Raw genomic sequence first — 137,987 nt, 5'->3', positions numbered from 1 at the left:
TGTGCTAGCACGGCCATCGGTTAGACATCCATATGTAGTCCATATGTGAGAAAATAAAGGCGAAGTGCGACCTGGCTCATAAGATTATTCCTTTTGCCTCCGGCCATGTTACTTGGTGTCCATGGCAACTGACAGGCAGAGGATCTGCAGCTCTCGTTCTCACATAGCATTACATAAACAGCTCCCGTCGCATCTATAGGCGGAAAATTGACGTCTATTCTGACATCCTGATTCAGTGGATGGCAAAAAGTGTGGGTGGCAATACCCGTCCTTCTCTGGAAATCCTCATTATTTCTACTATTTAGCCACGATGTCTTGTCGACCTTGCCCCTGTTCAGCTGTGACATTTTATCGTAAAAATTCTCCTTATGTCAATTAGTGCGTGTATAAACAACCGTAATATAATTAAACACACAAAACCAATTATTAATTGAGGGTTGTTCTTTTGTTTCCTTATTTTGTTTTCTCTGAAACTTCATGCATGTCAAATTCTCTGTAGGAAAGAGAAGACCTGATCGATGACTTAACAGACCTCCAGAGTATGTGTACCACACACACACACCACACGTGTATGTTTGGCCTGATGAGGCTTGTTCGTGTGAGAAGGTGATGATAAAAGACTGGCAGTCGCACCCCGGGGGGCATCTGAATGGCAGCACAAAGTTCCCACACCAACATGCTGTGAAGCAAGAACATTCAGAGACATCAGTGTGTGTGTGTGTGTGCTTGCTGACAGGCTCAGCTCTGAGGTGAAGAAACTAAAGATTAAGGTCAAGTTTCAGAGTCGACAGCATGAGAACGTTGTAACAGTCTTGCCAAGCCTGAGGCTATCTCGACACAACATTTTTTCTTCTGCTTTTCCCTCATCCGTTCACGCTGAAATGACATCTTATAGACACATTCGACACGGCTGATCCACGGTCCCACGATCCAGGTCCAACGCAACCTGATGCTGTTTTCATCACTCTTTCACAATTCAACAGTTCTCCACGCGATACAAACACTGCACTCCTGCAAACTAGCATCAAGCTGTAATATACAAAAGCATGTTAGCTCAGCTAACAGGACTGATACGGTATGATTGGTTTACCAGCTGTTTCTCTTTTATATGACGTTATTCCTGATCCGTACGTCGGATCCGAATCGCTTCGGGGAAACACTAAACATGTGGTAGAGGGACGGACAGAGTATAGGGACACAACACTGGCACCTGTTCCTGAACATGGAGATGATGTCCTACTGGGTTAAGGAGTTCCTCAAAGTGTTCGTTCCGTTGCTCAGTACTAGCCCCAGTAGAAATCAACACTTATTTAGTTGAAAACAGGGTCTCATCTTCATCTTTTGATGCATCGAACAGTTTGCTTGAACGTCTTCGAGGATACAATAGTCTTTTTCCCCAAGGGCTTTCTGGACTCCTCCCATGTCCGAGCTTTTGTTCTGTAACTGCTTTTGCTACACCCCTTCTGGACCAAAAGCAATAGAAGAAGAGGAGGAGGAGGAGGAGGAGGAGGAAGAAGAAGAAAACAAAAATGACTAATGGAATTAAGGTTGAAGCTAAAAGTCCTGAGCTTCCTTCATCCCTTTTTTTTGTCCTTTATTTACTAAACCTCTGCATTCATAAATAGGTCAGCACATCTATAATAACCTTCAGTGCTCCGTTGTCATGTCATTGCAGAACAGAAGAACAATCCAGTCTGAAGAAAATGTCAACGTCGTCTCCCACTTCACAGCCACATCAAATAATTGCACACAAGCATGCTCTGAATCACGGTGAAGCTGAATCATGTCACGCAGAATAAAAGAATTTGTTTGACGGTAATATAAATATGAATCGGGAAGGAAAGGAGGGACGTCATTCAAAGAATTAATTTTCCTCAATAGTTTATGAGGCTTTTTATCGGAACCATACTTGAGTCACTATTATAAGCAGTTTGACGAAACGCCGCACGCTCTCGAGAAGGTCCGCAAAATAAGTGCGTATATAATTCCCATTCACGTCACGCCCTAGAGGAACGCCAGCATGGCCTGTCCTAAATCACCCTTTTCTGTTCACTTCTCTGGGCGAGGGCTCGTTGGATAGAAATCGCCTGAGGCAAGCAGTCCAACTCGACTGAGGTTTAAATGCGTTTTCACTGGCTCCTGACTGTGCTCAGAGGGTACAAGTGGGAAAAGTGGGATTAATGGGCTTCATGTATTGCCTTATCCTGAGACTGTGGGACATCGCTGAACCTCCTCCGGGCTGTGAGTGTTGACATTTATAGCGGGATGAGAAATCTATATGGTATGAGCGAGAGCGCCGAAAAATGAGAGAGCATCATCAGGTCTGTTTAAGTGACGCGGTGTGTTTTCTCAAATTGTACTAAGAGACTGGATCAACAGTCTAAAATTTCTTTATTTTAGAAAGCTTGCCATTAAAGGTTCACAGGACATCTGGTAGAGACTAGAGGTGTCGGATATGAAGCTCTCGGGACGGACAAACAAACACCACGTTCGTTCACATTAATGTAGAGCATTCGTTCATTCATCCTTAGTAACTGCCTGGTCAGGGTCGTGCTCGTTTAAATCAGGCGACTAGTTTGTTTGAAAATATCACTGGCAGATCCAAACAAAAGTAATGCCTGTTTGAATGGGATTTAAAAATAAGATGTGAGCAGGATTGTGTTTTTGTTTTGTTTTTTTAAAAAAAAGGTTAGGCCACGCCCACTTAAGGCTTGTTGTTGCATTCAACTAGAGGTTGTAACTACTGTCGTAATTCCAGATCTCTGACCAGGGAAAAACAAAAAGACTTCGAACAAGTAAAATGGTCACATGGCGTATTTTCTTTCATAAATTCCATGCATTTGCGGCAGTAGCAAATTTGCGTAAATGTTGAAATTTTGTATCATTTTTTTTTTTAATCATAAACCAAGTGGAGATTACAAGCTTCTTATTTAAATATTTCCCGTATGACTCCAGTATTCTGTCTGTTATGGAATTTATTCCCAACTAGTACATAAATACAATCCGTGTCATGCTGTGATGGGGAAATAATCAACGACCGAGTGGCGCGACGAAGCGTAGTTACTGTCACCGCCCAGAGTTGGTTATTTTCCTATTTCCGATATAACAGCGTGCACTAATTAGTGTTCTATACCTCTTATACCACAACAATTTACCAATTACAATTTCCACCGACTTTTTATCCGTTTATAGTTACATTTAATGTCGTAGAGCGTCTCCTGAAGCTAAGACGAAAAGACGCGGCTTGTCGGGTTACGAAGAAACTGCAAAGAAGCGTAAACTCCTCTGACCTGAAGATGTTACAGCTTCACCTCGAACACTGGAGACTCCTTCCATAAACGTTAAGCACAAACATCGTCTTACGACAAACGTGTTAGCATATTAATAAACCTTATTAACGATTGTAGTGTATGTACGCCGTATACGTCCCTGTGAATGAGCTGTTACTATAGAAACAATATCGTATTAGAACAAGCGCATTAATATAGACTTTGTTATAACTATTATACTTATTATTATTCTTTCTTTTTTTTAATTAAAATTATTTTTACTTATAGTGACACAGCAACCTCAGGCTTTCTGCATTATTTCTGAATTCTGTCTAGTCACAAAAAATCATACCTGATGCTATTAATATCTCACAGGCAAGAAGCAGGAAGACAGCCAGTGACATTTTCTCCAGAAGCATCTCCATTCCTCATAAACCTTCTCCACAGGGAGCATCACAAGCACTGCAGATCAGCTCATTATCACTCTCTGTGAGGAACACAGCACGACTCTTATTTAATGATGGACTCTTAAGGTGAATAAAGCTTTATAATTGTACGATTCTAGAAAATGACATTAACTTTCATGTTAAAATGTATGCTTTTAAGAAGACAATAAAATCTGGAAGTAAACTGAGACTTTCATCCGTTTTCGAGAAGCAGGCAGAATGCTTTAAATACCTTAAAAAAATAAATAAATAAAAACAGACTGTATATTTCATGTAATTTTCCACCTGATCACGTGGTGGGGAAAGAAAGAAAAATAAAAACCTGACTGTGCATTTTAACCGAAATTACAGAAGTAAAACTGTAGAATCTAAAATATGAATGTGTGTGGGGGGGGGGGGGACCTCACGAAAAATTAATATGTGAAAATAATGTGGGGGGGGGAATCAAAAATGGGGAAAATAATCATAAGCACACCTCATGTCCAGCATGTGAATAATGACCTCACGTTTGGAAAAAATATCTGAATCACAAAGTTTGTATGACTTTTCTGTAAGGTCATCATCGCACAAGCTAGCGCACCTCCATAACATTTTTTGGGATAGGTGCGGAGAGATTTAATATATGAAATATTAGCACCCTTCCCCTGTAGGACAGCTGGGCAGCAACCATGTCCAGCGAGACAACCACGCACATATTTTCTCCAGCAGGCCCTCCCAATCAATTTTGCTTCCAATGGTGATTTTCCTGAAAAGTCAGACGTGTTAAACGTTCATCTCGGATGTTCGTCGATCTGATTGTCTTGCCTTCATTATAATTCATATAATTAATAATGATATTAATAATTAAATATGATTTACATCCATTATGCAGTTACACACTGACCTTCTGGTGTTCAGTCATATTTGTCTTCATTCCCCAAAGTGTAGTCCTACACGTGCCGGACATCACGCACCTTCCTGCCTCGGTGATTACTAAACAGACATTTACATATCCGGTTCAAGATCACTTGGCAACTCATGATTATGCAAATAGTTCTGTTCCGTCTGCGTTAATTAGCATAACGCTTTAATCATCTCTGATTAACTAGTGCTGCTCCTGAGGGGTTTTCTGATAGTGTGGCACGTGACGGAGATTTTCTCAAGTTTGCCTTCGACTGTAGTGACAAGAAAAGAAAAATCCATATTAACGGATCAGAAGCTTACGGTAGACTACAGAATTATTGGCACCCTGCATTAAAAATAGTCAAAAAAAAAAATGATCACTATAAAAATGTTCACAATGCGTGATCTAAGGTGCACAATACCGTTTTATCTGTTTTGTACACTGCTATTGTCAGATATTTATATTTGGATTTATCCATTAATGTTCTTATCATTCTCATGCAACACTTTCTTCATGAAGAATTAATAATACAATTATTTTGTCTTGTCTTTGTCTTATCTTGTCTTTTAAATAGTTCCTAAAAAAAAAAAAAATATTTTATATATATATTTTTTTTAAAGGATGACAGACGTGCATCCTCTTTCTGCCAAACTACCAACTGTTTTAGACTTTTTAAAACGTTTAATAATTATATATATATATATATATATATAATTTTTTTTTTTTGTGTGTGTGTGTTTTTATCATCAATCACACTTCTTCTTCTTCTTCCTCTTTCTCTTCCTCTTCTTTTTCCTCTTCTTTTTCCTCTTCTCTTATTATTTTTTTTATTCCTTTTCAAATAAATGTTAAATAACTGATTTTTGTAGACTGGTAGAAAATGGTGGATTCAGGATCGTAAGACCAAACATAAACCATAAATTGTCTCTATTGATCGGATTAAAATAATAATAATAATAAAAAAAGGTAACACACCCAAAAAAAAAACACATATTTGCAAGTGAAAATATCTTGAAGATAGAGAAACATTATATATCTACTATTTCCTATTTAAGATTATAATCAAATACAGGACTATGAAACTTTTTTTTTCTAGATTCATTTATCTTTTTGCATATCTTACAACAACGACTATTTCTCTTATAATTAGTGAAAAAGAAATAGATTTAATAATCGTAAAAGTAGGTTTGTAGTAATCTTATAATAGGAAATACGAGATGTATTGTTGTCGTCTCTTTTCTCTCCCCTCATTTGCATATAAATGCCATTGTGATTTCATGGTTATATATGCATCTTTTTTTATTTCCTGGCTCGACATGTACCTTTCTTATTGTTATTGTTCTCGTCCAGAACTGGTTATCCATCTAGAAGACATTCTCTGTGCTAATCTCTAACCCTGACCCCCCGATCAACATTAATATAAAATGACTTCAAACTTTTTTATTATTATTTTTTTTATCCAAGCTCGACTGGGTTAGAACGCTGAAATGTGTTGTCGAAAGATTCTCTGTAAACACTGGGAACCCTGCACATAATTATCATGAAGAGTCGAGGCGGGTCACGCACCTCATTTATTTAAATAACCCTCGTGCGTGTTGTGGTTCCGCATTTGCAAATTCATTACGATGTGCATGACTCAACTCGCACAAAAAGTAACAGAGGTTAAGGTCAGGGTTCAGGCTGAGATCTGTAACCAAAAATGGATAAGAATTTGCATGAGCAAACCTCATTAGCCGTCCATTAATATCGGCACCCTTGGTAAATATGAGCAAAAAAGGCTGTGAAAAAAATTTGTCTTTATTGTTTAACCTTTTGATCTACTGTTGAAAAAAATTCACAAAAATACTCTGCTCTCATGGATATCAAACAATTGCAAACACACCACAGGTTTATTTAAAAAAAAAAAAAAAAATATATATATATATATATATATATATATATGTGTGTGTGTGTTTACTTTGTTAAATATAGGTGTACAATTATTGGCACCCCTATGAATTCATATGAGATAAAATATATATTTGAAGTATATTCCCATTAATATTTATTTTTTTTTAGTACACCTGGGTGACTAGGAACAGGAAATTGTTCAACCATGACTTCCTGTTTCACAGGGGTATAAATATGAGGTAACACACAGGCCAAATTCCCTTTAAATTAAACTTAAAAAAAAAAAAAGAATAAAAATATATGAATTTCATTTAATTTAAAGGAGATTCTTCACCTCTCAGTTCCTATGATGTGTTTTGATCCGTGTCAATAATCTAAATAAAAGTGAGAATATATCTAAACGTCTAGCTAACGCGTGATCTTTTTAGGATCCATTTGTCTTGAGGATGGAAGAGGGGAAAATGATGAATAATGAGCGTCTTTGGCTCAGAGTTCTCCGAGGTTTCATTTCGCTTCCCAGAGAGCACCAGCCGCTTCCGTCCTAATTAGCACGGCTCTGGGGAAACTCGCAGCGGGAGACGAATTAGCTCTCAGAGGAAGGTAGGAGAAACTGGGAGGATCTTCACAGACCACCTGAACATCTCTCTGAGAGTGTGTGTTAATCAGTGTTGTGTTCGTATTGTGTGCATTACTGTACTATTGCCTACTGAGTGTGTTTGTATACACATACACGTTATTTACTCTTCTCTGAAAAGTCTCAGCAGCACGGGTCACGGTCCGACAGAGCGACATGTCTACGGACTGCGCGAATACTTCGCCAGTAAATTCCTAAATGTTGTTCTACCTTCTCAGGTATAGGCGTCGGTACTCGTGTCAATGCACTGTTCGTGTAGGAAGTGATTAGCCGTGTGACTTGGCTGGCTAGCTTGCTAATCTGTTCACTGCACCCAGCTAGCATGGTAATGCAGTTTCTACAGTATGATCTCATCAGAGAAGAAACATTACACGCTTTAAACCTGAGTAATAAGAAGATAAACTTGAACTATGCTCGAACTAAATAAACACTAGGTAGTGGAGGTGTTACGTTTTTGAGTTTTGATTCTCGTTGGCGTGATATTTCAAGTACTAGTGGTTGGAGGTTTGTGGGATTTCTGTGGAATTATCACTGTAACCAGCAGATGAACCGATTTGGTTTTGGAATCGATCCAAACAAGGTCAAGGTCACAGCAAGGTCAAATGTCCGAAATATTTTTCTTTTTTTTTCTTTTATACAGCAGCTTCTTTCCTGATTGAAGTATATCAATGCTACAAATTGGAATACAAACAAGAAGGGTTAGACTTGTTGGCAGTGGAGGCGTCTCCTGTCCAAGATGTTAACGTTACTTGTTAGGGTTTCGGATTAAGAGTCCAACATGAAGTACTATATATTTGACTTCGGTGGAATTTGGTGGGATTTTGGTCTCGACTCGGACGTTATCGACTCCAGCACTGGATACATGATGCTTTTCTGATGTTTTTCCATCAGGAATCCTTTGAATTTACCTTCTAATACATATTAGAAAATGATCTGTGGTACACAAAGTTATTGTCCATAGCATACGACTTTCTTCTCTTCAGAAAGGTCTAGATCTTCGCCAGATCTCTGGTATAGTTTACAGATTTCTAATGTGTAGGAGTTTCCATGTGAGATCCTGTTCATCACCAACATGTCAGTGCGAACTCGCCAAGAAGAAAGTGGAAGCCAAACGTCAGTGACTTTACGGTCATTTATCAGCATGTTAAAGTGTGAGAAATGGCCACATGGCTCAGGACAGACTGACCAGAACATCTCGACTGGAAAAGCACCAGGATCTCCATGAAGCTAACGGTTTTTTGAGAAGCTCTTTGGATACGAGTGACCGTGTTAAATGTGCAGTATTGATATACACTCGATGAATATGCAAATGGATATAAGTAGCACTTTCTGAAAAAGACGAAACCTAAATTACATAAATTAGAAGTTATTACAGTTAGAAGTTAGTAAAATATTAAAGACTAATTTGATACTGTGAAATATCAGTTCATATTAGCTGACTAGGATGAAACGAGGATGTTTCATTTACTTGTGGTAGTAAACAAATAAACATAAATAAATCGCTTTACCTTTGAGTGATAAATGGCGTTTTATTGTTTTATTTGACGTGTTTTCAGATTCCTGTTCTTGGCTGACAGGTTTGGCATGTTGAGATGCTTTTCTGCTCATCACGGTTGTACAGACTGGTTATTTGAGTTACTGTAGCCTTTTTGCATCACCAAGGTGTTTCTGCCCACTGAACTGTTGCTCACTGGATGTTTTTTGTTTTTCACACCATTCTGTGTAAACCCCGGAGTATCGTTTGTGAAAATCCCAGTTTCGGAAATACTCAAACCACCACCAAGCATGCCATGGTCAAAGTCGCAGAGATCACGGAGTTCGTTATCCCCCATCATCTGAAGCTCTTGACCTGTATCTGCATGATTACAGCATCTCCACCAGGCTACGTGTTATGCACATACATTTGCGCTGTATTAAATCCACTATCTGCGCTGTATTCGGGAGCGGGCTCGAAGCCGAAAGACGAGCAGAACCCTGAAAGGAGTGAAACACCCCCCCCCAGGTTCTCCTCCACTGATGTTCTCAGTCTGCTTTGCGACCTGTCTTTCTTCTCTGCTGTGTGGGATTTCGGCTTCACCCGTAAACGTGCAATCACTCGTCGCGGTTCGAGTGAGGCTGTTGCCATGGAAACCGTCACACCGTCGGTGCAAAGGCACCGGCGAGAGAACGCTCCATTCTTAAGCTGAGGAATGTCTTCAACATCATTCGACAGCATTCAATAGACTGCTTCATGCGCACAATGCGCCCCTGACCTCACGCCCTCCTGCGCCTTTTCATCCTCTTCATTATAACCCCGTCCTCGGCATTTTATTTCCCTGAAGATGAGGCGGAGACGCAGAATTTCCGGATCGGAATCAACATTAATAACCTCAGATAGACGAGTTTCAGAATGGTTTTTCAAATTCTAATGAATGAGTAACGCTTTAATGAATGAGTAAAGCCCGGCTGTGGCGTGAATACATTCCAGTAATTTACTCCAAGACACAGAAATGCGTTAAGCATGTACAATACATCATTTGAAATGAAATGAATCTGATACTGGTGTTTTGTTGGTCGGTTCTCTTTGTGCTATTCTCATTAAAAAGTTAGCACTGCCCTGATGTAAACAATATCAAATATAACGGCTGAGCTATATATATATATATATATATATATATATATATATATATATATATATATATATATATATATCTCACCATTTATATTTTTTTAGCAGTGTTCAATATAACATAAATGAGAACTCCAGCGTAGAAATAGTGGAGGTGTTGGCACAGTCTTTGGACTCGCCAACACCAAAGTTCCAGAATTGAATGTAGCTATACGATGCAGAGACGAAGCTCAGCTAGCTAGCGAAGTACGATGACGAGCGTGACGGCACTGATGGCGGTATTAGTGTGAAGGTTGAAGCTTTGGAAGCTGATCAGTTTGAGCAGAGTACACAGATTACAAGGTGAGAGAGCTGGAGCGGAATAAGGACTAAAGCGCCGCTGCATCACTCTCTTTAGGTCGAGATGAAGCAAAGGCTAAATCCCGTCGTGCCACTATAAGCACAGCATTGTGGGTAACGTATTGTATCGATGTACGTGTATAGAGCAACATGTTGATAAAGTTTCAATGAAAAACTCGATACGTATCCATTTTAGATGCCGTCGAAGGTCGCAGGGAAATTATAAAGGTTCATAAGATGAATAAAGTCATTCAGGGTCAAAAGTTTTGTTTTCTTTCCAGATTTTATTAAATGAATCCTGGCTACGATTTGGATTCGGTTAACGTTACGATCCTCCGAAAAACACATCGTCACGTTCTAATGAATAAATCCTGTTTAACATCTGAAACTCTTATGTTTAATCATTCATTAGCGCTAATAGCTTTCACGAAATCCACATTCTTATTAATGAAACATGACTCGCATGTCAAAAGCTGATGATTAATCTGACATTAACACTAATACTTGAGACGCGTTCTAATGAATAAAGCATGTCGGATATGCGAAAATCGGATTTGAGAACAGCATTAACTTCATCCAATAAATGTCTTTTTTTTTTCTTTTTTTAAATGTCCAGATTGTAATGAATGAAGCTTTTTTTTTGCCACATCATGGAGGAGGCGAGGCCGATTCCTCGTTCGTAGCCGTCCGATCCACGTGTGCTGGACGGATGATGTTGTCATGGCGACGCCTGGATGCTGGGCGCTCGGGGGCTTTAATTGCTTTATTCCGAGAAGCTCTTGTGCTCTAAATTCCTTTACCATAAACACACACTCATTTTTGAAAGGAAAAAGCACGCCCTGCTATCAATCTGGAGGAATTTCATCTCTGCAAAAGAAAGCATGTGCACAAAGATTGTTTGTTTGTTTGTTTGTTTGTTTGTTTGTTTATTTATTTATTTTAAAGTGCCTTTCCTAGTACTCAAGGACGCTGTCCAAATGCATCATGCATCATATAAAGCATGCAATGGCAATAATACGAAGGAACGAATAGCAAGAATATCAGGAAGAGGAAAGGAAAAGGAATAAAAGCATGTTTATAGAACTGAGATAATAAACAGATAAGAAAACGAAAAAGAAGGCGGAGTAACAACATGCGAATTACTTAAACTCGTCTACGTAAGCCCATTATGACAACTGAGACAAGCTCGTAAACGTTCATAAAAGCTTATTCCAGCAGTCATGCACTGTCATAGTGACTACTTTCATCAATTTTGATACAATGTTGCTGTAAAACATGGGTAATGTACATTTTTGTTGACATAAGGTTAATAACACTGTGTTACTGTTATAACACTTTCCAAAAGCAAACCTGATGACCGCTGATAGCTGATGAAATAAGCCTTTTTAAACATTTGTATACATTTATGTCCGTTCTCAGGAAAGGCATATGGAGGCCTTATGACCACTTAGTAAAGCAAAATTCCATAAATCTGCTTATGAGGTGTTTACGCATGCGTATTGCTATGTCATGACACTGGAATGGATGACCGTGTTAGAATAAGCCCTTATAAATGTTCATGTAGATTTGTTTCAGGAAAAGGTTTATGGATGTGTTATGTAGCCGTATGAGCTCTGTCCTTACGTAAAGCAAGGTTCATATACGTAGCTGATGAAAGTGTTTATGCATGCCTATGGTGACATGCCTACATTTTATGCAGCTTTATGTCCATTCTCAGAAAAGGCTTATGGAGGTGTTACGATGTAAGCTTTATGATCACCGAGCTTACGTCAAGTGTAATTACAAAACAAAGCGAGAGAGATGGCGCTCCCTTCACAAAGCTTATACATAAGAGACTTGCACATTTTATTGTGTATTGGCTGATCCATAAACTCCACAAAAATCCCATTTCCTGCTTCCTTTACTCTTGCTCAAACATTATTCCTAACCAGCTGCGGAGACGTTCTCATCTTTCCCTCTGGTGCTGCGTATCTGATTCGCAAATGCGATTTTAGACGTTCAATATTAAAGCATCAATAAAAACATCCTCGTTGTATTTCTATACATAATGCTGTTTACACACTATTTCTACTTCCTGCCCTGGGTACTGACTTGTTTTTTTTTTCCTTCCTCGTAAACACAGCAATGGTTTCCTGGTTATTTACTTCATAATTTAATGAATTGGTGTAACGTTCGGTGCCAAACGCTCTCAGTTAGAGTCCTCAACTGAATGCTAAAGTCTTCAGTGCTTCAATGCTAAGGCAGAATCACATACACACCCATCTTATTAATGCTAATACATTAATACATCATGGCTAAGTCTACAATTGTGGTGCTATTTAGCCCTTGCTACTCTTACAAATGAAAAGTTTATATATATATGTGTGTGTATATATGTATTTTTATTTATTTTTTAAATCTAAGAAAGCATGCATTTAAAAATTTTAAATGTTTTATCCCATCTGAAGGAACTGTTTCTCATTATTATTATTATTATTATTATTATTATTATTATTATTGTTTGATTTTTTTTTTTTTTTACAAAGCTTATTTCCTGCATTTTGCTCTAAAATGAGTAACAAGGTTGAAAGTCACAAAAATACAAACACAAAATGTGGTTAATTAGCATCCATGCTAATGGAATGAGGGCATCAATGACTAATAATTTACTTCAAAGTTTTGTTTTTGTTTGTTTTTAATATTAACTTATTTCCATCTTTAATTTGTGTAACAGGGCTGTACTTTCAAAATGACCCAATCACAAGATCATTTAAAATAAGAAAGTAGAAAGAATGGAGAGATTGTGCGTTTCTTCTTCTCATGATCTTCAGGAAATTTGCTGATCATGTGACTTTTCAAATATTCCTTGTCAGAGGCGTGACTGTGTTCAGGTAATGGGTTTGAGTGAATAAACTTAAATGTAAATTTTTCATTGCCTCCAGTATAATGGACAACTCTTTGGGGGGGATATTTTAAGCACGGGATATTAAACAGATTCACACATTAATGTGTGAATAAAATATATTATATTTCACGATAAAGTGTAGTTATAGTGGGTTAGGATGCTATTAATTACATGCTGTAGATTTTGTAGGTTTAAGAGATTAATTCGAGACACGGGTTGTTGTGAAGGAAACTTTACCCGTGTCTAATTTGAATTTTATATTTTACTTGACATACAAATGAATACATGTAATATCAGTTCATCCTTCTATTTTTTTTTTCTTTCTGTGTTTACACATGAACACTTCACACATCACCATCCTAGAGGAGGATATTTTTATAGCGTTACCCCATGAGCATTTGGCTGACATTAGAAAATCGATACAGTCCACATGTCTGGAAACACAGAGCGTAGTATTTCACTCTGAGTTTTCCAGATGCCGTGTAAGACCTTTACACTTTTTACGAAGACGGTTAAAAACATCCCATAGCAGATAGGACGGCTACTAGCGTAAAACCTTATCTTCTCTATGTTAGCTGTTATCTGTAAGTGTCTAAATATGTAGTTACAACACCAAATACAGGCAAAATTCATTTTGCAATCGTCCCTGATGAAATTTATTTTTTTTTCCATCTACGATGGAGACGTTTCAAATATTGATTTGAGACGGTTGTTTAGATCGGACTGAAAACGCTGTAAATAATTTGTGCTCTTTGGCCCAAATAACACCAGAAAATACTCTATAAGGTCGCTCTGGATACTGCAGTCGACCATTTCTTAATAAGAAATGTAAAAATTCGCTTTATATTTGCACGTGCATATACGTGTCAGAATCTGATTGGCCCGTAATGTCTGATGGTAGCATCTTGACCAACAAGGTGATTGGTGGGGTGGAGTTTGGAGGTGTGTCTTAGTCACGTGCAATTCTTACCTTGGACTTAGGTGCTATATATATATATATATTTTTTTTTTTTTAAATGACATCAGCTCAAGTAATAAGCAATATTAAGTCCAACACAAACTCTGACGGTTTGACATAACTACAAAATGTAATGTAAATAATAACAATAATAATAACAACAATGTTTTTGGCTGTAAATGCACTCAAAAAATACGGAATGTGACTAATAAATACACAAATATGTTAATTAATTAAAAGTCCCTTTAAAGTCCATAAAAAAGAGCTGCATATTAATTGGAGGCTTATCTCAGAGTGCTCTTTTATTCTTATACATGAATAAACTTAAATTTCACAACACAGTGGTGAATGAAATGCTTGATAAAATCTCCATCACACACACACACACACCACACACACACATTATGATCCATGACTTCGATTTAGTATCAAGTTGTGTGTACATTATACTGTCAATGCACAATTTTCCAATAAAATTAACGCAAAATCAGATGCGCTGGATCAAGTGCTATTCTATGTGCACAATGTGTGTGGAAGCCATTTTGTTCAATGAAACGGGTAATAAATGCGATAATTACAACTAGGGTTATTCATGCTCATCCTAGACCCTTCGATTTCTTTCAATACTCACTATTTGCTCGTTCATACACCATTGTATTAGTATACTTTGTATTTGTATTGACTTGTTTTAAACTGTCCCCGGCTTACGAGCAAGTTCTTGTGTTTGAAGACAGTGGTTTAGACACTACTGAAAAAAAAAAAAAAATCCTCTCAGACATTGCTACTCGAGGAAAATCTGCCAACCTTGAAGACACGAATCACACTCGGGTGATTTTAATCATCTGAATATCACAACACGGTGAGTGCTTAACCTGCAAATCATGGAGCCGCCGGTCTTTTTAAACCATAAATGCAGTAGAATTGTATGGATTCAGTCTTGGACTGGTTGGTAATAAACGTCAGAAAGCTTGTAGTGATCATTTGGAGTAGTCACTGATTAAATATGAACTCTTGATAAGACGTGCAAAGATTACATGCCACCTGCTAGCACTAATTAAGATGATTATATGATTTTGGACTATGTCATCTCTCTCTCTCTCTCTGTGTGTGTGTGTGTGTGTGTGTGTGTGTAAAAGTGAGGAAAAAGCGTAATATGCAAATGATTCATCGCTGAAGGTTTTCATACAGACGCATTTCCCTGGGCGTTTATCCGACGCACTCGTCTAATCAAGCGCGGACGATCACTCGGATGTGCGATATTACGTTTGGACCCGGTGCTAATATGGTAATGATGTAGAATTGAGAAATAGCATGTTTGGATGATGCATTAAATGTTATCGCTACATGAATGCAGTGATATTTAAGATATCTATATTTGAGCATGAAATTAAAAAAAATATATATATATATATATTGCGCTATATATAGCACGATAGACAATGTTTTTACTCATATTGTAGATGAGAAACCCGTTTCAAAGAACATTACATGTTATAAATGGGTAAAAAAGTGCAACGTTTTGTTCGTTCATAAATGGAATTAATTATTTTTTTTTTAATTAGAATAATTGGGTGTGGTGTAAAAGGAGTAAAACACTTCAGCACATGCTGTTTATACTGTAGGAAAACAACAGCAGCACTCAAAAGGAATGACTTTGCTATTATCATGAATGTATCATCATTAATAAACACTAATACAGGAGTCTAGACAGGTTATGAGGTGCAGAATTCCCAAAAAGTCTGTGCTCACAGTTGATGACACACACGAGCTGCTGAGATTAGGAGGATTTTACTGATATCACTGGGTTCTGGGTTAGTCAGGCAGTGCCGGAGCTCCTCCAGCTCCATTTATTCTGATAAAGCTGACAGCGTGAACTGTGAAGCGATCCGCTGTGAGCTCGCACCTGCTACACCTGCACGAGAAAGGGTGAGAGAGATTGCAACACAGCAGGAGAGAGGGAGAGAGAGAGGGAGAGAGGGGAAATAAACACATCTGGATGTTGATTTGGATGTTTATTACCCACTTTCCCCCCATTCATACGCTCTGTGATGTGCCGCTAGAACCCGAGCTCACGGCACATCGTGACAATTAGAGGCTAGGCTCTGAGACGCCGATGTCATTTGTTGGGTGGGAACACGGTTTCTGGTTACCATAGAGACAGAAGTGTGCGCGTGATTGCTCCATACTATCGAAACATACGTTATGTTCTCCTCCTCCACATCATTATCCTTTATTATCATCATTATGAATCAGACGGCGTGACCGAATAGCAGCACGACTCTACTCATAATATTACACACACAGGCTGTTATATTATTATAAAATATGCCTCTAGGTGTATTCGTGGTGTTAAAATAATATATTATTGGTGTTAAATTAATTAAATCAAGTCCTTACAGAGTGCATCTTTTGCATGTAACACTGTTAAGACTGTTTAGAGGTCCGCTTCCAATATTAATGCAGCAGTAGAGGTGGGACTTGTTTATGTAGTATGTTCATTCATTCATTTATTCATTCATTCATCTTCAGTAAGTGCTTTACCCTGGCCGGGGTCACGCCGGATCCGGAGTCTATCCCGGGGACTCTTGGAGTTAGGCGGGAATAAATGGCTTTCACACCTATTGGCAAGTTAGCATAGCTTATCAATCAACTGGCATGTTTTTGGACAGTGGGAGGAAACCAGAGAACATGGAGGAAACCCACATGGACAGGAGGAGAACTTGAGCCCAAACTCATATTACACTCTTAGAGAGAGAGAGAGAGAGAGAGAGAGAGAGAGAAAACCAGGTTCTTTAAGGTTCTTTGTTTAATAAAATGTTCTTTTCTGACCAGGAAACACTGGTTTATGGTTCTAAATAGAACCTTGACAGTTTTCCCAGAGAGACAACCCAAGATGCCTTAAAGGTTATAGATTTTCTTATCGTAAATCATATTATTTCAGTAGTTAAAGCCTCAGGGTAACTTGGATGTCTGGATGCCAGATTTCAAAATTTCACCTATTTCTGTTTCTAAGGTGAATTCATTTTCTGATCGCATGCCGTTGATGTACACACCAGGCTGGTTATGTTTGTGTGTTAGCTGCAGCCATGCAGAGAAGAAAAAACCGAACACGTATGAGGAAGCCAAAGTGCTCCAAAGGGACTGCAGCTTGAAGGTTTAGTGCTAGGTGTAGAGTCGGTTACCACGGCAACCCTGCATCCAGTGAAAGAATGCTGTGGGTTTTTGTGTTTTGTTTTCTTGAAGCTGGATCAGTAGTGATTAGTGTTCGGTTATTGATGTGGTGATGGATGATTGAGCTTCTGTAGGTCTCTGTCTGTTTTTATCTGCAGAGCGGCTGATGTTTAGGTCAGGAGTGATATCAGTGTGAACTTTAATGGTCCTCAAACGCCACCATGTGGCGACCCAGTAGTCCCATAACAAGATCAAATAATAAGAATACGCAATGTGTATATATAATGTATATATTAATTTAATAAGCTCTGAATGTTATTTCCAGTGGCTCCAAATGGAAAGCTCTAAATTATAAACAAAAATAAAAGTATTTAAAAAATGGAATAAAAAAACAACTTGTATACACGTAGTGCCCTCCACTGATATTGGCACTCTTCATAAATATGAGCAAAGAAGACTGTGGAAAATTCTGTATTATTGAACCTTTTGATCTTTTGTTAAAAAGAATTCACAAAAATATTCTGCTGTCATGGATCTCAAACAATTGAAAACACCACACAGATTTATCCAAATAAAATATCTTTGTTAAACATAGGCTATTTTCTTCTAGACACTTCCCATTGTGTGAAGCTCAACAACCTTTTGCTGCACATCACAGCTATATTCCTCGCTCTTACCCATTGTTATGAATGACTAAGGGAATTTGGCCTGTGTGTTACCTCATATTTATACCCTGTGAAACAGGAAGTCATGGTTGCACAATTTCCTGTTCCTAGTCACCCAGGTGTACTAAAAAAGTTTAAAATATCAATATAGTTCAAATGTATATTTTCTCATGAATTCATAGGGATGCCAATAATTGTTGTACACCTATATTTAACAAAGGTATTTTGGGGGGGGGGATAAATCTGTTTGCAATTATTTGATATGCATGAGAGCAGAGTATTTTTGTGAATTTTTTTTTTAAGCAAAAAATCAAAAGGTTTAACAGTGAAGACAATTTTTCAAAGCCTTCTTTGCTCATATTTACCAAGGGTGCCAATATTAATGGAGGGTGCAGTATCTATACAAGTCATAACTTGTATAGATGTTATATCATATTAAATATATATTTTATAATTGATTAATTTGCTTGTTTCCTTTTTTTTGTAAAGCTTTCTGATGGCTCCATCTGGTGGACAAAATTACTGTTGCAGTTTTTTTTTTTTTTTTTTTTGGAGTTTAGAGTAATCCAGTCCACAACACTTGGAGATTTAGACATGAAGAGTTGAGGATTTCCTTCATTAACCAACAGCCTATTATTCACTCACTCATTCATTCATTCATTCATCTTCAGTGCTATATTCTGGTCATGGTGGTGGTCGATTCACTCGTTCACCCCTAGGGGCAGTTTAGCATCACCAATCCACCTACTGCCATGTTTTTGGAAAACTAGGAGGAAACCTATATGTATGGGGAGAACATATGAAAGGGCACATAGTTAGTGACCTGAACTCAGGAGTGAACTGACGTGAGCGCTATCCGTTGCATCACTGTGCCTCCTCATTCATTCAGTAATCATCTATTCATTAACTACAGTGCAACTAATAGGAAATTTGCATTTAATTAATACTTGAGTCTAAAAACAAATCCACTGAATAAAAATAGCACCACATACCCATGGCATACCCATGTCATCCATGCTTTGACGTAACTATTTAATTTTGTAACCAAAACGTCATGTGGTACATCAACAACAACAAATGAATAGAGCGGTTCATATTAGCATTTGTCCACATTATCCAAAAATGAGTTAGGCACTTGATCACAATCACTTTTATTGTAAAGGTGGCATATTCCAAAATATTCCGAGTATTTCTTTTTCTTTTTCTTTTTTATGTCAGGGAGCAAAGGATGGAAACAAACGACTAGAAAAGATCACAAAAGACACAACACTTTGGTAGGAATCTTAGATACGCTCTTAAAACCAGGAAAAGAAAAGTGAATGCGTGGAACCGGAACGAAACAAGTCAAACGACGTGTCTACAGAGCTGGATTTAAAATTTCACAATGGATTAAAAATGAATATTCCTAGAAATATTCTTAGGCGTAGAAAATGGCTGTTTAGCTGTGCTTTGCTGTCATACAAGAGACACATGAACGAATAAAAGGCTGCTGTTATTCATTCAACTGGCTCATTGTTGATTTTATAAGAATGTCTGTTTTTAAAACGTTAATATATCCAGAGTAACCAGTTATCGTACTACGTTAAAATCTATTTGTACATGTTTTAAAAATTAAATACCACACAGGCGGCCTCACAGAATAATAAGAAGGCTTCGTGTTGTTATGCTGCTAGTTAGCTTAAAACCGGTATGCTAACGCTGGCTAGAAACATGAGGTCGTGACCTTGCATGTCTTATGGCTCTGGTTACATCTCTACACATTAAAAATGTTGAATAGTAATAAGTATAGTCAATCGTTCCAGTTGTTTTTTTTTCTAAGAACACTGTTTGTGCCAGCAAATGTTCCTGTCTTTGGTCCGTTTTGTGCCGTTTGTACACTGAAAACAACATTTACATTCACTTAGGAGACACATTTATCCAATTTACAAGCCAGACAGAATCCAATCCAAGTGTCTAGCGTAGAACCTTAAGCACTGATCTGTTACACAGACATTAGCAATGAACGTCCAAGACTTTCATTCAGTACAGCAATGTGCGTAATGTGAGATTTCAGTCTGAAATGCCAGACGCAGTAAATAAAGATCCAGACAAAAATATATTGTAGATAATGATGATTTTTTTTATGTAATAAATGAATTGTGTTAATAACGAATTCTGAGTGTTAAAACCATTTTAATTAAATGGAATGATTTTTATATATATATATATATATATAATATTATATTCTTAATTTTTGTCTGGAGATTTACAGTGCAAAAGTTAGCATTCCCAATTAATTTGGAAAGGAATTTCTCTTAAATCACATTTCAGAACAATAATCTGAATATTACAGCTAATATTGCAATCCACACACTTATCGAAAGCGACACTTATCGACACTCTTTGTCGTCTTTGTTTTGTCCTAACGGGTATGCAAACTTTTGCACTTACGTTACTGCGTCCAGTTTCATTGAATTTTTTTATTCAAATAAAGAAGGGCTCGATGAGAAGGAAATATATATATATATATATATATATATATATATATATATATATATATATATATATATAATTTTTTTTTTTTGCTGACTGAGAAAATAAAAATAAAAGACCTTTTTTATGTACCGTCATATGCATCGTCAATGTAAATTTAATGACTAAATCTTACGACTTAAAACGGAACTTTAATAAGCCACTTTCAGATAGAAACGTACTAGAAATTAGAAATCAAACAGAACTTTAACATCAACTCTAAACATTGCTTTGCATTTCTTTTATATGACAAATTACCACCATACTACATTCTAGTAAAAAACAAAAAAAAAACAAGAAAAAAGTAAAAAAACTGCTGCCAACCCTAAACAGGTTGAAAGAGACCACTGATCACCACTGACCACCAATCCTCATCACATCGAGTCCCTTCCCACAATCCCCAGCAACACTTAGCAGGGATGGACGTTACAGGCACGGATCTCCTTCCTGTCCTTGCAGCTGGTTAACTGTGTGATCTTGAATCTCTTCTTGGCTGTCATTAGCCTCTCTTGGATCCCCCCGCCGCACAACTTGGTACAGTCACTCCAGTCGGACCACGGCTTCATCTTGCATCCTGGAGGAAGAGGTCACGTAGAGGAAAGCGGTTACGTTCACACACACTCACACACCAGTGGTAGCAGAGCTGCCATGCAAGGTGCTAGCTTGCTATCGGGAGCAACTCGGGGTTCGGTGTCTCGCCCAAGGACACTTCGGTACGTGGAGTCACGTGGGCCGGGAATCGAACCGCCGACCCTACGATTAGTACACAACCCGCTCTACCACCTGATCCATAGCCGCCCACAAGAAAAGAGTTCCATTATTAACACTTCCAGTTTGTCCTTTAACAGAACTTGTGTCTGGAAAAGAGAATCATGGGATTGCACCTTCTGTAGAAGTTATGAGGTCTGAAGATACAGAAGGACAACTACCTTTCAGTTAAAATTCTCTTCAAGGCGACACGTACAAATAATCATGGGCTTGATTAATGCAATATTGTAATATCATAAACTGTAGTGTTGACTACATGCTTAGCTACACCTCATGAGGATAATGAGTTGGTGCTAGTGATAACGTGAGGGGCAATAGTTCAAAATGATAACAGTGATTTAGGACCCTCACCTGCGAGCTCGTCAACCCATTCCTCCCTGCCCTGGCTGTTCTTCCTCTTCTTTCTTTCCTCTTTGCGTTTCTTTCTCTCATCGCTATTGGTGCTGCCTTGATTACACTTCCTGATCTTGCACTTCTTCCTCTGGACAATATCGGGGCAGGCCTCACCCCCGAACTGAGGCTCCAGCTTTATCACCCGTGTCCGGATCATGTGACCCTTCCCACATGACTTATTACACTCGGACCACTCGGACCACTCGGACATCACACAGTCTGAAGCTGCAGAGAAAGACGGAGAGAGAAAGAGAGAGGGGGAAGAGAAAGAATGATAAACGATGAATTGTGTATATACCTGTTCTATTTAAGGAGTCTAAAGTTGGTGAATGTGATGGAGCTCCTATAATTGCCCTCGGTGTCCTCGGCTAGCGCCTGGGCACAGTAGGAAAGACACAGCGGTGTCGCATTGTGAGGCTGGTTCCCAGTTTGGCTGGACTGAGGCACAACTCAATGATTCAGAGTTGAAAAAAAAGAAAAGCGTGTAGAAAATGGCACGTGGTCCATGGGGATGGACATTAGGTCGAATCAAAGAGTGTTGAAAAAGGCTTGGGTTAAACCCATTACTGGAGCGTTTCCTTGCCAAATATTGGCTCAGAGGGTGTTCAAAAGAGGGATTATACTGTAGGTAATTTAAAGGCAAGCAGTATATAGGCCACTTTGAAGTGGATCCAAGCGTGCCGGTCTAACGTGGAGACATGGACACGTGCCCCATAGGGGTGACGCATGCACCACCTACAAAACCCCCAGCCACGTTCCCTTATGGTTGCACTTCATAGGGAAGGCTAGAGCTCTTGGGCCTGTAAGAAGGTATTCATTTATTCATTCATCTTAAGTAACTGCTTTCTCCTGGTCAGGTTAATGGTGGATCCAGACCCTATCCCAGTAATACTAGGTGTGAGGTCGGAATGCACCCTGTATGAGATGACGGTCCACCACAGGGCACCGTGTACACACACATTCGCACGTAAGCGCAATATCGTGTTGTCTACTCAATTCCACATGTTTTTGGGAAGAAAATGGAAGACCAAGAGATTCCAAAGAACTGAGATCTGTGGAGAATTGAAAAAGACCAATGGATGTATGCCTTCCTGCATAACGCTGGGGAGAGTGGTCAGGTCGCACCCAACAACCGGCTGTATCACCAAACCTGGGGTGTTACTGCAAGATTGGCGTAATGAGTATAATACGTTTCCTTGTCGCCAAGATATCAGGTGTAAGACATCATTATGATATCTGACCAGATATCTAAGAAGATCTATATCTCGGATCTTCTTAAGAAATTGTTATGGACATACGGGCTCAAGAAAGAAAAAGTACACCTCCTAAGTTGGACAGCAAATTAGTAGACCCTTTTATGTCGACGACTGACTGTATTGGATCAAACGCATTGATCTACTGTGCTAGAATGACACGACAGTCTGTGCTACATCAGTGCTAGCTCTGGCCCTGTATTGGAGCGAACAACTACTCAGCTATCATCCAGTCCATTCTGGAGGAGCTGAACCTGCAGCTCCAGATGCTGACCTCGTGAAAAGCTGAACAACCCTAAGCACCAAGCTTGGTGGAGCTGAACACCCTCCACCAACAGCTGGTAGAGAACCCTCAGTTTCAGGGGGATATGGAGGAATTTCTGAGGACCAGACAGGAAGAATCGGATGATTTGTGCGTACCAGAATTCAACATTGGACCGAGCAGAGAAAAAGAGATGACATCCATTCTCCCAGAATTAGAGAAGAATTGGAAAGTCTTGGACATGATGAGATTTTCAGACGTTTTTCAGGACTAGACACAAGCCTGTGGCGTTTAATCATTTTCCCTCTGATTTGGTCCTTTCTGTTGCATGTGAGATTTGTTATGGGGAGGTATCCTTGGAATATGTAGGGCTTAGGGAAGCAGAGCAAATTAGGCTGTGAGAAGGAGTAAAGAAGTGGAGTTGGTGCATGTTGGACTTGTCTACATTAGTACCAGCTCTATATAACCTGAGCCCGTTCTCGTTTTGTTGAAAGGAGACCAGGCACCACCTCATACCCCAGTTAGTATACACATCTGTGTACACTTACTCTATACTATATATCTAATACATAATTGATTTTATTTTCAGACAAACTATACTTTCTTTCGTGCTGGGTTACTCAACCAGCCGAGACATAAGGCTATTACATAAGTGCAAAACTCGTGCTAAAATATGCTCGGTACATCGTAATGCCTGCGGTGAATACAGATGTATCATGTCATAATTGTGCTCTGTGTGTGTATCGCTCACGGCACTCTGGCAGCATGCATTTCTCCACTTGTTCCAGCTCTTCGCTGCACTCTCCCAGCTCCACCGGCGATTTGAGGATGCGCTGCCGAGTGCGTGTTCCTTTACCACATGTCACACTGCAGTCACTCCAATCAGACCACGGAGACAACAGGCACGGGATGGTATCTGTCAAAACAACACGTCCATCTTTACCGCAGGAACAGAGCTTAAACGTGCTGTCAAAACAGGAGCTCCTGTCTCTCTCGGTTCATACTCGTGAGAATTGTCAAACTCGATGAGCTTTGGTGTCAATGAACAGAAAGTAAGCGTTTTTAATACCATCCTTTATGAAACGTGGTACCGTTTCACTACAGTGCAGTGGATGGAGTCACAAAGAGTGCGTGTACATAACGAAGAAACCTTTTGTCTTTAGATATTGACGAATCATGAGTATTAACTTAAGAAATGAATTCCATAAGAAATGAAATTCAAATGAATTCTGAACCCTACTGAAAGGGCAACAGTGAGCCTCAGACTGTATGTTAAATGGTGTATATAAATATTAAGCGGTCCATTTGTATGCGGGCACGTTTTAACTTACGACACTCGGGCATCATGCACTTCTCCACCTCGACCACCTCAGCCTCGCAGATCGATCCGTCAGAAGGAGGCATTTTGACCATACGCTCTCGGCGCTTCATTCCCAGCCCACAGGTGGCGCTGCAGGTGTCCCATTCACCCCATTCAGTCACAAGACAACTGCTAGGAGCTACACAACATAACATAACATTCATAAATAGCATTTATGTACAAAAAAAGCTGTAACATTTTACAGTGCGCTCCAGAAATCAGTACACATTAATACTTAAGTGATGCTTTCATGATGATGGATTAATACATACACTAAACATTAGCGCAGCGGGACATGTATATTTTGGCATACGTATATCACCACCCTTAGTATCATACAGTATATGAAGAGACACTAATAACATTAACCTTTCAGTTGTCATAAATTCCACCCTGAATGCTGCTTGGGCGTATTCTCTGTCCTCCATGTGCGTTTGTTTGTGTTTAGACCTGTTTCTGCCCCGCCCTGTCGTTGTTTTGTTATCCTAATGTGTGCACCTGTTTACCTTTGTCTGTTTATACCCTGCTGTCTCTGTGTTTCAGTTTCACAACAAAGTCTTAGCGTGCATTTAATGTCGTTAAGATCCAGGCCGTGTTTTTCGGTGTTTCTGTGCAAGGTTTTGTTTAGTTTTGTTTTTTTTTTAATTGAAGTTTATTCTTATATTTTTGTATGTATTTATTAATTTATTAAAACTTAGAAACGTTTTATACTATTAGTATGTAATTGGGAACAATTATAAACAAATAAACAAACCATAAACAAACGTATTATTATTATTATTATTATTATTATTATTATTATTATTATTTAGTATACTCATAATAATAATTTAATAAAACCCGCTTGGTATAAAGCTGCTCGTATATACAGTAGGTTACTACAGTCTGCAGAGTTTTAATAATTAATTATCATGAACAAATGACATATGAAAGGTTAACGAGCGTGTTCTAATACCAAATATTTATCGTTAATCTCTCACCTTAGAAATGGACATAATTAAGACTTTTTAAACAAGTAAGTTGATTAACGCCGTGACCTTTAACACCGACAGAACTTAAAGCTTGGTCATTGTTATGTTTTGCTCATAAGTTTGGATTACTTACGCGGCACGTGACCGCACGCAACCGGTAATCATTTTGGATCGCTGAAATCTTTGCACGCAAACATATCGTTAGTAAAAATGTAACCGAAAAAAAAATGATTTCACCGACATGGAACTGTGTGAGGTTTGTGAGGAAACTTTAAGGAAGGATGTTTACTCACAGCAGTCCTGGTTGACGGTGCACGGTTCGGTCTCCTCGGTGGGGAGGGTGCAGGCGAAACCATCTTCAGGAAACTGCTTTACGTAGCGCTCCCTGGACCGGACGCCCGCTCCGCACGACACGCTGCACGGAGACCAGGTGATCCACTCGGACATCATGCACGTCGACGCATCTGCCACACGGAGAAAAAACACGGTTTTATCGATATTTCAAAAAAACCTGACAATATATCAAACAAAAAAAGCTGAATATTTGAATTAAAGCTCAGAAATACTGAATGAACACTTGGGAATATAGAATTAAACCTGGGAATTTTAAAACCTAAGAATACTCAAATAAACCTGAGGATGTAAGCAGAATTAAATCTGTGAATGTTAAGAATATAAGTAGAATTAAACTTGAGAATATCGAATTAAACCTAAGAAATCTAGTAGAAATAAAGCTGAGATTATTTAAATAAACTGAGGACATTATTTTATTATTTAAAAAAAAAATATATATATTATTGACTGTTATTAACTATTTACGAACTATTATTTAAACTCTATAAATATAATATAAAATTTGACTATTTTACAACTAAGAATTTACAGTTAAGAATATTAAATTAAACTTGAGATGATAAAAGCTTGACAAAACCTTGAAAATATTTCGAGAAAAACAAAGAAAATTACAATAAAACTGAGAATATACACCGAGTTAAACCTGAGACTAGTGAGAAAAAACCTGTTGAAGAAATAAATCCTGACAACTATGAAACAGAAATCTGAGAATATTTACTTCCAACCTCTTTATATTTATAGATATGAGAGGCTGGATCACTCAGAACAGCTGGATAACTTGCGTCGTATCATTCTGTAGCTCAGCTGTAAGTCAGCTTTAAAAAAAAAAAAGAAAAAGAAAGAAAGAAAAGCTTGATGTAAAGTGTGTGTGATACCCTCGTCACTGCAGCCAGGCCCCATACACGGCTCGAAGTCCTGTGTGTGTGGACAGGGGACACTCAGGTCCAGCTGAGCCTTTAGCATCCTCTGCCTCATCCGCTTTCCCTTCTCACAGGTGGAGGAGCTGCAGGCCGACCACGGAGACCAGTTGGAGTAAATGCACGTCTCCGGAGTGTCGTCTGAACAAGTGATGAGTACAGAATGAGATGCTGGGACTGGGATAAAGACATCCTGGATTTTCCGAATTAACTAAAACACGGCGCTGTCGAATTCTGGATTGTGATTGGTCAGAAGGTGTTTCTTTTCCGCTTCCTATAACAGCAGCGCGGCTACATTACACACCACAGGTGTACGTTAATGCGCTCGTTCTAATACGTTATCGTTTCTACGGTAACAGCTCGTCCATAGTGGACGCTCCACCAAAAGCAGGTTAACAAAACAGGTGTAATTGATGTGGTGGAGTTTTCCGTAAGGTGAAATGTGTTTATTTCACAAGTATGGAAGGAGTCTCCAGTATCGGCACTTTTTTTTTTTTTTTTTTTTTATAAACATTCAGAGGTAAAGCTAAAGCGAGTTTCTCGCGAAGATGATGAAATCGCAGACCTTCCTCTTTCTCCTCCTGAGCGATGTCTGCTACGATGTCGTCGACGTTATCAGGCACGATGTTGCACTGCTCACCCTGAAAAAAATAAACACAACTAAAATCTAAAGAGTGTACGCGAACCTACAGCGTGAACGGTAACCTAGTGACTGGAGGTTAAACTAGTGAGTGAAATCTGATCTAGGACATTAAAGCTAAGCTAACGAATGAAAGGTAACCTAGTGTATAAACGCTAACCCTTTTTTGGAAATGCGAACCCACCCTTTATTTAGTTTGAACGTTTCTTTTTTATTATAATTATTATATTATTTATTTATTTATTAGTTTTTGACTCTCGACTGCTCATGCTCCCTCCACAGGTTGAAAAGCCCTGCTCCTGTGTGCAGCATACTCCTCGGTTTCTCTTCAAAAAAAGCTCAGAAAGTGACGAGGAAAATGTCAAAATGAAGAAAATCTACAGAACTATGACCAGACAGACCTTGCGGGCGATTCTCTCCACCACCAGCCTGGACACCGGAGTTATAGCTCCGCCCTCTGGGTCGTAAAACGGGCTCTGGGGATGATCCAAACTCGTAAGAGGACGAATCTTCTCCTGAGGAAGCGTCGGCTTGTTAGGAGACTGAATGAAGAAAAGGCAGAATGAATGAACAGCATGATTTAAATCATTCCCTGTACATTAATCATCACATCCCATCAACCATCACTACTGCATTTATTCCTAGTCTTTAAATCTGCAATTCTTAATTCCTGATGTGTTTTACCTGATGTCCAGAGCACCAGCAGATGGCAGAATCATCCTGAGATCATTGTCTCTAAAGCTCTGGCCAAATCCGCACTCAAAAATCTATACATCTTAATTATTTCCCTTCAGATATTACTGTGTATGTACATGAGGGAGTACGAAGTTAAAAAATATGCCATGTTTTAAGAAAGGGAGAACGTGAAGAGGAAGAGGAAGAACAGAAGGAAGGAAATAGGAGAAAGAGAGAACATGAGAGTAAGAAAGAACTAGGGAAAGTAAGAAAGAAAGGAAGAATTAAAAAGAGGTAGGGAGAGAGAAAGAAGGAAAGGAAATGGCAGTAGTAATATGCCTGCTACTTTACTGGTGTTAAAAATGTAAATGTTGGAGATGGTTCCAGAGCGGTGGTGAAGAGTTACAGCTCTGAGCAGATTCCCAGTACAGACACTCGGGGTAGTTTAATCAGTGTCACACAAGACCTCTCTCTCAGCCCGGACTGAATAACACACGTCACTCAGTGTGACTGAGGGAAGTCAAGCACACAGACGCTGACCTCGTAGGTGACCCCGCTGTCGGTCCCGGCGTCCCATGGGATCAGGTCCTGGACGAGCTTCTGCACCCATCCGCACTCCTTCGTACAGAGATCTTCAGCCGAGAGACCCACGTTCCAGTCTGGACTCGGGCCAAGCATGGTCAGGAAGGACATGAGGTGACGAGTTCGGTCCACAGAGAACTCTGCTGAGGGAGCGGCTCGCCTGAGACACAACCGAAATCATGAACAAACACAAAAACTGATTCAGAACCAAAGTCATAACGTCACGGATTGGCTTGTAGTAAAGTAAAGTCCTGGCTATTTAACAGTTTTAATACATTTTTTTTTTTTTTTTTTTTTTTTTTTATTGCACTCAACCATATAAATAACTTATTTTCTCACTTTGCCATCCGCAGGAGTGCAGGAAACATTTTAAAAGAAAAAAAAATAGAATATGGATAGAAAGGACAAAAGTTAAATAATGGCAGGGAGTTAAAATTCTAAAAACAGTGAATGGACAGGGGCAGGTGGGGAACAAGGGATGGCCTAAAGCAAAGAGTCAAGGGCAGAATAACAAAACAGAGGAAAGAGAAAGAAAAATGGAGCAGAGAGAGGGAGGGAGAGAGAGGGAGAGAGGGAGGGAGAGAGAGTGAGAGAGGGATGGAGAGAGAGGGAGAGTGAGAGAAGGATGGAGAGAGATAGAGAGAGAGAGGGAGGGATGGAGAGAGAGATAGAGAGAGAGAGGGAGGGATGGAGAGAGAGATAGAGAGGGAGGGAGGGATGGAGAGAGAGCAGGAGAGAGAGAGGGAGAGAGAGATAGAGAGGGATGGAGAGAGAGAGAGAGAGAGAGAGGGGGAGGGCGGGAGGGAGAGAGAGATAGAGAGGGAGCTAGAGGGAGCAAGAGAGAGCGGGAGAGGGAGTGATAGGGAGCAATAGGGAGTGAGAGAGAGCGAGAGGGAGCGATAGGGAGTGAGAGAGAGAGGGAGAGAGAGCGATAGGGAGCGAGAGAGAGAGCGGGAGAGGGAGGGAGGGAGAGAGAGCGAGAGAGGGATGGAGAGAGCAGGAGAGAGAGATAGAGAGGGATGGAGAGAGGGAGGGAGAGAGAGAGAGGGAGGGATGGAGAGAGAGATAGAGAGGGAGGGAGGGATGGAGAGAGAGCAGGAGAGAGAGAGGGAGAGAGAGATAGAGAGGGATGGAGAGAGAGAGAGAGAGAGAGAGGGGGAGGGCGGGAGGGAGAGAGAGATAGAGAGGGAGCTAGAGGGAGCAAGAGAGAGCGGGAGAGGGAGTGATAGGGAGCAATAGGGAGTGAGAGAGAGCGAGAGGGAGCGATAGGGAGTGAGAGAGAGAGGGAGAGAGAGCGATAGGGAGCGAGAGAGAGAGCGGGAGAGGGAGGGAGGGAGAGAGAGCGAGAGAGGGATGGAGAGAGCAGGAGAGAGAGATAGAGAGGGATGGAGAGAGGGAGGGAGGGAGAGAGAGTGAGAGAGGGATGGAGAGAGATCGGGAGAGAGAGATAGAGAGGGAGATAGAGGGAGCAAGAGAGAGCGGGAGAGAGCGCGAGAGGGAGCGAGAGGGAGCGAGGGAGAGCGGGAGAGAGAGCGAGAGGGAGCGAGAGAGAGCGAGTGTAAAAGCAGCCAAAAAGTGCAGGAGCTACGTAAAGTACAGTATTTAAAATTCCCAACGCAGGCTGTTGTTTGCGTCTCAAAAGCATGAAAATCAGGCCATGTGTCATCTAATCAACCGGTAATCCTCCTCATGCACGAATTACACACTCCTAGATCGCTCTCTCTCGACCTCAGAGCGGATTTGTTGTCGTCGGCAACAGCGAGTGATTGCTCGGTGATTTGAAGATATTCATTTGCCAGTTTAAAGGACTCGAGCTAAATGGATTTTGTGGGGGAAAAAAAAAACAAAACAAGTGCAGATGAAATGACAAAGGAGAACGAGGTTTATTAATTCAGTGGCGAGATCTAGGACAAACTTCCTATAAAAACAGAGAGAATGTGCAAAGAAAACGAGAATCCCGAGTTTACGCTTCACGTTATCGTAAACATTCAGCGTCGACAAATCCAAAATGGCTTCCTGTCCACTATATACGCTCAGTACACAGGGTCGGGCATCACCGCTCTGTAGCACTAGTACACTATGTTCAAGACTCCAAACTTGTCTTGCATTTTTAATGAATCTTCATTCAGTAAAAGTAGCACTTAAACACCCTTTACGTTAATTAAGATTAAAGTATTGGCACCCAGCTTGATTTGCTTCAGTCACTGTCATAATCACAATAAACTCTATGTCTCGTATCCTACGTTCTCACCCACGCAATCCCAATGGAATACGGTTGGTTGTTTTCGGTGTAGTCCATCGCTTGTCTCCATTCCACAAACTCCTACTTTCATCTAATACGCTATGCAGGGAAGAGTCTCTTCTTTTAACATGTGGTAAAGCAACAAATCCAAAATTCCTTTTGGTTTTGGACTTGGGGGAGAGATCAGCATGTTTGGTGAAGTGTGAACCATGTTTTCATGCCCAGTAGTGGTCCAGAACTTGAAAAGTGTGGTCTGGTATTCACTTCCGCCGAACCCTGGGAAGATGTGCGTCAGGCGTGAAAGCTCAGCATCCGGTCTCAGAGCTGCAGTAACGTTATCGCTTCATCTTGTCCTGTTACGTGCTGTTTTTTACGTTTATCGGAAAACACAGCGAAGTGAACGTCATGCCAAGGATCCATGGAGCCACGCAAAGCAAGAACAGACACATCACTGCACAGACGGCAAAGCAGCGCAGAGATCGCTCGCGACTTTTTTAAAAAAAAAAAAAATCTGCGGTCGCAGAAATTGAAGCAAAATCAAGAAAGCTTGATCGCGATTGGAGCTTGCGATTTTTCAAAATTTCCGCGGGTATTCCGCAGTTTTGGTCCAAGACGCGCCATGTGACGTCATCACCACGTGCGTCGAACACGCCTACAGCTCTACGGTCTCGTTTACCGACAAACATCACCGCCGATTCAAGTTTAAAAACGAGCACAAAAAACTTTGCAATAGCAAAATTTTTCAAAATCAACAAGCAATCCAAACCGTATGAACCGTTATACGTGTGAGCGCAGGGTCGAGCGTGTTTATGCACCTTTATTAACGAGAGAGAGAGAGAGAGAGAGAGAGAGAAGACAGTACTCCAGCTGGTGCTAATACGCCATGATCTCTGAGAATAAACCTGGAATTAGCATGAACAGAACTGTCTCCGAGGCGCTCGCCGTCTGTCTGTAGCATGAATACACACACTGAAAGGACACTAACCACACATTGCTGGACTGCACTACGTTTATACACACGCGCAAAACCTGCGTAAACATTTAGCGCGAGTATATTTCACCGCACGCACACGTACACGCTCATACTTGTGTTTTATATATTCCTTTATTCTTTTTTTTTTTTTGTGAAAGGTGCCAATATTTCTGGAGTTGACAGTACAGAGAAGCTCTCAGTTTAGTAACACAACACACACACACACACACAAGCATTGAAGCTCAGACAAACCACGCATCTAATTTGCGACTCCTCCCGCTTTGACAACCCGTTATTTCACAGTCTGCATGCCTGCGCACTGCTTATCAACTCAACTACGTCTTCTGAAGCTTCTGGAAAGTTCTGCAGCGTGGTTTTCCAAAGCACAATCACAACTGGTGTACGCTTTTCTTTTCTTTTCTTTTTAATCTAAAAATACCAGCACTGAGTCACGGCAGGAAAAAAGACTACGGCGAGGGAAATCGAGAAAAGAGGGTGCGAAGAAAAGTCAAACGATATCCCTTCAAAAAACTTCGTTTGAGATCTGGACCGTGATTGGTCAGAAGGTGTTGATTAGTTTTCTCGAACGGCAGCCCTGACAGTAGCGCAGGTTTCTATTGGTGCGCTCGTTCTAACACTAATCTTCGTTTCTATAGTAACAGTTCACATGTAGCAGATTAGAAGCGAGTGTAATCGCCGATGTAACGATAAACCGTACAAAACGTAGCGTCATTCTTTTAATAAATAGAACATTGTAACTGTCGGAGAATTGCGGTGTTTTCTTTATAAAAGGAAGGAAACAGTTCAAGGCATGCTGTCACAGGAAAAGAAATAATCGACTTCAGGGGGGTAACCGTAAGTCCGCCTCATCATAGAACTTCTAATAAATAACAAATAATAAACAATCATATTCCAGATGCGTAGCTGAATAATATGTTGGAAGTTAAAAGCTAAATCTAGTCTGGGGCTCTGATCAGAATCAAACATCTACTCGTGCACTTCACCTCGCTGTAGAGTGATTCGTTTCCGGGGGGGGGGGGGGGTTTAACACGGTATCCCAAGATACACGGCTGGAGACATGACTACTGTCAACTTTTAAATTGTGAGAAATCCTAACACAGAAATGTAATAAAAATGGTAGTCTCTCAAGAACAAAAACGATATCAAGCCACCCAATAAGAGCTCGCTAAAATAAAAGATTACGGTATAAAAAGCTTGCCGAAACGACAAGGGCGCACAATAAAATGAAAAATAACAATATATAAACAATCGCGAATAAGACGACGACAACAACAAATAAAAAACGGAGCTGGTCACGTTCCTGAGAAACGCCAACGCGTAAGCTCCTCTGTCCTGACGAAGACGGAAAAGAATTCAGCTTGACCTCTGACAGTTACGAAGCGCTGACGCTGAAGACTCCTTCCCTACGCTGAACGTTAAATAAACATCTCCTCTAAAGGTAGTTTATTCACGTCCTGAAAGTGGATAATCATAGAAGTGTTCTGTTTTCGGTGAAAAGCCTTCTTATCATTGAAAAACAAATTCACCTTCACCTTTTTATTACTACTTCCTGTTCGGTACCCGTTCAAGATCCTCCTACGGTTCACTCGAACCCGGAAGCTCTCAGAAACTCTTCTGACGAGATGGCGCGTAGACCGCGCGTTAGCGTTCGAGTATCGCACTTCGTAACGAGTTCACGTCGTGTCCCGGCGCGCCAGGAGAGGAGCAGATCCGCACGGCTTCTATTACGGACGTCACGGTAACGGTTCCGTCCCCACGTGATCAGACACGAGCTGGAGAACAGGCAGGACTCCACGGTAATTAATCGGTGCTTTCGATAAGTTTTTTTTTCCGTTAAAGAAAAGAACATAACGTGGGATGATGATCAGCCTGGTTGACTGTTTCAAAGACATTTAATGTGATTAAAGAAAAAGAAAACAACGCCACGTCTGCCTATTTATATTACTTTATATAATGACTTATATTCAGTCTCAATACACACAAACTCAGCCATATGTTCAGAACTGACACACGCTGAGCAGATCTGGTTTGACATTAATAAACAGGCCCCACACAGTGGAAGTCACTTGCATTTCATTTCATTCCATTATTTACGCTGCTGTAGATTCCATTTACATTTTAACTATAAAGACAGATTTTGCCGTCTAATTACCTGCGGAAAAACAAATTCAGTTCCCCCCTTTTCGTCAGAGCGCCAAATGGACCGAATATTAATTTATTATTATTTGAATAAATTTACCCACAGTGGGCTTCGTGGTCCGTAAATCATCCGTAAGAGGTGTTTAGACAAGAAATCCTAGAATTTCGGAACAAAACGAAAACAAAAAAGACATTTCGTATTCGTATCCTTCTCGCGCTCCTGCGCGTGTGTAAATTCACACGGAAGAAGACTCACTGATGTAAACCCGCGACTCCATTGGCTCCAAAATCGTATAATCTGAGATGAGATACTGCTCTTTTATGTACAGTTGAGGTCAGGCCATGTGCAAAGTCTGAAAAAATGTCAATAATGAGGAGGGGGGGAATAAATGACGGATCATTGAAATTGCACTTAGTTTTTTATTTAGTCCTGCCCTGAATAAGCTTTTTCACATAACACGTGTACGTGTAGTCCACAAGACACGATAATACCTGAATTTACACAAATGAACCGGTTCAAAAGTTTACACACCCTTACCGATTCTTAATCCCGTGTGTCGTCACCTGATGATCAACGGCATTTTGTGATAATTCTTTATGAGTCCCTTTCTTTGTCTTGAGCAGTTAAACCGCCCGCTGTTCTTCAGAAAAAAAATCCTTCACATTCTTTACTTTTCCAGAATCTTCTGCATTGAGATCCATCGTTTCACACCGAGGACGACAGAGGGACTCGTACACGATTATTACAAAAGGCGCAAACGTTCACCGATGCTCAAGAAGGCAACACGGTGCATTAAGAGACCGTGGGGGGGGGGTGCAAACTTTTGAACAGGATGATCGGTGTAAATTGTTATTATTTTGTCTTCTGGGAAAGATGTAAATACTTTACAGTATGTCGCTTCTGAAGGGCAGGACTAATTAAAAAAAAAAAGAATATCTTTAAACAATATAATAACAATTAGATTTGATTAAATGTCATTTAAAAAAATTTAACATGGCATCGAATGTTCTCGCTTTATACCAAGCAACGAGGAATCATTTATAAACGTTTAATATTATTACAATCTCCATTTTTTTTTATATGAGTAGTTATTGGAACCCTTGCAAGTAAATTACACAGGAATATAAATGTAGTTACAGAGCTGTTTGTTTGTGGGTTGGTTATTATATACGAATAATATACCAACGGTTAGTAACCAAGGTTTAAGAACGAATAAATTAGTCAATGCTTCGTTCAGTAATAAACTACCAAGGTGTGATTGGTTGGCATGACGATAAAGTTTCCATTAAAACTCTTCAGATGGTGTAATGTTCGGTTCGTTGTGGTTTTCGGACAGAAGTACTTACACGTTGAGGGGCTGCCACGCGGGCCACTGCGCCTTCATCTTAATGACCGTCAGCACGTCATCGCCCTGCGAGGAACCAGAGAACATACGCTAACATCACAATGTAAAGTGTGCATGAGAAACGTTCCTTATATCTGTACTCTTAACGTGACGCAGGGAGAAGGGCGGAGTTTAATTCCCTCTCTGCTGAAGGTGATGAATGGAGCTGCCTTTAATTCCGTACTGAATGGATGACGGCATGAGAGGCTCATAAATTCGGTATAAATATTTAATCAATTGGTCAAAGCCTGCAGGTTTGCTGCGTCATAGTGTGTGTGTGTGTGTGTGTGTGTGTGTGTGTGTGTGTGTGTGTGTTAGACAGCACACACAAATGAGAACAAATCCAAAAACAGGAGAGACAGAAAGCAGGATATGGTCACATTGGTAATATTTATGAGACGGAATACAGGATAGTTCTAGCTATACCTCTGACTGTTGAAGCGCTGACACTGGAGACTCCTTCCATAAATTCCATAAACCGTAACGTTTTTGGGTTTCTTTTCCATCCGTACAAATCCTTGTACAGTAAATGAGCCGTTACTATAGAAACGATGACGTATTAGAACGAGCGCATTAATATACAGTACAGCTTTGCAGCTGCGCTACTGTCAGAGCTGCTGTTATATATGAAAATTAAGCCACACCTTCTGACCAATCAGAATCCAGAATTCAACAATGCTGTGGTAAAATGATGCTATATACATATACAGAGTATGTGGTCAGTTTGAAGAACAAGACTCGGAAGCCTGGCACTGAATGCCATGAATATTTATGCCAAAGATGAGAATTTTGCATGTGAAGTCATTTTTGTTTGTGATATTTTTGAACAAATTCAGTTATCCCAAAATATCCCAAGAAACCAGCTGTCCGGCTTAAACCACTGCGACTCTGACCGGGCGGTTACTAAGGATGAATAAACGAGTGGTCTGAAAGCACCATGTATCACCGCAACTTAATGTTAACGGGAGTGGTCTTTGTTTGTTTGTTTGTTTGTTTGTTTGAAAACAATTTTAATAGAAAAAAAAAAAAGTCACAACAATATGGACAAACAGGTGAGATCTTCCAGTTGCACGCAGGTAAACCGTCACCTGAGGTGAACGAGTAGAATGTAGGACATGTCATGTAGTATTTCAACAAATGGGAACGTATGATATGAGGTGTAATGCATGTTTATTGTTTGTTTTAAAGGTAAAGGTTTCAGGTAAGAAGACCTATCTGCATTACAAGACAAATCCATTAGGTATTTCGCTAGGGAATCAAAATGGCGTCATAGCTGTAAACAAACAGCATTGTGGGTAATTGCACAGATCGCAGCGACACCTGTGAAAATAAAGGATAGCGTACCATTAGGCCTTATAATTGAGCATTACAGCTTCATTCCCAGAGCTATAGTCTCTCAAAAATTAGCACTCATTCTGTGCCTTAACGACCGCGGTGGAATTCAATAAGAGCGCTTCGAGGTCTGAATGGCTTCGCGCTTTAAGATTTTTCACCACGCTCCTGCTGACCTGCTCCGCCACACAATGGGAAGTCAGTGAACAGGACGTTGGAGCCGAATGAATTATTCATGAGATTCCGAATGCCGAATCGGCTATCCCGGCGATTGAGATGGTGTAGGCGAATATGGATGACTCTCTCACTATTTATTTGACATCACGGTGACTTTCCAACCTTACAAAAAAGAAAAGAAAAGAAACTAAAACTGCGTTGATATAAAAACGAGTATACCATCGTCTTTTCTCTCGCGGAGCTTTTCCACCTTGCTCCTGTTTAACGGCTCGTGTTCGACTTTAAAGGCTGTCCTCCAGCCGCGTTTTTGGGGGAAATCAAAATCGCATTTGCTTCCGCTACCACTTCAATTGTCAGCACTCAGCTGGTTCTGCCTGACACACAGATATAATGAGAGATTTCAGCAGAAGACGACATGCAGCGAGCTGGAGAGCACTCTCTCGCTCTCTCTCTCTCTCTCTCTCTCTCTCGCTTTCTCTCTTGTGTTATTATGCAATGCCATCTGTCAACATGCCATCTGTCAACAGCAATGCATCACAAACCCAGAATTAACCACGCTCGCTGCCTCCTAGTCAGAATTATTCCAGTTTTACTATCACCACGTTTATCCATCAGAGCATCGAAATGTAGATCCTGCATGGATTTATCTTTAACTGTCATTAGACAAACAATGTCTGTCTACAACCGTGTGTGTGTGTGTTGGGGGTTGGGATTTATACACTACTGTGGATTAGCTCAATATACACTGCAAAAAAAACGACATCTCGGCAAATAAAACCATCTTAAATCTAGTCACATTCATGTCGTCTTTCGGGCTTGAGATCATTTCATTCTATTGCCGGGTAAATTCGCGTCTTCCTAGAAATAAACACTTTATCAAAGCATTTTAATGCTTTGATACTGAATATTCAAGATGGTTTCACTTGCTAATATGACATTTTTTCGAAGTGTAGAGAATGAAGTGGGTCTTCTGTTGGCAGACATTTCTAGAAAGAAACGAAACTGCAAACAGAATTGCCAATAGGATAAGAAACGTTCAAGCTTGACATGTCTGTAAAGATGTTTAATAATCTTCTATTTGGTTTATTGCCATCTTATAACCGGAGACACTTGATCGATTTGAATATATTCAAGATGTTTTCACTTTTACAGAAATCCGAATGGAGATTTTCTAACAGGAACCGTGGAGAAAGGGTCAGAAATGGACTCTTCTGCGTGACACCAGTGAACGTGATTCTCAATCGTTACTGTATAGAGGTGTCGAAGAGTAAAGGCAAATCGTTTGAAGATTATGATACGATTATGATACGTCTAGAGCAGGGGTGTCCAATCGTATCCGGACAGGGCCGGTGTGAGTGCAGGTTTTTATTCCAACCGAGCAGAAGCCACACCTGGGTCTATTGAAAGTCAAGATCAACTGATTAAACAGGTGGAATCAGGTGTGGCTCCCTATTTGGTTGGAGTGAAAACCTGCACCCACACCGGGTCTTTACGGATCAGATTGGACATCCCTGGTCTAGACGATCTTGGAGTTTGTTGCACAACATTTCAGGCTCCTTTTTATTCTTAGCTTTGCACACATGGCAAATTAAGGCACATTTATATACACTCCCCGAACACTTTATTAGGAACACTGTATTAACACCGGGTATGTTACTGTCAAAACAGCCTCAATTCTTCATGGCATGGATATCACAAGATACTGGAAACATTCCTTTATGATTCTGGTCCATGTTGACATCATGCAATTCCTGCTTCTCCCGTTCTACCACATCCCAACAGTGTTCTATTGGATTGTCACGTTCATGAAACCAGTTTGAGACGACTTTTTGTGACACGGTGCACTGGAAGCAGCCGTTAGAAGACGAGTAAATCGTGGCCGTGAAGGAATGATTGGTATTAACGGGCCTAAGGTGTGCCAAGAAAACATTCCCCACACCATTACACCACCTCCACCAGCCTCCACCGTTAACACAAGGCAGACTAGGTCTATGGATTGATGTCGCTGGTGCTAAATTCTGACCCTACCATCTGTGCATGAAAATCCCAGGAGATCAGTTATAGAAACACACAAACCAGCAAGTCTGGCAGCAAATATCATGTCACGCTCAATATCATTATAAGATTACAGCAAACCCAATCTAAGCGTATTAAACCTATTCTAGACACATTCTCTCATGTCACGTTGGTTAAACTGACGGATTCTATTGGCAGATCATTGCGCTTCCTTCTAGAAATAAATGTTTAAAATGAGTACGGTTATTTCAAGCCTGAAATGAGTAAAAAATGACGAGAAATAGCTTCAGTAATCTTGTAATGGGTTTATTATAATCTTGTTATAACACATACTAGATACATTTTGTCCCAATCAAGATATTTTCACTCGAGAAGAAGAAAAATCCGACGAACATACGCAGAAATACATTTTGGGAGATTAAAACATTGTTAAATTGCAGATTGTGAAAAATCCTGCAGATTTCTTTTTCAGCCGCCATGTCATCCTCCCTTACCATGACCGTCGTGCTGTCCTTTAAAAACATCTAGTGATCCATATTAGCAATCCAATGCCGATTTGTAATCTACCTTCTTACACGTCGAGGTCGTTTACGAGCGTTTACGAATATAAATATGGTTTATATAATACGTTATTATTGTTTTAAAGCCAAAATAAACAATAAATAATGTTTTGAACATGTTCTCTGGGCAGATTTTATTTTATTTTATTTTTTTTCCCATTTCAAAACACAAATCAAAGGATGCTGCAAGTACAAGGACGCTATTATATTACTTATGCGCTTTTAGATCAGAAAGTAAAAAGGCACAGAAATGCAGGACCACATTAAACATAATGTATGTGACCGTGACTGCTATGATGTTCCGCAATAACATCAGACGGTGCTGAAGGATCAGACGCTGCTGTTATAGCAGCGGCAGCCCGGCTCGCTATATCATTATTTGATATTTTAGACAAATGGAGGACGAGGTTGTCCATGTGGAGAGCTACTCCCGCTGCACTACAATGCACTCTGGACGGATAACCACATTTCAAAGCTTCTGCAGCTCATGCCCCTGCCACTTTAAAATCCATTTCATTTCATTGAGGAACCCGGGATTCATTGTTTCTAAGACAGAAACAGTGCCAAAGAAAGAGAGAGAGAGAAATTGAGAGAGAGAGAGAGAGTCCTACAGTCGCTGTAATCCTGTTGGCAAAGAAAATGTATTAGAAATCCGACCTCAATGGAAGGTGGAAAAATGCGGCCACTTTGATATGGCAGTGGGAATGGAGTGAAAATGATCGTTCATTTCAGGGTAAGAATGGTGATGGGCGCTCCACGTAAACGGATTCATAAACATGCGCTTTATTCGTTAACGTGGTGAAGTTTTCTGTAAAGAGGTGTTTGTTTAACATTTATGGAAGGAGTCTCCAGTGCAAAGCTGTAGAAAAATGTCATGTGTCATACTTTAATGAATCCATCCATACATCCATACATCCATCTTCTATACCACTTACTCCTTCTTCAGGGTCACGGGGAAACCTGGAGCTTATCCCAGGCAGCATCGGGCACGAGGCGGGGTACACCCTGGACAGGGTGCCAATCCATCGCAGGGCACAATCATACACACACTCACACACCCATTCATACACTACGGACACTTTAGACACGCCAATCAGCCTACCGTGCATGTGTTTGGACTGGGGGAGGAAACCGGAGTACCCGGAGGAAACCCCCGCAGCACGGGGAGAACACGCGAACTCCGCACACACAGGACCACGGTGGGAATCGAACCCCGACTCTGGAGGTGTGAGATGAACGTGCTAACCACTAAGCCATATGCGCCCACTTTAATGAATAAAATTTGCAATTGTCTGCGGTATAAGAGGAATAAAACACTTTAGGGTGTGCTGATTATTTTTCTGTAACAGCACAACGCGGAGTGTTTTATTCCATTTCCTGTGTGGTGTTCATGTTAACAAATGCATTATTTCATGTTACTCAGTGTTGGCTAGTCAAAATCCAATAAGAATCAGTGAATAAAGACAATAAAAGGAAAAAAAAAAGAGCGAAATGGACAACCGTTCCATCACTGAAATGTACGTAGGTAATACAGAGTTGTAGCGTGGGAGAAAAGTGACTCGTCTAAATCGACTAACTTAACGCTGGCATTTAAGACCCGGCCATGTCTCTGTAATGGCTCTCGCATCCTGTCACTTACTGGTGACAGGAAATAAGCTATCTAAATGTCGTGCTCTCTCTGGGGAGGATCCAGCATTTATCTAAGTTAAGCGCTAAAAGCAACAGTAGAAAAATAAAGAGAGCGAAATCACAGAGAGGCTTCAAAATGAAACAAGCAGAAAATTCCATCTGCTTTATTGTCTTAAAATTATTACAGGTGACCTTTAAGGCGAGGCACTAAAGGGTATTACAAAAAAAAAAATTACAATTAATCTCTGCCCGCTGACTGCAAGGCCTTTTTGTCGTAGAGCTTTTACAAGAACGTACATTTGTTTAAGCAAATGAGGCTTTCTCAAATTAAATATGCAATACTTAACCCTCTGCTGTATGAATTATTACAGTACTCTGAATTAGTTCAAGTAAAATAAATAAATTCGAGGGTAGCTGGTAAATTGTTCCCATATGGCAACAATGTACAATGGTGGAAAGTATCATATAATCAGAAATAACAAACGTCGTCCGATTGCAGAAAACGAATAGCACTTCCTGGTCATGTGACATGGCATTTTTTTTTTTTTTTATGATGTCAAAGTTAAAGCCCCCTATTTCTAGTCACATAGGAAAATAGTAGTTTTGTATTACTGCCTGAAAAACAGAGATAAATGAATTGTTGCTGCATGGTAACACCATGAAGTAAAGGGTTAACAAAAACAGACGATGCTCTCAAAAGAACAGCATTTACAGATCAGGTTGACGGGATATATTTCTTGCTGTTTAATCAACAAGCACGTTCGCCTCACACCTCCATGGTCAGGGGTTCGATTCCCACCGTGGCCCTGTGTGTGTGTGCGGAGTTCGCATGTTCTCCACGTGCTGCGGGGGTTTCCTCCGGGTACTCGGGTTTCCTCCCCCAGTCCAAACACATGCATGGTAGGCTGATTGGCGTGTCTAAATTGTCCGTAGTGTATGAATGGGTGTGTGAGTGTGTATGTGATTGTGCCCTGTGATGGACTGGCACCCTGTCCAGGGTGTACCCCGCCTTGTGCCCCATGCTCCCTGGGATAGGCTCCAGGTTCCCCAGTGACCCTGAAGAAGGAGTAAGCGGTAGAAGATGGATGGATGGATGGATGGATCCAATTAAGGATAAGAATAAATGTAAAAATGTATTAATGCTGGACATCTAGAACCTGAGATGTTTGGTACTGGATATGTTTTGTTTGTTTGTTTGTTAAACAAAGGATCTTATATCTTTCCACTGTAGTAAGAGTGACATAAGGTAATTGACGTGTCTACGTATAAGTGAAATTCAATTTTGTATTGAGTTTTGATATTTCACGTTGAAGAGTACTATGGGGGAAGTTTCTCCAAAAATCGTAAAAATAACTGTAAGTGAAAGTGGCTCATTTTTTTTTTTAAAAAAGAGAAAGCTTCAAATGCTAAATCTCTAGCAGAGTCATTAAAGTAATAAAGGTATAAAGGTAAGCAGTTACCTCTTAAAAGGATCTGACATTTAAGAAAGTCTAAAATCTGTATTTGAAGTGCTCACACTGTGAAACGCGATTCCCCGGCATGACCACGGGTCACTGAGCTTCAGACTGAAGCCTTATTTCCATTTTACGTTCGAAATGATCAGAGATTAGAAAGAAGGCATGGCTACAGACAAGAAGTTCTTCTCTTTTACAGTAACGACGGCTCTCGGGAGGCCTCCGTCCAAATCGAGATCCAAATCCGTACTGGCAGAAATGCATCTCTATAATGCCGTACATCGCGACTTCATCGAACGTAACAGGAAGAAGACGTATAATTTTAAAGCATTAGAAATAACTCCTGGCAGAGACGTTTACACCAGTGAGCTTTAACGCTGCTTGAAGCGCAGAGCAATTCAAAGACGCTTCAGTTTTAATAAGGACGTCGGAGCAGGAGCGGACGAGCCGGCTGATCTGCAAACACGACAGGCTGAATATGCTAATTCTGCTCATATCAGAACGCCGTGTTAGCTGGAGAGCCGAGAGATCCTGACAGCTCTACACAGTCGTGAGGGTGAATCTGTGTTTGTTTTTTATTTAGTTATGTGAATGCTCAGTTTCCTTGTTCTCTTCCACTCTTACAAAGTAGAAATAAATAAATAAATAAGTAAGTACTTCATGGCTGGTAAAATATGAATCCAACTGTAATGATCATGAATGTATTTCCCAGCATGTCATCAGTGAAAGCTGGTCTGTTTAAAGATATACAGATCTACACTTAAGGCCAAGATCAGGTTTATGTTCGGGGCTTTAGATATGTATGCAAGCCTCAAATATAATGTTGGCTTTCATTTCTACACTAATGATACGCAATTATACTTATCCGTTCAAGCAGCAGGGAAACTCTGCAGAAAGAGGGATGTTGGGTTATAAGTCTGTCTGCAGTAATGCTGCTAAATTCACCCTGCAGCCTGATGGCGATTCAGTGAAAGTTCTAGTCAAGGACCTGCCGGTTTGGTAATAAATTCCAGCGTGACACACTTTCCTAACGCTACATACTATATTAGGATTTGAAGAACAGCCTGGAATAGAGAGATTGGTGCACGCGTTCGTAATCAGACCTGTGTGGAAAGTCAGATATGAAACGCAATGTGTACTTCTCCTTCAGTATCAGTAATGGATGTACTACATTTCTGCTTTGATATCTCCACAACTTCAGCGTAGCCTTCGGGCTAAATGCGGTCGCACGTCGGACGCACTTAAAACTCGTATTTAAGCTCACAGTGGTCTGACTGACGGCTCGGAGTAGGCGCGTATGATTGCAATATTCGATCCTGGCTCACTCCACTTCGGCAGGTTACAGTGATTTGATCAGAACCACCCAGGCTGCTCGCTTTAGATCCAATCAGAAGCTCAATTTTCTCTTCAGAAGAAAGACAGCTTTCTGAGGATCTCTCATATGTAGCGTAAGCTTGAGATTAGGATACCTTACCAAATTCTCAGGTTCATGGAATTGATTATAGCAAAGACTGATTTCTTTATAAACAGATCTATAATAAAATCCACAGGGTTTAGAGAAACTTGGGACGTTCCCATACTTTTGTGTTTTTCTGGGACGTTTCGTGAAGCCTGGGACGTGGTCCAGTGGTCCAGCCTGGGCGTGGTCCCGTGGTCCAGCCTGGGCATGATCCAGTGATTAAGCCTGGGACGTGGTCCAGTGATCCAGCCTGGGCGTGGTCCCGTGGTCCAGCCTGGGCATGATCCAGATCCAGTGGTCCAGCCTGTGCGTGATCCCATGGTTCAGCCTGGGCATGATCCAGTGATTAAGCCTGGGCGTGGTCCAATGGTCCAACCTGGGCGTGGTCCAGTGGTCCAGCCTGGGCGTGGTCCCGTGGTCCAGCCTGGGCATGATCCAGTGGTCCAGCCTGGGCGTGGTCCAGTGATCCAGCCTGGGCGTGAACCAGATCCAGTGATCCAGCCTGGGCGTGATCCAGATCCAGTGGTCCAGCCTGGGCGTGGTCCCGTGGTCCAGCCTGGGCATGATCCAGTGATTAAGCCTGGGCGTGGTCCAGTGATTCAGCCTGAGCGTGATCCCATGGTCCAGCCTGGGCGTGATCCAATGGTCCAGCCTGGGCGTGGTTCAGAGATCCAATGCACTTCAAAATGGTGGTCTGAAATTCACTTCCACCAAACCGTGGTGGTGTCCGCATCAGGTGTGGATGCTATCCAAGCTTGGCACCACATACCATGCAACATGACCGATTCAATTTCGTGATTGTGAGGAAAGAGTCGTCATGGTCACTGGAGGTGCCTTGTTGATGTACAGAATAAAAAGCAGACTTTCACAGGACTGTAGCACTGTCATTAGCTCAGCTTGTGGTGAAAGTGTTTGTATTGAAAACACACGTCTCACGCCAGATTCCGTTCTTATACAAGAACGGCTTTTGCATGATGACAATGCCGCGCGTTCAAAAATTGCTGTTCTTCACAGCTTGAGTGTTGGCGCCAAAGAAAAATACTAAAAACAGCAAATGGATGATCCTAGTGCTGACCATTTTCACAATAGGTTTGTAAGAAACTCTTTTATGTGAAAGAAAACCTGCCATTATGAGCCCCGCCCCAAAAATGAGCCCAAATCGGTACCAAAGACTCGAGTGTTTGGAAAACATTCTTTGAGAGATTAATTTTAGATGAAAGGAAATCTGAAATACACATACACAGAAATACACACTGGTACACTGCATCCATCTTCTCATTACGACGAAGCACATCACAACCACGGAAGAGACGTAAATAAACTGACGAACATAAAGAGTTGCTCTCTGAAGCTCTGCTATTATGCCTAATGACCAGCATCGGCAGGATTTATTGCCTTAATGATACTTTGCACTACACATCATTAGCTCATCACGCCACGGACCACGTTACGCAATTACGCCATCGAGACGCGGTGACATCCATTTGTTTGCTTTTGCAGTTCAAGAAAAGGACAGAAAATAAATTCATATTAAAGTGAACTAATATTGCTTTCTGAAGTTGAAGCTTGAGCTTTTCGATAGAGATTATTAACTCGCAGCATCTGAGCGGATTCTATGAAGCATCAATCCTGCTCTACTTAATGGACTCCCATTTTGTCTACTTGTGTCAAGCAGTTCTGATAAATATGGAGGCGAGGAAGAAAAAAAAAACCTGACACTCGTTTGTCTTCGTACAAGAAAGGCCTGGAGACTAAAAGCAGGCATCAACTCTTTACTGGGAATTTAAATGATTTTAATTGGAAGAGAGTTCAGGAACTAATGATAGATAGATAGATAGATAGGGTGTCACTACTTGTAGAGTTGATAGATAGATAGATAGATAGATAGATAGGGTGCCAATACTTGTAGAGTTGATAGATAGATAGATAGATAGATAGATAGGGTGCCAGTACTTGTAGAGTTGATAGATAGTTAGATGGATGGATAGATAGGGTGCCAATACTTGTAGAGTTGATAGATAGATATATAGGGTGCCAATACTTGTAGAGTTGATAGATAGATAGATAGATAGATAGATAGATAGATAGATAGGGTGCCAATACTTGTAGAGTTGATAGATAGATGGATAGATAGGGTGCCAATACTTGTAGAGTTGATAGATAGAGAGATAGATAGATAGATAGATAGATAGGGTGCCAGTACTTGTAGAGTTGATAGATAGATAGACAGATAGGGTGCCAATACTTGTAGAGTTGATAGATAGATAAATAGACAGATAGGGTGCCAATACTTTTAGAGTTGATAGATAGACAGATAGGGTGCCAATACTTGTAGAGTTGATAGATAGATGGATAGATAGGGTGCCAATACTTGTAGAGTTGATAGATAGATAAATAGACAGATAGGGTGCCAATACTTGTAGAGTTGATAGATAGGGTGCCAATACTTATAGAGTTGATAGATAGATAAATAGACAGATAGGGTGCCAATACTTGTAGAGTTGATAGATAGATAGATAGGTAGGGTGCCAATACTTGTAGAGTTGATAGATAGGTAGGTAGATAGATAGATGGATAGGGTGCCAGTACTTGTAGAGTTGATAGATAGATAGATAGACAGATAGGGTGCCAATACTTGTAGAGTTGATAGATAGGTAGATAGATAGATAGATAGATAGGGTACCAGTACTTGTAGAGTTGATAGATAGATAGATGGATGGATAGATGGATAAATAGAAAACTTCAGGATAGAGTTTATGCTTTGTTTCTCAGTAACATGACCAGCTGCTTTTTATTTACTTATTTTTTTGTCTCCTTAACTTAAAGAGAGAGATAAAGAGACCTTCACAGACCTTCCACAACATTAAACGTAACTATAAATGAATAAAAAGTACAGCTAGTCATTCATGAATAATAAAACATTGTAACTGTGGTATAAGAGGAATGAAATAGTTCGGGACGTGCTGTTACGAGGAAATAATCAAGTGTACGGTGTCCGCAGAACCTCCGCTTCATCACACCACCCCGTATTGATTATTTTCCTATACGAGCACAACACGGTGTTTGATTTCAGACGCTGTCTGTTGTTCCTGTTGGGAAAACGTACCGAATAATGTTCCTCGATGTTCGTCAGTCAACATGTCTTGTGAAATCTTACTTCTATAAAGTAAAATCCTATAAAGACGTTCCGGAGAGACGTACGCAGAGCTCGAACGTACTGTCCAGACGGTTCTCTGGGTTCTCTTCACCCCTCGTCACTCCGAATCCCACACTCACAGCAGTGTAGGAGAAGCAGTCAATATGGTGGGTTTCTCACAAGTCATTACTTCGCTGCGACGTCCATTCATCGCCTCCACAGCGAGACGCTCACAGCCCCTGTTCCATCTGCGGGACTCGACGATCATAACGATCACGTGATGAAAAGAGGCAGCTGGTATTCGAACGATTGTGTGCGTCACCTTTATCTCCATCTCTCTCGACCACGCACAAGTGTGTGCTGCGATTCTTCTAAATCAACAATGTTGGGGTTTTTTTTTTCTTTTCTTTAAGCAGGATTCATGACCAGAGACTCTCATGCTGCCTAGCTCGCTGAGATATCTCTGCAAAGATCTCTGTGGAAAACACCGGAAGGAATTTAACGTCATTAAAACACGTTCACATTATTTCCTAAAGCTCCTGACAAACAGGAAGAAAATATCGACAACAAGAAGAAACGCAGACTACAGATTCGGAGAAAAGATGGCTGAAATGAAAAGGTAGTTCTCCGTTGCATGTAGGTTTACAGGAGAGGGGTGTGCAAAAGTTTGCACGCCCTATGGTTCTTGGCAATAAAAACGTACCTAGGATTTGACGTTTTATAATAAATAAATAAACAAATAAATAACCTATTGGGTTAGAGAATTTTTCAAAAATGATAAAGTTCTCCATTAAATCTATATTCACAGTAGAATGGAGTACAAAAGTTTGTACCCTCCTTGGTTTTTGGAAATTTAAAAATGTGAAAATATACCTATATTTTACAAGTCATAATAAAAAAAAAAAAAATAATAATAATAATAATACACTTAGTAAGGAAGTAAATAACAAATGAAATAAATAAATAACGTTCTCCAGTAACTTTATGTTCACAGTAGAGTGCAAAAGTTTGCACCCCCTGTAGTTTCTGGATATAAAAACATGAAAATTTACCTAAAATGATTCAATTATATATATATATATATATATATATATATATATATATATATATATATATATATATATTTTATTATATTACTCTGTTTATAATATATAATAATAAACGAACCATATAAAGAAAATCGAACGCGATAAATCTCTTTAAATCGCTATACATTTCTTAGTGTTTTCCACTTTGTGCTAAGGGTGTACAAACTTTTTCACTTGTTTGAATATGGCTAGGTCTATACCCTTCATAAAATGTCCTAACGCTGCTGAAACCGTTGGGATTGAAACACCTGGCAGTTCGAATCATCCACAGAGGAGATCGTTTGATCGTCGTCAGCTTCACAGGCGCGGACGCAGAACTCGTTCGATTTGCTATTAGACTCTTCGACCCTGAGTCACGAGCTCCTCTTCAGGGCGTCGCGCGTTCCTGCTTGCTCTCGGCGTAACCTTCACAATCGCACGCAGTCCATCTGCACTCTGTCGCCGAGCTGAGGTTCCGTTCCGAGCGCGTATACGTAGCGTACGGTTTTCCTTTCCTCGGTGCCCTTTAAGTTTCTCAGCACGTATTCCGCCACAGCAGAGATCCCAAGGACACTTATGAATAATAAAGCTGGCATTATGCTTAATTAGTAATTATTCGGAGGCTTGTGCATACTTTAATTTGCACTTGAACCATTAAACATGAACTCTAGATGTTGACTCGCCCATTTTGGCCTGTGTGGAACCTCACTACGGGGTTCTCTCGTACGGGAAGGTGACTAAAAGCTGAGGAGATCAGCCATGAAATTGGCTCAAGATGGAGCGACTATAAAAACAAACTCGGCTTTAAATTAAATATCACCTCTGTGGTCGTGAAAGCAGCGTTCATAGGGGTTTGTATTAAATTGACCGCTTTTACATTCTCTTTCCTTGTTTCCTGTTCCGACATGTTTCTTTTACCTGTTGTGGCCTTGTTTATTTAAAAAAAAAAAAAAATGGCTTCTTATATGTAAAATTTAAAATTCTCGCACACACGACAATAAAAGAGATGCGATGAATCTATTCTTCTGGAAGGAGTCTCTAGTGTCAGGACTTCGGAACATCTTCAGGACGGAGGAGTTTACGCTTTACGGTGACGCAGATGTTCCACGTCATTAAAACCACTTCAGGACGTGCTGTTGTCGGTTTTGTGGTCATCACACTACAGTGTGTGTTGATTATTTTCCTTGAACGTCATGACAATGAGTGTTTTATTCCTAACATATGAAACAGCACAGATTAAATACCTCCTCATGTTACTGTTCAAAGTCCAAAAAAGTATCCAAAATATCTGTTTGTTTTTTTTTAAACGTAGGTACCATTTGAAGCAGTGCCTAAATACCATATATGGTTATCTGTGGGCGTGTCTGTATTTAAATGAGCAGTGGCAAGCACATGGACATGGCGGCTATGAACCGCTGATATTTATTAAGCTTGATGATGTGGAACATCTGCGTCAGCGTACAGCGTAAACTCCTCCGTCCTGAAGGTGTTGCAAAGCGCTGACACTGGAGACTCCTTCCATAAAAGAAATGAAATAAACAAAAACTTACAGGAAACCTCGCTATATCAACTTCCCTGTAAATGAGGTGTTACTATGGAAACGTGTAAAAGTGTACACACCGTCGATAAACGAGAGCTCGGGTCTTCAGCGTCACGTCGTGCTGCGCTACGCTTCTGAAACAGACATGTCCCACTTCCTGTTTCCGTATTTATCCACGCATAATTTGAATGTATTTAATCAGCAAACACATCAGAGCGGCGAGCGATGGTGCAGTGGAGCATCACGGGCTCGGTGATGATGGAGAACAGAGTAAAGCTCACACTAGTACACTGAAGCAAATCAGAAGAAGATCAGCACGTGTGATGGGAGTGAATTCATTGCACTGCTTAAGCGTAACATGTTCTCACATCACAACAAAGGCTTGGAGTCAGGGATCGTAGCGCTTCTTATGACATCATTACTCCAACGTAACTGCTTTCATTCGTCATGAAATTAGGTTGAAAACGCATGGAATTACGTACTATGTCTAGTTAAATTGGTGCGCTGATTCCCTAATGAGATTCATTTAACTCGCTCTTGAATGAATGAGATTCCTGTAACGTTCCCATTATCCCATTATCCCATTATCCCGACCCGGAGCACTTTAATTGCATTGACCTGCTGCTGCTATAGATCTTTCTCTTTAAAAGCTCTGAACAAACTCGATTAAGAGAACAAACCTTTGCTAAGGCATGTTTTATGGTTGATATTTGCATCGTCTGGGTCACACATGCATGGATTTTGAAAAAAAAAAAAATCCAGCAAAGAGCAATCCTCGGGGGCCAAGCACTTGTTGGAAATGATTTGATGGTGATTGGCTTTTGAACACTGATTGGTTGTTTTAGACTTTTTTTTTTTTTAATGGACACTGAGTATATAAGTCTATTTATACTACTATAAATTCTAATGAATTTATAACTGAATTATATACTCTATGTTGGAAACACCCTGAATTATATATTTCTTTAGTCAATGGTATTTGTAAGTTCTTTTAACATGTCTGCTCGGGATAGCACTGTATGTGACAACTCATATGACGTTCAAATGACAAGAAGCTTCTTTAAAAAAAAATTAAGTACCATTAGTTAATGAAGTAAATTAAGCAAAATTTTAAAAAGGTCAGACGGACAGTTAAAATCAATATGATTTAAATGATTCACAAACCATGGGGTTCAGACGATATGAACAGATATTTAACCTCGAAGCGTTAAAGCAACAGACATACAAGTTATCAAAATTATTTGATAGTCCATTATCACATTCCCATTCTTTTCCCCAAACTTCTGCTGAATTCTGATTGGCTGAAGAGTGGCTAAGATTTTCAGTTTTTCAAGTCATGCCTAAAACTGCTCTTACAGACCAGCAGGAATGTGATTAGACAACTATTCACTGGGCAGCTACGCCTTTACTAGTGGGCTCTGCTTTTTCATTTTTTTTTAAATGAGCAGCAATAGGCATAAAATCCAAATAAAAAGGCTAATATGATTAACACGGCTAGCGTTGCATTTAGGGTTACGTTTAACTAAAAGCTTAAACAACTTATTGATCAGTAGGCTTCTTCAGCTCGGTCAGTCTCTCCGGCTTCTTTCCCTTCCCTGAGTCTAATAAGGTTTTTTTATTATTATTATTATTATTCATTTTTTTATCAAACTCAAGGATTAATGAGAAATCGGTCAGTTCATATTTTTTATTTGAACCGTCAAAATCTTATCCCCTGACTGGCCTTCGGCTTCTACGGCTTGAGTCGAGAGATCTAAAATTACAGCACGATCGATACAACAACATTCTCACCGACACTAACATTCTGCAAACAACAATCCAGGGCCACTGATATGATTTGAAAGAACTGTTAATAACACCGTTTCAGTGGTTTCTTAAAATTCCCATTAACTAATTTCTATTAACATATTTGGCTCATCAGCTAGCTAATATAAGTGTTATATAGCCTTGTTTTTACCTTCTGTAAACCTAAAGTCAGCTATTTAGCTAACAAGCAGTTATCAGTTAGGTTAAAACTTGATCATTATCACATATTGTAGCTACTGTATTCATTCTTATGTGATTTTTTGTTTGTTTGTTTTAAATAAAACCAAAAGGTTATCTTGGTGAATATTGTGGATTCGGAGACACTATGGTGTGTCTGAATAATTACGTATGTTTAAGATGATGATAAGATACGATTTAAGTATAAATACTCTTAGATAATTAAGGCCATGGTTCTCAAAGTTTGGAGAAATGTAACAATGGGAACTGTGATTTTGATGGAAGTATGTACGGCTATAAATCACGTATCTGGAATCAAATGACTATGGGTTCTATGTGTGGAAAAGTCAAATATTATGTATACACAAGTTTTTGTGCGCATTTAAATAAAACGTGCCGAAATTTTGGAATCATTTTTTTGTACAATACACCTGATTCATTTTTCCGAGTTTGTTACAGTTAAAGTAACTGTAAAAACTTTGAGGACCTCTGAATTAAGGGTTCAGAGCTTCCAAAAATGCTTCTACTTGGAAATGTTCTTGATCGGAAAATACTTCTACAAGGAAGCTTCAAGAGTCCAGAACGACAAAACAACAAACGAAGAACCCGTAATGCTTCTAAATTGTTTAAGGGAATCATTAACAATTTCGAACCGTTAAATTAAGGGTCCTTCGTTTGTCCATGATGAGGTGCAGTGATATTACAAGTATAAAGAACAACGTCTGCAAGATATCAGCGATCTTTAGTGAGGGAGTGCGTGCTAATGCTAGCGCCAAGTATTTTAAGAAAAAGTGTGAAGGAATAAATTAATAAATAAATAAATAAATAAATAATCTGGTTTGGGGAATGTAGTTTCTCAGAAATTGAACTTTTTTTCCCCCCCGATATTGTACTTTTTAAATATTGCAAAAAAGAAGTCTTTTTCATCCAACACAGTATCATACGATAAGATGTTGATCTATTCTGTGAAACTATTGGGAACGCTTTTATTTATTTATTTATTTTTAAGATAGCTTATTAACTGTCTAAATGAAACAAGGCAGCTCCAGAACACGTATAAGGTTAGCAGCAAAGTAATGCGCAATCAACGTGTGGTGGTAATATTTCTGTATAAATAACACAGACAGCTGGCACTCGGTGTGAGAGCAGGCTCGGAGCTGAAGACTGCGGGCTAACCGGACGCTGTGTCTCGCTGAAGGCAAAAAAAATCTAAAGGGAACGAGAGCGTTAATGCAGCGCACAGACGGATAAAGCGAACGGGTTTAGCGTGACAGACCAGCAAACAGATGGCCATTAGATCTGATAACGAGGGAAGGATCGACTGTGTACGGATCACAGGGGGATGAAATGTATTGTTTGTATTCACAAACTTTTGGTAATAAATTCGTGAGCAGGCGGGAATAGAAATATCAATGTTCAGCATTCCAGTTTTAGCTTTCCAAAAAAAAAAAAGCTTCTCATTGAAGCTAATTTCTGAAACAATAATAATAATAATAATAAAAAAAACCTTTACAATCAAACCCAAAATATTTCCTGGGTGAAATCCAGCGTAAAGGCGGTTAGTGGTTAGCACGTTCGCCTCACACCTCCGGGGTCGGGGGTTCGATTCCCACCGTGACCCTGTGTGTGCGGAGTTCGCGTGTTCTCCCCGTGCTGCGGGGGTTTCCTCCGGGTACTCGGGTTTCCTCCCCCAGTCCAAACACATGCATGGTAGGCTGATTGGCGTGTCTAAAGTGTCCGTAGTGTATGAATGGGTGTGTGAGTGTGTATGTGATTGTGCCCTGCGATGGACTGGCGCCCTGTCCAGGGTGTACCCCGCCTCGTGCCCCATGCTTCCTGCGATAGACTCCAGGTTTCCCGTTACACTAAAAAGGATAAGCCATATAGAAGATGGATGGATGGAATCGAGCGTAATTTGACGTTTGTTTCCGCTCGCCTTGAATTCTGGATTCTGATTGGTCGGAAGGTGTCGATTCGTTTTCTAACAGTAGCGCAGCTGCAAATCGCAGGTTTATATGAACGCGCTCGTTCTAACACGTTATCGTTTCCATAGCAACAGCTCCCGTGTACTCGTCGATACGGTGAAGTTTTCTGTAAGGAGATGTTTTACGCTAGTTTTACGCTAGAACATCTTTTTTTCTGCAAATACACAGAATGGTATCGTCCATGCTAATGGCCGGTGGACGTCGATGACGTTCTAATGATTTGCTTAAAAACGTCAAACAAAAAAATCCGATTCGCAATACTTTCAGTCACGCAGAAATGAGCGCTAAACAGTTAAATATGTTCCATTTTACCGAACATGTTCTAAATCAACAGCCAAACAGCACTCGGTCTTGTCCAGCCATGTTTCTGAGAACTAACATAATGAGAACAAATTGTATTCACACCACCTAGATTCAAGTGTTACTATGCCAAAAACTCCGAGCCTCGGTCTCGTCTCGGATCTGACGGAGTGGGATGATGAGCGAGATGACAGATTTGACACTCTCTGGCTTTTACACTCAAAACCGTGCTTCATTTACAATGCCGTCTCTGACACCGTTTCAATTACTTCAGCCACTTATAGCTGTCACAGCACACAGACTGGACTAACAAGCACACAATGACACAATGAATAACCGTCAGTGGATTACGTGAAGCTCGAATGATTGACCCAGATCTCGTTCGGGAATTTATTCTAAAAGCTAAAATTGATATTTGGAGTGATTGATTTCATTCTTGTGTAGCACTAACATCCCATTACGCACTTTTCCTGAACTCAGCATGTACATAAACAGATTCATCCGCTCACAGATTAACGCAGGGGTGCCAACATTATTTTAGGTAACAGACCGTGTTACATTCAGTCCGATGTCAAGTGGGCCAGACCCAGAAAATTTAGTGATCAATAATACATCAGGAACTCTCTGAATTTCTGAAATGTGTATATTTATCAATATTTATCTGAAAGTTACATTCTGAATGCACAAACAGATTGAACACGCATCAGAAATGGTGTCTTGCATAAGTATTCACCCCCTTTGAACTTGGGACTGGACTATGAATTGGGATTATACTGTATGTTATGAATCTGCACAACATAGCACAGAACATTAAGCTGGTGGAAAATCAATACGGTTTGCAAGATTATTTACCAAACAAACAAAACATAAAGCTTGTGATTGCATATGTATGTACTCTTATTGCTGTAAAATCCCAAAACAGTTCTTTTAACAAGAGAAATGGTTTACAGCGTGGAATTGTTAGCTTGCTAATGTAGAGTTACATCATTAGCACATTTTGTCATTAGCGGAGATTATTAGTGAGTTCATCACTCTATTTCGCCACCTAGTGGAATAACCGATTCGTCTGATGGGCTGGATCAGACCTTTATCGGCCTGGCTGTTTGTTTGACATCCCTGTATTAAACCATAACACGAAGAAAAAGTCATGTACATGTTTAAGTATGCCTAATTGTTCCAACCTTGCCTTGGATTGGGGTTAGGTTTAAGTTTAGGGTTCAGTACACTTCCTTTCCTCACCAGCAGAGGTCACAGTCTCCAGACTATTATCCCCTACCTACAACAACCACCTCCTGGTCACCAAGTAATCAAGCAGCTCATGTTGAGGCAGTCTTGCCATACTATTCCTTTGCGTACGTTCGGAGGATTCCTGGTCTATTCATTCTGCTCAGGTTTGAACCTTTTTACACGCTTTCAGTTTTTAAAATATTTAGATCACAATTTCTCACGCACGTAAATCCTCAACGTTGTTAAAGCATGATATTAGCAGACGCGCCAACGCTTATGATTTCGCCATAGCGTTTGCGATTTTTGAGCCTTTGCTGGGGTCCCAGATCAAACCTGAAAAATTCACCCAGCTCACCTAGACATTTATTTCTGGTAGCAGTTACTCGGTGTTGACTTTATAATGCTGAATTTGACACGTGAATTCATCAACGTCAGTCTTGTGAGCCAGTAGAAAACAACAAAAACGAGACTGTGGTCTCTTCGGTCGGTTATAAGAGCTTCTTGTTATTATCTAGCACTCACAATGGACTATTGCCTCTCTGGTTTCTTAAGGTTGCTTGGGGCACATCTGAAAAAAAACATAAATAAATAAATAAATAAATAAATAAATAAATAAATAAAATTACCTATCTTGTCCAAAGACGTATCATGTAGCCCGATTCTGCGTGCTAGAATTTTCTTGCTAATGGTGGCACTTCTGCATTAGTAAACAGTCAGCACTGTCCACAAGCTGGGAGGATGTGTAGAGAAATGTGCAGAAATCGTATTCACGTGGGATTTTACGGACAGCTTGGTTACAGTAGCACAGCATAAAGCCTGCACACTAATAGCAGAGGAAACATTGCAGCAGCTTTAGGGCCGTAATAAGCACCGAGGCAAGCAGCATGTGGGCAGCTAGCAAAGCAAACTGATCGTGCTAAGGTGATAAACCCAGTATACTGTATCAGACCATTACTGACATTGCAGATCGGCATATAACAAGCGAATCAAATGTTATCCTCATACCGTGTGTCTAAAATCAATCAGGAAATGTCCCAAAACAAGTTGGGACGTTATAAAAGACGAGGTACTAGGATGAGAGATAACTTTCTTACGTTTGTATTTTATACATACCGTACAGGGGCGTCGGATACAAACGCAGCGCATTTCCTTCTACGTAGCTTTTATTATTATCAGTTCTCTTACAATAAGTTACTTGGTGTGTTATTCGCCGCATTTTGGTCACATGATCATTTCCACCCAGCAGTCATGTCTACCCTATCAGACAACAGATTCCAATCACTGAGGATGAATGTTAGCACAGTGTTAGCTGCTCGTGCTGCACCACTTGGAGGAAAGCGCTTGGAGGAAGCCCTAGCCCTAACCCTACACGCTCCTGTCACTGTGAGTGACAGGGGAAAGAGAGTAAGCCCCTCCCACACAGGGAGCACAGACATTTACATTACATTTATGGTATTTGGCAGACACCCTTATCCAGAGTGACTTACATTTGATCTCATTTTATACAACTGAGCAGCTGAGGGTTAAGGGCCTTCTCAAGGGCCCAGCAGTGGCAGGTCGGTAGATTTGAACTCACGACCTTCAGGAGTCCATTGTGTCCTATGGGAACCTAATCTTAACCACAGTTCTGTTAAAAAAAAACAAAAAAAACAAAACAAAACAAAAAAAAAAATAGTACTGCACCTGGTATTTGTATCTGTTTTTCGTCCTGAATAATGTTTTCGTATTCGGTTACATCCATGACATTGGATAAGATACCTATGGAGAAGAGTGATTTTAGAAAAAGAAGAGGGCTCAGAACAGATCCCTGGGGGCATCTTGAGTGAGAGGAGCAGAGGAAGATGTGTGTTTCTGGATGGAGATGAAATATTGTGTCAGTCAGGTAGGAAGTAAACTAGGAGGAAGCTGTGCCTGAAATATCAATGGCGGGAAGGCAGGCATGGAGTACGCAAAGGCAGACGGTAAAAAAAAACAAACAAAAAAAAAAAAAACACGAGCGTAGGCTCAAGTAGGCTGAGAATATTAAGTGAACCAGAGTCAGACACGAAGCTGATCATTAACGCCTCCGAGAACTGCTGCCTCAGTGACGCGGTGAGAACTTTCTGTAAGTTTAGTAACAAAACTGAGAAACAAGGCGTTCAGGAGAGAATTAAAGGAGGAATCTAACCGACAGGGTGATGAGTTAGACCTCATTATCATCTCCATGTTAGAGGGAAAAAAAAACAAAAACAAAAACAGAACAACGGGAGGCCGAAAAGAGTGTTCAGGAAGCAATACAGGAAAAGAAAGGTGAATTGAAGTGAAGTGGGGTTGGAAAGACTACCTTTCATTTGGAGAAGACCCAGGCATTTCTCAGAACGGAGGAGAAGTGGAAGGAGTATGCAAAATTAAGAAGAAGTGTTGTCGTAATGTTTAAGGAATGGAGGGAGGGATGGAGGGAGGGAATGGAAGGAAGGAAGCAAGGACGGAAGGGAGGAAGTGAGTGATGGAGGAAGTGAGGAAGTTCTAGCTTCCAAAATGAATTCTTCCTCATGGCTTCTCCAGAGGGACGAACTGAAGCTTTGTCGTGATAGGATGTAACACAATTCCTCTTTGGATGTGGGAAGTGAGGACTAAAACCCAAATTCCACAAGCTTACATTCCCATTTAGAAAAAAACAAAAGTTTCATCTAGTACCTGCAGCAGAAGGTTTCAAGCAACAAATGTAGAGCAGATTCTAGCAGTAGGTGGAGAAACAGAAGAGGACGTAATGTAAAATCATCCCTGAAAGCTGGTTAGCGAAGAATGTTGAGCTAGACTAGATTCGACGTAACATAATAGGCTGAAAAGAGAGAATGCAGCCAGATTTCAGAGTCAGCTGAAGGTAGAGCAGGTGCACACTGAATCACTAGTAAGAAGTGTACATGGTGTAAAGTGTCAAATCTAATATAGACAGACAGATAGACAGACAGAGCCCGAGACAAGAGCAATGTACAGTATAAAATGACAGTTTTAGTTGAAGGTGGAAATCAACCTTCACTGAACAACAACAGCTGGAGCTGAATCCCCTCTGAGACGCTGCTGATTCACACAGGAGCCCTCTGAAATTAATCATCACGCTAAAAAGATCATTACCTCTAATTACCATGCAAATACCTCATTATTAATTCACCTCATTAATATTTAGAGTTTAATCTCTTTGCACCGGGGCACAAACTGGATCCATATGAAGCAGACGGTTTATGTTTACTGAAACGACACACTGTGGATTTATTTAACCCTCCTATTATGTGTGTGTGTTGGGGGGGGGGGGGGGGGGGGGTTTGGGAGTTACACCCATTATGTTATAGGTCAAAATGTCTTCAGGAAGAAATATTTGCATATAAGTTGAGGAGAGGTAAAAAAAAAAAAAAATTCAAAGAGAAAAAAGAGAGATGAAGCAATATCTCAGACATCTCAAATGTGGAAATGGGTGACCCATAACATTGGAGATGTGAGTGTGTAAATATACACACGTCATTTCCCTCTGATTGGACGAACCTGGAATGTGGAATGCTTCGTTTAGTCATTTATAAAGATTAGATTGAGAAAATAAAAAAATAGTACAAAAACTGCATATATGCAATATATAATACACATGACAGCTGGTTTGTTTGAAATGACTTCTTCGCTATTAATTAGTAAAATAAAATAAAATAATAATAATTGTTTGGCAAATTGATGTTGTAAATGAGGAATAAAACACTTCAGGGTGTGCTGTTATAGGAAAATAATCAACTTCGGAGTAGAACCAGGAACTCTACTTCACCACACCATGCAAAAGTTCTCGTCGTTTAAATTCCACGCTAGCTAGCGTTGCTTCCGATGTTACGGCGTTATTATAACTATAACCGATATTACGTAAGAGATGTTTCATCTGCACGTTCGGCACGGTTCGTCCTTTATAGGTTCTGTGTAGAACCCTTCAACTGAGAGTAGAAATAATTATTAAAAAAAAAAAGAGAAAGAACGAACCCCGTGTCTCCTTTTCATCCAGCGCTATTTATCTCAAGCTTCTTCTTAAGAAACATCCGTGATCGAATTGATATCTAAATAAAATATAACCAACATGAGTGAGAATCACCATTAAGTTTCCAGAGCTATAAAACAGCAATATAATTCGGGTAATAAAATTTCCCTCTGGGGCTCGTTGTTCCTTCCAAGTGGCAGAGAGATTCAGTGCAGGCTCCTCTAAAACAAATCACACTGGGAGAATCTAGCCAATAGTCTGGGTGTGAAAAACGGCTCAAGCTTAAATGCTTCCAGCAATAACGAGTTGAAACAGATACTTTCCCATAAGAGCTCTAGATCTTTGGTCTCTCTTGCTCTGCGAGAGCACCGAGGTTATATCCAAAACAGAGCAGTCTCTCCTCGGAGATGGCAAGAGAAACGTTCTTTTTTTTTTTTATTATCGGATCATGAAGTTTAATACTCGGCTGAGGTTAGAATCATACCGTAGAGCTTTTGAATGCTCGAATCTGATTGGTCAGCTCCAAATGACAGATTATAGATGTTTATACGGCGCATCCGCCCTGTAAATGAGTCGTTACTATAGATACAGTACAATACCATATTAGAACGAGTACATTAATATAAATCTGTCATTTGGAGCTGACCGATCAGATTCGTGTATAATCGGTGATATGGTGAGGTTTTCTTTGAAGAGTTTGTTTCTTTACCACGGATGGAAGGAGTCTCCGGTGTCAATGCCTTGTAACGTTCGCTTTAAGTTTTCCAGCACTTTTTTACGCTTTGTGGTTTCACTATAATGTTTCTCTATAGCGCTAGCTATAATGCTAATGCTAATGCTAATGAGCCTTTATTGGTCAGATATACATTAGAGCACAGTGAAATTCTTTTCACCATATAGCCCAGCATGTTAGGAGGTTGGGGTCAGAGCGCAGGGTCAGCCATGATACAGCGCCCCCTGGAGCAGAGAGGGTTAAGAGCCTTGCTCAAGGACCCAACAGCGGCAGTCCTGGGGATTGAACCCCCGACCTTCCGGTCAGTAACCCAGAGCCTGAGAACAAGAACTAACTTGTTTCTTGGAGAGTCCACAGTATAAAATGGATAAAAAGTGCCATGTGTAGTTCTTTTAATAAACAAGCAGTCGTATTCGTTGGCAAACTGCTGTGATGTAAGAGGAATAAAACACTTTGGGAGATGTTGTTATAGGAAAATAACCGTAACCCAAATTAAGTCTCCGGTGAGTTTTAAACCTTAACTACAGTAAGAAAGTGGCAGTGTATAAATCTTTTAGTAAGAGAGTCTACGTGTGCTTCAGCGAGACCACTTCGGCTTCGACAGAATGAAATACGGTTGCTTTCTGAAGTGATAAGTTACAGTTGTATGCCTCTCTCTCTGTCTCTCTCTCTCTCTCTCTCTGGTTGGGTTTCCAATCAATTCAGCGACTACAAGCACACAGCCAGTGAGTGAGCTTTCAAGGGCCAGTGCACTCATTCATCACAACTGTACAACTGACAATAAAGAGAGCTTAAGAGCACAGAGGAGGAGATTTAGTGTGTGGTAAGATGTGATAAATGCCCTCACTGACCTAATTTGAGCTGTCTATATCTATTTATATTTCTTCCCTGTTGGACTTTTTAAACAGGTCAGCGTTTCCTGTGGTTTGGTATCGCTGCACAGACACACGTCTCTTCTCTATCCCTATCCATAATGGATGTTTTCTTTTCTTTTACATCCATTATACATATAGACAAAGAGAATGAGACTTTAAACCAGAGACAGAGACTTTATCGTGTCGTTTTGAGTTGATCAAAACCAGAACTCTTTTATTCAGTTGCTCATAAATACTCCATGACTTACAGAGCGTGTGTCTGGATTCTGGAAGCAGCGATGAATGATGAAAAATCTGACTGGTTTTGACCAAAATGTTTTATTTAGGTGACGGTCTAACTTCACCTTGTCGCTTGGCTTGACTGCCTGCAAACGGCTACAGTAGGTCTGCGTAAAGACGTTTAAAATCTCACTAGCTACCGTACCGTAAGTGTGCTTCTCATGATCTGAATCATTGTTGGATAGCTACATGGATTTAGATCAGATTGTCATCAGATATTGGTTAACAAAATTCAGATGTTACCATTAGAGATTAGTCTTGGGAACAGTGGTGATCAGTGATTGGTTTTTGAGAATAATGATGATCAGTGATTGGTTTTTGAGAACGGTGGTGATCAGTGATTAGTCTTGGGAACAATGGTGATCAGTGATTGGTTTTTGAGAATAATGGTGATCAGTGATTGGTTTTTGAGAACGGTGGTGATCAGTGATTAGTCTTGGGAACAATGTTGATCAGTGATTAGTCTTGGGAACAATGGTGATCAGTGATTGGTTTTTGAGAATAATGGTGATCAGTGATTGGTTTTTGAGAACGGTGGTGATCAGTGATTAGTCTTGGGAACAATGTTGATCAGTGATTAGTCTTGGGAACAATGGTGATCAGTGATTAGTCTTGGGAACAATGGTGATCAGTGATTGTTTTTTGAGAACGGTGATGATCAGTGATTAGTCTTGGGAACAATGGTGATCAGTGATTGGTTTTTGAGAACAATGTTAATCAGTGATTAGTCTTAGGAACAATGTTGATCAGTGATTAGTCTTGGGAACAATGTTGATCAGTGATTAGTCTTGGGAACAATGTTGATCAGTGATTAGTCTTGGGAACAATGGTGATCAGTGATTAGTCTTGGGAACAATGGTGATCAGTGATTAGTCTTAGGAACAATGTTGATCAGTGATTAGTCTTGGGAACAATGTTGATCAGTGATTAGTCTTGGGAACAATGTTGATCAGTGATTAGTCTTGGGAACAATGGTGATCAGTGATAGGTTTTTGAGCATAATGGTGATCAGTGATTAGTCTTGGGAACAGTGGTGATCAGTGATAGGTTTTTGAGAATAATGGTGATCAGTGATTGGTTTTTGAGAACGGTGGTGATCAGTGATTAGTCTTGGGAACAATAGTGATCAGTTGTTGGTTACAGTTTCTGTCCTCCATTATTATTTCTCCAAGCTGTCCACGCTTTATAATGGTAACAACAGTGATATGAGCATGCGCGCTGGGGAAAAGCCACACGAATTACTGTTCTCATTCGAGTCGGATGGCCACGTATCATATACGTATCTAATCTAGAGCCGCACAGAAAAGTGGTTCAGATTTGATTTGGAAAGCTCAGACTTTTGTGTCCTGAAAATAATCAACTTAATGTGTCACATTACGTCAGAAAATCACACTTACGTCAGTCACGTCAACTGTTAACGTGAACGTAGCTCACGAGTCATCATCCATCATTTAATTATAACTGGCTAATTTGCAAAATTGCTAACAGAAAGTGAAGTTGGATCTTGAGTTGTTATACTCTGTCACCTAAACCGCTTTCTCTCCCGCTGCCTTCCTTCAGCCGCCTCACTGTGACGGTCCTCTGTCCTCACCATCAGCACTTCTCTTATAATTAGGTCAGTTCTTCACGTGACGGCCACGCTCCTTCCCAAAAAGAGCCCCAAACCCGACAGCAGCTCTCTCCGTTTGTGTGTGTGTGTGTGTGTGTGTGTGTGTGTGTGTGTGTGTGTGTGCTGCTACCTAAACTTAGCAGCAGCTTTACAGGGAAAAAGCACATTTCTAACCTACATACAGTCAGGAAGCGAGCGTCCTCATCTCTCTTTTTTCAGTCCTGAGTGAGAGACACCGAGATCGAAGCTAAACAATGTGATGGCTCGAAGGACACAATGTCTACTCGTATTCCCTTCACGTTCCACACACTTCGGTTCTGAACAGCAGAAGCAGTGGCACAGAAAGTTGAGCAAACTAGAACCATGGAAGCATTTGATTGTCACAGAGGTTTCTTGTTTCCTTCCTGTTTTACCACTGCTGATTATTGTGCACATCTGTTTCTCGTGATTAGTCTCATTTAGACTCATTAGGCAGCGGATAAACACACTACACACCACGACTTGTAAGAAATAATGGTCACTGATTGGTCTTGGGAACAATGGTAATCAGTGATTTAGTCTTGGGAAAAGTGGTGATCAGTGACTGTTTTTTGAGAACAATGGTGATCAGTGATTGGCTGTTAGGAAACAATGGTGGTCAATGATTGGATGCTGAGAACAGTGGTGATCAGAGATTAGTCTCGGAACGATGTGGATCAGTGATGAGTCTCGGGAACGATGTGGATCAGTGATGAGTCTCGGGAACGATGTGGATCAGTGATGAGTCTCGGGAACGATGTGGATCAGTGATGAGTCTCGGGAACGATGTGGATCAGTGATGAATCTCGGGAACGATGTGGATCAGTGATTAGTTTTTGAGAACGATGTGGATCAGTGATAAGTCTCGGGAACAATGTGGATCAGTGATTAGTTTTTGAGAACAATGTGGATCAGTGATAAGTCTCGGGAACAATGTGGATCAGTGATTAGTTTTTGAGAACAATGAATAAATTTGATTCACATTTGGTCTGGCTGCTGTTTTAGCTGAAAAAAGAACAGGAAAGCATATACAGTTTTCAGGTTGCTCCAGTATCACCATAGCAAGGGCGTTAATATGATTAACGCTACATCGACACCACTGTTAGCAGCTCTGGGTACGTGTGGGCCATCGCTCAGTTTGCTATCAGGGATCATCTGTAGGCGATCTTCTTGTTCGGCCTGTTTTGGATAAGAATTCAGATGGAAAATCGAAAATGATTGCTTGATTCAAAATGTCCACATAGAGACACTGACATGGTTCCCGTAATGGCCATGCGACAGCCTGAGCATTCCAGAAAATGTGTGTTTTATTGTGAAAGTAACAAATCAACGAGACGCTAAAGAGACACAATGTGTTGTTGCAGATGTCTAATTGGGCTTTGATGGCTTTCCGGTTAGACCCACACAGACGATACTGTCAGGACTTCATTAACTCTTATTGTTTTTAACATTGTCTTTCTGTAGGCGTTTCTCATAAAGCTTTCACCGCACTGCTGCTGATTAGAGACTTTACGGAATATCACGGGGAAATTTCTTCAGGCTGTTCAACGAGGTTGGCAATGACCAAGGGGTTCCAGGACATCTCTTTTTTTTTTTTTTTTTTCATTGTCTTGTTTTACATAACAGGATTTAACAATTGACATGATGTTCAGCATGTGCAGAAATTTTATATCCAAAACTATCCTCCGTCATTTATCAGCTTTTTCGTTTGTTTTGTTGTGTCAAATTCATAAAAATGATACTGGAATTAACATAAACAAACAGACAGATGGAGAATTTACGTGTTCAAATGAATGAGTTAATCATCTGTCACCCTACTGGGTCTAAATAAAACAAACAAATGAACAGTTATAATGTTTATTAGAAATAAGTCATACGAATTAATTAATGCATAAAAAATAGAAATAAAGAAGTGCAATTATGAAAATGTTTCACGTCCTTTCCATAAAGTCGCACTGCATCAGTACAAAGAATATTAATTATCCACTGGACACACAGGGGCAAATGTAATTTTCATGGTCTATAACAGAGCGACATGGTGGATTTGTGCCTCTAATAGGAAATAAATCCCTCCAGTCTTATCTACAGGGCGAAATTTCTCTTCGACGTCATTGAAAGGACAAAAGGCTTACGTAGTAGTCACGTGTGCAATTAAAAGTGAGTGAATCCTTTAAAAACGACAATAAGAACCGAAAAAAAAAAAAAAATAAGATGTGCGTGTGCCTCAGAGAAACGAATAAGCAAGAAGACTGATGACGGCGCTTCAGATCGTATCCACGTATCTTGTATTATAGCAGGACATGAAGTAGTCAGAGGAAGAGAAATTGCTTCTTCACACCCGTATGGAAATGAGTCATGTGTCTCTGTGCTTGTGAGAATATTTATACGGATCTGTAGCTCCGAAAGCAAAACAAGCCTCCAAACTGTCAGTTATTTCTCTGCGATGGAGGCTGTCAGTCACGGGGTGTGTTTACTTTCTGCCACGCTCGCTTGTCTTCTGCTTCCAGGTTTATCACATGTCCATAACGTGCTGTAGCGGCGAGCGAGCCTGCGACTCTGTATGAATCAGACGCGGTTTATACTGGATGAAGCCCTTCATAGTCGAGGGCTCATTTCCATAGTGAAAACAGAGCAGGTACGGACTATTACAGTAAACAGATTTATGAAGAGGAGCTCATGAATTAAGCATGAAGCAGCATTAACGATTCGGCTTTATAGTGTTTACTAGGACAGACGGGCTGTGAAGTCGTGAGGAGACGGAGCAAGACGGGACGATTCGGAGTTGACTTTTCTTTTCTTTATGTGTACATGCTGTTAAGTACGAAATAAAAGTTTTTTTTTTTTTCCATCATGTCCATCACTCGGCGTGATGACGTTTAATGTCCACGACAACATCTGTAGTCCCGTTTAGCAACATGTTAGTGTCATGATTTCCCCTCGGGCATGCGCTGGAGCTCGCAGCGCGAGCGCTAAAATGCTAACTCGTTCCTGGGTTTTGACGGTACAAAATGACGTCATCCCTGCGCCGCTCTATGGTGATTGGCTGTAAGTTTAGGAAGCGCTTGATTTGATCTGCAGCGGAGTTTTCTGTGAGCGGAGGACGAACTTTAAACGTCAATATCGCAGTCGATCATGTTCATGTGATCGCGGGCGGTCAAAATCGTAATCGCGATCGATATTCGATTCATTGTGCAGCCCTATTCCGGCCGGTCTTTATTCTCTCTCTTCAAGTTAATAAGACCAAAAAAAAAACAAAAACAAAGCTTGTCGTGTTACCGAGAGACCGCAAACTCCTACAGCTTTACCTCTGACACTGGAGACTCCTTCCATTTCATGTTTATAGGGAGCATCTGCCGTACAAGTCCCTGTGAATGAGCTGCTACTATAGAACCAACTAATCGGAATCCAGAATTGAATCGAGATGTGGCATAAGATCGTTATAAAGTTTACACAAACTCAAGGCCTCATGTAGGATAAATTCGGTACTAACCGTACTAACCTGCTCGCTCTCAGGACATTTTAATTAAAAATGTTGCAGTGTTGCCATCGTTCATATGCTGTAATCAGAGCTTCAAAACCGTGTGTGTGTGTGTGTGAGAGCTCTTTACGCTTCAGGAGTCGACTAAAGTAGTCCTCCATTAAAGGTCGCCTATTAAACAGCGGTGGCGATAAACAGAGGATCAAAGTGTTTTGCCCTGGTTAAGAGATTTGCTTGAATGAACAGCACAGGTTTGTTTGCGCAGACTTTCGGTACGCCTCACAGATGAAAAGGGGCTCATTTTAAAAGAGAGACGCCGCGAAGTGCCTCCCGTCTAATGACACTGACACAGAGAGGAGGATTATCAAAGCCGTTTGGGAACTTTAGCTACAGTCGAGTGCAAAAGTCTGCATCCCCAATGGCTTCTGGGTGGGATGGGGGAGGGGAGGGGAGGGGGGGAATAAAATGTTTTTGCATTTATTAAAAATGTGGGTGATGCTTGCAACAGGCCAACGATCCAAAACGTGAGGTAAAAGCAAAAAGAAAACAGCTGGAAACGAAGCGAAAGAAAAGGAATAAGGTTTTGTCACGACGGTCTCTGTTTCTGGTCGTGATCTGAAGAAGGAAGTGCGTTACGTCGGACATGGTTAGAGCGGCGATGTCGGAGAGAATGATGGGGTCAAAAGATGCTGAAAAGGTCCAAAAGATGCTCAGAAGATACGGAATGCAGGTATGCATGACTTCTAAGTTTTCAGGGAATGTGTATATTACATTCAGAAAATTCTCTTGAATTGAACCGATACGTTTTGTTTTGGGTTTTTTTTCACTATTGGAATAATGTGTGAATGAAGGTGGGACATTTTCTGGGACAACTTTGCTTCGCCAGAGGTCACCAAGTGTTACAATTTTCACACTGTGTGCAGAACAAGCTTTAAATTTGTTTGTAAGAAGCGCCAGGACACACACGGAAATTGCGATTGCGTACGCACAGCTGTACACGATGGACGAGGATAAAATCCCATACATTCTAAATTGCTCTGCTCGTGCATGGCCAGCCTCATTTGCATAAGGAAACGCCCCCAGATGACCATATATGGGAAATGACTTCCTTTGATAAGTCAAATAGCCTACTTGTGGCGCTGCTTGTTGACGACATAGAGCATAGACATATTGTATAAGAAGATGAACATGACCAACAATGAAGTAGAGATACTGTCCAGTAAGAGAAAACAAATCTGCCACTTTTACAATAAGTTTTGTATCGTAAAGACATACAAGACGCGTCGTTGCTCGGCTCATAGCTGGTTTGGAAATGCCAGCCCTGTCTGCAATTTCTCAACGCGTTGTCACGGTGACTCAAAACTCAAGATCAACGACGTATACAGATCAACTACAATTGCTTGGACCAGAACACTACCTAGTTAGCCAGCAGGGAGCGCTGTTTGGTTGAGAGAAATGGATCAAATGTTCATCAAGCTCTTCTCAATGATTCCCAAGCTAAGTATGACTTTTTACTGCTTTAAACTGTACGCCCGAAGTCTCATTAGGATAGTGTAGATTTCTACCAAAGAGCTGCTGCGGAATTCATCCCACGGCTCTGATACACAATCTGCTCATACTGAGCATCCTATAAACACACATTTTACTGTTTGTCTTTACCCTTCTACACCTGTACGGTGTATTGTAATGATTTATAACCACAGTACGCCATATCACCCAGAAGAGGACAGGTTTTATTCTTCCTACACTCTCACCACTGGCTTCTGAAAAGCCGCTTTGTGACAACATCTACAGTGAAATGCACTGTACGCGAAATTCTAATTGAATTGAAATAACAATAGAACATCTTGTTTAAAAAAATAAAAAGGATATCCTTTTGAATTATTCTGGAGCCTGAGAATATCCGCGGAGCAGAAAGCGCTGGAAGGACTGCAATCAAAGCTAACAAAGGCTCAGCAGTTTTCACTGTCACATTATTTCTGCATGCGTTTAAATCTGCTTAGCTATTTACAGCGATAGTGAAATTCGTGCCTGTGGAAGTATTTGGGCTTTCTGCTCCATCCGCGTTTTAAAATGTTGTTATTGCTCTCGATAAGAGACGATTTTATGCCAAATCGCACAGACACACTTCTGAGAAATACTGCCAAGTTGACCAAAATGAAACATTAATATCCAGTGATGTGCAGAAAAACACTGTGCAAACAAAAAGAGAGAGAGAGAGAGAGAGAGAGAGAGAGAGAGAGAGAGACGCAAGAGCCTGAGGCTACAAAAAGTTCCGAGAGCCAAACTCGGGCATTAACTTTTGGTTCGTTCAAATGGAAACGCATGCACTGTTCACACAGTGATAACGGTCATCTATTAATGACATTAACATATGATATTAAAGTATGATAGTGATCTGATATTGAAGCAAATAGTACATTCCTCTGTGCTTTATGATTCTGATTATTTTAGCAAGTGAGATGATGTGTTACGCTGAATGAAACGAGCTAGTTCCTGTTATCACTCACAGCGAGGGAAATGCGTATTGAATACGTCAACATTTTATTCATTATATATATTTCCAATGAGGTTATTCACATGAAATTTTCACCAGACATCAGTATTAACTCAAGAAATCCGGAAATATAAAGAACTCGCGACGTTAAAGTCCATAAATGAAGTGATGTGGAATAAAGAGGAATGACACGGGAGAAAAGTATCGAACACGCTAAGTGAAATGTATTTAATGCTCAGTGGAGAAGCCTGTGGTTTGTAATGACGGCTTCAAGACGCTTCCTGTATGAAGAAATTTATGTTCCGCAGTATTCGGGTGCGATTTCTTCAAAACATATCGTCTTTAAATCTTGTTCAGATGGATTCGAGTCAGGTGATTGACTGACACCTTGATTTTATTTCTCTGAATCCAGTTGAGAGTTTCCTTTGCTGTATGCTTCGGATCGTTGTCCTGCTGGAAGCTCCACCCACGTCTCATCTTCATCATCCTGGTGGATGGCAGCAGATTCTTCTCAAGAATCTCCCGGTAAAGGGCTCCATTCGTCGTTCCGCCAATAATATGACGTCTGCCAGTAATAATGAAATAATAAATATAATAAAAATATAGTAATATCTCCAATTATACAATACTCTCCTCTTATAAAGAAAGCAGTTCTCACACTTCACTTGAGGTTATTCCACCCCCCCCCCACCCCCCACACACACACAATCCAGTCACTCAATATCAGTCAGTATGAAAAATCATGGCCTAAGCCTGAGGATAAAGAAAGAGAAGCACATGAAGCTACACAAAGCGAAAGAAATTATTAAGCACTCCTGAATATAAAGGACCCAACCTGGAAAGAATTGAGGAGACTCCAGATCGAGGAGATCGAGGAGGCTCCGGAGAGGAAGACGAGGGATTAAAAGATATAAAATGGAATAAATGAGATCAATTCTGTCTGCACAGACGCGGAGGCCGCTTAATGGCTCATATGGATGCAGGAAGCAGCTGCCGACGGTACAGTAAAGCAGGAGATTGGGCTATATATATATGTGTGTTTATTTTTAGGATTTTTTACATCAGAAATCAAACTCTGATTAATTCTGCAAGCTAAATAATTGAACACAGTGTCAGTGAGGCAACTTAAACTTTTTTTTTTTTTATATATAACCTAGCCTACTAGGTTTAAATGTAATAATTTTCCTGTGGAAGTTGTATACAGTGCTTTTCTACAAAAAGCTGTAGTCGTGCTGTCCGTTTTGTCTCTGTACCAGTGTGATTGTGGAGAGGTGTGAATAGTTTGTCCAGCAGGGGGCTCACACTCCTCCCCTTTCCCATCACCCTGCTCACCAGCAGCTAAACACAGAGTCACGATACTCAGCACGCAGAAACCCAACAGCGTCCTGACTAATCTTCTAACAGACGTGATGCAATAAAATAATCCATTTGTTTATACTGATTGAAAATGTCCAATGAGTCGACTTCCATTCCGCTGGAAGTGTGAAAGCCAGAACTGTGGACTACAGCGAACATCGCTGAGGCTTAAAACACAAAGTATATGGTTTTAAACCACAGGGAAGAAATGAGGCATGTGTGAATAAGGGTGTGAGTGCAGAGCCGTGTGTGAACAATAATTGACGATATTTGTACCACAACGTCAAACACGGATCGTATCCTGTAACACAATGTACAACGAAGAAATAACGAGTTCTCCGTGTACTCGAGAGTAATTCTGAAGCGGCTAGACAGATCCACAGATCACAAAACCGGCCGAGCCAGGCCTTTTGTCATTGGGAGTTTGACAAAAGGCATTTTGGAGACTTTAGAAACATGTGAAAGAAGGTTCCGTGGTCTGGTGAGGCCAACATTTTGGTGCAATGTTTGGCAGAAAACTGACTCTGCTTATCACCGAGAACACCATCCACACGGTGAAGCATGGTGGTGGTAGCACTACTTCTTTGCCGAGAGTTACCCTTGGCCTGTTGGTTGATTCTCTGGTGAATTCCCCTCTTTATCCAGTCACTGATTTCCTTTGACTATTCATGCAGCTAGCTACAGAAAACCTGTAATGAGAGCGCTCCGACGATGGTGCCATCGTGGCCAAACTCCATCTTTTCCTCTGCATTCTGAGACAAACAAAGTCATTTGGTGTGTCAGTATGTTGTGTGTTTATTGTAGCTCTATAACGTTGTCATGTCTTGCCATGGTTAGGTAGCTGCCTACCAAACCAACAGAGATGAATTCATCACTCTGAGAAGGCAGAGCTTCATATACATGGGCATGGATGGATGGAAAGTGGGGGTCAAGGAGCAAACAAATCATTCTCTTAACCACTAAAATGTATAAAACAGTCTGGATGTGTTTGATGATTAATGATGGCAATCAAAGCGAAGCAGACTGCAAACTGTGATCTATGAAAATGTCAAGAGGAGGAACCATAGCATCTTCAAACCTGATCAAACGTTCTAAATGACCATGCAAATAAACACATTAATGTAAAGTAATAATGTTCCATCATACGCCTGATTGATTCATATTCAGTAGGTTACTCATTTCTGCATCAGTACCAGTACTGAAGAGTACCAAAAAACATACCTGTACTCGGTCTAAAAACATGTCACCTTTACTTTGTACTCAGACGGCAAAACAGAACTCGGACCAACAGACATACCGAATATCAGGACGATGCAAAGAAAGAAGCCTAGTCTGAGCAAAATCAGAGCCTGTGGTGTTTCACTGTCATCCGTGTTGCAGGAAAGTCAAACTTTCCTCTCCTACTCTTTACGGACACGGAGAGTTTCACAAGCCATCAGAGGAAGACGAGCTTCCTGCGTCGGTTCAGCCCGAGACACAGTGCAGGCGGCTATTAAAGCTGCCACAACAGCAGCCTTCTCATTAGCACCACACTGAGCCGAGCTAATAGCTAACCGCATTCACAAATTACTGACTGCTGCTCCAACAGGAAGGAGAGAAACGCTGGCGAGGGGAAACGACGACGCGCCGCTAATGGATCCATAGCTGGAAAACAAAAACGTATCACCTGAATCACTTCGTCACTATCACTTTTGCCGTAACCAGACAAACACACAATTTTGGAGGAATTAAAATAAAAAAATAAAATAAAAAATTTCAGTTTTGTATCTCAGGAAACATCAGCCCCAGATCAGAAGATTAGAAATATTTACAATTTGCAGCCATGATGGTGGATAGATTGGACAAGACTGTGTTAAGGATCTCTGCACGCTGCATTTCATCAATGAAACGTTGAAGAGTAGTGGTGAATTTTACACACTAATGATCTGAAAGACACAAATAAACATCGGTCACGGCCGAAAATAAATAAATAAGCTAAGAAATGATTTGTCATTTTAGCATTTGATTGCTTTTTATTATTTGACTTGCTTTTACAGGCATGTTAAGATATATATATATATATATATATAGTATTAAAGTAATAAGAGCATATATTAAAGAATGTAAGACATACAGGACTTGTTCTTTATCGGGGTTATTAAGTTCATTTATTTATTTATTTGTTTGTTTGTTTGTTCGTTTGTTTCCCCCTGCTTGAATCCAATGAACCCACCGAAGTATGCCTTTTTCATTTTCATGTTATTCTTCCCATGAGATTTCGAAATGATCTCAGAACGCACCGAGGAGGAAAATAAAGAAAATTATTTCATCATAACAATTAGCATGTGTCGCTACGGCGCACTCGGAGAGCAAATCAATACCAGCTACTTTTCATTCGGCTCCAAAGTAATAATACTAACATGCGTGATATCTATCATTCGCTCCTTATTTGGATTAAGCTGTTTGTGACTGGTTTTGTGTACAATTAGGGCAACGTTTGCGAAATACAACTGTATTGGTATACCACACAACTGTGTCATAAAAGCATTGCTTTTATCACCTGCTTTACACTGACAGAGATAAAGGTCCTTCTGTCCCACCTGTGAATTGTCCTTGTCTCAGCATGATGATCGGAGAACAGAGGAGTTCAGCTCCTCGTCCAGGAGACGTGTTTCATCACAGATATAGATCCTAACACAGCTCTTTGCTTTCCCGCCACTGCGGTTCCTCACACAGCCGTTCGATATCAGACTCGCTGATGGACGAGCTCTCAGTGTGGCTCAGTGTGCGATCTGCTACCCCCCTCTCAGCTCCACCGTTACTGAGACGATACAGCGGTGCGCGTACATTACCTGTGCTAAATGCACACAGATGTTCGTCGGTACCCAGATGTAACACTATCACTACACTGGTACTGAGCTCTTGAGAAAGATTTTGCTAAAGTTCTAGCAGGAAGACATCGAACAAAGACTGTTTTAACAAGGTCATTTTCGGCGGCTGTTATAAACACACCTGATTACTCCTGACCAGTGACTGGCTCGTCCTGGTAGGATGAGGAAAAATTTGATTTCAGGATTTGCTTTGAGACACTTTTATGAGCAAATGACAGAGATTTGGTAGAAATATTTGGTTCACCTTTTTAGCATCTGTCTTTTTTTTTTTTTTTTTCTTTACAGAAACATCTGGAACACAGTGATTTGTTGCATAGTACATACCTGAGACAATGAAATAATGCTCTTTAATATACTTCTATTACTACTGCTGCTTCTCCTACAAGTAGTATTGCTATTAATTATACTACTACGACTCCTATTATTATTATTATTATTATTATTATTATTATTACTACTATTACTGCTACTGCTGCTACTACTACTACTACTACTATATTTACTACTATTATTGCTATTACCTCTACTGAAACGACTAATCATATAATAATAATAATAATAATAATAATAATAATAATGTTTAATTTATATAGTGCCTTTCCAGAGCTCAAGGACGCTTTACAATGGTAATGCATTGATTCAGTAACAATGAGCAATCATGGACAAACACAAAATGTGAAAAGCAATGAGCAATCAAACACAGAACATGAAATACACGGTGCAGGTAGTACAGTCACTGAGAAAAATGCACTGCAACAGATTAGGAGGGATAACATTGAGTAAGCAGATGGGTTTTTAATTGGGATTTGAACTCGGAGATGGAAGAAGGCTTTTGAGCTTCAAAGGTGAGGGAGGGATCAAAGATGATGCCTACATTTTTGACAGTACTAGAGGGTTTAACGAGAGTGCTATCAATGTCACGAGTAAGGTCATGGAGGATATGTTTAGTACGTGTCGGTGTTCCGATAATAATGATCTCAGTTTTGTCCATGTTCAGTTTAAAAAAAAGCCATTTTTTTATTTCATTTACACATGCTGATAGTGGACCGGTCTGGAGAGCAGGAGCAGATCTACGAGCTGTATAGCCGTAACTGACACCGTGGCGGTGAATAAGTTGACCCAAAGGCTTTATATATATATCATGAACAGCAGAGGTCCAAGAACCGATACCTGAGGGACACCTAATTTTAAAGATACATTAGGCGACTTATAATCCTGCATAGAAATGTGAAACTGTCTATCCGTGAGATAAGAAGTAAGCCGGGAAAGAGCAGCACCTGTGACACCGATATCCGAGAGGCAGGAGAGAAGTAAGTCATATCAGAAGCGGAACTGAGATCGAGTAAGAGAGAACCGGAGTCGCTAGAAAGTAATACGTTATTGACAACCCTTATGAGGGAAGTTTCGGTACTATGAAGAGGATGAAAGCCAGATCGAAAGGGGTAAAAGAGATTATTTTGCGCAAGGAAAGATTGGAGCTGCGAGGCAACAGTAATTTCCAGTATTTTAGAAATGAACGGTAGGTTAGAGATAGGGCGGAAATTAGAACGAACAGTACGGTCCAAGTCAGGTTTTTTTTTAAAAACTGGAGACCCTGCCGCAATTTTAATTGGCAGAGACAGACGCGGAAGCTAAAGATCCGTTTATGAAGTAAGAAACAGGTGCGGAGAGGACAGAATGACAGCGTTTGAGCAGAAACGATGGAGCAAGAGGAAGAACTGGATTTCAGTATTAATTCACTGATAGACGAGGGGTCCGTAGGAGTAAAGCTAGACAATTGTTGAGAAGAGTGTTCAGGCAGAAAAGTAAAATCTGAGGCCTTGCCTAGTATAAAGCACAGGCAGACAGCATTCAACTTTTCCTGGTAATAATTCAGGAAAGAGCAACAGAACTCTTCAGCTGCGTGAACATCATGAGCTTAGGGTTGGGTGAGCATATTGATTGTGTCAAACAAAACCTTAGGCCTATTGCTCGCGTTATTGATCATTGTGGAAACATAATTAGATTGCGCAGAGTTCAGAGCAGTTTTGTATGTGTTGAGGTGATCAGTGGGATCTAGAGGGTAAACACTAAGACCGGTTTTCTTATAAAGCCGCTCAAGCCGTCTAGCGATGACTTATAAGGCCCGGAGCTCAGGTGTCTACCAGGGGGAAGTGTGGGAGGACGGAACAGGTCTGGTCTTAATAGGACGCGGACGGCACTTTAAAGCCCTGAGTTGGAATGGTGAGTATCCAGTCTCCATTTCAGTTTTATCACCTAAAATGATGCAGAATAGGAGCAGAAAGGGAGCAACTGCCCGAGGCATATTCACGCTGACGGATATGATGCGGACCACCAGCGATACGTCGTTAGCCAGACCCGGACTATCACATCACCAATATACAGCTCACCAAGAGGATGGTAACCCATCCAAACAATCAGCACAACTGATACAGAGAGCTACAAAACATAATAAACGACAAAACGATGTTCATGCATTGCCGTGTGTGCACTTTGGTCAGACGCAGATTGATCCTTGTACAAGACGAATGAACGAATTAATCTTCACGGTACACGCTATATTCCGAGGTGATGAGTTATTAGTGATCATACGTACGACTACTGTTCCGCTTCCTACTTTCATTGTAGCGGAAGACCAAAAAAAAAAAAAATAAAAGGAGAAGATTAGAAGTGAATGATGTCTGATGCGATGCTCTAACCCACGCTATCGACAGGGAGTCGTTTCCAGTAATATCCTCCTCCGAGACTCCAGGTCTACTTTCCTCATTCTCTACGTTAGGAAAAAAAGTGGCAAAATGGCAGACGGTAGAAAAGAAGTGTGAAAGGCATTAAAAAGAGGTCCTGAGATAGAGGTGACGATATAGAGAGCTTCAAGCAGAGCTCTCTCTGGGGCTAAATTCAATTTAGTTCCCTTCAACCTCATCCACAGTCCTTTATCGTTCAATCAAAGAAACTGAAATCCGAACGCTTGCAATGGCCTCATTCCAATTCAGCCTACACACCAATCTGTATCGTTTTGGAGCTCTAAAATATATCTGGATGTGTTCTCGTTTGGAGAGGTGTTTACGCTGTTTCATGTCCTCTGGCAGTTTAGCTCCTTCATAACAATGTATTTATAATCCCACCGCTTCCTTTTGTCTTCTCGGAGAGATACCATGCTCATCTGCTTGTACTCTTAGTCATACTGGTAATGAAAAAATTTTTAAAAAATGCTCTGCTACCAATATCCAATGCTACATGATACCATGTGACGTAGGCGTCGTGTACGTCGAACAGACGACACCACCTGACAGCGATCTGGACATTTATCATTAATTATGGCAAATAAAGCAAAGCAGCCTCTGTGAAAATATCAAGGGGAGGGACTACAATATCTTCCTATAATACGATAACCTGATCAAACATCTTAAACATATAAATCAGCACAACGAGCTTTCCTGAAGTGAAACAAAACCCGATCTTCTCCATTGCAGCTCTGCTCTGTCCGAGCTAACTTCTCGGATGCTAATCCTGGGCCGCGACAGCTACAGATTACTGTAAACTAGATTTAAAATACAGACTCTCTCAGTACTCTTCTGTGTCGAATTCGATTGAAATCGGCTCAGCCAGTTATGTCACTTTCATCAGAGGAATAACGACGTGATAATTGGAAACGTTTCAGTCCTGGAATCCATGTTTTGAGCTGGTTATCAGATTTGGCTAGTGATGATCGCGGCGAACAAAACAGTGGTTGTTATGGTTACGTTGTATTCTGAGACTGAGAACATTGCAATGAAAATCGAACCTGTGAAAAAATGTTTTGTGCTAGTTCGGTGTACCCATTACCTAGCCAGGCAAAATAATGTTATAACATATAACGTTTTCACACTGCATCTCCATGTATATTCATTAATAGGGGTTATTTTCGAATATGTGTAACAATGCTCTTGTATGTTAATGGACAACGACCTTGCAGTCAGTCAGGTAAATTGGCATTAGCCTAGGAAATGTTAAGAACAGCAGTTTTTCTTCACCAGTATAAGAGGTACTTTACTCATCAGGGAAAAAGCCTCACTGACTGAATATTAAACTGCAGTTTTATCCAGCATGGAGATCCTTCCAGTAAAATACGCATTATGGTAAAATTTTGCTGACTCCATCTTCATACTTTACAGAATAAGCACTGACCCAACTCAGACCCAACAACTCAGTCCAGCCCAAGAGGAGCAGTATTATTTTATAGCACTATTAATAATGTATACTGTACATACTCCATGCCCTTTCGGCATTGTGTGCCTTCCTACCTTCTGTCGAATCTCTTCCTCCATCTTGATGGGCGAGCCAAGCTCCGCTACCTGCTTGACTCCGTCACTTGCGTAACCTCCATATTCCCACAGCACATAGTTCTTGGAGTGTGACGCGCCAATGATGGCTGACCAGTGATTGGCCCGTCCTGCCGAAATAAAAAAAAAAATGCTTGATTTGCATCAAATTAGAGAGATTATGGGAGAAATTAACAGGGAATTAGAAGAAATATTTGGTTTGACGGCCTCTGCTACTATTACTGTTATTACTACTACTACTACTACCAGTGTTACTATTATTATTACTACTGTTACTATTACTGCTACTATTACTATAATTATTACTAATGTCACTATTACTACTACTACTACCAGTGTTGCTATTATTATTACTACTGTTACTATTACTATAATTATTACTAATGTCACTATTACTGCTACTACTACTGCTACCACTACTACTACTACTACTACTACTACTACTGCTACCACTACTACTACTACTACTGCTACCACTACTACTACCACCCGTGTTACTATTATTATTACTACTGTTACTATTACTACTACTATTACTATAATTATTACTAATGTCACTATTACTACTACTACTACCAGTGTTGCTATTATTATTACTACTGTTACTATTACTATAATTATTACTAATGTCACTATTACTGCTACTACTACTACTACCACTACTACTACTACTACTGCTACCACTACTACTACCACCCGTGTTACTATTATTATTACTACTGTTACTATTACTACTACTATTACTATAATTATTACTAATGTCACTACTACTACTACTACTACCAGTGTTACTATTATTATTACTACTGTTACTATTACTATTACTATAATTATTACTAATGTCACTATTACTGCTACTACTACTACTACCACTACTGCTACTACTACTGCTACTACTACTACTACCACCCGTGTTACTATTATTATTACTACTGTTACTATTACTACTACTATTACTATAATTATTACTAATGTCACTATTACTACTACTACTACCAGTGTTGCTATTATTATTACTACTGTTACTATTACTATAATTATTACTAATGTCACTATTACTGCTACTACTACTACTACCAGTGTTACTATTATTATTACTACTGTTACTATTACTGCTACTATTACTATAATTATTACTAATGTCACTATTACTGCTACTACTACTACTACCACTACTACTACTACTACTACTACCACCCGTGTTACTATTATTATTACTACTGTTACTATTACTACTACTATTACTATAATTATTACTAATGTCACTATTACTGCTACTACTACTACTACCACTACTACTACTACTACTACTACTGCTACCACTACTACTACCACCCGTGTTACTATTATTATTACTACTGTTACTATTACTACTACTATTACTATAATTATTACTAATGTCACTATTACTACTACTACTACCAGTGTTACTATTATTATTACTACTGTTACTATTACTATTACTATAATTATTACTAATGTCACTATTACTGCTACTACTACCACTACGACTACTACTGCTACTACTACTACTACCACTACTACTACCACCCGTGTTACTATTATTATTACTACTGTTACTATTACTACTACTACTATTACTACTACTATTACCACTACTACAATTACTATTACTACTATTACTACTACTACTATTACCACTACTACTACTACCAACCATGTTACTATTATTATTACTACTGTTACTATTACTACTACTACTACCACTACTACTACTATTACTACTACTACTACTACTGCTACCACTACTACTACCACCCGTGTTACTATTATTATTACTACTGTTACTATTACTACTACTACTATTACTACTACTATTACCACTACTACAATTACTACTACTACTATTATTACTACTATTACTACTACTACTATTACTACTCCTACCACTACCACTACTACTACTACTATTACCACTACTACTACTACCAACCATGTTACTATTATTATTACTACTGTTACTATTACTCATACTAGTATAGGTACTATTACTACTACTTTTACTATTGCTGTAACTACTACTACAACTATTAATACTGTCAGTGTTTCTATTACTATTATTACTACTATTATTACTACTACAGTACTCTTACTATTGCTGTAACTACTACTACAGCTGTGAATACTACCAGTGTTACTATTACTATTATTACTGCTACTTGTACTGCTACTACTACTAATAGTACTGTTTCTAATATTGCTAGTATTACTACTACTCTTATTAGTGCTGTTACTAGTACTACAACTGCTAATACTACCAGTGGCATAACTATTATTAATACTACTGTTACTGATATTGCTAGTATTACTACTGTTACTATTTCCGTAACAACTGCTTCTACTACTACTAATTACTTTTACTACTAGTTATGTAATAATAATAATAATAATTATTATTATTATTATTATTATTATTATTAAATGTAAAATGTAGTAAAATAAATTAAATCAAGGATGCCAATTGAACATTTGAGGTAAAAGAAAATATATTTTCCCTGCCAGTGAAATCACAAAAAAAGGCTCCCGATCAGATTTTAGTAAGATCCAGACTGCGGTGGGATTTTAAAGCCTCTGATGTAATTTCATTCTGCAGTATGAATTATATCTCAGGAATGACATGCATACAAACATCCTGGACAGAATAATCTTCTCACGCTCTGTGTACATTTAATCCCTCAACCCAATTCATCAGTCCATAAGTCTCTCAGTGATCAGATCTGATGTCCAAACCCTGATTTTCATATTTCCTGTCAAACAACGCAGCCCTTTCACTTCATCCCGTAATACCCGTGAAGAACAGATAAGTCACGTCAAAATTGCAAAGAGCTCCTTTCAAAGGTGCAAGTAGCGCACATGTTCTGACTCAACGAGGTTCAGTTTGTCTTTCCAGAAAAAAAAAGTTCTCTTCTCGTTAAAGAGCTTCTTTCTCCCAAATCTCGTTCGGATTTGAATTCTCTGACCCTTTCTTTTTTGTCCCGACCTCATCCCAGATCTAGCACAGCGTTCCAGGAAGAGCAGAGCTGAAATGTCATGAAAGACAAATCTGAAGCATAAAACATGCCAGAGAATAACCTTCATGTTCTGGAAGTAAGGTGATGCTCATATTTATTTGCTTTATGTCTGAGAGACAGATGATCTAGAGGAGTAAAATTAGCCAGACGACAGGTGGCTTCACGCTGCACCTCCTCCCCTGTTGTTTTTCTAACAATTCCTTCACACCTGTTCCACATAGCAACTTTTTTTTTCTCCTTAAACCGGGTGTATACGTGCACAAGTAAGCTCGATTACCTTTTCCACCTGCCAAAGCCTACACACACACACACACACACACACACACACACACACACACACACACACAGTTTTCTAAGCTCATAAATTTCTCTACTGGCTTTATCTCATTTTCAGGCTCGGTTTTAATCAGCATATCGATCCGAGCTGCTAGAGATCGAGCTCGAATTGAGTGTGTCGGTAATCCCTTGTCTTAATTTACTCCCAAGAAGCCAGTCTCAGAAGGTCAAAAAGCCCCCAGAGAACAAGATTAGGAATATTGACTCTAAAGGTAGAGGTTTAAAAACATTTAACAGAGTACATTTTATGGGAGTGTTAGGTAGGTCTGAGGCTAAATGCATTAATGGGATAAATATATTCGATAAATCAGACTTTGCAGAAAAGAACTTTGCAGAAAAGAAGCAGTTTCTGACAGAAACCAGCAAAAAAAATAAATAAATGCAGCTCCTGATCTTTCCCAAAGCAGATGGAGCTACAACTGGAACCATATGCTACATTCAGACGAGAACAAATTCAAACTTTTGTCCATTACAAGGAAAAGCCTCCTCCTTCTCCTACTGTGAAACATGGTGGTGGATGATCGATGCAGAAGTCTTCTAATTACTAATCCCAAACTCAGTTTTTCCCTCTGTCTGGAGGTTATGATCTGGCCATGGATGAATCCATTATCATAAGAATGACGCAAAAATACATATAATTATCAACACAGAAACAGGTGAGGATAATTATTTTGCAATGGCCATGAAAATCCATGCCCAAGCATGAAAAACTGAGAACATCAAGACAAGTGAAATGCAGTGTGAGGAGGTGGAGGAGAAGGAGGATGAGGAGGTGGAAGAGGAGGAGGAGTAGGAGGAGGTGGTGGAGGAGGAGGAAGAGGTGGAGGAGGAAGAGGATGAGGAGGAGGAAGAGGTGGAGGAGGAGGAGGAAGAGGTGGAGGAGGAAGAGGATGAGGAGTAGGAGGAGGTGGTGGAGGAGGAGGAAGAGGTGGAGGAGGAGGATGAGGAGGAGAAGGTGGAGGAGGATGAGGAGGTAGAGGATGAGGAGGAGGAGGGAGAGGTGGAGGAGGAAGAGGATGAGGAGTAGGAGGAGGTGGTGGAGGAGGAAGAGGAGGAGGAGGAGGTGGTGGAGAAGGAGGAAGAGGTGGAGGAGGAGGAGGTGGAGGAGGAAGAGGATGAGGAGTAGGAGGAGGAGGATGAGGAGGTGGAGGAGGAAGAGGATGAGGAGTAGGAGGAGGTGGTGGAGGAGGAGGAAGAGGTGGAGGATGAAGAGGATGAGGAGTAGGGGGAGGTGGTGGAGGAGGAGGAGGAGGAAGAGGATGGGGAGGTGGTGGAGGAGGAGGAAGAGGTGGAGGTGAAGGTGGAGGAGGAAGAGGATGAGGAGTAGGAGGAGGAGGAAGAGGTGGAAGAGGATGAGGAGTAGGAGGAGGTGGAAGAGGTGGAGGAGGAGTATGAGGAGGAGGAGGAGAAGAAGGAGGAGGAGTATGAGGAGGATGAGGACTGTATTATATATGTATGTATTATATATATATATATATATATATATATATATATATATATATATATATATATATATATGTTTTCCTTCAGCACTTACTGTGCGTGCTATATTTATAACTCACTGGGGTAGTCTTTGGGGTGCAGTTTTTCGGACCAGTTCCCATAGAAGGTGACTCTGTACTTGGCCGTTCCACAGGCACAGCAATCCAGCAGAGGTTTTTCAGTGACCTCGCCATATAGCGGCTCTGGAGAGGATAAAATAAAAAAAGCACCATGATTATTTACACAAACACAAACACACCCGCACACACACACCAGTCTCTTGGCAGCCCACCGTCCACAGCAGGGGGTCTGGACTCACTGAACAACATCAACATGCAGTTTTAAAACGGAGAGACGGAGGACAAGAACAAGAGGAGAACGGTGCGTTACTTAACCCGATCAGAGCCGAGACTCCAGATGGAATATAAAGCATTGATGAAAAGAGAGTCTCCATGCTGAGAAACAACGCCTCACCTTTCTCACACAGTCGCTTCGTGAGAGAACCTTCATCCTGGAAAGAGATGATCTTCCTCTGAATGATGCTCGCCCTAAAAAAAAAAAAAAAAGAAGAGAAGAGACGTGATGAGATGTGAACAGTAGAGAAGAGAACAAACAAAGACAGAAGAGACGATCTGAGATGAGAGGATGAGGACAGGAGAGAAGAGGAGACGAGGAGAGGAGACGAGAAGAGAAGAGATGAAAAAAGGAACAATTAAGAGACGAGAACAGAAAGAAAGAGAAAAGAGCAGATGAGAGAAGAGAAGAGAAGAAACAAGGGCAGAAGAGAAGAGAAGATGAGTGGAGAAGAGAAGAGATGATCTGAGATGTGAGAAGAGGAGAGATGATTTGAGATGTGAGAAGAGAAGAAGAGAGGATGATGAGAGAACAGAAGAGAAGAGATGATCTGAGATGTGAGAAGAGGAGAGATGAGAAGAGAAGAGATGATCTGAGATGTGAGAAGAAGAGAGGATGATGAGAGAACAGAAGAGAAGAGATGATCTGAGATGTGAGAAGAGGAGAGATGAGAAGAGAAGAGATGATCTGAGATGTGAGAAGAAGAGAGGATGATGAGAGAACAGAAGAGAAGAGATGATCTGAGATGTGAGAAGAGAAGAAGAGAGGATGATGAGAGAAGAGAAGAAACAAGGGCAGAAGAGAAGATGAGTGGAGAAGAGAAGAGGTGATCTGACATGTGAGAAGAGAAGACGAGAGGATGATGAGAGAACAGAAGAGAAGAGATGATTTGAGATGTGAGAAGAGGAGAGATGATTTGAGATGTGAGAAGAAGAGAGGATGATGAGAGAAGAGAAGAGATGATCTGAGATGTGAGAAGAGGAGAGATGAGAAGAGAAGAGATGATTTGAGATGTGAGAAGAGAAGAAGAGAGGATGATGAGTGAACAGAAGAGAAGAGATGATCTGAGATGTGAGAAGAGGAGAGAAGAGAAGAGGAGATGAGAAGAGAAGAGATGATCTGAGATGTGAGAAGAGAAGAAGAGAGGATGACGAGAGAACAGAAGAGAAGAGATGATCTGAGATGTGAGAAGAGAAGAAGAGAGGATGACGAGAGAACAGAAGAGAAGAGATGATCTGAGATGTGAGAAGAGAAGAAGAGAGGATGACGAGAGAAGAGAAGAGAAGAGAAGAGAAGAGGAAAAGGAAAGCAGGCCGCATGGTGAATAATGGTGCAATCAGGACCCCCTACAGACTGATTGTAGAGGCTGAAACAGTGGCACGTGTCGGACTGAAAATCTCCACAGAATCCAGCAACACTGCTCCGTTTCACCAGCAGCAGGTGACAGCTGTGTACTTACATTCCCTCTAAACACATGACACGTGCAGCCTCGCACAAACGCCGTGCGGTATAATCACCCGCGTGTCTATCTCACTGACGTCTTACTCTTCTTTTACACGTTTTAATGAATAACGTTTTTAAATGAATGAATAAGGCTTTTTCTCCAGTGAGGTGTTTTGTGATTTTCCATGAAGGGGTAAGTGCACAGGCTTCATCTCTCTCTTTCTAGCACTCTTTCGCCCGTTTCTTTCCTCCTACGTGTTCTCCATAAAGTCCCCCGACCTATTTATATCCGTAAACGATTCATTCCACCTGTTTTCCACCTCCAACCACAACAATGCCCTTCATCGCTCCGTTCTCCTACTTTACTCTCGCAGCACTTTTGCCAAATGTTTCATGTACGTCTGAACAATCACATGAAAGATTTAGAATACTCTCCGATAACTAATAAAGCCCAGACCCATTCAGGGCCTGTAGTATCATACATGCAATACGCAACACATCCAGTAAGTATAGTATTCTCACACGTGTTGACCTTCCTGTGCCGAGTCATCAGCGCTGAGCTCTTAATCCCCCCCTTCGTCTTCCAAGAGCAATCGGCTTTTCGTGTTATAGGTTACATTTGATATATTTTTCATTGCTTTTGTTTTTCTGTTTTCCTCTGAAGTCTTGAACACGGTTTCATCAGCCTCGGTACACATTTCATCATCTAGGCAAACCGGCTGCAGTTTTAACTAAGGGCTGGATTTTCATCTGCACCTGTACTTCTGTTTAAACCGAGGACCGGTATTAAAAGCACCTCCATCGCCCCTTCTCGTGTTAATTACGTTCCGTGATCCCAGCGGCACCGTTCGTCGTGCCGTTTGTCAGAAATTACAATTCCTCTGCTTATCTGCGTCTCACCTGTTGTTTTCGTTTTCCGGTCATTAACGTGCGATTGCTCCTGGATTTTCAAAGCGTTATCGACCTCGTTCGGTCACGCCGTGGCGCTCTTCGCCACACCCAACACGTGCACCTTACGATCACACGCAAACACGAGCATCTAATCCGAGCTGTCGAGTCTAATCTTCAACCGGATGTTCGAGTCTGTGGAGCAAAATCGCATAAATATGTAAATACACTGTGGCATTGATTTACTGAAGGTTTTACAAAACAACAACAACAACAACAAAAAACATGAGAAAAGCTTGATTATACCTGGGAATATTCCGCTACCACCGAGCCTCATCTATCATTTGAGTCGAGATGGGTGTCACTGTTTTCTGCCAAAAAGGCACTAAAAAAATTCCTTAAAAAAAGTTTCGGAAAGAAAAGCTTCGCCAATGTTTTTCATACTCGTGCGTACGTTAATAAATGCTAACCCGCCGCGAATTACCGAGCGTGTTCGAGGCATTTAGCCACGCCCCGAAAATCCATAAAAGGCAAAGCTAGCACAGAGAGAGCTAAAAACAACAAAATAGCAACTAAGTGGATTTTTATTTTTATTTTTTTTTTTTCATTCATACCACATTCCTTGTGTAAATGTTCCTGTTAACAATTTCACGAATAGATTTGTTTGGATCCAGATATACAGCTATAGACGACTGTGTCTTTCACATAATTCGTAAACACATCTGTTTTGCATGTTTGCTATAACGAATATGACCAGAAGTATTAAACACAGTACGGTGTCCGTGTGAACGGATCGATTTTGCACCAGAAACAGCAACCGTACGCGCAATTTAGTACATCCGAAGGGCGGGTATTTTATTTGCGAAGGACATTTTCACTACGCGTTCATGTAAAGGAACGGCTTTTATCGTTTCTTGTCGTTTTCCTACCGTTCCTACGTCTTATTTTTTGTTTGTCTGACCCGTAATCATATTTTACAAAAGTGCCAATATGGCTAAAAATACCTAGGGGAGCTGAGTAAATATGAAGTCTACCTGAAGCCACCCGTGATACCCAGCCAAACGTTTTAAAACATTAAAAACACACCGCGAGAAGAATATAGAAAAGCCTCCGAAACGAATCACTTGAATCAGCAGTGTATACACAACTAAACCCACATTTCATAAGCAGCGTAAAGTTTTACACGGGAGTCACGTAGGACTTCAAATCCGTTTGAAATGCTTCTGTTCAGCTCCATGGACATTTCACGTTACACCGTTCCCAACAGCTAGCTCTGTCTGAGCAGCTAGAACATCTGCCAATGTGTATTTCTCCAGGGGATACTGCCGACACAATAAGTGAATACAATATCAGTGAAGAGGCCTGGATCTCTAAGACCAAACCCCATCACCCTGGGATGGATAGAAAATACATACTGTATGTTCCAGTTTGGATTGCGGTCGTAAAATGACAAGATCTTCAGTTTTATTAACACAGTATGACTTCACTTCCACGAAAACACATCGGGTCGTCTCAGAGAGATGAATCAGAGCAAAAACACTGCTTTGCTTTTGATAGTAGAGAACATCTGAGAAGCCAGTGTGCGAAGTATACTGAAAATAATGTCACTTGTATAGACTTTGAACCATATTTGGAATTCTGGACCGTGATTGGTCAGAAGGTGTCGGTTAATTTTCTCTAACAGCGGCTCCGACAGTAGCGCAGCTGCAAATCACAGGTTCATATACGTATATCAACGCGCTCGTTCTAATACGGCATCGTTTCTATAGTAACGGCTCATTCGCAGAAAACATTTACGGAAGGAGTCTCCATTGTCAGCGCTTTGTAACGGTTAGCATGAGGAGTTTACGTTTGCAAATTTGAACTCAGGGTTAGGGTTAGGGGGTTAGATAATATATTCCTTCACGACACGCCCACATCCCCATCCTCGATATCAGCTATTCGGAACGGATCATGTTTGCAGTTAAAGATTCTAACATCTGCATGTCTGTTAACGTAAAAAAGTTTTGGAAGAGGTCCTGTCTATAGACAGACCGTACCGTAGTGTCTACGCGTTAAGCCACGTTATGCTCCATGAAGTGAAGTCTGAGTAAAGCGATGGCTCTTTCTTTCTTATATTCTTTTTAATTCGCTTATTTTTCATCCTTTGTGTCTCGCGAGAGTTCATTTCTTTCCAGGTGGGTGGCATCCATACAGTTTCATCCACATCCTTCCTTTCTGTTTATGGCCTGACCTTTAACTGGCCATAATGCAGCAATAAATCCCTCATTTCCTCCATAGCTGAATAAACGGATGGGGGAAAACATATCACGGGTGGCGCTGAGAAGCACAGAGAGTTCAGATATAAGATCTGGGGAAGCTGGTATGGATGTGTGAGCCGGGCTAAGCCCTTCCTGTCTTCCAGAGATAACGCATCACATGTAAGGCTTCATTTTTGGCATGCGAAATGAAACCGAGCTCCGCCAACGGTAGGAAAAATCTCACCGAATGGTATGGAGATGCGAGAAGCGAGGCTGGGGCTGATTTATTTTGAGCCCAGACTATAGATTTTTGACAGAACTGACACACCCCCGTATAGACTCGATCTCCTTTTGGGCTGATATTTTTCACGTCAGCCCTGATTTGAGAAGTCGCACAGGAAATACAGTCCTGGTTGTAACGCACATGAAACGTAAGTGGATAACTTACTCTGTAGTCCTTTCCCCCCTTTAAAACATCTTTGGAAAAGACGAGAACCTAAAACATTATATACTTAACACGAATTTCAAAAGAAGAGACGACAGAAGCGTACGTTTAGTGTTTTTCCCCAAACGTTTATTTTCCTGTTTATTGTCTTTGGTATCTGGAGAAAAAGCAGGAGATGGAACCAGGAACAGATTACAGACTTGAAGCAGTTTTTCACTGTCGAGTTATTGACAGATATTAGATTTTAGCCCTCTATCTAATATCACAACTAGCCGTCACCGGATAAAATAACACTGTACACCACTGTAAGAGGCTGAACATACAGTAAGACAGAGAGAAAAGGTCTCCATAGTATCTTCACTTTCCCCCACACACACACACACCACACAAACCGACCATCTCCCTTTCCTGAACGGCCGTAATTGTCCATGCTTTAATTCAATCTCACCCCAATTTCATACATCTAGGAGAATGCGGCACCAGAAAAGAGCTCCCTCCATTTTCTACGACCCACCAGGCAATCAGAAGCAGTAATGGTTATTTAACATCCAATTTAAATTCTATCAATGAGACGTTATTAAGGCCAGATTCACTTTCCTGCATGTACACGGCTGATGCTAATCGCATTTCTGTGTGCGTCAGTGCGTCAGGAATGGGGGGGGGGGTCGAATGAGAGAGAATTCTGTTCGGGCCAGTGCTCATGGCCTCGCAGTATGAAATGAGGGTATGAACGTTGTATTAGTGAAAGAGCTGCACGTTTGCATGCAGCGCAAACGGATTTGTACACTAGTGTCAAATTGTATAATATAAAAAACAAGAGAAGGACAATTACTAATGATGTAATCTTAATGCCTGGTGTCGCTTCTGCAAAACAAATACCTCCTAACCATGCCTACAAACACTCAGTCTGGGTTAAACGTAGTAGGTAAACAGTATCGGTCCGGTTTGTTTACAATGTCTCCGCTGTGACGTCGTCATCAAAACAGAGGAGACACGCTCTGTACAGACGCGAGTGAGAGAACGAGTCGGCGCTTATTTCTCCGCCGATGTTAGCGTCGAACACGTGACGACGACGAGGCTCGTGTTTAAACGCCCTGGCTGACTTTTACCTCGGGTGATGTGACTGAACCTGGTACTCGACGTAAGAACTGTCCTGTCACGAACTTAAAAGTCTTTCCGGTTTGTCATGCGGCACCGCCTCCGTTGCTCACCTACTGTATTTCAGTACTTACCAGGAAACTTTAACCATGTGTATGGATGACCGAATGTCCAAAGCTGTCCTTAGTGAGTGGAGTCGCTGTTTATATGAGACGTATTACTTACTGAGACTCGCTCTCTTCAAGCTTCAGAACCTTTTACGCTCTGCCATTCCTCCACAATTATAGCTGGCCATGACTGAAACAAATTGCAGCTAACACTGAGCGGCACGACCACACAGTCTGAAAGCTCTCTGTAATAGAAGAGACGCTGGATATAAATAAATGCAGACATGCTTATTGAAAATACGTCTCAAAACGTCAAATCAAAAAAAAAAAAAAACATACGATGACAGGAATAGGTGAGGTTTCAAATTGATTACTATGAGCAGGCTAAATACTGTCATTTAATATGACTTTTCATTCATAAGTGCTATTCAGACTGGAATAGTCTGACGTGTGGGGGTGGAGTAATTTAATTATTACCGGAGTATCTCTTGGATTTTATTCTCATCCGAATCGATCATCTCGGTTGTTGTTGTTGTTGTTGTTGTTTTCTGGAAAGATTTTACCGTCTATGAAATAAACGGGAAAAATATACCCAAGTAATGACCTGAGAAACCTGAGAAAACGTCTATTCTGACCTAATTTATAATGATATTGATATTATATCATCGTATCACCTTGGCCTAGCTTACATTCCACACATTTATACCCAATCTAGCCATATTCTGGGTTTTTATGTATTATGTACTGTACTATGTAATAACGTAGGCAGATATGCCATCATGACTGACAATAATTGGTCAACAAAGTCAACAAGGCACAAAAGCAGAAATGAGACAAACTATAAACGGATCAAAGTTAAATACTGATTTTCCTAGAAACCAAACTACTCCACGAGTGAAAAAAAATAAGGCCAGGCAGTGAGGCACAACGATGACAGATGCAGCACCGGGGAGAAGAAAAGTCAAGAAATACGCTTCTCATTCTATTCCTGGCTGATACACAAGTCTAAGGATTCAGTTTGTTATTTCCAGGATGGCAGTGATTCGCTGTTAGGTGGGGTTTATGTCACCCTCAGGGGGTTCTTCACATCACTCATACTTGGGTTTGGTCCTTAGGGCACCCTTCAGCAAGCCAGAGGGAATAACAGTACCCCCAACACACACACACACACACACACACTTTCTCTAAGGTCCATTTTTTCTATGACCATAACCTTTGCAAGCCACCAGATACTTCCTGCTCGAGTGAATTCATCTCCAGTGGGTCACGTGCAGCAGCACATGAAGACAGGAGACCAACCTGGAAAGATCTGGGCAGAACTAAATGACAGACTACTGGGATGATATCCCATACTATCTTGAATTCGTCTGATATACCGTAGCGTCGCAGTCATTTCTTCGTTCAGTGAGAAATTGAGGTGCCATCGTTGAGGTGCTAAGAAAATCCTAGTCTGGTGGATGAGACAGCTATATACGTATATATATATATATAGTATATTGCACCAAGCAGCAGTAAGAAAACCAAGCGGGAACGTTACTTAATAATAAACATTCAGGAAGCACTATATCCAGGTTGATGGATCTGGAGCCTATCCCAGGAACACTGGCGAACACACGGAGGGCGACCTCACCCAGCACGGATGCACGCGATAAATTAATTAAGCAACAGCGGCAGTTTTTACATCTCTTTACACTAAGATATTCCAGTAGTTACCATTGACTACGTTCACACGGACAGCAGGAATCGAATTATCGACCTTATTCTGAATAAGACGTATAATATTGTGATTAAGGTGTTTACATGAGTCGCTTTTAGAATACTCCTTTCATCTTCCTGTTTTACGTGTTATAGAACGTAGATCGATTAACGGTACACGTCGTTACGTCCCCGCGCCACGCCGTCCGTCGTTCCCTCCAGAATTTCACGTATCGACGTACAGTTGGTCTTCGTTATGGAACCGTATACAGTTTTGGGTGTTTTTATTTTTTATTTTACGAACGCTTCAAGTGCGGTTAATAATTTATCGTGCTGCACGTGCAAATAGACGACCGGTTGAAGCCGTGGGCTGCATCCCAAACCGCGTACTTGCCTACCGTATAGTAGCTGAGATACATGTATTCCGCCTACTATATAGCAGGTAAGTACGCGGTTTGGGACGCAGACGTGCTCTCTTGTTCGCCGTCAAACGGTCGAGCGCCGCCGTGTGTGATCGTGTCCTGTCGCAAAATGCGGTGAAAACTCCTACACGACATTAATAGTGTGATTAAGGCGTGTACATGTCTGTAACGCGACTAAAACGGGAAAACTCCACACGTCTTAATTCCATTTGTGTTTATTTCGAGTATGACTTTAATCGGATTAAGGTCATCAATAATCGCCGTTTACATGCTAGTTTCTTAATCAGAGTATCGTCTTAATATCGGATTATTGTTGTCCGTGTAAACGTACTGAATGTGCGTGTGTGTGTGTGCGTGGGGGGTGTCTGTGCGTGTGTGTGTGGGTCAGTGTCAGTGCTGCGGTTTCAGAGATGCACCTGTCACTTTTATCCTGCAAACTTCAACCTTACAAGTGTTTCCCTCAGACTGACAGCGAGCTCCTTCCAGAACTATTAACCCTGTTACACGCCCTGTCCTCCTCTCTTTATTCACCTGGAACGTCTCCTAGCTTTCCAAGAAACACTCAGGCTGAAGGATCAGTATGTTTAGATTTACTTACATTTACATTTGCTGGTGATTTTGTCCAAATACACTTAGACATGAAGTAGTCACGTCTGTAATATGCAATATATGTGTTACATTAAAAAGATATATATGTGATATATATATATATATATATATTTATATATAATGTGTGTGTGTGTGTATTCTATACATTTCTAGATATTTCTAATAATATTTCTAATCATAATACAAATGTAATAAAAAAAATCCAAATAAAGTAATAAATAAGCAAATAAGTAAGTATATAGTATATAATATATTATTTAATATAGTGTATAATTCAAAATAAATAATAATAATAAAAAAAACAGATGAATGTAAACCTAGTGACTAAAGTATGTTTCAAGGTGTTTTTTTTTTTTTTTTAAATATATATATATATGTAATTTCTTTTGATTTCCTTGCTAAATGAAGATGCTTACCGTGTAAGAGTTAGTTTGGGAGCGTAAACAATAAAATCAGCCTCACGTCTTGTTTTAGTGTGAAAGCAATCCTGTGTTTGAGGATCTCGGACATCACTGTGGCGCATATGCATTTAATTAATTAACTCTGACATATGAGAAGGTTAGAGTCCGTTTCCAGCTTTAAAAACAAATCAAATGAGCGTAATAATAATCCAGCTATGATTACTTGGATTATTGATCCAATCAATAATGATCCAAAAGGGAGAAAACTAAAGCATGAGTCAACTTCTTAGCATTGTGCAGAGTACCACAGTACGTTCATATTGGGTCGTCTTTTCACCTCACCGTTACAGTTTTCTTTACGACGTCTTATAATAAAGGTTTTGATCCTGCTGTCAGTCTCGCTGTGTATCAATCACTCAATCATGGAGCCCCAGCACCTGTCTCTCCTTGTTGTGAAAAGGAAGCGAGTGAGAACAGTCGGAGGCTAGGTGTAGAACGGAAGCTCATCAGTCACCGTGACAGTTACATAATAACGTACATTAATAAGAGATGTAGACGCCTTTAACGGCAGCGTGTCTCGCTGGCCTCGAGTGACAGGCTCACACCATGCTCTCATCATTTCACAATGTCATGTAAAACATATCAGATCCACCTCTCTCTCTCTCTCTCTCGCTCTCTGCCTCGTCTGTTTATCAGAGTCACCCTGCCTCGTGAAGGTCCAGCTTTACCACTCCGAACCACAAACAGCAACATGCATTGTACAGTGGGTTCTAATCACATGGCATAAAACACAACCGGGTGGTGTGACGAAGCAGTTACCGCTACGACCCCGAAGTCGAGGTGGGGCTAGATACTACGACAATCACTACTAGCACGCTAGCACTAGCGTACCTGCTAACACCGCACCAAAGTCTGTAGACTGAAATGAATTCACTTTTAACATCTTTATGTACGCGGCCTATTCCGTTCATTAAAAATGAAAACGGTTAATATCGTTCAAAAAAATATATTTCTCTACAAATATTAATGAAATTAAATGCCAGAATCACCAAAACAGATTATAATCAAAGTGCGTTGTTGTCCTTTCTCATAATAATAATAATAATAATAATAATAATAATAATACTTCTCATAAAGAGAAGAAGCAGAATATAGAGTCAATAAAAATCAACCATAAAATACATGATGACATCTCACCCCTGAAATTTATTTACTTTTATTTGAAGTGTATGCAGCGTAAAGTGTGATAAATATGGTCGTTAGAGTGACGTTAATCAATACACCTGATTTAGGAATTAGCTGTATGCTATTTCCAGGCACTGCAGACATTTAATTCAACCAATGCACGCTAGAGAAGAAAAATAAGAAAAGGTTGACATAAATAAATAAATAAATAAATAAATAAATAAATAAATAAATAAATAAATAAACGAACGTTTAAAATAAGCCAGCCTGTAGAGGCGATGTGTATTTTTAAAGCCGTCTGGAGTTCTGATTAAAAATATAGTTTTATAGTCAGCGACTAAAATTGCCGTACAGTTATCGTCAGATAAAATTAGACTAAATCCTACAATAAGTAAATAACACTGCTTACCTAAGGCCTAGTGCACACTACACAAGTTAGCCAAGAGGAAACTGAATTCATCTGCCGTCATGTGCAGCAGATCCCTGAATCCCTGGAATCACAGTACTATTGCTTCTATAAGAAATTATTATTTGCTCGTTAGGAACATCGAAAGGAAAAGCAAAAACAGTACGATTCCAATCGTATAGAAATACCGAAATATTTCCAACACACATTTCTCATCACAAAGTCACATGACGGCTCTTGTGTTTACTTCTGTGAGAAAGTCGGGATTTGGGGATGAGGCGCACTTCAGCAGGGATCCCTCCATGCGAAAGGGCGTGTAGTGTTCGTGCCTCGTCTGCGAGCAATCATGTGGCGTGCACGCTGCTGCGACACCGAGCTACTGATCGCGATCTGAAAGCACTGCTGTAATCTCTCTTTTAGTTATGCTGTCATAGCTAGTCCTACCGGAGTCCCTGCTTATACTCACACAAAGTATATGGGCCTTATTAGCTCATTTATAGAAGGGGTGTATTTACTTATACTCGCACTGCTGTTCAAAAATAACCAAATCCGCCACTTACTTGAGCAGTATGCAGCCACTGCCTGACGGGGGCGCTGTCCAAAAGACTTGTATTTTGGTCCTTCTTCGAGGGGTGCTCTCGGTCACAGCAGGGGGGCAATTAGTCATAAACTGTGTGTCCTCTTCATCAATGATCTATAGAACAGATGCACAAGAATAAACACACGAATAAACTGAGGCCATGCATTATAAGGTTTCTTTTTTCTTTCTTGTTTTCTCAGGATCACGAATTTCCTTGTGACCATGGCTTAATTGTTTCTGTAAACTCGACATAACAACATGTTGTTTTTATTGTTCTGGAGGCAGCAAAAGCTTAGCGCGATCCCGCAGCATCATGGATGAACAAATTCCTTAGCTCTATATCTCTAGCTATCTATATCTCTACATCTCTATCTCTATATCTATAGCTCTATATCTCTACATCTATAGCTCTATATCTATAGCTCTATATCTCTACATCTATAGCTCTATATCTATATCTCTATATCTATATCTCTACATCTCTATCTCTATATCTATAGCTCTATATCTCTACATCTATATCTCTACATCTCTATATCTATATCTATAGCTCTCTATATCTCTACATCTAGATCTCTACATCTATAGCTCTATATCTATATCTCTATATCTCTACGTCTCTATCTCTATATCTATATCTATAGCTCTATATCTATATCTCTATATCTCTACATCTATATCTCTATATCTCTATCTCTACATCTATAGCTCTCTATATCTCTATCTATATCTCTACATCTATATCTATAGCTCTATATCTATATCTCTATATCTCTACATCTATAGCTCTATATCTATAGCTCTATATCTATATCTCTATATCTATATATATAACTCTATATCTATCTCTACATCTATAGCTCTCTATATCTCTATCTATATCTCTATATCTTTACATCTATATTTCTACATCTATATCTATATCTATAGCTCTACATCTATATCTCTATATCTATATCTATAGCTCTATATCTATATCTCTATATCTATATCTCCAGCTATCTATATCTCTATATCTATAGATATCTCTATATTCCTTAAAATTTCACAAGCAAATCCTATAGGGCGGCTGTGGATCAGGTGGTAGAGCGGGTTGTCCACTAATCGTAGGGTTGGCAGTTCGATTCCCGGCCCACATGACTCCACATACCCAAGTGTCCTTGGGCAAGACACTGAGTTTCTCCCGATGGCAAGTTAGCGCATTGCGTGGCAGCTCTGCTACCATTGGTGTGTGTGAGTGTGTGTGAGAATGGGTGAATGAGACACAGTGCAAAGCGATTCGGATAGAAGCTCTATATAAGTGCAGACCATTTACTTCTGCATAGATTAATCATTGTCATTTAAGCCTCTTCTAATGTTGTGTTTTTTTAAAGTTTGAATTAAACTAACCTAGCCACATATAGTTACTTCACTATGATTTTAAGATTTAGATTTGCTTGTAATTAATGTTTTTTAATAAGTATAATCACATTTATACCAGGATTACTATTACTCCTGAAAATCCTGCACTCAAGCATTGTATTATTATTATTATTATTATTATTATTATTGTTGTTGTTTTTTGTTTTTATTGTTATTATGAGTCTTTGGCAGTGATAAATGAAATAAGGTGTCGTGCAGTTGAAGGAAAATAATCAGTGATTATTATAGGTTATGAAGATTAAGTTTCTTGTTAGTGCCACAAACTTGTTAATTTTCCCGTAACAGCACACCCTGAAGTGTTTAACTGCTCTTACACCGCGGCAATTTACTATTTTATTTCCATTTATGTATCGTGCATCCGTTTATGTTAACATTTAATGTGTCATAAGTTAGATCCTGTTCGCACTAACGTTATAACAGTCGTTCCCTCGCCCGTCTCTCTCTCCGCTCTCTCGAAGTCAATAAGACAGAAAGAAAAGCCGCTTGTCGTGTTACCGAGAAACCGCAAAAAGCACAAACTCCTCTGTCCCGGAGATGTCTGAAAACTCTGCTGCGGCTTTCCCTCTGACTGTTACAAGCTCTGACACTGGAGACTCCTTCCATCAATGCTAAACAAACATCTCCTTAGAATAAGAAAATGTCACCAAATCAACGATTACACACATTTCGCAACCCGTTTATGCGGCGCGTCCGCTGTACGAGTCCCCGTGACCGAGCTGTTGATGTTGCTGTTGCTATAGAAACGATAACGTATTGAGAACGAGCACATTAATATAAAGCTGTGATTTGCACCTGCAGTCAGAATGCAGGATTCGACGTCGCTGTGGTGTAACGTATATTAGATGAGGAACTCGTTACGAGCGATAACAGTGTCGTGAAGAAATCGATCTGAATGCATCGTCAGGCATGAAGTCGATACGGAAATAAAGATTTCCCGTTAAAAGCACCAAACCGTCACCTCAGAGCCGTAATGAAACTTAATTAAGCACAATCGACTGAGTTTTGAAGTCTGTGTGTGTGTGTGTGTGTGTGTGTGTGTGTTCATCACTACGACACCTTGTGAGAACACAGTAAAAAGGTCCAGCTGTGAACAGTGTCAGGCTGACCTTTGACCCACAGCGTTTGGTTAGCCGAAGGAGGGCGAGCCTGTTGGTCCAGCTGAAGCAACAATACATGACCAATAACAAAACCAAGCAGTGAATAGAACACAAAGAACATACTTAATTAAAATAAAGCTCTTCTTAATATCACAAGCATGTTGCTAGGAATTACTGACACATGCTGGGGTTCCTGCTGTAGCGAAAACTTTCTCTGCACAAGCACGTGAATTTCTGCGATAAAATGAAACTCTAACTCACGGCTCGCGCCAGCGTCAGTTCCCATGTACATGCGAAACGCAGTGCGGTACGGATTTAGAACCCCTAAGCTTAGCAGGCGCAGCGGTTAACACAGTGGATTACCAATCAGAAGGTCGTGAGTTCAAGTCCCAGCACTGCCGAACTGCCGGGTTAGGGTAAGCTCGAGTGAGCGAGGACGTTCGTTCTAAACTACTCGGTGGTATAAAGAAACGTAAGCTGCTCTGGATGAGGGCGTCTGCTGCAAACGTTTTTTGTTTTGTTTTATTCACGTGAAGAGAGAGTAAAAACAGAGGCGGGTGAAGGAACGACAACTTGTTCCACGGATATTCAGTGTAACCGGAAACAGATAAATTGCCGCACCAATAAAAAAAATAATAATACATAAATAAACTCAGCGAAATAATATTGCTGTAAAACGTCAAACTGTTAGAATGGTGACGTTTAAATATTTTAATGAAGGAAGTGGGGGCTCAGTGGTTAAAGACTCTGGGAGACTGATCAGAAGGTCAGGAGTTCAAGCCCCAACACCACTGTTGGGCCCTTGAGCAAGGCCCTTAACCCTCAATCGCTCAGTCGTATAAATGAGATAAACGTAAAGTCGCTCTGGATACGGGCGTCTGCCAAATGCCGTAAATGTAAATGTAAATGTAATGAGTCTCCAGTGTCAGCCCTGTACAACAGTAATAAGAAAGTGTGTCATTTACTGTACACGGAACCTGAGAACGAATGTACTGTATATTTAAAGAGGTCATGACATGAGAAATCAGACTGTCCTTGATCAGTGTACCATTAAAACACCCGGACGTTTCATAGCTGAATACGTCCTCGTCAGTACGCAAAGGGCATTTGTTTAACCGAGCTCCAAACACCACATATGCAAAATACATCTGCATACGACCGCCCCTACAACAAGACATCGACACCCACTTTTACATCTTCACACCGTTGGCCCCGCCCACTGGCGCTCAATCTCTGTAAACAGTTCGGCACGTGTTTTGGCAGGGTTGATATTTAATTCATAGGCAAAGGTGTTGGCCAATCATAGTAGTGGGTGTTTACACTGAAGTCTTAAAGGTAAAGGACACGAAAAGGGATGGTTTCGTTCACAGGGTCAAAGGTCATAAATGACTACATTTTGCATGTTTGTTTGTGCAAAAAACTTTACTAATATTATAATTACACGTCAGGGAAAATAACATTTAAAAAAAAAACCCTTTTAAGCAATGTTTTCAAATCGTTTTCGTAATCTGTGGATCTCTATATCAAAGTATATTTATTTCTTAAACATGTTTTAATATGAAGTTGGAACTGACGCAAACCCAGCGTGTTAAACAGCTCTGACCTCTGACTAGCTTTTCCTCCTCGGGCCCTCAAAATTAAATCCACGATGCTGTGCTAATGGGTGGGAGGTGTTTTTTTTGTTTGTTTGTTTTTTTTTTTTTTGGGGGGGGGGGGGGGGGCTTGGAAAGAATGTCTTCATTCATTCGAGTCAGCATCTCAGTGCTCAAGCTCATTATAACAAGCCACACACAGGTAAAATAATAATAATAATAATAATAATAATAATAATAATAATAATAAAAACCCAGGGGAAGAAAAACTGGGCTGGAAAAAGTGCATGAGGACAGAGCTGGATTAAAGAGAAGAAAAGAAAAGAGAAGAAAGAAGCCGGATCCCCACGACGCATAACCTTTCCTTTTCCCGAGGGTCTTTCTGTAGGGATCCAGAGTAATTACAGTTGAAACAGCACTGCTGAGAGTTTCACTCAGTTACACAACAGCATCAGGGGACATAAAACCTGTTTATGACTGTAGAAGAGGTTTAATTAATTTACCTAAGTGTTCCTGACTTAATCCTGGAACACAACTCTCGGGGACTCTTAGCGAGGGGAAAAAAAAAATATCGCTTTTATTACTTTTAAATGTGCTACAGGTGTATAAGGTCTTACAAAATGTAATAAAATATGTTTTGTCACTTGGTTGAATTTAGCATTGGCGACACGGTACAGCTAATTTGTGCCACGTCGTTGCTAAATAGCTAGGCTAAGCTAGCACGTGTCAGGCAGATGACTAGTTTAGTCCCCGGTAGTAGCTATTTAACTAGTAGCTAACTAACATGACAGGGATACAGTAGGATTTATGCTCCAGCATAAGCTCAAAATGTACGTGGGGAAAGTTCCTCGTCTTCAGAGTAGGGTTACACACATGCTTAAGAAATCCTGGGTGTGCTACATAGATTAATAAAATGATCCTGCATGTAGTTCACACCTCTGATGTTTCTTCAAAATCCGTTCCACCGCCGATTTATCTAAAAGCGAGACCGCATTCTCAAGCTGTTCTTTTTCTAAAACGTGTCATCACGGACTAATTCTCTACGTCCCTTAGCTTCACAAACCAAACCATTAGATTTCCATTTTATCTACTCCCTCTTTCACCAGCCCAGCTAGTATGAGGTGAGAGCCAGGCCCTTATTTCCAACTTCCGCCCTTCAAAGCCCACTTTATCTCCCCATGAAAACCAATCATGCTGAACAATGCCATCGAGACATTGAAGAAGAGGATGAAGGATGTCCACCGAGGGAAAAAAAAAAAAAAAGGAAGCAGGAAAAAGCTTTTTGACAGGATGGTAGAAATACACAGCATCAGTTTCGGTGTTCATCCCTCTGTAAAACAAATCCTCTATCGGCTCATAAACAAAAACGAGACCTGGTGAACGAGGTGAGAAATATGAGAGCTCCTCAGCCATCGCTGCATGAGGCTGGAAATGAGAGAGGATCTCTGTAAACTGATTTATAGTTTATAAGTAAGTTTACAAGATTTTTTTTATTCGCTCTTCCTCCCTGAGAGCCCATGCCGTGAGACGGCGGATCCGGTAAAAGCAGATGGCGGTGCTGTAAGAGATTTGTCAGGTGTGGAGTGTGAAGCTGCTTCTACCTGAAGATGCGTCAGAGCAGAAAATCCCGGTGCTTTAGCATCGGGAGAACATCGCATTTCCATACAGCAGCAGAGAGAGAACTGAGCATCCCATATGGTCTAGCGGCCAGGCGGTTCGGGTTTGACTCCCAGCGAGTGACGTAGTTTAAGGCGGCTGAGGCTCGGCAGTTAAATCTCTTTACGTGCGAGTGATTTAAGATCCCAGGACTGCCAGAGAATCACCGTAGCTAACTTATGTTGATTTGTTGGTTAGTTCTGTATTTCCTGTGCAAGCGCAAGAGCTTCTTTTCTTTTGCAAACGCTGGGTTGAAAAATCCCCAGAATGCAATGCAGCGATACGATGCGGAGACTCGTACGGTTAGCGAGCTGCTAAATGACGATGCTGCTGATGGTGGTATTAGCACAAACGTTGAAGCTGTGGAAGCTGATCGGTTTGAACAGACTAAATGACTAAAGCGCCGCCGCATCGCTCTCGTTAGGTTGAGATGAAGTCCCACAGCATCACTGCTAGCACGTCGTCAGACGGCATTGTGGGTAATGTAGGAAACCGTGAGGCAGAGTGAAAACAGGGCAACACGTCGATGCAAAATTTCAGCGCAGAATGGGTGTCATTGAAGGCCGCATATCAATCGTAAAGATTAATATTCGAGGCGTTCTGGGTGAAATGGTCGTTTAAGTAGCCTGTAACTCCGCGGTTCTCGTTTTAAAATGTTTAGATAAGAGCTAAATTTAAATCTCTCTCCTACCTGAAAATTCCCAGCATAATCCTCCTCTTTCTCCCCGTTCCGTCCTTCCTTTAAAGCGATGAGCGTGAAGCCTCTGAAGTAAGCAGGGTTGGTGGTGTACAGAGTCACTGTAAGGGTGAAAAACAAGCAGAATAATGACGTATTGATGATTAGTACAGGATTTCATTGAGCACAGATTCCCAGAAGGATGTCCGAGGTGTGACGTGGGATAGATTGGATTTGAATGCTGCTCCTGTAGCAGGAGAAAAGCAACAGAAACTCACGCACAAAGACCCTCCGGGTCAAAGTAACGTGAACTTAAGTCCGGAATTACATCACGTTACATATTTTACATATTTATTTTCATGTATAAAAATGCAGCACGCACTTTTACACGTCGTAGCTGCACAGACTTTATTTTAATCAATTGGATATTTATATCAAATAGTTTTTTTTATATTTGAACCCGTTTTTTTTTATCTTTATTTTTTTTTTTACCGCAGCATCCGGAAGAGCCTGAGGATTTCGCCGTGTGCACGACAAACGCGTAGGACGGTAAAGTTCTTAAATTGTAAATCTCATACTGTAAATATTGGGCTTATACAATACATAATACATATTGCACAAAACCGATATATGCACATACGACAAGTGTTTATAGCGCCGTGAGCATCTGATCATTCGTCTCCGGCAAGCACTTTATCCTGGTAGGGGTGGTTTGGATCGTTCTCACACCGCACATAAATTAAATGAACCAAGGAGCAAAACAAATTATACATAAATAAATAAATAAATAAATAAATAAGCTTTGCCTATAGGGGCCTGCAGCCCAAAACACACGGCATGCTCAGTTCACTTTGTGCAGCTGGATCAATTCGGGATCGATTCGCTTTCTCATTACAAATGAAACCGCGCTGGAGTTTAGCTGGAAACGGACCGAGACTGCCTCGCTCGGACTATCTCGGACCGGTCGCTGTGTTCCCAGCTGCATGAAAGAGGAAAACAGATCAGACTTCAATTCAAACAGAGTAAACGCTGTGTATATATATATATAGAGAGAGAGAGAGAGAGAGAGAGAGAGAGAGAGTCAAAACGTCCTTAGAATGTCTAATCCAAAACGTCCTTAGAATGTCTAATCCACCTGGCTGGAGGAAACCGGAGAACCCAGAGGAAACACATGCAGGAGAACCACAAGGAGAAGATCCCCACCATGGAGCTGTGAGGACGCAACGCTACACAACTCTGCACAATAGCCCTTTTTGTGTGTGTGTGTGTGTGTGTGTGTGTGTGTGTGTGTGTTCATGTTTATTGCAACATGGTGTGTTTATAATGTGCTGGAGCACCTGTTTCATTTCAGATCTTTCAGTCTGCAACATAAATAATGTTTTGCACGTTTCCATATCGTGCACGTGCAAGTTCAAACCACTGTAATGGTGATGAACAGGACTTAAATCTCATCAGAATCATCCGAATCTGTCTCACGGCATCAGTGACGTTCCTGCAAACTGCACGCTGAAATCATCACAACTTGGCATGATGCTACTTCATAACTTCATATCACTTGTTATGTTCTGTCTGAGTCCAGCATTAAGCATGCGTTTGGACACAGAACATGCCGTGCGTTGCTGAAATGTAAGAGGTGTGCGTTGTGATGACGGTACCTCTGTAAGTGCTGCCGGGCTGATAGCTCTCCGGTTCTCCTTCAACGCGGAGCCGAAACTCGGTGTACAGCTCCTTCCTCGCGCCGTGCGCCCGTATGATCCAGCCGCAATATCCGTCCGATTTGGGCGCCCTGTCCCCGGGCTCCTCGGTGAACGCGAGCGCGCCGCACAGGGAACCGACCGAGAGGCACAGGAGGAGCAGGAAAGCACGCGCTGCCGCTCCTGCCATCGCGCGAACAATCACAAGACCACTAGTGAGTGAGAGAGAGAGAGAGAGAGAGAGAGCGCAGTGACGCGAAAATGAAGTTGGTTAGAAACGCGGACTGTTATTGTTCTTATTGTTATTAATTAGTCTTTCTGTGCACGCGAGAGACCGGTCCGATCTCCTCCCCCGTTAAAGACGAACTAGTGCTCCCGTGCCGGACCGGACGGCACCGGAATATAAATAGGCGCGCGCCGATTCGCTCGAGCGTCTGCCCCCTGCGACGACGACGACGACGACGGGGAGTCCCGAGCTCAGACTCGATGTGAGCGCGATTCGCAACGACGGAAGTGCATGCAGGAGCGGAAGCGCGCGTGCTGCCGGGTCATGGAGACGCAGAGTGCGCGCGAGAGGGGGGTCGAGCCGACACGCTTTTAACCGAAGTTCACGCGCAATTCCCAGCGGCGGCGCTGACATTATAAACAGCCTCAGCTCAGGGGGGGAAAAAAGAAGAAGAAAAAGAAGTGGAAGAAAAGGAAGAAGAAGAAGAAGAAGAAGAAATCTCATAGAGGATCAGAAAGGGGATGTCCGAGTTCATCATGCAAGCTCTCTGTCTTACTACATACTTTCAGCTTTCACACACACACACACACACACACACACACACACTTTCCAACAATGCCAAAACGTACAGGTGCAGTTTGATGCTTCTACTGTAACTACTTTATTTTTCTGACCATAAATACAGTTACCAAATATAAACCACAGCGCTGCTGAATTCTGGATTCTGATTGGTCAGAAGGCGTTCATTAATTTCCCCTAACAGCAGCTCTGACAGTAGTGCATCTGCAGCTCAGGGGTTTACATTAATGTAACAGCGCAGCCACATGAACGGATGATATAATTGTTGACGTTTTCTCTCAGGACACATTGACTGTATGTAACATGTATGGAAGGAGTCTCCAGTGTCAGCCCTTTGTACCAGTCAGAGGTAAAGCTGTAACTTTAAGTTCCCTGACATCTTCAGGACAGATGTAGGCCGTCTATAAATGGATCAAATGTACAACCTACAGTATCATTCAATAATGAATAAAATATTGCGGTGGTGTAAGAGGAATAAAGCACTCAGGGACATCCTGTTATAGGAAAATAATCAACGGTGTAGTAACAGTAACTCTGCTTCATCACACTGTTGATCAGTTGTTGATTATTTACCTATAACAGCACATCCCTAAGTGTTTTATTCCACTTATACCAAATGAGTTATGTTTCTGTTTATTACCCAGTGATGTGTCATTTCTTTTTTTATCATCCATTGGTAGTATTTTTAATGTTGTGGGACTTCAGTGGAACAAGTTGGTTCCTGTTCTCACTTACGTTATAGCAGCTACATACAAACAGCTTTTTTTTCTCTCTCTCTCTTTCTTTCTTGAAGTTAAGGCAAAAAAAAGACAGAAACACAAACCAAATAGTTCATAATTTTTTTTATTTTTTTTGGTCGCCACTTTGTTATCAAATTCCTGTAAAGGATTTATTTAAGGCCTGCTACAGTGCATACTGTATACTCACTCAGGAGGCAATATGTAGAACTCCTTCGGGTCAAACGCTCAGGTCAGGAAGTCACACAGTCTGATGATTTCTCAGTATTAAAAGATACGGTTGAACCCTCAGGAATGAGAACCACGCTGATCTTTACATCGACAAGCTTTTTCGCCGTGGTCAGCAATCCAATCCAGGTCGGTCTTCCTGTATTATCTACCCGCAGGACACCGAGTTGTGAAAGTGATGAACGTCATACGGAATAAAACTCTTTGATCTTCACCAGTATGACGGCTACTCGCAGTCGATACCTCCCTGTCAGACTTCCACACGAGTTCGTGAAATGATTTCTATCAGATCGTCGTGTCCTCGGACCGAGGAGAGGCAAAGCAGACCGTCAGGCATGAATAATACGAATAATCATCGATTAGAACACTGAGGAAATAAATAACCTTGGCACCTTGTTTTGAGTTTTTTTTTTTTTTTTCCCCCTCAACATATTGTTTATGCAGTAACTCCTCCCCCCGGAGAAAAACGAAGAAAAACAATTTGACTCAAATTTCTTTGATCCAAGGTTTATTTTTTTCAGTGAACTAAATATGCTACCTGGTAGTGATGAAACCAAACACGAATACTTTATCCTGATTGTAAAAAAAAAAAAAAAAAGAAAAAGAAAAAAAAAAAAAAGAAGGTCCAAACAGCAAACTGCAAGTGGTTTGAAAAATATTTGCATTATTTTCTTATCGTTTCTATAATAACATGTAAATGACTTGTACGGTGGATATAAATTGCACATAAACAAATCATTTTTTTTAAAAAAACCTGTTTAATTGTGAAGTATGAGGAGGAAATGTTTTTTTTTTTTTTTTTTTTTTTAAACCTGTTTAATTGTGAAGTATGAGGAGGAAATGTTTTTTTTTTGACATTAGACATAACTATAAATGGATAAAAAGTATAATGCGTCATTCATTCATTCATTCATTCATTCATTAATAAAAAAATGTAATAATTTGCAAATTGTTGTGGTTTAAGGGAATTAAAACACTTCAGGACATGTATACTGTTATTGTTATTGGATAATAATCAACCTTGGCGTTGAATATTTTCCTATAACCTAAACAGAGTGTTTTCTTCCTTACGAAAAGCAACAGATGTTTATGGCAGATGTTTAACTCTTACACTGAGCAGACATTATGTTCAAAAAAAAACCTTCTCTATCCCTCTCTGCTAATTAAAAGTCTGCCTTTAATTGTGAGGCATTAAAAAGATCTTTGATGTTCTTAAGAAGAGATTTAGAGCTGCATTGGGAGCATCAGGGTCGTGTGTGAATTTTCTGTGGAACTCTCAAAGCTAAAAGTTCTCAAAAGGTAGCAGGGGAGATCTTAGCACAATACCAAGGTCCATCCACACCTTGCCCTCTTTTATACCCACACTTTGATACACTGGTCCAATCTATGATTTGCATAATGGGCAGGAATAAAAGGGGCGAGAAGAAGAAGAAGAAAACAAATGAATGAATGAATTCATTCAGCTGTGCTTATTTGATACGGTGACTTGCAGAAGTATTTATCTCCTTTCCTTTTTTTTTTTTTGGTGTTCCAACATGGAACTGAAATGGTCTCAATTGGGATTCTATGTCATGAATAAACACACAATAATTCATAACCGTGAGTAAAAGTCATTGTAATTGGGTAAATATTCACCCCCTTTGCTGTGAAACCCCTAAATTCGTTCTAGTGCAATCGAGTACCATCGGTTACTTAAAACGATGCTACCAGCACCACGTCTCACGGTGAGGATGGTGTTCTCAGGATGATGACCACTGTTGGGTTTCCATTGTACTTCTGTGAGCCGCTGAATGTCGAAAGTTCTTACTCTAGGTATGAGCAGCGTTCTGTGTAATCTCCCATCCAAGTGGAGTCACAAGAAGCAGTTCCTATTTCTCTGACTAATAATTGTAACAGTCTGTGATCTCACTATCGCAGAAAGTAACGCAAAATCAAGCAAATGCCGCGATATTCAAAGGAGCTTGCTTTGGGGGTTTTTTTCCAAGATTGAGCACTCGGTCGAAAACCCGCTTCGATTCACGTGTGTTGAACACGAGTGGACCTAAAAGGTCTCGTTTACCGACAAACATCACGGCGAAAGGCTGTGCAAAATAATTTTGCGCGACTGCAATTTTGCCAGTTCAAAACAAATTCAAAACTCCATTTGAAATTTAAAAAAAAAAAAAAAAAAAACGCCGCAGCAAAATCACGCATTTTTGGCCGCAACAATCACAACAAAAAAAACTCAGTGACATCCTGTACGGACTGTAAAGTTATACAAGATGCTTCTGTGCATTGCACGGGTGATTTGTATGTATGTGGATGTTTAGGTGTGGAGTGGAAGCATGACAGTGATGAGTTTTGATGTGCCCTTCATGCCATCGGACTGTTTGGCAGGAAGTGCAAACCCCAAGGGTGGATGAGGGAACTCATGCGTTACTCACTGGGTTCTCCTCCTCCATTCCACAGGCCTGAGTAACATCTCTAAAGCTCTAAAGAAATCACTCACCTTGTCAGAAGTCATGTACTTAATCCTGGCAGCTCATTGTAGAGCTATGAAGGAATTACATGACACTGTTATTTGTCAAAAGACTCATAACGGATCATAAACATATCCTACAGCGCCCTCCACTAATATTGGCACCCTTGGTAAATATGAGCAAAGAAAGCTGTGAAAAATCATCTTTAGTGTTTAACCTTTTCATCTTTGGTTTAAAAGAATATCTCATGGGTATCAAACAATTGCAAACACAACACGGGTTCACCCAAATAAAATATCTTTGTTAAATATAGGCTATTTTATTATAGACACTTCCCATTGTGTGAAGCTCAACAACCTTTTGACGCACATCACAGCTACATTCCTTGGTCTTACCCATTGTTATGAATGCCTAAAGGAATTTGGCCTGTGTGCTACCTTATATTTATACCCCTGTGAAACAGGAAGTCATGCTTCAACAATTTCCTGTTCCTAGTCACCCAGGTGTACTAAAAAAAAATGTTTAAAATATCAATGGGAATATACTTCAAATATAATAATTTTTTTTCTCAAATGAATTCATAGGGTGCCAATAATTTTTGCAATAATTTAACAAAGATGTGTGTGTGCATATATATATATATATATATAAAACGTGTGTTGTGTTTGATATCCATGAGAGCAGCATATTTTTGTGTTTTTTTTGTTTTGTTTGTTTGTTTTTAACAAAAGATCAAAAGGTTAAACATTAAAGACAATTTTAATATCGGGAACAGCAGAAAAGGTTAAAAAAAAAAAAAGTCAGAGTGCTCATTCCGTGCTGGAAATGTTCTATCACTGCTGCCATCGTCCAGATTGTCCTCACATAAAGCTAGACACTGATTTATATTATCTTACCTCCAGATCATAAATGAAAAAAAACCAGCATTTGTTATGTAAATATATTAAAGAAATACTACACCCACGCATGCTTATTCAAGTCTGGCTCAGAGTTTCCCATCTGCCCCTCTGCCTGCAAGTTTAATTAACTTTTCTCTCTCTAATTATTCTCTCAATATCTGACGAACTGTGAGGAATTATGTATGTTCTGCTTGTAAAATTCAAAAGGTTTTAACCCACTTAAATGGAAAAAATAAAATAAAATCTTGCCCGTTTGCCCCAGTCGACATTGAGCAATCTTAAGACCTTAATTGTCTTAAATTCCCTTTGGTAATTTAATAAGTTCCCTATTGCGCTATGCTGATTGAGCACTATATTGATGCGAATGGCCATTAGACAATATACCTACTGAATGAAAAAGCAGGCTGAGTATTTAGCTTTGGTTGACATCCCTGGTTTTAACCCATGGTGGTTCCTGTGGCGTTTACTGCCCAAAGCACACTCACATTCCTTTCTCCGTATTGAAGATTATGTCGACTGTATAGGTTCTGCTAAATTCCTCAGCAAGCTTGACCTTTGGAAAAGATACCCCTTCAGAAATCTCCACTTTTGCCACTGGTTACATCTTCTTACAATATAACAGGATGTCATTTGGTTTGTGGAATGCTCCGCCCTTTTTCTGTTAACGAACCGGTTATTAGCAGACGAACCTAATTGTGCCGCTTACGTAGATGGCACGCTCATTTACCGCACCATCTTCACGTCCGTGTTGCCTCACGAGAGTTTTCAGGTTAAAGGTGACTGTGCTTTTCCTGCTGTAGCTCCAAGACTGTGGAGTCCTCACCCACGGTAGACATATTTAAAATCAAATTTTAAAAACGTACCTATGCTCCCGAGTCTTTTTAAGATCTGTAGTAACAAATCCGTTACTTTGTCCAGTCTTTTCATCTGTGGTTTGGTGTTTTAAATCTCGTTATTGTTTTATCCGTGTATCGATTTATTTCGTTTTATTTATTTCTCGCACGTAATGGAGGCTGAGACGGAAGCAAATACAAGTATGGCAGTTTAATCAAACAACGAATCCAAAGGGTTAGGCAAAAATCGAAAAACATAAACAGGCGAGGATCAATGATCATCTAAACAAGCTAGAACAGGCAAGGCAGAGAAGGTCCAGGGACTCAACAAAGTCAACGGGGTGGCTTGGTGGTTAAGGCTCTGGGTTAATTATCGAAATAATGGTCGGGGGTTCAAGCCCCAGCACTTCCAAGCTGCCACTGTCGGGCCCTTGAGCAAGGCCCTTAACCCTCTCTGCTCCAGGGGGTGCTGTATCATGCCTGACCCTGCACTCTGACCCCAACTTCCTGACATGCTGGGGTATGCGAAGAAAAGAATTTCACCGTGCTGTAATATATACGTGATCAATAAGGTATCATAAAAACATGAGATCACGGCTTGGTAACGACAGAGATAATATCAACTGAGCGTAATACTTCGCAAAGACGTTGTGTGCGAGAGTCTCTTCAGTAAGTATTGTGGTGAGATTGGCAGTGTGATTAGTTCTCAGGAGAACGTGATGTGTTCCACCGGGGGTTCACACTTATGCGGAAGGATGTTACAAACCCCGATGCTCCTCCAATTCCAGTCTGTATTCCAAGTGTATTTACATACACGTGGCTCCAGAATACAGCCGAAGCATAGACATTCAATTTAAATTTAATCATGTATTGTAGCTGTATTCTATTCAATAGCCGAGCACTCGGTTTACAACGTACGAAAGCACTGACCTTTTCTGAAGACTGGGCGTTCATTTGTACAGATGACCTTTCATTGTAGAGGAAGGTCCACACTTTCAGTGTCTTCATGTGAAGGTCATGGCTGAGGTTATCTGAGATACGTTCTGTTTCATCTTACTAAAAGAAAGCAAAAAAAGAGGAAAGATTTTTGTCCCTTCTTTCTAGATTCACCCCTCCCCCCCCCCCCGCCCCCGCTTCCATTTTCACAATTACCATAGTCTTTAAAATAATATTTCCAAGTTAATACATGGAAGGTCAAGTTGTGGGAAACAGTGCAGAACTTCCAATTCAACACTTTAATTTAAAAAAAAAAAAAAATTGTTGGGTCAATGGTCAGTGGAACATATGCTAAAACCCAGTAGGAACATTTGGAGTGTGCTCGTTCTTGATCCTGATTTTCACTTTTATCGCTTTGGAAATAAGACCTGTGTAGTGTGATCAGTAAATTGTGCACGCATTTTACATTTTTAATGTTAAGTATCCACCGGAAAAGACATAACAGTGGGTATTAGGCATAAAAGAAAAGGCTCAGGGCAGCAGGTCTGAGTAGGTCACAATATATAAAGTGATAATTATCTCTCTGTGCTGGGATACTCTTCCTCCCTGCAGTTCTCACCTGGTTTCCCACAGAAGCTAAGCAGGCTTGAGCTTGGATGGGAGACCTCATGGGGCAAACTAAGGTTGCTGCTGGAAGTGGTATTAGTGAGGTCAGCAGGGGGCGCTCACCCTGTGGTCCGTGTGGGGTCTAATGCCCCCGTATAGTGACGGGGACACTATATTGTAAAAACAGCACTGTCTTTCGGATGAGATGTTAAACCGAGGTCCTGACTCTCTGTGGTCATTAAAAATCCCAGGACGCTTCTCGTATAAGCGTAGGGGTATAACCCCGGGATCCTGGCGAAATTCCCCCATTGGCCCTTCTCTATCATGACCCCCTGTAATAATCTTTATCTCTGAATCGGCTACATCACTCTCCTCTCCACTAATATCTGGTGTGTGGTGGGCGTTGCATCATCAGGTGGATGCTACACACTGGTGGTGATTGAGGAGATCGCCCCCCCCCACACACACACACACTATGCAAAGCACTTTGAGCGTCTAGAAAAGCGCTATATAAATGTAACTGTAACTATAAAAAATGACAGTCATGTACATTATTCAAACAGTCCCATTGTGGACCCAAAGGCTATTATTTCCAGTTAATTATCAAGGGGTTGCCATGCATGGGAAATTCACATCCTCATATTAGGGCATATAGATTATCTTTAGAACGATAATGATAAAAAAAAAAAAAGGTATATTATATTCAACTTGTCTTTGGGTATTTTAAAGCTTTAAATCCTCTATTAATCCACAGTGGTACCGTTTAATGAGACAGAACTAATGTTCCATGAGCTGTAAGGAACATCGCTTCTATTTTGATTGATTCATTTTGATTCGTATTAGTTTGCTCTTCCTGGCTGAGAAGATTAGCTCAAACTTCCATTACCCTGGCCACAGACTCCAGCTCCTCGACGGGGATTCGCAGATATTCCCAAGCCAATTGGGAGATATAATCTCTGGGTCTGCCTCAGGGTCTCTGTCCAGTGGGACATGACTGATAAAGGGGGCATCTGCCCAGGGGGCATCATTGTTAGGTTCCCAAAACATCTCAACTGGCTCGTCTCAATCTGCAATAGAAGAGGATTTCCTCTGAGGCTCTCCCAGAATTCTGAGGCGTTATGTTCATTATGTGGAAGTTAAATTGACATATGATGTTTGGGGATTTTGTAAAATTGGATACCGATGTTCATAGGGTGGTAGCTGAGCTAAGAAAGCTAGCATGCACTTTGTTCTGTTTGGAGCCAAAATCTCATTCACATCATTTATTAAAAACGGCATAATTTAGCGATAGCAACTCCTAATAAAACACTATTAAGCCTCACTTTTCATTTTTTTTTTTTTCTAATTAACTACCCAAACATATTTATTAAAACATGACTTCATATTAGTCATTAGGGACTGTTCGTCGCATATAAAATTATTGGCTTAATTATTAAGGCAAGACAATACAGGAAGACACGACAGTTTTGGTCGTATCAATCAAATGTCGCATTAATTGCATTAAGAACATGTATTCTCTTCAATGCGAGTAATTAAAAAAACGATTCTTTTGGTAAAAGTCAAGAGATAAAAGTTTTAAGCCCCGCCCACTCAACACAACTACATCTTGATAATGATAATGAGTCTTTATTGATCACGTGTACATTACAGCACGGTGAAATTCTTTTCTTCGGATACCCCAGCATGTTAGGAAGTTGGGATCAGAGCGCAGGGTCAGCCATGATACAGCGCCCCCTGGAGCAGAGAAGGTTAAGGACCTCGCTCAAGGGCCCAACAGTGGCAGCTTGGCAGTGCCGGGGCTTGAACCCCCGACATTCCGATCAGTAACCCAGAGCCTCATTCTAGGTTAATTATAATATACAGTACGTCAATTTTCTAGTGCTACACTTTATAAATCACTCTTACTAGTGTGGAGACACATTAAACAGTTTCCCCAGCTATATTCGAAACAACAATAAAAAAAAATCTATTACAGAAAATGACCGTGCTAAGCAAGAAAGGATGGTATGAAGGTCAAAAAATAGTTTCACTAAAAGCAGAGTAATTGCACCTTTCGGACTGACATGGGAGGGTCACTCACACAACACAATTCCCCTTGAATCCACACAAAATTCCATCAACTCTCACATACATGACTTACATACAGTGTAGTATTATATAAGTACACACTTTTATGGTTTTAACATTACTGAACTGATAGAGTAAGAGAGACAGAGAGAGGAATAATAATAATAATAATAAAAAGTAGGCTGAATTAAGAGACAAGGGCCAAAATAAAGGCGATAGAGAGTCATGTACTCGCGAGTGATTGTGCAGTGTGCAGTTCATCAAACCCTAATGCTGCTGTGAAGCCCTCAGGGATGTGAGAGCACTGCGCTGACTTACCATCTTTTCAGCTCTGTGATGAATGTTCCATGTTCATGCTTCATGTACATGGGGCAAATACTTCCAGACCTGGGTCGCAACCACATGCACCTATCAAGCCCAAGGGCTCGTGTTGTTAGCAGTCAGTGTGTAGCGTAAATGTTTTAATGTTAGTAACGGTACAGTGTGATGTTTGTTTTGTTAGCAATCTGTGCACGGGTGCTAGCTTTATTACTTCCAGCTATTCTTGTACTCGTAGAGCTCAAGATAAACACGAGAAGATGAGAAGAACAATGATTTAGCGACGTACCGAGTAAATTAAACAGCAGTCGTGGATTTACAGGGTATGTCATTTATTTTGATTTCCCAGACATTTGTGCTGCCATGGGATTCTAGCAAACATTCTCATTTTATTTAGCGTAGAAAATGAAACTGGGTGAAGTTACTTTTTATTTACAAAAACAAACAGCAAATGATTATTTCTCTTTAGTACAATGATTCTATCGATCACGTTTTTCTCTCGTGTCAAAAATAAAAAAAATTAAAAAAAAGAATTGATTTAATTTTTGGTTTTAGAGAAATGTTTACATGTGGCAGCAGGAGATGGAGTGCGCAGTGGTGAAGGGGATCATTGCTGCTTCACAGCTCCAGGTCTTCAACCCTGAGCTTGGATTACAGTCAGTTTTACATGTTCTCCCCATGTCTTTGTGGGTTTCCTCCAGGTTCTCTGGTTTCCTCTTACCTCCCCAAAACATGCAAGTATCTGGATTAGAAATGCTGAATTGGCCCTAGATGTGAATGAGTGTGTGAATGTGTGCGTGGTGTCCTACGATGTACTGGTGTCCCGTCCAGCTGCCTCACGATCAGTGTTCCACAACGACCCTCACCACGATGAAGCGCTTACTAAAGAAGAAATAACAAATGCTGGTATTTATTTGGGATTGGGAAAGAATATTGTTGTCCAAAAGACCTTACTTTTTTCTTTTTTTTACATGAGCTCCACATAAAAACACAGAAATCAAGAGGCAGACAGTGAGAACAAGAGGTGGAGAAAGGAAATAAGGCCAAAGGACTGAAGATCAGATGGACGAGGACGAGCAGAACTCTTGGGCTAATTGAGAGTAAATATCCTGCTGTGGCACACACACACTTCACTCGGCATATGTTTCTGATTTGTGGCTGATATAATGAGCTCTGGATGGAGCCAGTTCCGAGGCAGTGAGGCAGGACACGCAGGAGCAGCAAGCCAACAAGTAAGCATGTAGTATTTCTTTTTATAAAACATCAGAGACATCTGATTTGCATTGCATGCCAGTTTTATTTGTGTCACTATGGAGACCTGCTGGAAAAACATGGACCAGCTACAGTTCAGATACGTATGCTGTATGTATTACATCTGGTCATTGATGCCTTAGATTTCGATTTGCTTTTGAGTCTGTTCAACTACCTTAATGACTTTATATTAACCGTAAGTTCCATAATTTAATCAGTAAATGAAAACCTTTACATAATATTTTCCTTTATACGTCAAATCTGCCAAAGGATCCCCCCAGAATTCCTTTCAGTTTGCATACAGGAGAAATATTTTAAGCTAGCGACGCTGTAACCGTAGATCTCCAGTTTATTTTTTGCAAACCCCGTGCTTCTTAATATAGAAATTAGCTTAGCATTTAATAGATTAACTCTGATCTACTCACAAGTCAGCTAGCATTAAAGCTATTGAATCTGATTCTTCAAACCCAGACTAAACTTGGTTCAGTCTCACGTCAGCAAATATTTAAGCAAATCATTACTAATATGAATTACCCTACACACGGCGTGCTGATAACAGTAGAGTCGTACACTCATTAATGACCTAGAGAATTATAGTTCATCATACGTCATTGTAAATTTACAGTAAGGGGTGTCGTAAGAATTTGGTGTAAAAAAAAAAATAGTTGATAGAGTTTTATTTTCTTTTGCAAATGTGCATTGAATAAGAACTTGAGGTAATTTTTCTCAGCACGTCAACTTCGGAACTCTAAGGCCTGGAAGTCGACGCGATAAATTCCAATACTAAGCATCATTAATTTGAAATAACTGTACGGAAGGCTGGGCAGAGGAAATACAGCGAGAATGAGCTTCTCACTTTACTCCATCAGAGCCGCTGCTTTGGTGAGATTTATCACTGATAAGATTGCTTACTTAATACACTCTAAATTCCCTCGCTCCCGAGATACTGACAGAATGAGTAAAGCGAGAAGGAAAGAAAATGATTGGACAGAAATCATGAATATATAAAATAAATGAATACAGAGGTTTATGGGGGCGCACGGTGGCTTAGCGGTTAGCACGTTTGCCTCACACCTCCAGGGTCGGGGGTTCGATTCCCACCGTGGCCCTGTGTGTGTGGAGTTTGCATGTTCTCCCCGTGCTGCGGGGGTTTCCTCCGGGTACTCCGGTTTCCTCCCCCAGTCCAAAGACATGCATGGTAGACATGCATGGTAGGCGTGTCTAAAGTGTCCGTAGTGTATGAATGGGTGTGTGAGTGTGTATGATTGTGTCCTGCGATGGATTGGCACCCTGTCCAGGGTGTACCCCGCCTCGTGCCCCATGCTCCCTGGGATAGACTCCAGGTTCCCCACGACCCTGAAAAGGATAAGCGTTAGAAGATGGATGGATGGACATAGGTTTATGTGTAACAATCCCATTGGTTTATGATAGATAGATACTTCTATTTTATATCATAATGTATCTATCAGGTTTGCTGTTAGCAGTAGAGTTATCACAAGAGCTGGAGAAGGGGGTGGCAGGTGGAATAAGCATAAAAAATATTTTAGGGAGAACATACACAGTGCAAATTATACAACAAACAAACAGCAAGAACCCTGAAAGTCCTTATAGTCGAGCTAAATAAAAATTCCACGTTCAGACATACGATGATCAGACTTTAATGTAGCTGAGCAGGATTGAATAGTGATGCGCAACCCGCGGCTCTGAAAGCGCTCTTTCTCACAGCGCTGGTCACAGTGCCGTTCACTCTAACAGTGCACGGGTTTTATTGACATTTTATTTAGCGTTAAAGGACAATAGAAATAACTGCAGGGGGAACTCCTTCAGGACCAGGAGTGAGATATTAAAAAAATAAATAAATAAAAATCACCAAATTCAAACATTTAACATTCCATTAAAGCGAAAGAAAATAAACAAAGACTTTTCCCAGCGTAGTATCATTTGCGTCATCCTCAGCAAGGTATATTTAGCTACATTTCTTTTCTGTCTGTCTCACTGTTTTGTTTTCACTCCCCACATTTTATCTAATGAATCTATGCAACCACTACGTGTAAATAAAACATGAATTTAAGTTCAGGAAAGTCTGTAGTATGGTAATAAAAACCAAATGGCAGTTATATGTATGTTGTATTTTTCCCCCCCAAGTATTAATAACATTAATTGGCAATTTTATAGGATTTCTTTATAACTTTGCTTGATGATTCGTTTCAGACTGAAACCCCTTGAACGCATATCGAATACGTATGACTTAAAATTCCTAACGCGGAAACTTACTGAGACCAGAAGAGACCTAAAAAGGTAGCATTAGTGTAAACACCTTATGCGAACAAGGGCAGGTATTTTTTTGCTTAAGTGCAGATTCATAGCTCCACGTTCAGTATCTGTTCGATGTAGGAAATGCAGAGAAGTGTAAGAGAATTAGCTGATGAACAGAACGCTCTCATCCACTGTTTCGTCTTTGAAAAGCCGTAGACAGTGAACCTGTGGGAATACTCTGCTGCTTTACTTAGAGCGGAATATCTGAGAAAACATGAGGTTATAAGAGTGCTCGAGCTGTGGAGAAAGAGAAGAGGCTTCTTGAACCTCAGCAGAGTAGGCCTGGATAGTCAGTTGCCAGGAAACTTGTAAGGCTCCATTTGAACTTGGCTCCACTTTCCAAGTAAACGACTTAACAATTTCCCACTCATTTAACACCAGCACGCCACACGGATGCCAATCGAGAGCTCGATTCAGTGTGAAATCTGCATGAATAATAATAATAATAATAATAATTGCAACCTTTCGATACCGTCCGTTGCCAAGAACTGACGTCATACGTGTGTATACACCAGTTTCTCTATATGAAGCTTTTACACCAATTAAATACCTCATTGCTAACTGGAATGTATTAAAAAGGATAAATTTACAGGGATGAAAAGAGCACACATTTTGAGATTATGAGATTTTCATAAGGCTTTGACAGTTTTTGACAGTAAACTCCAGCTTTTTTTTTTTTTTCCCCCCTTCACACTCAGCCATATGCAAAGCTCCAGAATTAATTAGGCTACAGAACATTCAGTCCTCTTTTCATGGTTCAAAAGCATGACATTAGCATCACAAAGATTCGCCCGTCTCAGTGCTTTTGTACTACCTTCAAACGCCAAGTATGTAAAATAAATCTGATTCATGTCAGGTTTAAAGCTGTGCACTTTGCATTTTGGCTTTATAAATATGGGGCGGGGTATATATATATATATATAACAACTTTGAACTGCCAAAATGTGAATGCAAAGTCTCAGTTTTCATCGAAACAATAAGCAGTGAAATTGTTCTTCCTCACACACACATATTTTTCGTGGTCCTCCCCTCTTCCTCTTCTGCTGCGTCTCATGAATAATTTTATTAATAATATTTTTCTCCCACCAGGATGAAGAACAAAGTGCCCCTCGCAACAGCAAAGCACACCGGGACAGAGGACACGTTTGGTTCGTCTGGTGTTGTTACTGTCACACACCGTAAAACATTGCCCATTTTTGTGTTCCTGCAGATGGAGGATCAAGCTTGTTAGAGTTGCAAATGCATTTATAAACTCATTACACCTCATCACTGGGTCGAGGAAGGAACTCTAAACTGTTTATGTCTGCTTGAAGTAATTCAGTTGACCTCCAGTTTTTAAATGGCAGCGCCATTTGTGTCGCACTGATGTTATATTTACAGCTGTACTGTCAGCCAAGAGCAAACTGGAGGGCTGAAGACGGGGAAAAAAAACACCACCTGGTCTTTCTGAATCTCCAATGAATGACAAATATATCAACCAATACGCAGACTGGGGTTTTTTTTCACATCTGTGATAAAGTCATAAAATCGACAAGCGTACATGTCAAATGTATCGTTCACACGGACAGTAATAGTCGAATCATCGACCTTGTTCTGAATAAGACGTATAATATTCTGATTAAGGTGTTTACATGAGTCGCTTTTTGAATATTCCTTTCATCTTCCTGTTTTACGTGTTATAGAACGTAGATCGATTAGCGTCACACGTCGTTACGTCACCGCGCCACGCCGTCCGACGTCCCTCCTGCATTTCGAGTATCGACGTACAGTTGGTCTTCGTTATGGGACCGTATACAGTTTTGGGTGTTTTTATTTTTTATTTTACGAACGCTTCAAGTGCGGATCATAATTTATCGTGCTGTACGTGCAAATAGCCGACTGCTTGAAGCCGTGGGCTGCGTCCCAAACCGCGTACTTACCGTCTATATAGTAGCTGAAATACGTCTATTTCGCCTACTATATAGCAGGTAAGTACGCGGTTTGGGACGCAGCCGTGTTCTCTTGTTCGCCGTCAAACGGTCGAGCGCTGCCGTGTGTGATCGTGTCCTGTCGCACAATGCGGTGAAAACTCTCACACGACGTTAATAGTGTGATTAAGGTGTGTACATGTCTGTGACGCGACTAAAACAGGAAAACTCCACACGTCTTAATTCCATTTGTGTTCACTTCGAGTGTGACTTTAATCGGATTAAGGTCATCAATAATCTCCGTTTACATGCTAGTTTCTCAATCAGAGTATCGTCTTAATCAGGTTAATATCGGATTATCGTCGTCCATGTAAATGTAAACAGCAGCAGGATTCAGTGTTATGTGTGTCATATGGCAGTTTTAGTGTTCTAACCACTGCAAGAAATAAACTGGTTTTTGCATTAAAAGTGGTATTTAAAATAAAGCGGGGTGATGTAGTTTTATTCCTAGAAACCCAATGCAATTTATGGACATTTGTGCACCATGTTTTCTCATTTCCACAACTCAAGAACAGTTCATTGCTCAGAAATGAGAACATAAGAAATCAGAAAATCAGGAAAAAAAAATATAAAGACTAAACCCATGTTCCTGATTTGATTTAGAAGGAAGAATAAAGGAAGTGAAGTGCTGAATGATAGGCTCGGGGGGTTTTAAGGGTTAAGGCTTTTCAGGACTCAGTGTCTTGGCTGATGTCTACATATATTTATTTCCACTTAAAACTCAGTTGAGAAAGTGACAGCTGAAGTGATCCGTATATATCACCAGCACAGGCCTCCCGGTTTTAGTAGAAAAACAATTTTAATGGAAGAGGTGGGCTCATAACACTTTTTTCCGTCACTGACTGTCACACATCACCGCTGGTCAGCAAGCTGCCCTGGGATCTCTGTTTTCCTCCCGAAAAAAAATGACCCCTAGATGTAAACAATAATTTCCCCAATGTTCCAGGAACATGCTCCACTGCCACAGCCCAGGACAGAGCTCTTACTAAAGATGGATGAATCAATGTTGAACCCTTTTCACTGGTGCCTGAACGCTATTAATATTTGATTTCAAATGCAAAATTAAAAAGCGCTTTGTTTATCCTCAAGGGTGCAATTTGTTTAATGGTAGGCAATGATGCACAAAACAAGTCGCGGTAATTGCATCATGAAAAATAAAATAGCAATGAAGAAAAGTAAGGAGGAAGAGTGCAGCTGCAAATCACAGGTTTATCATTAACGCGCTTGTTCCGATACGTCGTCGTTTCTATAGTAACGGCTGGTTCACAGGGACGTGTACGGCGGACGCTCGGCGTAAACAAATTGGGGGGAAAAAATGTAACCATCGATATGCCGAAGTCTTCTGTGAGAAGACGTTTATTTATGGAAGGAGAGGTAAAGCTGTAGCTTCAAGATTTCCAACGTCTTCAGGATAGACGAGTTTACTCTTTGTCGCTTTGTGGTTTCTCAGAAGCTGCGTTTTTTGTTTTTTTTGTTTTTCAAGAGAGAGGGAAAAGAACCAAAGGGAAAGTCTGTTTATTAACAAAAACGTCCTTGTTTTGTGGACATTCCACAAGACTAAAAAGTCAAATGTATGAACATCAATCTTTAATACACGGTGTCCCAGTAGTCTCCATACTGTACATAGAGGACTGTGTTTGCCAGCACCATGTCACGTCCACTTCTCGGTCGGTCCGAGAAACACTTCCGGTCTTGTTGAGTTTGTTAATAAGTTTGGCAGCAGTGTCGTGTGTGTGTGTGTGATGTGCTCGTCATGTTTCCTGTTAAAGTCCATCGAAATCTTGCGACAGCTTCCCGATCCAGCCATGAGAATGATTTCAGTACGTTCTTCTTTTGTCAAAGGCATTCTTAAAGGCTATCTGAAAAAATATATATATATATATATACATATGTACATATATATAAAGTATGAACCATTTTGGAAGACATTTTGCTAAAAAAAAAAAAAAAAAAAAAAAGAAGGGTTCATTTTCCCTATGTACAGTATGGTGACTTTTTGGACACCATCCTGTAGATAAAAAGGCAAACTGCTGTGGTGTAAGCGGACAAAAACACTTTGTGTCATGCTGTTATTGGAAAATAATCAACTTTTGGTTCGTCGTATTAACTCTGCGTCATCATACCACCCCATGGTGGATTATTTTCCTACCGTAGCATGACAGTGCGTTTTATTCGAAGGCAGACGTTGCAGCCAGTGAGGATTTGAAATCCAAAGAGCGTTTGAGAACATCATTTGAATAGTTAGCATAGATAGATACTGAGAGCAGAGCAAGAATACAGATGTCGGGCTCATGGTGTTATTATTGCACGAGTGCTCTCTGTAAACTTAATTAAACTGTCACGAGTATTTACAGGTTTATGCAACATGTTTTGCAGTCTTTTGTATGAAAAAAAAATTATAATAATAAAAATCACTAACCCATAAAATTTGCTTGTACTTCAAATTGCACTGGAATTAAGTGAAGCTGATTTTCCAGCTAATATCACATATTAATAGTTAATGAGAAAGCCACGGAAATAATTATCACGAAGCAAGTTGACGACATGAAATAGTCTTTAATAGCTCTTTTCAGATTTTGTAAGCACAAGGCCGTTGCTAATTGTTTGGGACACGAAGAAGCAGGTTGCGCTGACGGGAACAGTACTCCGAGCTGGTGGCGTTGGTACCAGTCTCGCTGCTCCAGATGATCTCATCCAGATGACTCATTGATTAGCGTTGAGGCTCTTGAGAATATATATAGTCTGTGACTCATATGTTTCGTCTTCCCATGATCTTCAGGACATTCGGATGATTCAGCTTCAACAGGTCAACATATGACTTGTGGAATTTTCCAAATATTCTTAGAGGTGAACGTACTATATAACATAACATGACATAAGATTCATTTTTATGTACTTTAAGGATGATATTTGAAGGTAAAGTGTAGCTGTAGTGATCTGGAAGTGGGAAAACGGCTCTTTTTTAAGTGCTGTAGATTTTTCTAGGACACAAATAACATTCGAGTGATGAAATCACGCTAGCAATCACACCAGGATGTTCTAGAGATCTTCATACCTGACGATCATTACTGAGGACATCCGAAGACGATGTATTCCCCTGCTGAGTCTAGGTCCTCTCAAGGTTTTTTCACCTCATCCCATCCAAAGAAAGTGTTTGATTGCAGTTGCTTACTGGTGATCTAGACTTCTGTAGATTTCGGCATCAACAAGGGAACACTGGAGTTTTCGGGCACATAGGACGATTTTTGGATGGAATCCAGACACCTGTTGCTACTATAATGAGCCGAAGACGCAGAATGGTGCCGCTCTTTCTCTCCACAGCCTGGGCTACTCGGTGAGGTCCGTGCTCAGGAGGAAATACCACCCGTGGTATTAACACATGAGCGTAGAGACATGCGGCTCACTGAGTACAGCGAAAACACAGGATGAGAATGTAGAACTGCTAAAAAGGCTGATATGCAAATTGTCATGTCAGTTTGGGTGGTGAAGTGAAATGTGGACATTTTTAATAAAGTTTAATAAAGCAGTAAGACACTCAAGGCCATACAACACACACACACACACACACACACACACCCTCGAGAGGCTATCCGCTTGATAAAAACAATATGGTGAAATCCAGTGGTTAATAATTAATGTACACCCCAGTGTAGTTGAATTCTCCAATCTGATTGGTCAGAATGTGTGCATTATATATGTATAACCCTGTGGCCATCATTCCGGCTGTAACATGAACAACCGGTTTATATTAATGCTCTCGTTTTATTACGTTATTGTTTCTATAGTAACTGCTCACACACAGGGACTCGTCCTTTCCGTTGTATTTATCAAGCTTTAAGTGTTTTGCCGCATCACCCCATCCTGGCATGAATCATTTTTGTATAAGCTCACGTATTGTTGTTCAAAATAAATGAAATGGAATAAATATCGCCAAAATAAAGAATTCTCGCACCACACAATGCGGTCTGTTAACGGTAAGCTCTGAATGCTAAGCAACACAACGGATTTTACAACAGCTTTGAAATGGGGCTCAGCCAATCAGAATTTAGAGCCGAGACAATCCGATCGCATTTAACATTTCCTTCTTTCTACGTGCAGCGTAATTCTGATATTTTATCAGATATTTTATTAAGCTGGAAAAGGAGAAAAATCAAGTAAAGTCCTCGTTCCAAACCAACTGAAAGACGCGGCGTCTACCTCTGCGTTCATAAACTTAACTACTGATGGAAAAATGACGTTACTGACACATTGTAAAGATGGAAAACGAGTTCTTACTTTGATGATCATCATCACTCACGTCAGTAAAAGTCACAGCATGCCGTTCATCATCGACGAGCCTCATCGTCGTCTGTTCGAACTAACATCAGAGGGTTCGTCCGCTCAGTTTTATGTTATAAATATCTTCCAATTTGGCCATTTAATCCAGTTTAAAACTCCGTGGCCTTTATTCACCTGTTTCTATTAAACAAAACGGGATTAAATCACGAAGAAATCATCCTTAACTAGCGCAGTCTTAGACGCCAAAGCAAGATGAGAAAGCTTGAGAAACGGTTTCACGTCATCTCGTTAAAATATATCTATGTTTTCGTAAAAATTGAGACATTTTTGCCTGTTTTGCCGAATTCGAATTCAGCTGCAGCGACATCCAGAGGGTTTTCCCAGGCCACCACACATGCAGTACGTCTATTCTATATTGTCTTTCGACTCGTACTGTATACATGGATTTGCTTTAAAGATGTGTGTCGATGATTGCAGGAAGTAATATCTACTGGAGAAAGAGCCATTGAAAAAAATCCTCAAACACTGTGTGACTAACAGTCTGTCTTTCCTTTCCTGAAGGTCAAGTGATGGTTAGCTCAATTCAAAACATTTAGGAGCGAATACGTTCTCATCTGAGCTTTATTTTAAGACTAATGGCTCGATTTAACTGCACAGACAACAGAGTGTACTTTGCTCCAGTGGAGGGAGAAAGCAATCAGGCGTTGAACTGAATGCATACGGGAGCAGAAGGAGAGAGGCGTCGGCCTCGGGAGACTCGGAGTCGCGGTGATAATGTCGCATTCATCTCCTTTACTGATAAAATTCATTAGGAAGAAGCTCAGGCCCAAGCGTCATCTGGTGCAGGAAGATCTGCATTATCCTCACAAACCGAGATTCTGACCTCTGGCACTTATCGTTGACGCATATCAGATGGATATAAGTATTTTATCCGAGTATATGGGAAATCATCACTCTGGATTCAAAATACGTTCGTAAATCTCACCGTTCAATTAGCTTAAATATTATCCTAGCGTTTCAGTCACATGAGCTTTCTGTTGCGTCCATTATATTCGGTACGTACTCCATATGTCAGAAAATAACCGACAGGGCGAAGACGAGGTCAGTTGTTCAGATGTAAAATAAGGTGAAGCTGCGTTTCAGTATGTCTACATTTTACCTACATGAATTCTCTACTCTCTCTACAGTACATGTCATCGTTTCTATAGCAACATCTCATTCGCAGAGAATTGTACACTGGGTGCACGACATCAACAGATTAAAAAACGTGTGTAATCTTTGATACGGTGAAGTCTTCTGTAAAGAGATGTTTATTGAGCGTATATGGAAGGAGTCTGCAGTGTCAGTGCTTTGTAACAGTCAGAGATAAAGATATAACTTTAGGTTAGGGAATGGCTGCTTACAGCTGCTGTAGCATAAGTGAAACCAGGAACTAACTTCTTCATCAACAGGAAATGCACCTATAAAGGGATGGGATGTAGGAAATGTCATTATTTAATCATTTTAACAGATTTTCTGTTAGGGTGGTAACAGTATCTCCATACGCCATCGTTGATTATTTAGAAAAGCTAAACTCATCGTTACTTCGATTAGTTCCTGATTACACTCAGGAACTAAAACTGAACAGGTTTCAAAGCACAGTTATTAAGTTCAATCTGTTCACTCTATCCAGACTTTGTTATTCATAATACGTCTTCTTTTATAAAGAATAGTGTCTCAGGAATAGTAAAGCAGCTTAAATATTCATTTTCCCATCTTCTGTCCCCTTTATATTTTAAAAGGTTTATAATTTGCTAGAATGTGTTTTTGTCTAGCAGAATTCAACAAGTTATATCTACTATGTAAGTTATATCTACTATGATCTACTATGTAAATTCACAGGTAGTAAGACTCTCGTGCAATTGTAATTCAGATCCTTTTATTTCAAGAGTTAAAAGAAGGTTGCGATGACCCCAAGAGTAAACTTTACTTTCGAGAGGTCCACCAAGTGTCATTGATGACTGAAATCTCCCTCATGGTACTCGACAGTCTTCTTTTAACCTGCCTTTCATCACAACTCGGAGACTGCTTTCATCCATCTGATCTCCATCTTGACTTCTTGAGTTCAGTCGAGACAAAGCTCTCGCTGCGCTGGTATTATAACCTGTATGCTGTTGAGAAGTGGGATCACTGACCAGGAACATCTCGCACACCAACTATCCATCTTTTGGAGATTTATTTTGCTCTGTGATGGCTTGAGTTCAGGAGCTTGTACCCCCGTGGAATATCTTTATGAAAGGCATACATACACAGGAATGGAGCTAGAATATCCATTACTACATATACATCATGGGACACTACAGTGCTCTCTTGATTAATGGTCAGGATGGTTTCAGAACTGTGACTTTATAAGACAACCTATAGGTTAACCTAATTCAGTTCAATTACATTGTATTTGTGTAGCGTTTTTAACATAAAAAATGAGTTGGATAAACAATCAGAAACATGTTAGAGAAAAATAGGAAAAAATACAAACTTAAAATAACCTGGTTGCATAAGTGTGCACACCCCTAAACTAATAATTTGTTGAAGCAGCTTTTGATTTTATTACACCTTTCTAGTCTACCAGCATGGCACATCTTGACTTGCCAATATTTTCCCACTGTTCCTTGCAATAACATTCCAGATCCATCAGGTGGCATCTCCTGTGCACAGCCTGCTTCAGGTCACCCCACAGATTTTTAGTCTGGGCTCTGGCTAGGTCATTCAAAAACATTGATCTTCTTTTGATTAAGCCATCCCTTTGTTGCTTTGGATGTTTGCTTTGGGACGTTGTCATGCTGAAAGGTGAAATTCCTTTTTATCTTCAGCTGACTAGCAGATACCTGAAGGTCTTGCACGAAAATCAAGTGGTATTTGAGCTATTCATGATTCCCTCCACCTTGATAAAAGCCCCAGTTCTGGCTGAAGAAAAACAGTCCTAAAGCATGATGCTGCCACCATCATGCACCACGTCCTGTTCTTGGTGATATCACTGTGGTGCTCCATTTTCTCTATTTGTTGATGATGGCCTTTACGGTGTTCCATGGTACATCTAATCTTTTGGAAATTCATTTATACCCCTCTCCTAATCGATACCTTTCGGCAAGCGATATGCCATGCATGCTTTGTAAGCTCTTTGTAGACCATGGCTTCGGCAGTCAGATGAATCCAAGAAGATGTTAAGAAAATCCTACCAAAACAGCTGGCCTTCATTTTGGGTTGACAGCTGTATGATAATTAATTTTTTTCATGCAAGGCTGAAAACAAACCCTAGCTGGCTGGCTCTCCCGGCCATCCTGCTCTCCAGTGTCTGCTTCCTGGACAATAAATTGGACTACATCTGACTCCAGCAGGCAAAGGTGAGGGACAAACGCGCTAGATCTTATTTACTCAAACATCCCCGGCGCATACCGGGTGGAGCCCCACCCCCACCTTGGCTAATCTGACCACATCTCTGTTATGCTAATCCCAGCATACAGACCACTCATCAGATACTCCAAACCGGTTTGAAGCACCTGGCCAGCAGTAGCCATCTCTGCTCTTCAAAACTGTTTTGAGCACACTGACTGGCACATGTTCAGGGAGGCTACAACCAACAGCGACTCCACCAACTTAGAGGAATACACGGCATCAGTGACCAGCTACATCAGCAAGTGCATTGATGACTTCACTGTCTCCAAGACCATCATCACACGCTCCAACGAGAAGCAGTGGATGATTGTGGAGGTGTGTGCACAGCTGAGGACCCGAGACTCTGCTTTCAGGGCAGGTGACAAGAATAGCAAGAGCCAGAAATGCAAAGTGCGCGCATAGCGGCAGCGGCAGTGGATAGCGGCAACACGTGGCAGGGCATGACATGTGGCAGGGCATTCAGACCTTCAGCAACTACAGGACATCACCACCCACCTGTGACAGTGATGCCTCCCTTCCAGATGTGCTTAACAACTTCTACGCTGGGTTTGAGGCGACAGTGAGGAAGACCACCCCTCCTACCAATGACTAGGTGCTGTGTTTAACCATGGCTGATGTGAGGAAATCTGTACGCAGAGTCAACCCACGGAAAGCTGCTGGACCAGACAATATTCCTGGCAGAGTGTTCAAAGGATGTGCAGACCAGCTGGCGGATGTTCTCACTGACATTTTCAACATGTCCCTGAGTAGCACTGTCATTCCAACATGCTTCAAGGCCACCACCATTGTCTCCGTGCCGAAGTCTTCAGTGTCCTGCCTCAACAACTACCATCCCGTTGCACTCACACCCATCATCATGAAGTGCTTCGAGAGGCACATCATGAGGCACATCAAGACCCTGCTGCCCCCATCACTGGACGCCCTGCAATTTGCATATCGTTCCAACTGCTCAACAGATGATTCCATCGACACCACCCTACATCTGGCCCTCACCCACCTTGCCAAAAAGGACACCTACGTTCGAATGCCGTTCATAGACTTTAGTTCAGCATTCAACACAATCATTCCTCAGCGCCTGATTGGAAAGCTGAACCTACTGGGCCTGAACACCTCCCTCTGCAACTGGATCCTGGACTTCCTGACAGGGAGACCTCAGTCAGTCCGGATCGGGAACAGCACCTCCAGTATCACCATACTGAGCACAGGGGTCCCCCAGGGCTGTGTGCTCAGTCCACTGCTGTTCACTCTGCTGACTCAAGACTGTGCAGCAATGCACAGTTCAAATCACATAAAGTTCGCCGATGACACTACTTCACAGAGTCTCATCAGCAAGAACGATGAGTCAACATACAGAGCGGAGGTGCAGCGGCTAACAGACTGGTGTACAGCCAACAACCTGTCTCTGAATTGATGCTCAACTGGCGGAGAACCTCACCCGGTCCCTCAACACCAGCTCCATAATTAGGAAAGCCCAGCAGCATCTCTACTTTCTGTGAAGGCTGAAAAAACCCCATATCCCACCCCTCATCCTCACAACATTCTACAGAGAAACTATTGAGCGCATCCTGAGCAGCTGCATCACCTGCCTGGTTCAGAAATTGCACTTTATCAGATCACAAGACCCTGCAGCGGATAGTGAGGACTGCTGAGAAGATCAATGGGATCTCTCTTCCCTCCATCATAGATGTTTACACCACACGCTGCATCTGCAAAGCCACCAGCATTGTGGATGACCCCACACACCCCTCACACAAACTCTCCACCCTCCTGCTGTCTGGCAAAAGGTACCGCAGGCTCCTCAATACTGTGGTTAGTGTGTTGTTTTAAGTAGAAGCATGGACCTGAAGGAATGTTGTTTCGTTTCACTGTGTACTGGAACTTGACCACAAAACACAATTTTCAGTGTAGACTACACAGGGTTAATGCAAGCAAGCGGAATCTCAGCTCAGTTGTGACTCTGTCCTCCTGTATACGGTTGAAATGACAATAAAAGCCACTTGACTTGACTTTATCCTGGTTTCATAGATGTTCAGACTTTTTATATCCACTGTAGTATATATGTCATCAAATACACTGTTTATAGCCAGATGCTGATTCTGTCTAAGCTGCAGTAATCACGACAAGAAAAGTGTCTCTCTGACCTTTCAGTGTAAAACCAGCTTGTGTTGCAGTTTTTCAGTATTTAATCCACCCCGTGAGGAGGACAGAGTGAGCTGAAAGTTGTGTTTTGTGCTCATTTTTTTTTGAATGTACAGTGCATTGCATAAGTATTCACACCCCTTGAAATTTCCCACATCTTAGATTAATTTTACAACCTGGGGCAAAAAATGGGCTTCAGTGGAATTATGTGTCAGGAATCTAGGCCAAAAAGGCCCATAATATTTGAGGAGGTGGGAGTGGGAGCATGATGGTGGTAGCATCATGTTCAGCATTACTTCTGGCCTCTTGATTGTTTCTCTGACTAATCCCCTCTTTTATCCAGTCACTGACTTTTGGTCGATGTACTCCTCAAGACGGAGTAGCAGTTGTGCCATATTCATTCCATTTTTTAAATAACAGATTTAAATAAATTCAACTCTTTTTTATTCATATAGCGCTTTTAACAATGGACATCGTCATGAATCAGCTGTCCAGATAGCCAGATATAGATTTAAACTTATCCCACATGAGCAAGAAAGAATGACGATGGCTAAGAAAAACTCCCTGAGATGACCAAGAAGAAGGAACCTTGAGAGGAACCAGACTCAAAAGGGAACCCGTCCTCATCAGGGTGACACCGGATAGTGCGATTATGAATCATTTCTCTTTTATGACCGTTTATTGTCGAGTCGAGCGTGTTAAAAGGATCGTCCGTACGAGCATCAGGGTCAATTTTGATGTCTTTACAGTTTTAGCTTTTAGTCTATAATATCCAAGTGAGGTTATATATTGTATAATAAATGAGACTCGAGTGCAAACTGGTTTTAACAAGTGCAATCATTAAGCTGTCAAATTGAGACCATCCACAGAAATCCTTAGAGTCTCCATGTGGTACCGTGTGGATTTAATGCCACTCTGAGGACATCTCGAGTTTGGGATACCAAACCCTGATTGATACCTTTCGGGTACTTTGTCCAGGACTTGTTTTGAATGTTCCTTGGTCTTCACGATGTTATTTGTTTTAGGTATGTTCTCTAATAAGCTCTGGGTTCTTCCCGGAACCGGTGTATTAATATTGAGTTCATGGGTCGACTCCATTAACCTATCGCTTCTGAGCAACGACTGGTTGCATCAGAAGTAATTTAAGGGAGTGAATACCTGCGCAGTAACAATTTTTACTTCTCTTTTTTTATCTTCCTGAATACTTTTGCGAATTATATTGACTTTGCCCCATTTCAGTACTACCGTGATTTAATGAAATGAAATCCCAATAAAGTTCCAGGTTGTAAAACGACAAAATGTAGAAAAGGTCAAGGGGGTCAATACTTACGCAAGGCACTCTAAATGCTTCACCAGTGCAGCCAGAATTGTTCTATAGTGGTGTCTTGACCTGACCTAACCGTGTCATCTACAGAGGATTGCAATCGTGTTATCACTAATGAATGAAGGTTAAAGTTTAATAACCCTTAATTAAAAAGAAGACACTTAAATGCCACGGCGAGCACACACAGTATCCGCTCTGCTGCTTTGCCCTGAAGTAGGTGGAGGTCAGGAATTCATTTGTGATTCCAAAGGATGTCTGCAGACCTGTGATGAATGATAATGGTCAGGAAATTCCATCATGACAGGATCAGAAGATTCTTTGACCATAGAGTCATTAATGCTTGCACATGCTCCACGTCGTCTAGCTCATTAACACCCAGACAGTCCTTGTTTACACAGTCCATATATCATGGCTTTAACTTTACTTTGAGAAGTTTCGGAGACACAAATGATTTCTGTCTTTAACCAGCATTTAAATCCACACTAATCTCACACTTCCTGCGGTCTAATAATGATGGATATTTTGGAAGCTTTTAATAGGTACTTGCTATTGTTTTCGTCTAATGTACATCTACAACGTGTCTTCACTGAGCCTGTCTGATTAAACTGTCCATTTAAATGACATCTATAGCCAGTATAATGCTACATGAAAGATGGAGTTTACAGAGAAATGGGCAGGATAAGAAAGTGTGTGTGTGTGTGTGTGTGTGAGAGAGAGAGAGAGAGAGAGAGAGAGAGAGAGAGAGAGAGAGAAGGTTTAACAATCAGCGCTTTTACAGCAGGTGGGAGCCAAGACGGTGAATCCTGCTGACTGTTTCACTTCCAAACAGCTGGTCCAGGCAAAACTCACAGCGCCCATTTAACAGCGCTACGATAAATCCAACCTGACCCTGAAAAACGAATATGAAGGGGTAAAAAAAAGATAGAAACAGACGGGTAAATTTGACTATTAATATCTCTGACAGACATTTCCAGGATATAAAATTGTGCAAAACTGTGCAATAGCTTAACTGCTAGCCCTCTCCACACGATTTCTCGTTCCTTCCTTCAAGCGAGTAGATGTAAAAATCCATTAAGACGACGACACAGCAGAGGCTTTCGCTGAGAGCCAGTGGGAGCTGAGCGAGGCAGGAACATCGCCTCTTTATTTCCCTCGCTTTTGGACACAACTGAGCTGAACTACAGAAGTATTTACTCTTAATCCCGTGGGCTTTACACTGCTGTTTCATTGGTTAGAAAGAAAATCAAGCACACACACACACACACACACACACACACACACGCCAGCTATCTAATGGCTCAGTCACGTGTACTTCTGCACTTCAGATTTCATTCTCTCTGATTAGACATTGTATAAACTTAATTAAGCATGTAAACTCCGAGCTTATTACATAATTGTTCCTCTTAAAGCATGTTATTTAGTGACTATTATGAATTATTCACGACTGAAGCGAAACTAGTCATCATGTTACCGAGAAATGCTTAAACTCATCTGTCCTGAAGACTCCCAAATAAGTTCCAGCATTTCCTCTGAATATTAAGTGCTGACACTGGAGACTCCTTCCATTAATGTTAAATTAGCATGGCATATGTATTTTTTTTTTTATCCGTTTATGTGGAGAGTCCTGTCTAATATAACTTGAACGATGGCAGAAAGCATCATAACACAACCTTATATTAACCAAAATCCATCACTTGACTCGGGCGTTGTGTCAGCATGATATCGAATTTGTTTGAGGTTTGTTAAAATATGCTAATTAGTGTTTATGTAGGTTTACGTTAGTTGCCATGAATGGATTATGAACATGTCATGGAGCCCTATGAACACGAGTCTTAAATGGTAAAGCATTATTTTGTTAAGTAATATATTGCATATATAATTATTATACTTTACTTTTATCCTAACCCTACACCTAACTCCAACCCCTAACCCTAACCCGGTACGTCCCTAACCCTAACCCTAAAGCCTAGCCCCTAAACCCTAACCCCAGCTGAATACCACTCTAAATCCAGGGGTAAATTCAGGTGGGGGTTTGAGCATGACATCCTAAGAACTTAAATTATGAAGTCAAAATATGTGAAGTTCACATGACTTTAGGGGATTTCAAACAAGGCCTGCATGAATTCTGAGAACTTTGTAGTCAGGAGGCCATGTTGGTCATGTAAAAATATCTCTCAGATTGGTAGCCTTGCCTTTCGCTTGTCTCTCTCCATCTTGCCTTTTCCATCTCTGACCTGCGTGTTAAGCAAACATTTAAATATTTATAATGTTTATATAAATTTCATGAGGCTCTCGTCTCATCATTCCTTCAGGAAAAAAAAATTGAAGGTCACTGAATTCACCTTCAGCAAGCAGTTCGCGAGAAAGAAAGTACGATTGAAGTTTACTTCTTCTTCACTTTTCAACGGCAACATTAACAGTAACGCATGGCCAAGAACTCACTCTATTTCAGAAATAACGTTTAATTTTCAGCATCCATGTTGTCTTATGGCTTAAAGTGGATTCGTTTTCTCTTTTGTTGATCTCTACCACCAGTGGTCTTAAAAAAAAAAAAAAAAAAACCCACACATTACAATGTGAAGAAGTGAGAAGCGAAGTTGGGGCTGATTTCCTTCCAGCCCAGACCGTAGATTCATTCAGACTATCAGTGACAGTCATGTCTGGTGATTACACAAAGTGACACGCCCCCTAAATTCGGTGTCTATGGGGCCAATTTACTTAGCTTTACAAAAGTGGACTGCTTTCTTGATCGCTGATTTCTTTTCAAAATAAGCGGAAACTAGAAGTATACAGACTTCACTGCCCAGTCAAATAAATTAGCCCCATTAGACACCAAATCTAGGAGGCATTTCACATGTTTTGTGCGTTCAACATAAAAGATCTGGCTCTTTAGCGTGACCACTTGCTGTTGAGAAGAGACACAGTTGAAACACTTGACTATATTCATGGCACAGTTACAGTTCAGTACGGTAAGGAGGACTGGATGTGTTTCAGCATTCCTGGGATCTCTTTTGGAAGACCATAAACTGATAACTACCTCCCTCGGTAGTCTTTGGATCTGTTGGTTGTTGTTAATATCATGGGTTTTTACCTCACTCTACTTCGTATGAGTGGCTACCAGCAAACACTCGTCTTTTCTGGCAGAATCACTGTGCACTTGGTCGCATACACTAGTAGGCTACTGAGTCATTTCCAGCTGTGCAGCACAGATGTGCTAGAAGAGCTTCTCACCGCTATATCTGGCACATCTCACGATGCCTCTCATGTGGACTTCATTTAAAATGTCCACTTTACACACAGAACAGTTGGTATGACGACCTAATAAATGCCCTTGCAGTTTCCCAGGAACCGTATCCAGAAAATCTGTGCATCTTCCCAGTATCCACAAATCCAAAGCGCTCATGGAGAGGGTCATCCAGGATGACACTGTCCGTCCAGAACTCTGTCCTTCCTTGTCTTGGCAGCAATATCTGTAGCCTGTAGATCAGATTGCAAGCACATCATGAGTTCAAGCCTGTCTGCTGCCATTCTGGCTCTTCTGGTCTGTTCTTTTGGAATCAACTGGATGAATACAGCGGCATTCCTATGATCAATCAAGCAGAGATGCTCGATATTGCTACAAAACCGTAGGGGATATCGGCCAGCGCTATACCGCATGCTGGAAAATAGATACAAGTGCATTGGTCTGTGACCAGTTTGAATTTGCAGGCATACAAGTTACTCGTGGAACTTCTTTACCCCAAAGATTAAAGCTAGCCCTTCTCACCAAAACACGCATGGTTAGTTTCAGTGCCATTAGGACTCGAGAGGCCAAAACAATCTTTTTTCTTCATACCCAAAAAATATCACAGTTCCAACCCTATAGCCTAAAGCAGGGGTCATCAGGGGACCCCTGAAGGTCAGCTGTAGTTCGGCTTCTGTAGCGGATCTTAAATTATTCAGCTGAAGGTAACTCATCGAACCCGAGACTCTAGCTCATGCTTAGTAACTGCCTGATCAGGCTTGCAGTGCTTTAAATTAGGCTGCCAGTTTGTTCAAATGAAACAGTAGAAAAATAAACTCCACTGAATTTGTTCAAAAATATTGCAGGCACATGCAAGCAAAAATAATTACATGACTTGGATTGAAAAAAAACAAAAAACAACAGTTTTCTTTTGTTGAGACAGATTATGAACTGGAGTGATGTAGCAATGGTCAAGGAAGTGTTTCCTTCCAGTTTATACTCCACCCACTTCAGCTTTAAATCTGAATACGGATATGGATATTTGGATGACTGGACAGATACAGATAGTGTTATACCTGTTGTGAGCGTATGTATCATGGGGATTCTGTGTGTCGTTTTGGTTTTTATCTGAGGTACAGTATGTATAAGTGACATTTGAATCAGTATTTTTTGCTTGTTGATTCGCAGCCATCGAAGGTGAGTTCTTGTCTTTAACGTCAGGGCTCGAGATGTTTTTGAAAAACCCAGTCTGAGGCATCTACTCAAGCAAAATGTGGGAACCTGATCTTTTGTGAACTACATGTAGAGTTTTCATGTTCTCCCTGCGCTTCCACGCCATCCACGGTGTTCCCCGCCTCGTGCTCCGAGTTCCTGGGGATAGACTCCAGGCTCCACGCGACCCTGTGTAGGATAAGTGGTACAGAAAATGAATGGATGGATGGATGGATGGATGGATGAAAATGCAGAACCTGGCTCTGAAGATGAAGAACTTTCCTCGCATAAATGTTGACGTAACCTTTGGACTTAAGTCGCTGGTTGGATGTAGCCCTTTGACGTTATCGCCGTTCAGTGTGTACGTTTTCGTGACTGTCGGCCGCGTGATAGTGTGTGTAATGCATTTGACCTTAAGGATAGACAGACGGACTGATGGTTAATTTCATTTTCACAGACACACGTAGTCTAAATGTAGACAGCAACCTTCCTTCTTCTTCTTCTTCTTCTTCTTCTTCTTCTTCTTCTGCAGTAATGAGATTGCAATCACAGGCTTCAATTACGCTGATAAGCACACTGGTCTCTCCAAATTGAAGTAGAATAGATGAGCTCTGGAAGATGCTCTCCAGGGGCACATTGTTAAATCACAGAGCATGTGGATCATTCTAAAATGGAGTTGTAATCCAAGGAAAGAGAGATGAGATGGAGGTTACAGAAAGCTTCCTCGATGAAGGACTTTTATCCGAAACGTGTATTAATGTGTATTATTACTAACATACACCGCATCATTCTTTGCTAGATGAAAGATGAGTCGTTTTCTTGGATCATTTGAATTGAAATCAACTTCACAAAAGCATTTACACAATAAATGTGTCCGTGAAATGTTCATGTCCTACATTTCCCGTCTGAGTTTGTGTACATTTACGTGTAAGGGGATTTACTAACATCTGTGTGTAACTGTCGGTGAGTTACTGTGCTTTTCTATATGGATAGGTTAAGAACACTTCTTTATTTTAATGGCACACATTTAATGAACATTTTTAGACACTCTCAGTTGAAAGAAAGTGATTCCAAAACCAACAAAAAATAATAATAACTTAAACAAGACTAACTGTTCACTGTTAAAGCAGTTAGTGTGTGTCTCCTGAGGCACTGCAATGGCTGAGCTGCATTACTGGAAGCTCCAGCGCTTAGGTGGTGTTCCGTCACTGTTTAGTCGGCTAAACGGTGGGCTAAATTGTCCATCCATCCATCCATCCATCCATCTTCTATACCGCTTTATCCTTTTCAGGGTCACGGGGAAACCTGGAGTCTATCCCAGGGAGCATGGGGCACAAGGCGGGGTACACCCTGGACAGGGTGCCAATCCATCGCAGGACACAATCACGTACACACTCACACACCCATTCATACACTACGGACACTTTAGACACGCCAATCAGTCTACCATGCATGTCTTTGGACTGGGGGAGGAAACTGGAGTACCCGGAGGAAACCCCCGCAGCACGGGGAGAACATGCGAACCACTAAGCCACCATGCGCCCCTATGGCTAAATTGTCTATTATTATTATTATTATTATTATTTCTTTATGGATATATTTTAAAACTCAAGTTATATTTGAATTTGGCCCAAAAGATAATACTCTTGTGTCTGAATAATCATTTTTCTCACGTTGCTGGTTAACCATCTCTCTGTGCCTCTGTATGTGAGTTTTAGAGTTTTTAATGGCTGCACTCGTTTAATCATGTGTGTAACACGTCCATGAGTCAGTGTGAGTGAATGAATGTGCTGGGACTCTGAGTGCTGCTGGGCATTGGAGTGTGATGAGAGGTGTGTAATCACTCCCCTCAGTAATTAATGAATGAAAGAGGAACAGTGGGAATAACACTGCGAGGAGGTACACACAGGCGCTGAGATTAATCTTCTAATCCGATTTCTGATTTTAATGAGTGGAGTTTCTCATTCTCTCTCTCGCTCTCTCTCTCTCTCTCTCTCTCTCTCTCGGTCATGTTAACTGGACTGCTTATGCATAACAGGTGAAATTAAAACCGTCATTGTATTATACAGCTGTATTTCATGTCTGACCTCTGCACAATAAATTCAGTGCTCCATAACACAAATTGCAAAACAACACACGTGTCCGTTCTGTTTATCCCTTATGTGGCTTCATTTAAAGGTGCATTGCGCAAGTTTTGCGGGATTTAAATGAGCTTTAAAAGGAGATTTAAATGATTTTTTTTTTTACTCCTTGAGCCCCCCCATCTTCTCACCCATGAACACAAAGCTCTTCCCACAGATCCTACAGTAGTTCAACTAGATTTAGCATTCTTACTAGAGTTAGCATTAGCAAGGACTGTCATGACATCGCTTACAAGTGCACTTACAAACGTTCACCTGCCTGAAAGCCGAGTTACGGCACTATAAACGTACAAAATTCAGCTCAGACTGATTTAGGAGAACGCTCAGGAGTGTCTTGGCTGTCCTGTTCCTTTGCAATTAATGAGACAATTAAAGTACGTGCTTAATGTATGGATGTAAATCCAGCCTTTGTTTTTTTTTACAGCTTTATATAGACTGCATTTCCAGACCTGTCCAGGACGAACATTGCTAATCCTGTGTCGCTTCATCCCCATCGCTAGTAATAAATTAGTCCATCTTGAAAAAGTGCTGCCGTTGTTTATTCTGGTTTTACTGGGTTTCTCGACATATTTTGCTCACAGGTAAATCTCGCTGCACTGGGCGCTCGCCGATTTCAGACTGTGATAGGAACGGAGGGACGAGGTATTGAGGCCTATCCAAACACAATAAAGCATTCTGGACCGTAAAACACTTTTCCAAGCAGGTTTGCACAGCCAGGTGAGACATTTCTCCTGAGGCCATGGTTTAAATCATTGTCTTGTTTTATCATGTTCTGCCATGTTCTTATCTACTTTTCCAATAATAAGGATCTCTAATAAGACACTTTTGCGACACCTATATGCAAAAAAAACCAAACAAACAAAAAAAACAATGCAAAATAAAATAAAAATAGAGTTTTCACGTGACTCACCCTCGTTTTTTCTGAAGCCGCTGTTTGTGTGGGTGGGAATTTTTTTTTTTTTAGAAACCGAGGGGTAAAAATTATGTTTTCAAAAATATCCGTGTATGTCAGGATATCATTATTTGTTTTTATTGCCATTTCTGTATTTCCATGCATCATTTCCACCTCCACACACACACACACACACACACACACACACACTGATTACAGTTATCAATCTCACCTCGCAAGGCAGCAGTCAGGGAAGGTCTCTTTCTCGTCTCACGTCAAAACCTGGCTTATATTCCATCTCCGCTTCAATCTTCCGTGATTCGTTTATGGCCTTTTCTTCTTGTCAAAGAATTGTACCCCCTCTAATTAACAAATGTAATCTGAACATAAATCCTCGATCACTGCGTGCGATAAATCTGCTAAACAAATGGAAGGAGCTGGGCTTAGACGGACGTGGCTGTTGTCATTCGTCTTCAATTAATTCCGCTAACAATCTTAAACATAAAAAACTTTGATGTTTATAGCCAGTAAAAGTGTTAGATTTCGTATTCACACTGAAACATATCCCTTCTGCATCATAAATAATAGGAGATTGGTTTTCATGGCCTGAAATAAGCATCATTTTAAATATATTACTTGAGAACCCTTGGTACTTGAATTTTTTTTACTGTTATTATTATAATTAATAGCATTCTGAGAGAAAAAAAACAAAAAAACAACATAGTTTTGTTTGTAATTTCACAACTAATTATGTTTTAATGTGTATTCAGTAAGCCGAACAACAGACCGTGCATTGTTATTTGGTTATTCTGTTTTTGTATCAGTAATAGAAATTTAAACGGTAATAATTTATATCTTTAGCCATCTCTAGTTCCAGATGTGTGCTGGAGAGTCATGTTAAGATATGTTCAGCACAAAATCTCCTAATAGTCCTTGAGGAAAAGCTTCTTGCTTCATCGTGTAATTTATATTTTTGTGGTGGACAATCCTCTTCTCATCATGTCTCTAATTACTTCAGAATATTCAGTGGTGGTTTGGCGGTTAAGGCTCTGGGTGACTGATCAGAAGGTCGGCACTGCTCAGCACTGCCAAGCTGCCACTGTTGGGCCCTTGAGCAAGGCCCTTAACCCTCTCTGCTCCAGGGGGCGCTGTATCATGGCTGACCCTGCGCTCTGACCCCAACTTCCTAACATGCTGGGGTATGCGAAGAAAAGAATTTCACTCTGCTGTCACGTATATATGATTAATAAAGACTCATCATCATTATCATTCTTCCAAAGCCATACCGAAAGCTAGCTAAGAGTCATGGGCGTATTGTCTGGACTTCACCTAATGATTTATAACAAAGCTTTTTAGTTCCTCATGCTTGGACTTTAAAACCGTACTCAAATAACAACTCGTGTTTTATTTTTATTTTAAATGTTTTTTTTTTTTTTCCCTTCTCAATCAAATTAGAAGCGAAAATTTAGCACTGGAAATAATCCATATAATTGTATACCGTTTATGTAAATCACAGTCCCTGTGAATGAGCTGTTACTGTAGAAACAATAGCATGTTAGAACGAGCGCATTAATATAAGACAGCTGCACCACTGTCAGAGCTGCTGTTATAGAAGATCAATCGACACCTCCTGGCCAATCACGATCCAGAACTCAACGGTGATGTCGGATGTGATCAGTCGGGAATGACACACTAATCTGATTACAGATAAACAGACTAATCTAGTTACTTTATCAACTTTACTGAAAATTACAGTTGTACTTGTAAAGTCCTCTGAAGCTCTGAGCGCGTCTGTGTTCCTCGCCTCGCGGCTGGATGCGTTTCCTCTTTAACCCCGGCGGTAATTGCTCGTCTCTGAGCGACTCTGAGGTCTGGTCCGCTCACATTCAGGTTCCTCATCAGGCTGAGTAAATACTCCATGGTGGGACGGCGTGAAGAGGAGAGAACAAGGTTAGAGAGAACTAATCAAACTTCCTGGAAT

At 40.7% G+C, this 137,987-nt stretch overlaps 1 protein-coding gene across 1 annotated transcript; it reads right to left on the bottom strand.

The window, feature by feature from the left end:
• Positions 1–20,304: 20,304 nt before the first annotated feature.
• spon1a (spondin 1a) lies at positions 20,305–102,133 on the bottom strand. Its single transcript, XM_053623868.1, has 16 exons — positions 101,905–102,133; positions 100,265–100,371; positions 93,787–93,920; positions 82,408–82,481; positions 82,014–82,136; positions 77,045–77,193; positions 35,156–35,220; positions 28,392–28,593; positions 27,578–27,718; positions 27,102–27,177; positions 26,495–26,677; positions 25,559–25,729; positions 24,266–24,433; positions 23,686–23,850; positions 21,378–21,644; positions 20,305–20,832 (listed from the first exon to the last, which is right to left on the bottom strand). The coding sequence occupies exons 1-16, from the start codon at positions 102,131–102,133 to the stop codon at positions 20,669–20,671; spliced, it is 2,418 nt and encodes an 805-aa protein (XP_053479843.1). The 3' UTR covers positions 20,305–20,668.
• Between the last annotated feature and the right edge of the window lie 35,854 nt (positions 102,134–137,987).

This window comes from Ictalurus furcatus, chromosome 4 (genome assembly GCF_023375685.1).
Source record: "Ictalurus furcatus strain D&B chromosome 4, Billie_1.0, whole genome shotgun sequence".
Classification (NCBI taxonomy): domain Eukaryota; kingdom Metazoa; phylum Chordata; class Actinopteri; order Siluriformes; family Ictaluridae; genus Ictalurus; species Ictalurus furcatus.
The sequence above is the reverse complement of the archived record's forward strand: the minus strand, read 5'-3'. Positions and strand labels throughout refer to the sequence as shown.

Bases quoted from the DNA above. Each gene is read 5' to 3' on its own strand.
- spon1a (XM_053623868.1), bottom strand. From the start codon at position 102,133: ATGGCAGGAGCGGCAGCGCGTGCTTTCCTGCTCCTCCTGTGCCTCTCG. The intron at 100,372-101,904 runs GTACCGTCATCA...TCACCCTTACAG, and splicing joins GCCCGGCAGCACTTACAGAG to TGACTCTGTACACCACCAAC. The intron at 28,594-35,155 runs GTAAGTACTTCT...GTTGTGTCTCAG, and splicing joins GCGTGGCAGCCCCTCAACGT to GCGAGCCGCTCCCTCAGCAG.